Source organism: Notolabrus celidotus, chromosome 3, assembly GCF_009762535.1.
Source record: "Notolabrus celidotus isolate fNotCel1 chromosome 3, fNotCel1.pri, whole genome shotgun sequence".
Lineage (NCBI taxonomy): Eukaryota > Metazoa > Chordata > Actinopteri > Labriformes > Labridae > Notolabrus > Notolabrus celidotus.
The window spans coordinates 9,214,615-9,357,102 of record NC_048274.1 but is presented as its reverse complement, the minus strand read 5'-3'; the positions used below and the strand labels follow the sequence as shown (position 1 = coordinate 9,357,102).

At 41.6% G+C, this 142,488-nt stretch overlaps 9 protein-coding genes across 11 annotated transcripts in view; 6 read left to right on the top strand and 3 right to left on the bottom strand.

The window, feature by feature from the left end:
* cbfa2t3 (CBFA2/RUNX1 partner transcriptional co-repressor 3) overlaps positions 1 to 28,746 on the top strand; it is a 37,513-nt gene extending 8,767 nt beyond the window's left edge. Inside the window, exons 2-12 of the mRNA XM_034679466.1 lie at positions 8,885 to 9,040; positions 12,990 to 13,231; positions 13,431 to 13,520; positions 14,116 to 14,297; positions 16,894 to 17,177; positions 18,462 to 18,547; positions 19,539 to 19,821; positions 20,242 to 20,310; positions 20,953 to 21,006; positions 22,707 to 22,897; positions 23,423 to 28,746. Of these exons, the coding sequence (XP_034535357.1) occupies positions 8,911 to 9,040; positions 12,990 to 13,231; positions 13,431 to 13,520; positions 14,116 to 14,297; positions 16,894 to 17,177; positions 18,462 to 18,547; positions 19,539 to 19,821; positions 20,242 to 20,310; positions 20,953 to 21,006; positions 22,707 to 22,897; positions 23,423 to 23,812 (2,001 nt within the window). The 5' untranslated portion in view covers positions 8,885 to 8,910 and the 3' untranslated portion in view covers positions 23,813 to 28,746. The remainder of the gene's footprint in view (positions 1 to 8,884; positions 9,041 to 12,989; positions 13,232 to 13,430; positions 13,521 to 14,115; positions 14,298 to 16,893; positions 17,178 to 18,461; positions 18,548 to 19,538; positions 19,822 to 20,241; positions 20,311 to 20,952; positions 21,007 to 22,706; positions 22,898 to 23,422) is intronic.
* A 2,663-nt stretch (positions 28,747 to 31,409) lies between these two features.
* On the top strand, positions 31,410 to 35,517 carry pabpn1l (PABPN1 like, cytoplasmic). Its single transcript, XM_034679701.1, has 6 exons — positions 31,410 to 31,644; positions 32,888 to 33,014; positions 33,514 to 33,581; positions 33,666 to 33,772; positions 33,862 to 33,949; positions 34,786 to 35,517. The coding sequence occupies exons 1-6, from the start codon at positions 31,546 to 31,548 to the stop codon at positions 35,149 to 35,151; spliced, it is 855 nt and encodes a 284-aa protein (XP_034535592.1). The 5' UTR covers positions 31,410 to 31,545; the 3' UTR covers positions 35,152 to 35,517.
* Positions 35,513 to 38,392, bottom strand: trappc2l (trafficking protein particle complex 2-like). The gene is made up of 5 exons (XM_034679702.1): positions 38,339 to 38,392; positions 37,886 to 38,058; positions 37,229 to 37,316; positions 35,770 to 35,849; positions 35,513 to 35,685 (listed from the first exon to the last, which is right to left on the bottom strand). The coding sequence occupies exons 1-5, from the start codon at positions 38,369 to 38,371 to the stop codon at positions 35,640 to 35,642; spliced, it is 420 nt and encodes a 139-aa protein (XP_034535593.1). The 5' UTR covers positions 38,372 to 38,392; the 3' UTR covers positions 35,513 to 35,639.
* A 465-nt stretch (positions 38,393 to 38,857) lies between these two features.
* galns (galactosamine (N-acetyl)-6-sulfatase) lies at positions 38,858 to 62,178 on the top strand. Its single transcript, XM_034679700.1, has 14 exons — positions 38,858 to 39,013; positions 39,274 to 39,397; positions 40,843 to 40,917; positions 41,045 to 41,147; positions 42,021 to 42,164; positions 42,905 to 42,971; positions 44,634 to 44,761; positions 44,876 to 45,015; positions 45,134 to 45,237; positions 49,192 to 49,343; positions 51,836 to 51,938; positions 56,305 to 56,426; positions 60,935 to 61,052; positions 61,766 to 62,178. Exons 1-14 carry the CDS (start codon positions 38,882 to 38,884, stop codon positions 61,850 to 61,852), a joined length of 1,599 nt encoding a protein of 532 aa, XP_034535591.1. The 5' UTR covers positions 38,858 to 38,881; the 3' UTR covers positions 61,853 to 62,178.
* Positions 62,179 to 63,541: 1,363 nt separating this feature from the next.
* LOC117810622 (chemokine-like factor) lies at positions 63,542 to 66,821 on the top strand. The gene is made up of 4 exons (XM_034680536.1): positions 63,542 to 63,747; positions 64,190 to 64,345; positions 64,472 to 64,567; positions 66,557 to 66,821. The coding sequence occupies exons 1-4, from the start codon at positions 63,661 to 63,663 to the stop codon at positions 66,665 to 66,667; spliced, it is 450 nt and encodes a 149-aa protein (XP_034536427.1). The 5' UTR covers positions 63,542 to 63,660; the 3' UTR covers positions 66,668 to 66,821.
* A 79-nt stretch (positions 66,822 to 66,900) lies between these two features.
* Positions 66,901 to 76,559, top strand: cmtm3 (CKLF-like MARVEL transmembrane domain containing 3). Its single transcript, XM_034679063.1, has 5 exons — positions 66,901 to 67,209; positions 73,510 to 73,665; positions 73,768 to 73,863; positions 74,497 to 74,614; positions 74,956 to 76,559. The coding sequence occupies exons 1-5, from the start codon at positions 67,093 to 67,095 to the stop codon at positions 74,982 to 74,984; spliced, it is 516 nt and encodes a 171-aa protein (XP_034534954.1). The 5' UTR covers positions 66,901 to 67,092; the 3' UTR covers positions 74,985 to 76,559.
* Positions 76,560 to 77,818: 1,259 nt separating this feature from the next.
* On the bottom strand, positions 77,819 to 97,735 carry cmtm4 (CKLF-like MARVEL transmembrane domain containing 4). Its single transcript, XM_034678848.1, has 4 exons — positions 96,740 to 97,735; positions 88,387 to 88,563; positions 80,940 to 81,038; positions 77,819 to 80,002 (listed from the first exon to the last, which is right to left on the bottom strand). The coding sequence occupies exons 1-4, from the start codon at positions 96,923 to 96,925 to the stop codon at positions 79,838 to 79,840; spliced, it is 627 nt and encodes a 208-aa protein (XP_034534739.1). The 5' UTR covers positions 96,926 to 97,735; the 3' UTR covers positions 77,819 to 79,837.
* Positions 97,736 to 99,760: 2,025 nt separating this feature from the next.
* On the bottom strand, positions 99,761 to 120,430 carry dync1li2 (dynein, cytoplasmic 1, light intermediate chain 2). Of its 2 annotated transcripts, none has more exons than XM_034680867.1 (13): positions 120,288 to 120,430; positions 119,592 to 119,665; positions 117,083 to 117,199; positions 116,764 to 116,994; positions 109,926 to 110,089; positions 109,218 to 109,311; positions 108,562 to 108,697; positions 108,341 to 108,452; positions 108,186 to 108,245; positions 107,192 to 107,236; positions 106,980 to 107,097; positions 105,244 to 105,390; positions 99,761 to 103,070 (listed from the first exon to the last, which is right to left on the bottom strand). In XM_034680867.1, the coding sequence occupies exons 1-13, from the start codon at positions 120,371 to 120,373 to the stop codon at positions 103,054 to 103,056; spliced, it is 1,401 nt and encodes a 466-aa protein (XP_034536758.1). In that variant the 5' UTR covers positions 120,374 to 120,430; the 3' UTR covers positions 99,761 to 103,053. The 2 variants fall into 2 exon arrangements, with proteins under 2 accessions (XP_034536758.1, XP_034536757.1); XM_034680866.1 differs by having other exon boundaries at positions 99,761 to 103,075; positions 120,288 to 120,429.
* si:dkey-56m19.5 (calphotin) lies at positions 120,422 to 131,097 on the top strand. 2 transcript variants are annotated; one of them, XM_034680864.1, is made up of 2 exons: positions 120,422 to 120,733; positions 128,975 to 131,097. In XM_034680864.1, exon 2 carries the CDS (start codon positions 128,983 to 128,985, stop codon positions 130,513 to 130,515), a length of 1,533 nt encoding a protein of 510 aa, XP_034536755.1. In that variant the 5' UTR covers positions 120,422 to 120,733; positions 128,975 to 128,982; the 3' UTR covers positions 130,516 to 131,097. The 2 variants fall into 2 exon arrangements, with proteins under 2 accessions (XP_034536755.1, XP_034536756.1); XM_034680865.1 differs by lacking the exon at positions 120,422 to 120,733 and adding an exon at positions 126,286 to 126,640.
* Positions 131,098 to 142,488: the final 11,391 nt, after the last annotated feature.

Genomic DNA, 142,488 nt, shown 5'->3' with positions numbered 1-142,488 from the left:
GAGTCCTGTCTGTAAGATGGGACTGGATCTTATCCTGCCTTGATGTTGGGTCTTTGTTAATAATAGAACGTAGAGTACAGTCTAGACCTGAGATAACATTTATTGTGATTTGGTGCTATATGAATAAAGATTGATAGATTGAAGGAAGACCAACACACACAATCATAAAGCAATCCTTAATGTGAGAAGCTTGAAAGATTGAGGATGTAAAGAAAAAAAAGGTCAAACACAAGGCATTAGGGTTTTAATATTTGACACTGTTAATGCAGTAAACTATTAAAATTTTCCTTATATTGTCCGTCAAACTTCTTATGTTTCAGAAAAGGGCACCACTGTCACTACAAGCTGCCCCTGTTTGCCATCAGCTAACTTCTCATGACAGCGGGTCATCTCAATTTGCCAATTAGCTCACATAAACACTGTGTTATTGGCACCGCAGTCGCCCTCTTTCTGCGCCCGCTCGCTCTGTTTCTGTGGCGGCGTCCTGCAGTCGGCTCATGTCCCAGAGGAGGAGCTGGTATTTATTTCAGCAGCTTCCAGCATGAGGCTGGCTGTGGGCTAAATGGAGAAACTGTCAAAGCTTCTCTCTAACCTGTCACATGAATGTCCCCCCCACCTCCCCTCCTCTCCCCTTACCCCTCCTCACCTTCCTCTCCCTGTGTTTTGTGTGTGTCAACGTGTGTGTACGTGTGAAACCTATGGGGTCCTGCAGGATAATACAGAACACCCTGCCCATGCCTGGCTAATGTCAGGAGCTATTGTTGCTGTGCCTGCGGGCCAAATGAAGAGGCATGAGATCGCTGGCAGGCTGTGGGGAGCAGTTCAGGCTACAGACAGTGTTGTCAGCTCTGACAGCTCCATAGTGATGGAGCAGACATTTAACACTGAAATTAAATGAAATACACGACAACAAGCAGGAAAAAGACTAATCTGCTTTTTGTTTTCCTATCTTAGCTGTAAGTGACAGCTCAGTGTCAGGTTTTTAACAGCGCACAAAGCATAGGAGGGAGAGGAAAATAAGCAGCGTGATTCATATATACATGTGAAGAGTCAGGTTTATGAGGAGCACACACAGAGATGCTGCTGTTACTGAAGAGTGTGTGACAGTGTGTGTGTTGCCAGGGTCAAATCTAAGTCTTTTGTGCTCCATAAATCAGCAGGCAGCAGCAGTAGCAGTGACGTAAGAACAAACAGAGCTGCTCTCTGGCTGCAGCTGGCTGGAAAGAGGGAGAAACAGGAATACAGAGAGGGGAAAGAGAGAGCAGGACAGCAGCTGTCAGGCCTCCATCGCACACCTGTCACACAGGAAGTGAGCGCCGGCCACTGTTTCCTGGATACACCTCCTCAAACAGCGCTCCTGGAAGAAAACAGAGGGAGGACATCTGCTCTGAGGGAGAGACAGACAGGTGGACAGCCTGACGTGATCAATAGATAAAGAGATTTGCAAGAAGAAATGTGGAATACCGCATGTGAAAGCAAACAGTTTCTCATGTCTGCTTTGTGTTTTGGTGTGCTGTTCAGATTAAGAGGATGTTTGTGTTATCGCTGAGCTCTGTGACAGACAGGTCACTCTGCGGAGACTCCAGCCTAACTCTCCCACAAATACAATAAGCCAACAAGTCCTAAACTTAACAGCGGGACATTCCCACGCTTTCTCCTCTCTCCCCCCCGCCCGCCTCCCTCCTACGACCAGTATGAACTAATCCAGATGTAGCGAAGCTGCTCACAGATGTACCATAACTCTCTTCACATGTTTTTTTTTTCTTCCCTCAACTGCTACTCCTTCATGTTTCTGCTTTCCCCAGCCTCTTTCATCACTCAGATCACAGTCTCGAGAACAGTTCCCAGCAGGAAGTGATGTCACTCTGCTGCTGTGCTGATGAGGCTTTTGGAGCCGTCGTCTCCCGTCTTGCTTCTCCTCCCAGCCTCCAGAGCCGCCCGCTCTCTCTCCTTCGCTCTCGTCGTGGCTGTTGGTGGAAAAGCTCTTCTTTGTTTGTCAGGCTTGTCAGGCTGGGTCCTCCTGAGGCCCCCCTTGCCCTATTCCCAGGCTGCCCTTCATGCTGCCTGTATGCAATTAACGGAGTAATTAAAAGCCTGATGAGCTAATTGGTGCTGGGTGAGGCTGCAGGTGTTTGGATCAGGGAGTGTATTTATGGAAGTGCATTTATTGTAAACATCCTCTGTCAGCTAGCAGGCGTTATTCTAACATTTCTCTGTGCATCGCTTTATAAATGGATCTTTCCGGACTTAGTAAAGGTTATTTGTAGTTGTAACGGCTGGACGATAAAGACAGTCAACTCAATTGAATTCATCATACAGTCGTTCATTGTTTGGATCTAATATGAGAGTTCTGCTGCCTGACCAGGACCAGATGTTTCGTTGACGTCTGTTATATTCAGGTCACACAGCAGAACTTTAAAACCAAACAGGTGTGGATGTTTTCAAATGCTGTTCATTCAGAAACGCCTCCCTCTCCCTCCCTCTCCCCCGCTCTCTCGGTGTGTCAGTCAGACGTGCAAGCATGCATGCAAAGTGTTGCAAGTAGATAAGTTATTTTAAGCTGAAAGAGGGATGGATCTTAAACAGAGCCAATTAATTGCAATACTGATTTTAATCTCAGGTTCAGCTTCGGTTTGAAATTTAGCAACACTAGGAGGGATTAGTGAGGTCAGATATCTTTACTCCATAACCTTTATTCATGAGGAAGCGGACTATAAACACTTTCAGATACTACTTCTATTCTGTGACACTTTAAATCCCTCAATGGTCAACATTTGCACCCCTCTTGTCACTCGTTGTGGGTTAGACTCCCATCCTCGGCCTTTTGTCTGCATGTCTTCCCCCGCTCTCTGCTCCACATGTATCCAGTCTCTCTTCAGCTGTCCCATCAAATAAAGACAAAAGTGCTCAAAAATGTTACAAAAAAAAAAAATCACAAAAATGGGCATTCACCAAAAAGTGATGAGTGATGAGTGGAAGGATTTTTCAGCCAGGCCTTGTAAGATTTGAGTCTCCGTTTATCCCCAGTCTATCACCAGTTAACTGGATATAAAGGCAGATTATGACATGTCTGATGGAGCCCACTTGCCGGGCTCATCTGAAAGAGGAAGATAGTCTGATTTGAAGTTTAAGCATGGCAGCCTGAGGATGAGCTCTCAGCTGGCAAAATGAAGCACATTGCTGACAGGACGAGGAGGAAGATGTAGACAAGAGGGAACAAAGGAGTTATCATGCAGAGCAGAAGCTTCATGTAAATCCTTCTCTCTGCTCACGTCTGTCTGCCTCTCTGTCTCTCTGACCTGTTCCCAGATGTATATGTGCAGTCACCTCCTCTTATAGCCGTGCATGCGTGTGTGTGTGTGTGTGTGTGTGTGTGTCTTTCTTGTCTCCTACTTCCTCCCCCGTCTCTCTCGCTCTGGCTCTCGCTCTCTCTCTCTCTCTCTCTCTCTCTCTCTCTGTCTCTCTGTCTCTGTCTCTGTTTCCCTCCCCTCTCTCTGTGGCAGCTGTGCTGGTGATGGCTGTGTGCCCATGGTGCAAGCTGGCTGTGGGGTCCCAGGTGGCCCACATGACAGTTATTGATGTTCAGGTGTTCAACTCCTCTCACACAGAGACCCTGGAGCCACACACAGACATACACACAGAGACATACACAGACTCAAGATGCACAAAACACATGCATGCACTCCAATGTAGATCACATGCAGACTGAAAGTACATGCAAGTAGTCATGTGTTTGCACAATTATGAACAAAAGTGTGTTTTCCTCTCCTGCTGCTGAGGAAGTACAACAGAGGATTCATACACACAGCTGCCGGCTGTCTGGCGAGGAACCTGGATTACAGTTTTCAAAACAACAAGCTCTTCATTGGGAAATTGTATGCAATCTAATTCGTAGTATCCAGAATTTGTTACCCTTGTGTGTGTATGTGTGTGTGTGTGCATGTGTGGTGGGATAGCCGGTGTTGGTACTAGTGCCCAGTGCAGTCCTAACACACTCCAGATGTGTCTGGCTAGCCGGGGAGTTGTTCTTGGCAGAGCCGCCTCGGCTGAATGTCACAAATACTTTCCTTTATTTAGGAATGGCTCTGGGTTAGTGGCTACAGAGGAAGAAGGAGGCAATGGATGGATGGTTAAGGGAGTGAAAAGAGGAGAGGCAGATGAAAAGAGCAAAATAAATGATTAGCAATGTAGAGAGACAGGGGAGAGGGAGGAGGAGGAGGAGGAGAAGAGATGTAGAAGGACAGAAGATGGAGAAGGAGGAGGAGGAGGGAGCGGTGAGCGAGCGAAGCAGAAACAGCTCCAGTCTAGCATCTGGATTTTATTAGCAGCCGTTGGGAAAATCTGAAAAGGAAGTTTTTTCTCTGCGAGCACGTCGGCAGCAGTGATATGCTGCACATAACCACTTCACTGCCGACGAGAGGAGCCAGGCCCTCCCAGAGGAGAACAGATGGTCGCTAGAACTTCAATACAATTACATCAATAACAGCTTTCACAGATAGAAGCACTGTGTGACAGGATCCCTGCAGCTCTGAGAGGCAGAAGTACAACTCCTCTACCCTTAGCACCTCTGGCTCAGCATACGCTGTCTTTAATCCGCCCTCTCCCCCCTGCTTGTCCTCAAGTTAGCCTTGTGTTTCCTGCCAGTTTAAAACCAGAGTACAGTCATTGATTGCTCGTGGTAATCTGATCAAAGTCAGCACGGCTTTTGTCAGTGCTTAATAAGGAAAACTTCTCCACCTCCCTTCATCCCCTGTTTGTGTTTTTTTGTTCAACGTGTTTGTTCAGCCGGCGCTGCATGTGTTCTATCACAGGGACTCTCAAGTAACATAGGGGAAAATATGTGTTTGTGTCCGCAGCATGAGCATTTGCATCCAGCAAACTTTGTAAGCATGTGTGGGTACATCTGTGCATGTGTGTGTGTGTGTGTGCAAGCACTGCATAGGCCTGTCTCCCACCCTGTCATTAGTGAGAGCTTTAAAGCCTCTGAACTCTAAATCAGCTCAAGATGAAGTGGAGTCTGCGATCTGTCTGCAGAGGCAGCCTGCTGACACAAACACACACACACTCACAATCCCATTTTACCTGTGACCAAGTTCAGACTTCACGCTGATGACAACCTGTATCGCAAAATATGGAGGTATCAGGCCCACAGGAGGAAAAACTGATGTTTTGTAGATTGCTCTAGGTCAAAGGCAGATTGCTCTCCTGACGTCAGCCGTCTCTTTCTCTTGAATGTTATTCAGACGGGATGTATAAAAGTGGATGTTGCTATGGGTGCTGCAGCCTCAAATCCCAAGTCCAGGGTACAGATCTGCAATCCCCATGTTTTGATATGAAGGCCTGGTGGGAGGCTGGGGGCCAGGGGCTCAGGCTCTGTTTGTGTGGACTCCTCAGCGGCCTGATAGGGAACAGATGTGGGAAGGCAGGCGGCCGGGCAGCCAGCCAGAGCAGCTGGGAGAAATTAAAAACAACAGCATTCCTGGAGACTGGGGGAATTACAGTGCGAGGGAGAGAGGGAGGGAGGGGAGGGAGGGATGTAAGGAGCGAGAGACAGAGAGAGGGAGAGAGTTTTAAGGCTATGTGGTCACTGAGGAGAGTCTCTGTGGAGAGCCAGAGATTGAATAGACTGAGGGGAATTTAAGGGGACTGTTCTGCAGTGGTTAGCTGAAGCTAATAAGTTGCAGCTGTATCTCACACACACACACACACACACACACACACACACACACACACACACACACACACACACTAAGGGATGCACACAGTCAGCACACGGACATGTCAATGTGCAATGAGACCAACGTGCATCTGAATCGCGTTCTAATGGCTTGTCATTACATGATGGTATTTATTTGTATATGAGTGTGTGTTTATTTTAAGGGCTTGAGCGAAGGCATATGTCTTTAAATCGATAATGAGACGTTAAAACGGCTTCAGAAAGTTTGACAAACCACTGAAGCATTTGTGTGTGTGGGTGTGTGGGTCGCACAGCACATGATCTGCGGTTTGGTGTGTCTCTCTGTGAATTGTTTTTCATCTTGTTTCATCATGGCACAAGGGGAGAGTAGAAGACAGAGAACATATTTAGAGCTCTGGCTGCATACTGTTTCTTTGGTGAGCAATCTTTTAGCCCCAATTACGTCAAATGTGCAGACAAACAGCTGTTCAGAGAGTCAGAGAAACACAGAGAGAAAGCAAAGAGCGGCGGTGGAGAAGGGAATGATTGCAACTTATCATTTTATATCTGCGTTACATTCAGTGGAGAGTGTTGGCAACATATTTGTATCCTCTGCATATCTCTTCTCAGCTGTATTGATCACAAAGTGGCTCCACTCAGACAGCCAGATAAAAACCTGTGGGGATAAATAGAGCAGCGTGGTCCAGACCTTGTGTTTAGTGTCTGTTTTACTTGGTGCACCAGTCTCCCTCGTTTTCTCCTCCTCTTGTTTTGAGCGTGTCAGCACAAAGCACAATGGAAGCACAAATGGCCACAGATGGGTTGGCAGACCGAGCAGACTTCCTAATGTATTAAAAGTGAAATCCAGAGCATGGTGCGTATGTGAGTGTGTGTGTGTGTGTGTGTGCCTGGGCCCTGTAGCTGGTCAGATTAAACAGCTGTCTATAATCCCACGGTGGGAGCAGACACACAGGCTGACCGAACAGCCCCCTTATCCTCTCCTTCTCTTCCTCCTCTCCACTTCACTTAAAGAAGTGATAAAAATAGCTGTTTAGTAAAGACAGAGTCATGGGAGTGTTTTTATTTAATGTCAGGCCTCTGGTGTTGGGATTACGAGTGGGTACAGGTCCAGCTGAAATAGCCATTGTCACATCTACTGTCATTTTCTTTATTTAAGTTTCAGGTTGTTGCAATCATAGACGTTCTTCCTCGTTCTACTGAATGTATAGTTTTGCACTATTTGCATTCTGCAAGCATCATGCAATACATTATTATAATTATGCATATAAGGTTTTTTTCCATTGTATTCTAGTCCTTTAGTACTCACTGTAAATGGTCGCGCATATATCTGATCAAAGAGGAGGTTTCCAGAAACATATGGCTGCCTCCCTACAGGAAGCAGCCCACCAATCCAGCGCCACCGAGAGCTTGTTTGTGTGTTTAGGATTCTATTGTAGAGAAAAGCTGCATCTATTTATATCAGCTTTCCCCATCTGCCTCTATCTACAACCTTGTGTGTTTATGTTCAGAGCGTCAGGCATGGGGCAAACAGTGGAGTGCCCCTCGTGTTCTTGAGGATCAGTGTGTCAATGGCCCTCGTGCAACACACTCCAGAGTGGCACTCTTTAAATACAGACACCAGCTGTTGAACGCGTCAACATAAGCTCTCTCAGAAATAGGCGAAAGCAAGGACGGGGGGCAGAGTGAGGCAGGAGTTTATCGGAGGAAAAGAGTGGATTCGTGGATGGTTCGTGAAGAGGGAAATGAGAAACACAGTATTTGAAAGTGATTTAATATCTTTGCTATGACAAGCGTTTTAATCGGTTGAAAAAAAAAGGGATTATTTTGACCATCGGCAGTATAAATGTAGAAAAAACGACTATTTATGACACCTTTCTTTGCTTTTATTCTATTTTGACAGAAAAAATGAGTTAATTTGTTTTTATTTACCCCTGAAAAAAAATATATAGACAAGAGGAAAATTCATGAACCCTGCATAAAGTCTACAATCTACTTGGCTGGAGCATTCAAGAGGCATCTCTCATTATGCATGCATTTGTTGACTACACCTAATAGTGATGTTTAGTACCACAGCAGAGATAAACACATTACTGCACTAATATATAAACCATGCTACGTATTGATTTCATTGTTTTTCATTGCATAGTGCACATTTATTGCGCTCTTCCAGATATGCATGTACACAGACTCTAAAGCTATCTCCTCACAGGCTGCAAAAGTCATCAGACCCTCAGCTCAGGTTTGCATTGCAGAAAGATCTTGTTCCAGCAGCTGCACCGACAGACGGACACATACACAAAAACACAGTCAACACCCTGAGCTTGCTAAATAATAGACCTGCTGCGTATTAATGTGGTGTGGGTACGAGGTAAAGACACACTGCATGTTTAGACCTCATGAGGCCTCACAGATTCAGAATGTAAGGCAGCAGTCGTCACACATGCTTGTGGTCGCCCTACATCCACCTCGTGTCATGTTTTCTCCTGGTGCCCTGCGCTGTACCATCCATTTCCTTCATGCTACACAGCCCGGCCTTGCCTTGTTTGGTCCTGGTAGGGTGTCTGGCAGAGGACAGTGAGGCTTCTGATAGCAGGACGGAGCTCTGCTGAAAGCCGGTCCACGCGGTGACGGACAGCAGCAGATCCAGCTGCACTTGTCACTGGCTGTCAAAGCGGCTGTCTGAACTAAGGGACGAGAGGGGACAGGCGGGGAGAGTGTGCATGGGAATATGTGCGTGCATGTGTTTTGTGTGTGTGTGTGTGTGTGTGTGTCTGGGGTTGGAGGTTACAGTGAAGGGGCACTGATTGGGATGTCAAAGCTACATGGAGTGTGTGTACGTGAAGGGGAGAGAGGGAGAGAGGGAGAGAGGGAGGTGAAGGGGGGTTTCAGTCAGCAGCAGCTGAGCGGGTGAGCAGGTGTTACTGTATGTCTCCCAGGCCCATGAATCTCCAACAAGAGAGACACAATACAAGTTTGGATTCATTTCCACTCCCTGCATTGATTTGTTTTGCTTCTTTTTATGGGGCTTTTGGTTTAAGGGAAACAATCGATGGCTCCCAGGTGAAAATGTCAGAGTCCTGCTCTTTAACCAGCTGTCTCCTCTTTGAATTTTGTGTTTTTTTTTACTCATGCAGAAGCTTCATTTTGATGACCATCTCTGTTCTTTTTCCTTCTTTCACATCACAGGTAGCAGAGTGCAGAAGGTTGGAACAATGCCAGATTCACCTGCGGATGTGAAAACCCAGCCCAGGTCCACCCCACCCACCATGCCTCCTCCACCCCCGGCTGTCAGCCAGGCAACCAATCGCAACGCTTCATTCACCCCAACTACAAGTAAATCAAGTAAGACCCTTTTTTTTTTAATCTTCCTCATGATTCAAATGACACAATTATTCTACTTTGTAGTATGAAACTACAGCTTCTGTTATTATCTTTATCTATAAACAAATATATGAATTATTTAGCCACACATACGAGTTGTTAAGCTTTATGATTTCTCTGATTTAAGATGATCTCTTTGTGCTGATGAGCCGTGTCAGCAGGCAGTCAAACAGGCAGGTGTGAGAAACACAGTAGAGTGGTAGGCATGTTGGTGTGTGCAGTGGAACCATAGCTGTGTGAGCTCTAACTCTGCTTTAGCATTGGAGAGGAAAGCCACATTTATGTATAGGAGCAGTATCCACATTATTGAAAACAATGCTTCTCTATGGAGCTGGCGTGTCTGGGTCGGATGTGATTTTGTCTTTAAGACCAGGGACTGAATAATCAGGTTTGCATTAAACTTAAAATTATTCATATTTATCTTCATGTATAGGTATCCCTATCATATTGACTGAAGCTATGCTGTACCATATTGATAACTAACCCCAAATAGCTACAGTAATGATAGGGCTTACATTTTTCCTATACATGAAGATAAATATGAATAATTTTAAGCTTAATGCAAACCTGATTATTCAGTCCCTGGTCTTCGGACATCATGGAAATGGCGCCAGTTCAGCTTGCTCCGCTCAGTTGAGGAGTAAAGCCACAGACTGTAAAGGAGTTTTTGCAGACGTGAATAGGAGCTGTGTGAATCTGTGCTCAATTACTCTTCCTCGCGGACGTAGATGACGTAATTGTTGTGCCACGCTGAACTGAAATTGAATTGGGAAACTGAATCTGAATTGTGCAAACTGAAATTGAATTTTTTATTTTTGAATTTAAGTAAAATAGAGAGTTGAATTTTCAAGTGAGTTAAATACAATTTCAAAGCAAATAAATTCAGTTTCAAAACTTTAATTTCAATTTCAAATCATGCTTTTCAAATTCAATATAATTATTCAATTTCATTTTCTAGTGGCACAAATCTCAGCCCATATTAAGATCATGCACTCAGTCAAATGTCACATGTTGTGATTGTGATGTCTAGAATTTGATTCCAGTCTAGGAACTCAGAACAATTCCGGGATTCATTTGGTGCAAAATGTTAAATTCAACCCTTTTTTTTAAATTATTGTTTACTAACTATGTTTTAGGGTTTTTACAAACCCTTCTGAAACTTTAAAAATAATTAATCTGTAAAGAATTTCACAGAAAAAAGCAGCTCCATATGTAGGACACCGTCATTTGTCCCTTCAGTTCAGCCGTCATGAACATTTTATACCCTTGTGCAAAGGAAGAGAAATTCCAAATATGCGTGTCTTCCCTGTTGTGGTGAACAAGTGTTGAAGTCACTTGTGTGTCAGGTGTGTGTCTCATCAAGCATATATCTGCGTGTGTGTGTGTGTGTGTGTTTTGCCCTTGCTAGTGGGACAAGTGTCTCTGAGCGCATGTGTGAGCGCGGCTGTGGCATTGTGTGTGTGTGTACATGTGTGTGTATGTGTTGTTTACCAGCTGGTTGGTTGGGTGGCAGTGCTGCTGGTGGTGGTGGTGTGTTCAGGGGACATCAGTCAGGGTGGCGATGCAGTGTGTGTAGACTACTTTCTTCCCTATATAGCAATGACAGGACCATGTTGTTTCACCTGTTGTGGCGGGTGGTCAGCAGTGCGGCTCTCTCCTTGCACCTCTCCCTCGCTCTAAAACCAGAACACAAGTGCTGCCTGTCGGGATCACATGAGTTAGTCCATATGTGTTCAGGCCTGTGACTGAGCTACAAGCATGCCTAAAAGGAACCTCAGGAACTTTTTCTGTTGAACAACTGAGCTTTACATCGCCTTGTTTACAAGCACGAATGTAGGGGATGATGTTACAGTGCAGACATAGTAAAAGGACTACGTTTCTGCAGTGTAATCATATCATACTTCAGATTCTGGGCCCAGTGTAAGTACAAGTATTTACTGCTGTAGTCAAAGTATATCATCATTTCAGCACAAGTGCAGATATTTCATACACTATGTATAGCATACTTGAGTTTAATTTAAGTATAAGTTCATACAAATCACAGTACAAAGACATGTATGTATATGCATGTTAGAAGCTAAGCAGAAGCCTTAAGTCTTGAAATATGAAGCCGATACGAAAGAGCTAGAAACTGTAGTTCCTTGAGTGTCCACTTGAGGCTGTCTGCACAAGACACAGAAGTTAGGCACTTTTGAAGTTTTTAAGGTTCTAGTTTGGTTTAATTAGGGACATGGCTGACTTGACTGACAGGTGTGCACAATGTAGCTGTTAGTGAGGAGGCTAAGGGCCCGCCTCAACTTCACCTCTTCACCTCTTGCTTGCTTAGCATGTAAGCATGTCAAATGTGGCGACCGCTGTTGGCAGGCTTGAAAATTTGCTTCAGAAGGTAATGGGCGACATCACAGAGACTAAGTCCATGTTTTCTACAGTCCATGATAGAAACACGTATATACACTACCAGTCAAAAGTTTGGACACACCTTCTCATTCAATGGTTTTTATTTATTTGTATTAATTTCAACATTGTAGATTCATACTGAAGACATCAAAACTATGAAATAATCTGGTTTTGCCATAATATGGATTACAACAGTAATCAAACAGGGCTATCCATTGTGTACTAACCCTACCTCTGAACAACACAACTGATGGTCTCAAACACATAAAGAAGGCAAGTCATTCTACAAATGAACTCTTGACAAGGCTCATGTTCATTAGAAACCATTCCAGGAGACCACTTCATGAAGCAGACTGAGAGAATACCAAGAGTGTGCAAAACTGTCATGAAGGAAAAAGGGGGCTACTTTACAGAATCTAAAATATAAAACATATTCTGTTTTTTTTTAACACTTTTTTGTTTATTAAATAATTCCATATATGTTCTTTCATAGTTTTGATGTCTTTGGTATTAATCTACAGTGTTTCAAATAATTAAAATAAATACAAACCCTTGAATGAGAAGGTGTTTCCAAACTTTTGACTGGTAGTGTATGTTGTGCAGAAACTTCAACCAGAAGCAAAACATATTTAATATCAGTATTCAAACAACTCCAGGGAGGATCACTGGATTTAAGTTTTAAAGAAAATAAGTGTGGTAAAGAGAAAACAAACTTTTTTTTTTGGGATTGTTCAAACACATATTTAATTTTTATATTATTGTGACCCTCTGATGAGAAACACTAGAAGAAAAAGAGTTGAGCCAGCACTTTCTGTGATCTCGCTCTGATGAAAAATCAAAACAGAGGAAAGGTCAAACGTGTGTTTATCAGCTCTGTGTAATTGTGACTTTGTTTGTGCCTGCATTTGGAAGAATATGTGAGTGATGATATATGTGTGTATGAATGCTGCGTCTATTCTGAACCTTAAAGCTGCAAATCTACTTTCAGCTGGTGGACATGTGTAGAGCCAGATTTAGCTCCACACCTGCTATTGGAATAAAAGTAACACAGGCCTGCTGGCCTATTTTTGGCACCTCTTTAACAAGTTCCCCTTATAGTTGTATCCTAGTGAGTGAGGGGGAGAGGGTGAGGAGCGGGGTGGAATAGGCTGATACAGGGTGGGAGGAGGGGGGGGGTTGTAGGGGGGGGAGTCAAATGGTACCACTTGTGAGACAGCTGAAGTTAAAGCGAACACACACACACACACACACACACACTCAGAGTCGGCACTCTGTAAAACTTGCACAAAATTGCACCATTAAAGTCACTTTGTGCATCACAGACCGCAGACTGGAGGCAAACTTGAGTCTACTGTGGGCTTAACTAATATATAATCTGGACCACACGGTCCGTCTCTATTTGCACGATGTGACTGCTGCTGCCCTCACCATGCCCCCAGATCTGTCAGAAGTCCATGAGGCCTAACTACTGACCCACTTCATGTTTCTCTTCCCTCTGTCTGTGTCTCTGCAGTGCTGAATGGGAGCAGCCACTCTCCTACATCACTGAACGGTGCTCCCTCCACTCCTAATGGCTTCAGTAATGGGCCAGCGATGTCCTCCACCGCCTCGCTTTCAAACCAGCAGCTCCCGCCAGCTTGTGGTGCCCGGCAACTGTGCAAGCTGAAGCGCTTCCTGACCACGCTGCAGCAGTTTGGCAACGACATATCGCCTGAGATCGGGGAGAGGGTGCGCAGCCTGGTGCTCGGACTGGTGGTATGTTTTCATCATATCCATGTAGGGTTAAACTACATCCATCTGTCCCTCAGAGTTTGGTCGTCTAAAGATTATACTTGTCTTGCAAAACAAACAATATATTGCTACATTAAGTAAAGTTTGATGAAAAGGATAAAAAATCTGAACTTCTGGGTCGTCTGTATTAAAGTTTAATATATTGTTTTCCTGTTTTTTGCAGAACTCCACTCTCACCATCGAAGAGTTTCACTCCAAACTTCACGAGGCCACTAACTTCCCCCTGAGACCGTTTGTCATTCCTTTCCTAAAGGTAAACACTTGTGCAATTTTTTTGTTGTAAGGTAGATAAAGCATGAGGATTAAGTTGACAAGTGTGCAGCTTTTGCATGCATTTCTTTAGCACATGCTTCCAAACACACATAGAGCTTCTGTATTAGTAACTAAAGATGTTAGAGTGTAGTACTGTGCAGAAAAGGGGGGGAGGTGCTTGTGAATGTCCATCGAAAGCAGTGAGTGAGTGAGTGTGTCAGACCCCCTGGCGTGCAATGATCCTCCACATCTGGGACATTGCAGCGATGGCTGCGTCATATCAAGCAGACAGTTCTGAGAGAGCTCTTTGACAGCACTGACACACACATACTCACACACAATATATACATAAGCCCACCCTGAAGAGGGAAAGAGAGACACATGGCAGAGGAAGGTGTCAAGGGACCTGTCTTATCTCATCCTGTCTCACCATCTATCACTTTCTTCTTTTCTCTCGCTCTAATCTTTTGTTATTTTATCTGTTGAGTTTCTAGCTCACCTCTCGTCTACTTAACACTCTTATCTAAATTTACATCACTTCAATCAAACAACTTATTCCATCCCTAATCCAGAGATGTCTGTTTTTACCTCTGCAGGCAAACCTGCCCCTGCTGCAGAGAGAGCTGCTGCACTGTGCCCGGTTGGCCAAGCAGACTCCAGCTCAGTATCTGGCCCAACACGAGCAGCTTCTCCTGGACGCCAACGCCAGCTCGCCTCTCGACTCCTCTGAGATCATGATGGAGATGAACGAGCACGGCAAGAGGAGAACCCCTGACAGGTAACAAGCAATCTTCTCTTTAACACAAGGGAGCACACAAAAGCAGACTCCAGATGGACCGTGGTATATATGAATTATTTTAAGGTATTTCAGAATGCCAAGCGACAAGAGGAGTCTATAAATCCTCTGTGCGGGAGGCGGAAGTCTGGACAGCCCTGATGCCAGGATGAATCTGCCAGCTGTCTGAAAGGGAGGGGGGGATAAATGCAGAGTAGGAAAACACAGATTGTCTGAAAGAGGAAAAAAGAAGGAGGGAAAGAGGAGGAAGTGAAGTACAGTAGATGTCCTCATCACAACCTCAGGACTCAGTCTGTCCCCGCCACGCTCTGCAAGATGATGACACAAAAGAGAATTAGCAGACACTTCCTTTTCTTTCCTTTTTCTGCCTTTGTCTCTTTCTGTACTGGCACCATCCTTCTTTACCTTTCTCACTCTTTCTCTTTCTCTCTGACTGCCTGACCTGCGGGTTCCCAGCAGCTGTCCATATGTCAGGGATGTGTCCAGATGGTGATGTGCTGACCGTAACACTGAGCACATCGTGAGCGAGGGGGTTGTGGGGAGGTGAGCACGTGGTGCTGGTGGTGGTGGCGGTTTGGAAAAGACTAGAGGTTGGAGCTTGAATGTGCAATCCCACTGTAATCCGCACACCTCCGCCTCCCGACCTGTGGTGTATACACAGCGGGTGGAGCTCGTGGAGGAGGAGGGGGAGGGAGGGCAGGGGTCCGGCTGGGGCAGGGCCTACATAATGCCAGCTGTTCCTCTGATTTTTCAGATACTAGAGCAAAGGATGTGTACGAGAATATCCAGCACACACAAACATACACAAGGATAAATATGATCACACACACACACACACATACATCATCTGCATGGGGCAGCGCTGCATTTATTCGCCTTTGATCCCCTGGATGATAAAGAGTGATTTCTATCCCGATGCCTGCCTATTGCCATCCAGCTAAACAGATTAATATCAACACTCCCATTTAAACTGTCCAGATGGCTTGAGAACAGACTCACACACACACATCCACACACACACACACACACATCCACTCCCTTGAAGCACACAGACACAAATGAGTGTCACTAAACATCTGCCAAACGCACAGCATTCAGCCCATATTGCCCCTTAAGCCTGAGAGCAGGGTGGGAGGGAGAGGGAGAAATACTTGCAATCTAAGAGTAGGCTGAGGGATATTCAGATTAAGAGCTGGAGACGCGTGGTGTACTGTTGGACTTGGCTTTGTTTGATACATATGGCGTACAGCTGTGCTAAAGCTTCAGAGGACTGCTGCAGCGCTGTAACTGAACAACAAGCAGCTTTTTAAGCGGAAAGCGTCAGTGTGTGTGTGTGTGTGTGGGTGTGTGTGTGTGTGTGTGTGTGTGGGGGGGGGGGGTTGAAAATAGTGTTGTTTCTTTGCTAATGCAGGTCAAAACACTCAATTCCATGATCTTAAATAAATGATTAGAGTGGAGTTTTTATTTTTATCCACAGATGTTCTCGTTGACCAAACACTTTGATTAAAGACTTTGATTTCATTGATTTAAAATGATGTATGTTTACAGTTTTTATAAAATAGTCCCAGTGATTCAATGTCACCTTTAAAAACGAGGCAAATGTCACAACTTTGAACCCTGCTGCTATCATCACCACCGCTCATGGTGTAAGTGTCTTAGTAGAGATCACTAATCTAAAGTACGGTCTATTGTGTCAACGAGTAGAAGCAAAATGTGTGGGAACTCTTTTCTGTGGATTGATTTAACATGACGTGTGATCAGTTTGCCTCTGGCGTCACTCATGCTCGTAAAAGTTAATAACCGTAGTCAAGGGGTTTTGACCAATCAGAATCAAGCATCTTACACAACTGGAAGATCAGTAAGAAAGCAGAGTAGTAAGTTCTCGTAACTTGTTTCAACAGACGCATGAATCTGTTTTTTCTTTGACATGTTCTTCACAGCAGCCCTTTTCTTGATATGATTTTTTAAAAAGGCGTTTGAGTTCCTTGCGGGGGCATGTTTTCCTGAACCATGAAGTAATGTTCTGGCGCTGCGTTTTTAGCCCTGGCAAAGCAAGCTTACATTTTCACATTACTCATTGTGGTCTGGCGAGGACAGAGAACTCTGCTGAGGGAAAGATGGAGCAGGGCTGTGCAAAAGTTCACTGTCCTCCTTTTTCAAACGGTAACAGGATGTCAAAAATCTGTCTCTGAATAAAACTACATAGAGTGGATAAATGACTCGTAGTTGTAAGTATTTTAGTAAATGAGGGTTTTCTTTGAAGATCAACAACACTTTCTGATTGTTGCAGCGTTTATGTGAAACAGCTGAATGAGTTATTGGTTGGGCATTAATGGAATAGCGGTTAATGTGGTAGTGGAAACAGTTTATGAGATGACGTCTGGCTGTGTAAGGCTGCTGCAAATAAACGCTGAATTTTGCAACAACTCTGTTTCATCCATTTGAACTTTTTATCCATTACTCATCATTCTTTATCAGATGTTTAATGCCTTTAAGCTCCTTTTCGAACTACCTTTTAAATGCTTTTTACTGCTTATCATGAGTAATAATTTTTAATTCACTCCACCTTCCTCTACAGGACCAAAGACAGCTCCGACAGAGATGGCATGCACCCTGAGCACCTAGCCAAGAGACCCTGCACCATCAGCCCGAGCCAACGCTTCAGTCCCAGCACAGGTCTTCCTGCTCACCCACCTCCCAATGGTCTCACCACACACCCTCCAAACGGCCTCTCCCACCCACCCAACCCCCAAATGGCACCCCAGCACTATCGGCTAGAAGACATGGCTTTGGCGCACCAATACAGAGACGCTTACAGACACAACGAGCACCGCGAGGTCCGAGACAGACACCGGCAGACAGGTAAGACAGCTCAGATGCATCTATAGGTCTATAGTCCTCAGTTATGTGCTCAAGCTTGTGTTTATGTGGACGGTGTGTATGTGTAGAACAAAGGCCAGTTGTCGGTGCAGTGCGATAATCCTTGTGGCGGTGCGTCTAAATAAAGACCACAGCCATACATACCCATGTGCTACAACTGTGGCAACCATGTATGCCTTTACTCTGCTTTCCCAAAAGGAGAGAGGTGAATTCTCAGCCTGACTGTCTCACTGATAAGACACACAGTTATGGAGTAGGCTGAGAGAGGCCAGAGAGCTTCCTGCTTTTATGCACCAAAACTCAGGAACTCTCTGCTTCTTGATATCAAAACGGCAAGCTCTCTGGGTGTTTTTAAAAGTTGACTAAAGACTCTTTTTAGATTGGAGTAATTTAATTTTAGCCCTGGACTGAATTATTATTATTATTATTATTATTATTATTATTATTATTATTATTATTATTATTATTATTATTGTATATTTAGTTATTATTTTATTTATCATTTATTGTATTTATCATTTATTATTATTATGTATTAATTTATTATTATTATTATTACTATTGTTTTTTGTTTATCTATTTATTATTGTTATTATTATTGATTTATTTATTATTATATTTATTTGGTTATTATTATTATTATTATAAGTATTATTATTAGTGTTATTATTTCAACATTTATTTTTCCTATTTATTTATGTATCTATTTATTTCTTGTATTTATCTGATCCTTTTAACTTTAACTGATTTTTAATTTTGCTTTATATCATTATTTATTATATTAATTTTATTGTAATGATTTATTTCATTTTTTTCATTTTTTTATGATTATGTCTTTTATTATTTTACACAATTCTGTTGTTTTCTGTCTATATATGCATGAAAGGTAGCCTTTGAATGGTTGTTTAATTTCTGGGTTAGGGTCAAAAACAATCCTTCTGTCATAATATCAGGATCAATTATAGATGTTATCTTTTATTTCAGCTCTTACTTTGAATGTTTTTGATGTACAAGCTGCTCCTAATTATTTGTGCTGAGTGGGATCAATAGTCGTTTGAATGAGTGATTACGATGTGGATGTCTAATGTGAGGTATAATTTATTTCAGGACTCGGTTTGTGGTTAGAAATTTTGCCAGTTTCCTTTATTAAACCCTGCTTCCTTTTCCACTGTAGCTCAACACCTCTTCTGCACTCGTTCAGTATTTATTAAAGCTCAGTGACAAACTTTATTTGTGTTTAACGTGACGTATACATTTGTCTTTTAGCTGTGCATGGAGCCCGCCAAGAGGAGGTCATTGATCACCGTCTCACAGATCGAGAGTGGGCAGAGGAATGGAAGCACCTTGATAATGTACGTATCAGATTGATCGCCGTGTTTATCGTCAATTACTCCTTTATTCTGTCTGTTCACATCATAAAGCAGTCGGACAAAAGAGGCCTTAGGTCATCAGGTGATTGGAGTTAATTATAGCGGTAAAGACAGCGTTCAGATGCCAGAGAGTGAAGTGTTGACAGGCAGAGAACAGCCTCCATCCAGGCTGATAGACAGCTGATCAGGAGATGTGTGTCTGTGCTGTGAATCAACAACAGACAGACACCTCTCCGTCTTCCTGTATCCGACTCCATGAAGACAAAATCATGTACACTAGACACAAGCACACACATATGCTCACAGACAGACACGCACACACTGAAAACTAGGCCCCAGATGGAGCTTGAGACCCAGCAGAGAGCAGCTCCAGCTGGGGAGAGCAGCTGAGACAAGAGCTGCAGTCATGGAGAGAACCGGCCAGGCCTGGACCCCTGCCAAATTAGAAACACTTCAGTGAAATAAATATAGCTTACTCAGAGGGGAGGGAGGGGGAGGAGGAGAGGAGGCAGAGACACAGAGAGGGAAAGATGAATGGGAAGAACGATATGGATTGAATGTCAAGCATGCTAAACCCATTTAGCAGGACTGGACCGGGTCTGGAAACACAGGCACTGTGGAAAAAAGTGACACTGTTTACTACGGGGGGAGGAAAGAGAGGGAATCTGTCGAGCTGGCAGAGAACGGAGCAGAAGGGTGGAAGGAATTGGCTCAACTTTTTTTCATCAGCAGCCCAGCTGTTACATTATGGTTGTTGTAATGCTCTTAGACATTGAAATTCACTGACAAGCACACAATCCATGAACGGGGAGGCAGAGAGGGAAACACAGCCGCACACTAACACACACGTCTGCTACGTGGTGTCAGATAGAGAGTGTTTCTATAGGCTGCTGGGAAAAGCAACTCCCAGGGTCCAAATATGTCTTCATCTAGAGATAAGTAAACCCTTGACTCATGCTCTTTCCCATTGCAGCTCTTGAACTGCATCATGGACATGGTGGAGAAGACGCGCCGGTCTCTGACAGTGCTGCGCCGCTGTCAGGAGGCTGACCGCGAGGAGATGAACCACTGGATCCGGCGCTACAGTGACGTGGAGGAGATGAAAAAAGGTGGGAGCAACGGACAGCACTGCCTTCCTCCTCCTCCTCCTCTTCCTCCTACTCCTCACCACAACTCCTCCTCCAACACAGCTAGCAGCGAGTCACTGCCCATAGGAACGTCCTCGGCTGCTGAAAGGCAGACAGGCAGACAGACAGGTAGACAAACACACGCAGGGTTTGTTTGGCAAAGTAAAACACCCGTAGTGAGGCAGAGCTGATTTGAATTACTGGAAATGCCAATTTACACATAAAGAGTTGGTTTGATTATCATCATTTTTCAGCAAATGTACAAATTTGAGCTCATACTGTGAGGCAACACAAATCTGGATCTTTAACCACCTGATTGCACCCTCATGCTTCCAGCATGCTTATTCATAATTAACATTTATTCACTTCAAACTCTCAGATTTTCTTTCCTTTCCACAAACTGCAGAAAAAAGTGGATTAAAATGATTTACTGATGTTTGCACACTTATAGTTCTTTAAAAAATAGAGAGATAGATATCATGGGTGTTTGTTTTTCTAGATCAAGAGTTTAATTGTGTCTTAATGCGTGCGTCATGTGTGTTTCCACAGAGATCCACAGAGACTTCTTACATAGGCCTCCCTCAGGATATCTGCCAGAGGAAATCTGGAGGAAAGCCGGTAAGAGCCAACATCCCCCCTTTTTCCTCTATTGTCTACTGTATGATTGACCTCACACACACTCACAAAACACACACACACAATCGCCATCATCAGTCATCAGGGCTACCTCGCCCGCACCACAGAGACAGATAGATCAGAGGCCTTACAGCCGCAGGTCCATCAGGGCAGAGGATTGGAGGCCTTCTGTGTCATTAGGGCTAAACGCCCTCCATCTGTCACTGCTATGAAAGGCAACTGCAGTTAAAGTTGCAGTGAAAATGCAGTCACCTGGTCTGAGAGAGGCCACAGCAGCACAGCACAGGTGGAGCTTAACTGGTCTCCTTTGTTCTAGGAAGCACACATTCTCCTCTGTCTTCATTGTGGTTGTCTTTTCATGCTTTTGAACAAACTTTGCACCAAAAGATATGAGCGTTGTTGTCCTGCAGGGGCTTCTTGTACAGTATACTGCATGTTAGATTGGAGCCCATTCCAGGAGTCATCAGGCTCAGCCCTGGTTCCACAACTGTCTCCGTGCTATTATGTTGCAGTCATACTTCAATGCCCTGCGGAGGGAAGACGCTGCTGTTGGCAAAATACTGTGCTGCATTTTCACTTGCAGAAAAAAAACAGCTCTTTTAATTGCAGTTGTTTTTCATGCAGGTACTACAAGCATCCCGATCTCCCCGGCTCTAAAGCACCTCCAAAACAGGCAGGGTGAGTAAAATATCTCACTCACAACATCTCACCTCCAGTGTGTGTGTATGTGTGTGTGTATGTGTGTGTGTGTGTGTGTGTGTGTGTGTGTGTGTGTGTGTGTGTGTGTGTGTGTGTGTGTGTGTGTGTGTGTGTGCCTGCGTGTATGTGTGTCACCTCTATCTCAGCAGCCAGGTAGTCTGCCTGCTGTAGCAGCAGCACCTCTTGGTTTTAATTAAAACCAGACACGTATTCTCTGGTCTGGTTCAGGTTGAGAGACTGCCGTGCTTTTGAAAAATAAGATCTGAAGTGTGAAAAAGCAGACAGAAATAACACGTCTCAGGGACTCGCCAAATCCCTGTGGAATTAAAACGTTAATATTGCTGCCCCCGTGTTTTCCATTAAGTGCTAATTGCCCCAGCATCTGCTATGCAGTCTCCTTGATAAGAATTAATTAAATTTGCAAACTAATCTTAGTGGTGCATGCATTAGTCCAGATAATTGAGAATGCAGATAGTGTTTGCAAGGGAGTGAAAAAGGAGGGGGAGGAGAAGAAAAATGAACTATGAAAGAAATGAAGGATAAAGGTGGAGATGCAATGACAGGATGAGAGAAAGCATCCAGACATGTGTGTGAATGTGACTGTATGTTGGCAGCATTGACTAACTTTTAAACATATTAGCATAGGAATCAAGCTCAGACATGCACACACAGACGTGCACATACACACAGCAAAGTGTGCAAAGGCTCCCACACTGCCTATCTCCGTGCACAGTAGTTTGGAACAACTGGAGTGGAGCGGCAGGGAAAAGTGACAGTTATTTATGAGCTCCCTCTCAAACAAACACTGACTGGAGGAAATCGGGAGCAGTGGAGAGAACAATATCAGTCTTACCTCCTACTTGGTTGGCCTAACGCACCTGGAGAGCCACTTATATGTGTGTCCCAAAGTGTGTGTGTTTGTGTGTGTTTGTCTACATGTGCAGGAGAGAGTAAAAGCATTTAATCTTTAAAGAGTGTTTCAGTCTTTGAGAGCAGAAGAACATGGGACATCATGTTAGCCGTTCATCATAAACGGCAGATATTTGCTTCCTATTCGTCAGGTGTTTAATGTCCTATGAGGAATCATGTGCTGTACATTTGTTATGAATTGTGAGGTCAACAATGAAAGATGGTAGAATATGATTACTCATGACTAACTGAGGGGGGACTACAGGAAGTTTCTATTTCAGTCAGCCATCTGGACAGGAGTCCACACACCTGCCTGTTGTGAAAACGTAGCTTCCTCACTCCTTGTGCTGAGAGAAGAGGCCTTGCAATAAAATCAACAGTATACGAGGCCCTGCAAGCACACTCATGGTGAAATGATTCCCCGTGAACTTAGTCTGACAATTTCTAATCAATGATTCTCATGACAGAAGTAGAATCGTGCAAACAGGGAATCCTAGGAAAGCAGTAAAGTTGGTGACAAAACTTTGCAGACATCTGCTGTTCTCAGCACTGGAAATGATTGTGGCCAGACGTGTTTGAATTAATTATTGAAGTCTGGCTGTTTCCCTTTTCTGGCAGAAAGTTTTAAATCTTGGATGATGTACATCTGTTCGCCGAGATACAGCAAGTTGGCAGCTTAAAGAGCTTCAATAAAGGATGACAGAGCAAGCGGGAAGGGACGATGGTCACATGCACTAACACCTCTCTCTCTCTCTTTCTCTCTCTCTCAGAGGAGGCTGTGAATGAGGTGAAGCGACAGGCGATGTCAGAGCTGCAGAAGGCGGTGTCAGACGCAGAGAGGAAGGCTCATGAGATGATTTCAGCAGAGCGCTCAAAAATGGAACGAGCTCTCGCTGAGGCCAAGAGACAGGCATCTGAGGATGCACTGACAGTCATCAACCAGCAGGAGGACTCCAGTGAAGTGAGTGTCACAGACCCCCCACACTTTCTGTCATCCGCCCTTCACTTTGCCTCTTAAGTCTGTAACACAGTCCCTCACTGTTTTACTTCTTTGCACCATCCATCACCCATCAGTTTGTCTCCTTACCTCCTAAGTTACTCTATTTTCTGTGTTTTCTGTGCAGCTGCTTGCTTTAGATTTTTTTGCTGCAACATGTTGTCATCATTATTGCAAGAGCAGTCCAGTTGTCTGCATATATTAAAGTAGACAGAGCCAGATGGTTGGAGCTGGGTGCCAGGCTGAGGCCATTACAGAGCAGTTGACCACCACCTGCTGGTAACACAGACTAGTGGTGTTAGACCGGGACTTCAGGACTTAGAACAAGTCCTTGCAGCAAAACATGAAGAGCAGAAAAATAAACTAAAACATAAAAATGATTTATTTCATATTTCCTATTATTTTATGTAAGAATGACTACTCTAAGTTTCCTGGAACAAAAAAGAGACTTATTTTTATCATCCCACTCTCTCCCCACTGTCTCAACAGAGCTGCTGGAACTGCGGGAGGAAAGCCAGTGAGACATGCAGCGGCTGCAACACGGCTCGCTACTGCGGCTCCTTCTGCCAACACAAAGACTGGGAGAAGCACCACCACGTCTGTGGTCAGGGCCTGCAGGGGATGCCGGGGAGCAGCACTGTCCCTCTCGGCACCCCCTCCTCCACTTCCACCTCCTCAGCGTCCTCTAGTGCGCCTCCCACCCACTCGGAGAGCACTCCTCCAGGACCCCATTCCCTGGTGGGCCAGAGCAGTATTGCAGGAGGGGCCGGCAGCGGTAGTGGAAGTGTGTCTGCCAGCCCTAAGGAGAGCAGTTCCAGCAGTGCCTCTCGCTCCACGACCCCAGCTACCCCCGCCCTGCTGGAGGCGACTTCTCGTTGAAGTTTGCCCCTCGTCCCCCGCCCCCCCTGTGTACTGATGAGACAGTGATCACTCTCCACACATAACCAAACTGAGGAATCTTCATCGCACACTGCTCCCCTCTCCTCCTCCTCACTTTCAGTCCTGATTTCCCTCTTCTGATAATCTTCACTACCTGATGATTGACGCTCACCTTCCCTCTAAAACACTCCTCTTTAACAGCCACACATGCAAAGATTTCAGCCTAGGGTACAGAGTAAAGGATGATGATCTCCTATAGCACAGATACATATCAGATGTGTTTGACTTGATGATATGACTAAGATGTTCCCTCAGTAATGAAAGCAACTCTGTCCACACAAGGACAGCAGATAAGGGCTGTGGTAAGGAAACATAAATCAGGGGGATGAGTCGGCCAATTAGCACTTGGATTGGATTTCCCTTTAATTTAGCACCAATGACAGAACAGTACCAAGCCCTGAGATGTGCACTACCAGTCCAACCAGGTCACTGATGTGGCACTTATTCTACAGTGTCCTAGAGGAGACAGGAAAGAACATCCCTTTTTTAATTTCAAAGAACGAGGGAAGAAGAGGAATAACCTGTGATGTGATTCATTCCTCAGAAACACAGCTTAGTATTTATTACGTTTCTTTTTGGCTTTAAGGGAAAACAAAGAAAGTCCAAATATTCTAAGTTAAGAATAATAGTGATGATGACGATGCTGATGATGATAACAATAATAATATGAAAATAAATTAACTTTAAACTGCTAACTACCTTGCTAGCGAGCCAAGAAAATCTACACCGGACTCACCTCTCTGCACCATTGTGAACCCAAATGAATTCAAAGATGACAAATAACATGATCCAAACCTTTGTATTACACTGCCAAAGTGAGTAAGTAAGCGATAAGGAGAAGCACTCATCTTATAACCAAACGCAAAGCAACATCACCTCCTCAGCAGATAAGCCAGCCCTGAGAGGACCGGGCTGCAGAGAGGCTGCGGAACGGGACCCAGAGATAGTCCAGACATTCAAAAAAAAAAGAACAAAACTGTGACCTGCTTTGATCTGCAGCCCGGACGAAACTACAGCGATTCCTCGGCGACGGCCCAGACTAGTGAATATGGACGATGCTGTGAACTTGCCTACGAGAAAGATTTAAGGAAACGGATGGAAACCCTGCCACAGTGTGATTTTTTAGTGAATGGTAACAGAGAGGACAGAGAGAAGAAAAGAGGAAAGGAAAAGCTACACAGCCTCAAAGGAGATAAAAAAGAAAAACCTCAAAACAAGCTTGAAAACATTGTCCAAGAAGGAATTGCATACTACGGGAAGGTTGTTTGTAAGTCATTTTTTTAAAAAGCTCCACAACAGGGAGATCTTTCAAGGAATTGCTGTTACCTTTACATTCACTCCCTCCTTTTCCAAAGCATGATAGACAGATAAAGGAGCCTGGTGAATGGCGGTGTAGACTTGGTTCTCCTCTCTCTTTCTACCTCCCCTCACCCCACACCTCCCTTCGACGCTCTTCCCCGACTACTTGACTCAAGTCTCCCCCCCCTCTCCCTCCGCCTGCTCTGGACAGAGCCTCAGAGCAGTTATGTGGGAAGGGTTCGAAACCTGCTTGTAGATATTGTTCCTCTTTTCAAATTTCAATAATGTCTCTTGTCGCTGATGTCCATATGTGCTGCCCTTGTGTATATCCAGAAAGATGGACTTTTGTTTTGGTTTTTGTTACTTTTCAGTTTCCTCCTTTTTAAGTTTGGGCTGAGCAATGAAGTCAGAGCGAGGAGGAAGCCCCACATTTGACTTGTTGTTTGATCTGTTGTATCTATATTGATGAGATGATGAAACCCCTCTTGTAGAATATTTTGTATTGCTCGCATTGTAAGACAGTGAGAGGACGGAGGTGCAATATGAAGAGAATTCAGCTACTGAATGGAACCTCAGCAACTGCCCATAGGGTGTCATATAATATAGATACATATAAATATATTTAAAGTAACATCAGTAACTTAATGTGAATGTACATAGTATTTAAAGAGGTCCAAAAATGTGTTTGCCAAATAACAGAAACCTTTAAACTTTAATGTCCAGAATATGATTTTCTCACAGTTCATTAGTTTTCAAATTTATCAACTTTCCCTTTTCAGACCAATTAAAAGTGTCATGTGACCCTGAGTGGACCCTAAAGTGGATGCATGCAGGACGGCAATGCATGTAGCTGAGAGTGGATGAAACAGATTAAGGGTGAACAGACACTACATGACAATTTCAACGATCACTTATTTATTATTTCCGCCCATTAAACATTTTGGAGAAACCCCATCAAGACTAAATTCAGTCATTGTTATTGCCTTCCTTCACCCTTGGTCCGTTTACATCTTGCAGGAGGGGACCCAGCATTAAAAATTAAATAAGCTCAATATAATCAGAAGTTATAAATCAATCAATCAGCTCAGTTTCAGACTCAGTTCCTTCACACCAAATTTAAAAACTGTCATTTTCTCACCATCCTTGCAGCCGCTGAACCAACCCTCTTTCTTGGTCCTCATCAATCTGTGTGTGAGTGTTAGGAGTGTTTTTTCCCCCCAAAGTGCAGAAAAACCATCACAGCAGAATTAACTTATGTGCCAGAGTTAAGCTAGAGTCAAACTCCAAACCAGTTTTGATACAGAATCTTTCAAATGTTGCTTTTTTTTTCACTGCTTGTTTGTCATTTGGCATCAGCTAAGGCTCCGTGACGGGTCTTTGTTTCCAGGCTCACAGAGTAGCAACGCCTCTTTATGGATTATCTTCTTTTATCAGCTCTTCCCACATGCTCCGGCTTTATGATCACTTCTGGAAAACGTGTACGTTAAACAGCCTTGAGGCCTGTACGTACAGGAACAGAAGGCCTGTAGCAGCAGCAGCACATTTTCATCACACTGCATTGTGGGCTTCGCACACTCGGACCAAACATGGGAGAAAAAAACACACCTTTGTTTTTGCAGTGAAAAAAAAAACATTTGTTCATCAATGGACGGAGAAAGCTAACCGTTTTTGGGATTATCTGAGACTTCAAATTGCATAAGCTACAAGGTACCCCTGCATCTATGTGTAGCATTTAGCGCTATAATAACCTCGATATTGTGTTGACCACAGCCCTTGTGTGTCCGTTCCCCTGATGTCTTGATTCCTCTACTTCTCACAACCCCGCCCCCCCTCCCTCACACGAGCTACCTCCTGTGACCATACAGCTAACCACCAGGAGAGGTTGACCTGGACTTTGAAAAGCTGGGCTGAAAGCAGACATGGAGACAAATTTTAAAAAGTGCTCAGTGAGCAAAGGATGAAGAGTTGAGAAGCATTGCCGTTACTGACGTATACGGGACGATTATCAAACTGATACTGCTGGAATTTAGCGACAGGTACACATAACACAGAATAAACCATGACATGCCATTGTTTGTCCAAAAACCAATAAAAGCACAAACCAAAGTACTCCTGCATTGCCATAGTGTGGCTTTGACACAGTGTGTATTCACAGACTAGAAGTAATAAGGTTAGAGCTCCACTGCAGCACTTAACCAAAGTGTCTGAGATACACACAATCAGGGCGGAGGAGCGAGGAGCACGCTGCGTTACCTGGCTTACTCTCCAACGTGTTGACTTCTCCATCAAGCAATCAAAGCGCTTGTGGTCGACTCGTTGAATAATGCTTCTGTGCAAACTCGCTGGAGCAGTTCATTTAGGAGAAGCCGACTAATTGCGTGTTCTTACAGTTGCAAAGCCTTGTAGAGATAAAACGACTACATGGTGTGTGTGTTTGTGTGTGAGTGTGTGTGTGTGTGTGTTTTTGTATTAGATAAATATCCTTTCTTTTCGTGTCTCTGTGAAAACTACTTGAAACCTTCAGAGCTTTAATGAAACATCCCAGACAGACTACAGTGGCAAATTGATTCAGGATATGTAGCAGCAGCTTTGTGCAGTAAAACAACATATTCAACAACGTCCACGCTCAGAAAAAAAACAACACTGTAGTGGCAATTCATCTCAACTCTCTCAGTGCTTCATGTGTGCACGTGTCTGTGAGTAAGCCCTAAGATAAACTAAAAGAACCAAACCCAACACACCTGTTATAAATGACCAAAATACAACCAAAAGCTACGATGTTACCCTTCAGATCTCACTCTGGTTTCGGTTTTTGTGTCTGTTGGCTTCATTATGTCATGAAACAAATGAGATTCATGCTGAGGTGTCGTACTCTTTTCTCTGTGAAGATATTATTGATGGCAAACGCATAAGGGCTCTGCTGTTGTGAACACCATCCTGTAAGGGTCTCTGAACACTTGACATCAGCCACTTCTCTCTCGGTTTATTATGTACATGATGTGGGCACGTCTAGAAAAGACAAACACTGGCAGGTTGGCATTTGTCTCTCCCTACCCCGACCAGTAAGTCTACCAATGAAGATTCAAGGCTCGTCTGATGCGATGGTGACTCGTCCTCCCTGTGAAACAGGTGCTGCGGTAGAAAGCTAAAGAGGCAGACGGTGGATACAGTACGTGTTTTCACAGAAGCCATGGCTCAGGATGGTCCTGTTTTTACCTTTACATGAATTGAAAAAAGGTTTTATATGTGTAGGGGAGCGTTCTATACTGTATTGTGCAATACATTATTACAGAAAAACACATTTCTGTAGGAAGGTTGGCGCTTTGAAGATCTTTCTCCTTTTGTTTAAGTTCCCTCTTCAGAAGGTCCTGTTGCCGTTTTTAGATGAAGTTAACTGTGCCAGAAGAATTAAATTCTGATTTGTATTTATTTCTTGCATGCTTTCCTCCCTGTTGCTAATACCGCTCTTTAACTGTTCGCTCTGTTGGATGTGTGAAGCTGTAAAACATTCTAATTCAGGTTATTGTCTGTGTTGAACAATGTAACTGTGTAATTAAAACATGAAATGAAGTATTCATCGCTCGTGGTGCTTTTCTTCTTGACTCGTATAGGCAGACTCTGAGACGACGTCGTCAGAAGAGGAAAATCATCTATTGTTACGGCGTCTTCATGTACAAAAAGCTATAATATAAACTTCAGACAGCGTGTGATTACGCTCCATCGTGTCTGCAGGAATGTGATCTCAAGATCTGAATGACTCAAGGAAACAGTGTGATCACAAGTCTCTTCATCGGACTGTATTCCAACAAGCTCAGACACTGTTTGAGTAGAGGTCATGGTACAAAAATACACATTTTTACTTTTTCAGTAGGACAGCATATTGATAAATAACAAAAAAAAAAAAAACACGACTGCATTCATTTTAGTTGCGGTGGCTGGGAAGTGCAAAGCAAATTTACAAAGGATGAAACACTTACAAAGTTGGAGACAAATTTACATTTTGGAAAACATTTTTAAATTTATAAAACAAAATGACAAACACTTTTACCAAGAACAAAACAAATTTATGTTTAAGGAAACAAATTTACAAAATCAGAAACACTTTGACAAGAGGTGAGACAATTTTACAAAGGAAGGAACATTTTTACCAGTCCCAAAACAAAATTATAAACGGCAGGTTCATACGGAAAAGGACTGTGATTTTCAAAATAAAAGACGTCTGTAATGTGAAAATGCGCAGCATTAATATACATTTTTTTACACTTAAATATTTTGATTCAGACTGACAAGAGAACACCTCAAAATGTGTTCCTGCCAACCACAGCTATATCTGATTTGGAATTTCATAATAAATGTATCTGCTATATTTCAACACATCTGCTAATGGTAGGTTATCTATCAGTTTATCTTACAGTGGCTTGCCTCAAATTAAAGCTAGGGTTGGTAGCATAGACTGTATAAAATATGGATGTAGTATCTGTGACGTCACCCATCTGTTTCTGAAGCGCTGTTTGAGGCCAATCGACGGACGGCAGCCATATTGCTTCTGTCGAGCCAGTGTGACGTAAAGAGGTGGAGTTTGAGCCTCCTAGCCAACAGCTGCAGTGTTCCCACAGACAGCTGTGCCTCTCATTGGAAGACTGGTAATCTCAATATCTTCGAAAAAACTCAACCCCCTCACAGTGAGAGCACATCGATAAATGAGCTATCCAGACTACACCTGTCTTTTGTACCAGGCTGTAAACACAACAAATAACACATATCTTAAATAAACACCCCATTATTATATAAACGAAGTGTGTGTTTTGTGACTTTTGTCCTCAATATTACCTAACTATATCACAGAACTTTACTCTTCCTCACGGACGTAGATGACAGAATGGTTGTGCCACTAGAAACTGAAATTGGATTGTAAAACTGAATCTGAATTTTGCAAACTGAAAATGAATTTTTTATTTTTGACTTTAAGGAAAATAGAGAGTTGAATTTTCAAGTAGGTTAAATACAATTTCAAAACAAATACATTCAGTTTCAAAACATTAAAGGTGACATATCATGCAAAATTGACTTTTTAATGGTTCTCTACCTGAAATATGTTTCCCTGGCATGTCTACAAACCCCCCGAAAATGAAAAAAATCCATTCTGCCCCTGTTCTGATTTCTCCACCTTTCTGTAAATGTGTGCTGAAACGAGCCGTTTCAGTTTTCAGTGTTTTTGTTACGTCACAACAATATCCGGTCTGTCACGGAGTCAGAGCTCGGAGCTTGTTCAGCCCATAGACTGGATAAAATACAACTCAACTCCTCCTCCGTTTTTCCATTACCTAAACACGTGTGCTAACAAGGAGCTTAGGAGGGAGGCATGCTAGTTGTAGGCTGTCTTAATAAACACAAAGGTCGGTTTTACTCCCCACGTCTGCAGATTTGAAGATCTAGTGGATGATTTTTATTTTTCATGGAAAAGTGCTAGTGCTAGTTAGCATAGCCACATAGCTACATGTTTGTAGCTGTAGCTGTGTACCAAGACACATGTCGACATACTGACAAATAAAACAACAAGAAACACAGAATCTGTGACCAATTGTTCAGAAAGGTCCTGCTGCAGGCGCCTCTACGTCAGGATCAGATTCTGGATCAAATTCAGAGGGTTGAAGTAACGCGGGTCTGTGAGCAGCCGTGTATATTCAGCCAACATGTAAACATTAGATCAAAGTGCTGGAGAGCCGAGGGCACATCCACTTCCTGAGGGGGCGTGGTCAGAGGGAAAACAGACTGTTCTGAGCAGGGCTGAAAAAGAGAGGTTTACAGGCATGCCAAAATCTGATTTCATATTTTTTTTTTTGAGCATAAACTTTAAAGACATGTTTTGGGGACCTCTTAGACCAATGTATTTTGATGAAAAAGAGCGTAATATGTCACCTTTAAATTCAATTTCAAATCATACTTTTCAAATTCAATATTATTATTCAATTTCAGTTTCTAGTGGCACAAATCTCAGCCCATACTGCTTATAAATTCCTAATGTATCTGTGATTTTACAAGCTGGAGCTCAAGTATTATCACGAGCTGAGGTGTGGAGGTATTATCACGAGCTGAGGTGTGGAGGTATCATCCCTGTGTGAGGTGTGGTGGTGTTCTGAGCGGTGGGCAGGAGGCCCCCTTGTTGCTGCGCCACTGGGCTGCAGAAACCCTCCTCCGGTATCTCTCTCACGTGCGCGCCTCTGTCAATCAGTCCGACGCGTCATGCCTCTCATTCACAGGTGATATCTATTAGCTTACCTCATATCTGCTGTCAGGTGTCGCGTCTGCGGACCATCAAAGCGTCTCCCTGCTGTGACAGAGATTCTTGTGGCGAGCTGCAGTGGGCTTTGCAGATGCCATGTTGGAGCAGTAAGCTAAGCATGGCGGAAAATCATCTGGAGTACGGCTACCTGGAGGGCGAGTCCATGGGGGAGCATTTCGCCGAGGACCCGGTGGGTATCATTGTGTTTGCAGTGTATGGACAGGCTGCTGCTATCACGTTTGTCCTTTAACGCCAGCAGGACGAGCGAAGCAGGATGCGTAAACATAGCAGTGCATCGTTTTATCAATGATGAACGTGTTTTGTGCAGACAACGACATCATATCCAAAATAACATGCGGGGTGCATTGGGCCATTCAGGTGCACTGCATTGTGGGTGAGGCGCTGTAAGAGATGACGGTAGAAGCTTCGTATCAGGTGCAGATGTATTGTCCTAAAACCTCAGGTCGTTTGCATGTGAGCCCATGACTTCTCCATCATTTGGGATGGATCTACATTCAATTACAGTCCATGCAAACATCCCTGGGAGTGTCAGGTGCCTTTCAAAGATGTGATTTAATCCATAATAATGAAACTAAATGTTTGCAAAGCGATCCAGACTTCTTATGTTCAGGTTATTTTAACTAGAATATTAAAAACATGATTCATCATTTTAAGTTTAATGATAACACAGCATCCAGGTCAACAAATCTTATGAATGGGGGATAAATAAATAAATAAATCCTGCTCCTTGTATAGACTCCACTTCAAATACCATTCATTTAGAGTGGGGTTCCCAAAGTGTGGGTCAGGACACCCAGGGGGGTCGCAAGACACAAATGGTGGGTCGTCTAAAAATCTATCTAAAAATAGTACATTTTGCCCATCATAGTAAGAATTATCGACAAAAATAGTAGCCAAATTTGAAATAAAACCTTTGAAATAGAAAATGTAATGAGTTTTCTGCCTTTATTTGTTGCCAGGTGACTCCTAAGTTTAGGGTTAGTGAACAGTTAATTATCAAAAGCATCAGTAGCAGCAGGTTAATTCATAACAACACAGGAAACACAGACATGCTCATATAGGTAGGCTAATTTCTTGCAGACCAGCTAAATGAAGCCACATTAAACCACTTCGAGGGACAGTGGGGGGTCACGAGTCTATGGCACCTTTGTTTTGGGGGTCATGGGCTGAAAAGTTTGGGAACCCCTGATTTAGAGGATCATGCTTATTTGGTGTTTTGATGATACATAAGAGGTGTCCAATAAGGTTTTCAATCCACTGACAGTGAAGAACCTTTGATCCCTCTTCCCTTTTTTTAAAATTCATTTTGTTTCTGCACTCGTTCATTCATGTTTTTCCTGTACTGTGTCCGCAGGCTTCCAGCGTAGTATTCTGACACTTAACGCTCTTCTCTCCATGCTTGTTTGTTTAAGGAGCTGGCAGCCATCAAGGCCCGGGTTCAGGAGCTGGAGATGGAGGAAGAGACGGAGAGACTAAAGGAAGAGGAGGAGAGGTGTGATGTAGCGGAGATGCAGCTCCTGACGAGCAGCCCCCGACCCGGTGAGACAGCCTTGGGGGTCTGATCCTCCCCGTGTTTTGTTATCGTGTCATATTGTTGTATGGCTAAATACTGATTATGCATCGGGGAGGCCTCAACAGCAAGTTTTCGACCAGGTGCGTAGCATCGCAGCCTCCAGGCAGGTGAGGTAACTGCATCCCTCACCATCTGGCTAACACCTGGGACACTTCACATGTGCCTCATCACTGCCCAATGAGACGAAGCAGTGAGCCTCACACAACCAGAAGGGTCCTCCTTGCTGCCTTTGGCTATTTTCTGCCTCCATGCATCTCCACATCCTTTAAACCCCTCCCACTGCTCCCCTTTGGTTCCTCTCAGAACAGAGAAGCAATCAGAGGAGGGGCAGGACTCTTCTTTCTATGTATTGTCAAAGAAGATGCAAGAAATACATGATTGATGAAGCAATGTGTCAATACTTCTTATTCATTATATCCAAAGTGCAAAAGCAGTCTGAAAACTCTTCTTTTGTTTCCTCTGTAGGTCCTTTCTACAACATGACTCCTGAGGAGAGGATAGACGCAGACAACAGATCAGTCTATGTAGGAAATGTAAGACTTCTTTTCTACTCCTCATACTTAACATGTTTCCTTCCTGATGCCTGGTCTGACTCATTGTTCCTGCACAAATCCCAGGTAGATTATGGAGCGACTGCAGACGAGCTAGAGATCCACTTTAACGGCTGTGGCCCGGTCAACAGAGTCACTATTCTGTGTGACCGGTTCTCAGGACATCCCAAAGGGTGAGTTCAACCTGTGCAGCTACATTTGAACAAAACACTCAACCCATGTTTCTGTAAGTTGATTCATTGTTGACCTTTTCTCTTCACAGGTTTGCGTATATCGAGTTCTCCGATCGAGACTCGGTGCACAGTGCGATTGGTCTGCATGAGACCTTGTTCAGAGGGAGAGTCCTTAAAGTGAGTCACAGGCTGATACTTTCCTCACTCCTTTCTGCTACTGTACTCGTTCCTCTGCGCCCGCCAACATGCTCCTCAAACATGTCACGCTGCCATTTGTCTGGTAACTCTCTGGGCCTGGTGTACGGAGTGGCTCTGTTGTTTCTCGAGTAGCGAGTTCCAGGATTTTACTCCTGCAGAATGAAACTTTAAAGTCACCACTTAAAGCTGCTCTTGTGGTTGCACTGGTTCCACAAAGTGTACTAAACCTTTCTTATTGATAAGTCAAGATTTTAGGATAGAGCTAAAAAAGTGAGGAATAGTTTTTTAATCAGGCGAGGGAAAAATAGCTTGTGTTTGTCAACCAAAGCTGGGATCGTTAAGAATCATGCCATGCCCATTTATAGCTGACATCACTGTGGTGCTTCCTCTTATGGTACATTATTTTTCATCAGTTTAATTGAGACAATTTTATGGAGCGCTAGTGGCCTAGCAGTCTAAGCATGCCCCCCCATGTACAGAGGCTATAGTCCTCATCGCAGCGGTCCAACTTCAACTTCAAGTTGGATAGTGTGTAGGATTCTTGCAACTCGATGTTTGTGAGCTTCTTCTCACTTCACCCCTAAACACCTGTCCTCTGAAGTTGATGTGTGAAGCCATTTCTTCACTTGTTAAAAGGACAAACATAAACAGTCTTGTAATTCAATGTTGAGTTTTCTTCCACTTATGTAAACAAATACAAATAGCACTTCTGCCCCCTTGTTGTTTTGGTATATGAGGTCAAACAGCATTGATCTATACAGTTATCCATCACTCTTTAATAGTGAAGTAAAGAAACTATGTTCTTGGACTTGCAGGTCCTGCCCAAGAGGACCAACATGCCAGGCATCAGCACCACCGACCGAGGGGGACACCGAGGCGGACACTCCAGAGGCGGGAGAGGCCGAGGCGGCGGCGGCGGCGGCGGTGGAGGCGGAGGCGGTTATCGTCCACCACGATACCAGAGCAGCTCTCGAGGCAGGTTCAGGTACCAGTCGACCAGGCCGCAGCATCAAACACCCCACCCTTACTACGGAGGCCCCTCAGTGGGGAAGAGACAGTGGGGTCATATGGACTACCAAGAACAGGTGCCTAAACGTTATCCATGTCTTCTTCTCATCACTCCACCGTCGGAGGAGATGGGGGCGGGGTCAAGCGGACAGCACTACCCTCAGCAGCGCTAGCATCATCCCCCGGCATACACTCGAGTGGGTGAGGAGAACTGAGGATTTTAAAGAAGTGTTTCTTGGCGTTACAAAGTGAAGCATCATGTGAGGAGAGGATCGATGAGACTTTTAAATTGCATCCCTGCATCAGTCGTTCAAAGTACATGAGATGTGAAAAAGAAGTCTGGGGTCAGAGGTGTTGCATTATTGGCTTCTGTGAATGCATGGGACATCCAAATTGTTCAGCAGTTTGCGTCTCTTACCGTTTTTACAAATTGATGTGAATGTACTGTGTTTCTGCCTGCAATGTAAACCCTCCCCTATGTATAACTCTTTGCTATGTAAGTGAATGAATAAATAAAACAATGATCCAGTAAAATAACATCCATGCAGTCATGTGCGACAACAAAGAAGATTTATTTCTCATCATTTTAATAATCAAGGCAACAGGTAAACAAAACATGAATAAAGGAGTTCTGTACAGCGGAGGATCAGCGGAGGGGACGTCAGCCAGTTTGCACCATCATTCCAGAAACAATGCCATCGAAGGCCCTGCAGAATGAAGAATCAGATCACTGCTTCAGGAAACATCTGTGATTAGTGTGTTTGAATAACAAGCTTCACATGTTGACTTACTTTGACTGAATAGTGTCTCCGGGGTTGTGGAAGGGGTTGCACATTACGTCGGTAAAAGAGTTGTGGAGTTTCCTGAACATCTGGAAAAGAAGGAAAAAAATCTACCTTAGAGGATTTGAAAATGTTAAGTGTGTCACAACTTATTTTGCTGCATGCATACTTTTATTTGTTTGAGCTGTTGCAAAACAATGCAAGACGGGACATGACAATATAGTATACAATATACAAAACCATGTGGAAGACACTGTTTCAAGTGTACACACTTAAGAGACAAAACAGACCAGCAGGAACGCACAACGTATTGTAATATTGAATGTTGAGGATGTTAAAAGTGTGTGTGTGTGACTGTGTGTCTCTCTGTATGTTTAAGGGTAGCAAATAAGACAGTGGTTTGAGTGTAACTGAGTGGAAGGAAAAAAATGGCGCAAATTTTAGGAAGAGATTGAGCTAAATTGATTAAAAAAAAAAAAAAATGAAATACAAATTAATTAATTAAAATAAAATAAAATAAGGTAAATATTTGGGTGGGCAAGTGAGAAATTGAGTAAGACAAATAAATAAAAATAAATAATAAAAAGTAATAGTAATAATGAATTATCAAAAAAACAGTAGTAAGACTTTAAACTTTAAGGTAGGTTTCCCGATAAATCTTTGTATAAAATGTGAGAGGCGATTCTGCACTAGTGTCAGGATTAATAAACTGCAAGTGGTGCATTGATATCACTTTCAGAATCCTATTACTTGTCCATAAAACATTCAATGGTTCAGCTCCCCAGTACATCTCTGACTTGCTCACAGTGTATAACCCGACCCGGATCCTTTGGTCAGCAGGTGGAAGACTTTTAACCATACCCAGAGTCAAATCAAAGTCTGGTGAAGGGGCCTTCAGCTACCGTGGTCCTTCTCTTTGGAATAAACTCCTTGCTGACCTCAAGTCCATCACTACATATTTATTTTCTAAAGCGTATGAATGATGTAATGAGTGTTGTGACTGGCTGCATGTGTTTGTTTGCTGTATGCAAACATGCTGTTGGGTGTATTTATTGTTTTTATATTTTTAAATGTTATTGTGTTTTTAATTCTCCATGTAAAGCACATTGAGCTTATGTGTAATGAAATGTGCTTTATAAATAAAATTGCTATTGCCATTGATAAATGTAGAATATTTCCTTGTATGTCTCTAGTAGCTGTGCTGATGTAATCTCATTCATTTATTGACCTGATTATTACATTATGACACAGTTAGATCATTGTGGTTGATTATCCAAGGTATAGCTTTTGTTTTCACAATACCAGCTGAAGCACAGGACAACACAGTAAAATATATTCAACATTACCAAATCAACACCGGGCAACAGAGGGAACGATTTTGCAGATGTGTAAGAAACAAAACAAAAAAATCTTGGAAGATGAAACTCCTTTTTCATGCTATATTTGTGGAGACAAGAAAACAACTTACACTTCTAATTTCATTGTCCCGCAATGATGTATTCGATGAGTCAACAACGATGACGAATTTCACCTTGGAGTTGGTGACATACCCATATCTAGTTAAAAGGGTTAAGGAGATTCATGTGCATTATTTATCTTGTTTGTCTCCATTGTGCAGGGACTGGACTATCAAACTATCTGCAGGGATTCCTCTGACAGAAGAGAACTTTTATAATAACTCTTCTATGTTTCACCGTCCAGATCAAACCCATCCTGCAACAATTGGACAGATGTAGCTTTCTACCTGACGAGTAATATGTGCATTTAAATCATAAGGATTTCAACCACATGTCTGTATATTTAGTTATGTTCTGCAGATCTATGTAGTCTTGCTGAAACTACACCAATCAGCCATATCACTACGAGACCTCCAAGGGTGTGCTGTCCTGGATGCTGCAAGGTGGGGCCTCCATGGGCTGAACACACACATCTCACATATGGATTGAATTGAGATCTTGGAAATATGGAGACTAAGTCAACACTGTCTTGTTCCTGTCTTTGGTCCAGTTAGTCATAGTAGGCACTTTCAGCAGAGGACAGAGGTCAGCAATCACTTTGACGCCTGAAGCACCTTTAGGTTTCCTAAGCTTTATCTAACTCTTCACTTAACATAAGACAAGGATACACTTTGTAGTCTTCAGTGGGATAAAGCAGACCGAGGTACAGCTCTCTCTGGTCTCCCAAAGATTTGCCCACAGCTGAGATCTTCTCCTCCACCACATCCAGAGAGGTGTGCACTGTGTAGTGGAACTTCAGCTCATTTTGAGTGGGGACACTGCGGATATACAGCGGGTAGTTCTGTACGAGGACATAAAGAAGAATTACAGACGTGTCTTTACCGAAGAAAACGTTTGCAAGGCTAAAAAAACGGTGAGGGATATATGTGTCAAACACTTCCCTTTAAAAATGCTAATGTTGTTAGCTTAAAACGTTAGCTCTGAAAGGACGTTACTCCTTACTGGTAAACAAAACAAACTGACATTCACTCAGAAACCATTTGAGGAGGAAGAAAAATATCTACACTCTGAAAAACAATCAATGAATAACACCTGGGACCAGTGATTAAAGCAATCTTTACCTCTTTAGCGATCACTGCTATGCACACCGCCATGTTGGTTTTCCTCCTCTGAGCTGTCAGATGATGTCACGTGATATGGTGCGTTCATGTGCTCTGTGAAAATTGGAACATTGAAGAATTTACTTTTAGACTTTCAAAAATACATATACATATATATATAAATGATAAAATAATGTAACTGTATTATTCGTGTCAGTCATTTGTTTTATCAGTTCATAATATGATTGAGCAAAATATTTTGTTGGATGGTAATATATTTCACATAATTCCAATGAATTTAGAAGTTTGCTCCACATGTAAACAGAGGTCCTCTAATGCAACACAAATCATGAGCACATTTACATTTATTGTTTGAAGTTAAAAAATCGTTTCCCATTAAAAAACAGCAAATAGATGAATTAAAACTGTAATTATTTCAAGTAAACTGAACCTCAGACGGATTTAAATGAACGCATCAAAACAATCGTTGTACTTTGTATGCGCACGCATTGCGCAGAAGACCCGCACGAAGGTAAACAAAGCACTTCCTCGAAATAGAATCACATGACTTACAAAGCACTGCGAGAGATGTCTACACTAACTCTGGCTCTTTTTAGTGCATTAATATGTTGTTCCTTGACAGAGAAGCCATCAAATGTTACATCTCCAAATATTATCATCATGCTCATGGATGACGTAAGTTGTTTTATCAGTTTATTCATGAATTAAGTCACACTTCTGTTTGAGCAAGAATGAGTTTGACAACCCAAAATATCTTCATTTCTTGTTACCTGTCTGGTTTCTTTTGGTTTCCTGGTGGGTTCAGAGAGGTGAAATACATCTCTGTGCATCTTACTCAACCACACAGTCTGTACATAGTTTGTTTATGTGTGCATGCAGTATGTTTCACCCTTCTGGTCTTATATGTCTCTTTTTTTTAAATCCACATTTTTCAGATGGGCTGGGGGGACTTAGGGGTGCTTGGCCAGCCCTCTAAGGAAACCCCAAACCTAGGTGCCATGGCTTCTCAGGGAATGCTGCTACCAAATTTCTACACTGCTAACCCGCTGTGTTCCCCATGTGAGTCAACTGAAAGGTTGCTTAACACACCTGAACCAACTGTTCCTGTTTCTAATGATGAGTGTCTTCATAATTGACCTCACACAGAACAGTTGTTATTTGCTAAGCTAAGCCTGCATTCAAAGACACTGTACAGAGTGCTGCATGTTGCATTAAATATGTGGAGGAAATCAGGTATTGTAAACACACTGTGGGGAATTCAGAAAATGAAGTTGTTGGCCTTGTTTTGGTTAAGGATTAGAGTTAGTCCTCAACTGAACTCTTTATTTATAAAGCACCTTTCATACATTCAAGCATGCAGCTCAAAGTGCTTCACACAAATAAAACAGAGACAGAAAACAACAGCAGCAGGTAAAATGATACAAGGCTAAAACAAGATAGAGGGCAGTAATAAGAAGTACTTCAAAATAAAATAAAATAATAATGACAAAATAAATCAAAATAAATCAGATAAATACCAGAAAAAAAAATTAAATCATTATAATTAAATCAATAAAATAAATCAGATCACAATAAAAAACGTAAAATAAACTAGTTATAATTGAAATCAATAAAATAAAAAACATGAATATCAGAAAAATAAAATAGAATAATTATAATAAAATTAATAAAATAAAATCAGATGAAAATCAGAAATATTTAATGAAATGATTATAATCAAACCAATAAAATAAAACCAGGTAAATACCAGACAAAATAAATCATTACAATTTTATTGATAACATCAATAAAATTAAATCACATACAAATAAGAAAAATAAGTAAAAATAACTATATTAAAATTAATTAAATACAATAAGATAAATAGAAATAAAAATAATAAAAATGAGGCTAAAACAATGATAAGAATGTTAATAAGGGGTAAAATAAAATACTCCAAATTAAAATACAGATTAAAAATGTAAGTCTTTAGTTTACTTTTAAAAACACTCACCATTTTAACGTTCAGAGGCAGAGAGTTCAAAGTTCAGGGGCATAAAAACAGAAAGCTCTCTCTCTTTGAGTGGCACACATGAGCAACATGTCAAGATGACAGGAGATCTGTGATGTATGGAGGCTGTAAAAAAGAGCTTCAAAAACAAGTGAAACAACTTTAAAATCTAAAACAAACAGGTAACCAGTGCAGAGTTTTAAGAAGTGGAGTAATGAGATTTGTTTTCTTCTTACTTGTTAAAGTTACTGGCAGCAGCATTTTGAATGAGTTTTTTCAGAGACTTTCTGGGCAAGCCAGTAGTTGTGAGTGAGTACACATTTGGAGGTGAGGGGTTTAAACTGGCAGCAGTGATGAGTGTAAATAAATAAGCTGAATCATATTGACACATTTGTGTGTCTAATGTTTTGGCAGTTTTTCATTAAACGTTATGTGTTTGCCAATAAAAAATACATTGATTTGAAGACTTACCTACACACATCAAAATAATTTTCTTCTGTAATTTTACCGACAGCCAGAGCTTCACTTCTCACCGGGAGGCTTCCTGTTAGAAACGGATTCTACACCACCAACGCCCACGCCAGAAACGGTAAACTTTAATGTCTTTAATGTGCAAACAATCCATCTTTGAATGATTTAATTGCAGGATTACTCATGACTCATTTCCACTGTTCATTAAAGTCCTGAAAAGTTCTTCTATTTAAAATTTTTTGCAGCGTACACGCCACAGGAGATAGTGGGAGGAATCTCTGACGATGAGATTTTGTTACCTGAGATGCTGAGGAAAAATGGCTACGTCAGCAAGATAGTTGGCAAGTGGTGAGCCCTTTATCTTTCTTTAATCCGGGTTTTGAGGGGTATTGAAGTTTTAGAGGTGATACTGAAGATGACTGCTGATGACGGCAGCTTATGCTCAAGAGAAAGGGCGTGCCCTCATACTGAAATGTCCTTGAACAACAATACCTATCACACACGCCCTACCACTGCTGCCTGAGCTCATACCACACATCATGCACACACACACACACAGATAAGCAGAACACATTATCCATGACTCCCACACATTAACAAACACACACTCTCTTTTACTTTTTTATTTCACTTATTTTAGTTGAATTTATTCTCTTTTTTCTTTAATTTCATTTTTTCTTAATTTCTGTATTTCTTTGTTTTCTCTATTTATTTTCTGTCTTTATTTCTTTGTTTTCTTTATCTATTCATTTCTTTATATTCTTTATTTTCTTATTTTCTTCTTTTTCTTGACTTCTTTGTTTCCTTCTATCTTTCTTTCTTTTTTCTTTCTTTCTTTCTTTCTTTCTTTCTTTAATTCTTTCTTTTATTTTATTTTCTCTATTTTCTTTACTTCTTTATTTCTTTACTTTCTTTAATTTTGGTGCCTTGGTCCACGGTGTCCTGTAACCTCTTGAGTCAGCCCTGAGTTATCCCAGCAAGCTCATGAACCACCTTGACCTGGACCTATCCCAGTTAACTCCTGATTGTAGGGCCAAGTCCTTTCATGTAATTGTTTGAGTGTTTGATGCACAAGGGACAAACTGTCTCAAGTTAGAAGAATGGAAACAAAGACGACCTAAAGAGTCTAATGTCCAGTAAACAATACAATAAATATGTGTTGCTTCTAGAAAATGTGTGTGTGTGTGTCGACATTTCAGCATTTGCACTTTGTCACTGCAGGCATCTGGGCCACAGACCTCAGTACCTGCCTCTGAAGCGCGGATTTGATGAATGGTTTGGAGCACCAAACTGCCACTTTGGCCCCTACAACGACAACAAGGCACCAAACATCCCCGTCTACAACAACTCTGAGATGGTTGGCAGGTATTATCACACAGCAGCACTCAGACGTACACGACAGCAAACAGAAAAAAGGCTGAAATCTCTAAAACCCTTCTCCTTCCATGACTCAGTGGAATAGTCTGGAGCTGATGAGCTGAGTGTCTCCCCTCCTCTTCCTTCTCTGTACCAGCTGTGCTTGTGTATTCCATTTTCCGCCCATTTGTTTTCCCCAAAACAGCCATATGTGTATTCAGGGTCATTGGAACTGGCAGCCGGGCGTGTTTTTTCGCTTAGCCGTGGGTTTAATCAGCGCTGCATACCTGGGCCCTGGATAGATGTACACACATACATAGACATGAGCACACAGAGACACACTCACGCCCTCCAGAGACGGCAGGTTGTGTTGGCTGTATGTGAAGACACCTGGAGGAAGCGAAGCGTAAGAAAAGAGAGATGCCTGTCACTGCTTCTCTGCTCGCCCGCTCCACGCTTCAGCAACGCCTCATAACAGTTCCCTCTGCTCGGCTCGCCTGAGACTCCTCAAATATGCCTTTCACTGAAATCTCTTACAAACACACTTCACGAGAAGGGAGCTCGGCTCTGATCTGTTTCTGTGCAGACGTCTCGGTCAGTTTAGACACAAATTAACAGCTCTGATGATTTGATCAGGTCACTGTGAATGAATCATGTCAGGTGATTGAACAAGCTGATGTGGCCTCAGCAGGTAGGATGAGTGATGTGATCTGAACACAAACATTTATTGAATGAATCTTATTTTCCAGATACTACGAGGAGTTTATGATCGACAGGAAGACCGGAGAATCCAACCTCACACTGATCTATTTGAGGGTAGGTTAAAGCTCTCTTGTGTCTGATAAGTGTGATGTTATGACTTTCACGCAGCAGTTTAGTTTTCCTGTCTTCACTATTAGCTGAGTTGTACAGAAGCCCTAAAAGGACATGATTAAATAAATTTCACTCGTTTTCTTGATAACGAGAAAAATAAGATGCGAAAACTGAGAAGATAAAATGTCATTTTAGGGCTTCCGTCCATAAAAGGAGCACATTTATACATACAGTAACCAAATAACTTCAGATAATAGGAAAGGCCTGTTATCATTTTTTGTTTTCTTCACAAACATTGGTAAGAACATTTTGCCTCAGTAAAGAATAAAAATTCATGTTGTCACGAGACATTTATCTTACAGGTTGAAGAACAAAAACACAAAAAAAAGTGTTGGAACTTTTAACTTCATTTCATATATTAGATTATTTTTACTTTAATTAATTGATTTCTTGTTATTTAATTTAAGGTAAATATGGGATTAAGTTTGATGCCTTAGGTGTTATGAATATATTTCATTATTCACTTTTATAGATTGGTAGAGTGACCTGTATGTAGCAAGCGGCAACCTCAGGTCTCAAAATATGAAGCTCATGCGGAAGTGTTATAAACCGCGATTCATCGAGAATCCGCTTGAGGCTGGCTGCAGAAACACCGTAAACCACATACACACCAGTTCAAAAGAGACAATTTTTGCAGCAGAAATAAACATGTTTACAGCCTGGTTCAAGAAACGGCTTCGGTCTACGTAGCTGATTGCTATGGGGACCTTTCAGAAGATTTTAAGATTAAGAGTTTTTGCCCAAATAAGGACATGACTGACTTGACTGACAGGCAGGAACACATGGCTGTTGGCTAGGAGGCTCAGACCCCGCCTCTTTACGTCACACTCTTTCAGCATTTCCAATATGACTCCCGCCGACGATTGGCTTCAAAACAGCGCTCAGGAACAGATGGGTGACGTCACGGATACCATGTCCATTATTTATACAGTCTATGGTATAAAGATGGGCAGGTAAGCTAGGAGGGGCAGACTTCAGGAAGGTGAATGTGTTTTTACCGGGAGATGTGGGAGCACGAAAATGCTACCTATTGTTTGAAAGAAGCTCTTTTTGTTGTTTTACTAAAACACCAAAGAAACTGCATTCTTGGCTGGACATTAACAATCTTTGGATCCCGTGTACGATCCACTCTCCCCATGCCCCGTGGCCGGTTTTGATTTTTGTTTGTTTTTTGTAAAGTTGAAAAACTACAACAAGCTTTATTCTCTGGATAAAATGAGATAAATGATCCTATTATCCCGGGAAAAATAAGTCAAGATCTCAAGATAAGTTTTTAGATAAGACTTTTAAAATAGACAAAAATTTTAACCAGATGATAAGTGATTAAGGTGAGAGAACAAGACTCAGTTAAAAGAAAGACTCAAAGGGTCTTGAGTTTGCTTTTTAAACCACCAGTAGAGAGAAAAACTCTGTTGAGAGCTGGAATTTGGTATCTAAGAAGGAAATGCTGTTGCTGTTGCTGTTGCTGTTGCTGTTGCTGTTGCTGTTGCTGTTGTTGTTGTTGTTGTGATTGTGATTGTGATTGTGATTGTGAATGAAGCAATAATCTTTTGATATCTACGTGAACAGTGTCGTAACTCTCTCTCACACCTCCGACCTCCACAGGAAGCTCTGGACTACATAGTTCGTCAGTCTGAATCTGAGCGGCCCTTCTTCCTCTACTGGGCCCCTGATGCCACTCACGCTCCGGTCTACGCCTCCAAACGCTTCCTCGGGAAAAGTCAGCGAGGCCGGTACATCACATCCTTCCTAAGTCACTTAACAACTGACACTCAGTTCTGTTGCTGCGTTACTCTACAGATTTTTTTCCCAGATGATGTGAATAATGAATGATCTGTGCTCTGTAGGTACGGTGATGCAGTGATGGAGCTGGACTACAGCGTAGGTCAGATATTGGCGCAGCTGAAGGGTTCAGGCGTAGAGAAGAACACCTTCGTCTTCTTCACTTCAGATAATGGAGCTGCTCTCATCTCTGCACCAGACCAAGGTTGAAAAAATACTTCAGAGGCAAAACCCACTCATCTTTTTATTTATTTGTGAATCCAGATAGAGCACTTCCTTCCAAAAGTCTGTCTTCATGTGTGTTTGTGCCTCTGACTCCTCAGGTGGCAGCAACGGGCCGTTCCTCTGCGGGAAGCAGACCACCTTTGAAGGGGGCATGAGGGAGCCTGCCATCGCCTGGTGGCCTGGACGCATCAAAGAGGGCACGGTGAGAAGACCTCTGTGATTTTCAGCTTTTACTAAATATGCCTCTTAAAAAACAAACAAAACAATCAGTCACATAATCCCTAAAGTCTTCTCTTGGGACTAGATCTCACCCAGGATGCAGAGCATTGTTGCTCCCAAATATTCCTCCTATCAACAGGTACCAGAGGCTGCTGTGTGTGCAGCTGCCGGCGTTCTGAAGGACTGTAAAGCAGGTTGAGAGTAAAGGAATAATTATTGCACTAATCCTTTCCTTTGAATTATTGTTGCTTTTTGTTTCATTAGTGTATCATTTCCCTCCTTACATGTGCACAGTCTGATCTGCTGTTGCTGTTACCAGTTAATCTTGACTTTGTTAAACTTCTATCGAGTGATTTCGCTCCACAAACAACAAAGATAAACTCTGTGATTGCGGCCACGAGCGTGTGGGCGCTTATTCCCGAGGATCCTCAAATATTTCTGGCTGGAATTAATGCCCCAAACTCTCTCTCACCCCCCTCCCCAATTTAACCCCCCACCCACACCGTGATCCTCTAAGCCTGTGCGTTCTGCAAATGACTTTTAATTGTATTAGGGGCAGCTGTGACACGGGGCTGTGACGCAGAGGGATTTGGTGGAGGAGCAAGCGGAGGCTGCAGTCTGCAGTAAGCCTTGCCCCTGGCTCATCTCACAGGGGTGTGCTGGGGCCTGATAGCACAGCAGAGCAGCGAGGGAGAGGGGGATTGGGAGCGTCTTAAGCGGCTAATCTGTTTGTGTGTTTGCTGAGGTTGGATTGAGCTGTAATGAGGACTTCAGTATCTGAATATGCCAGGCGCTCAGGATAAAGGAACGGAGGGGTGGAGGAAGCGGAGGGAAGGGGGGGTACAGGGAAGGAAGTAAGGAAGGAGTAAAAAAGAAAGGAGGAAGAGGAGTGCTAAAGACTCTGGCGCTGCCACACTGCCAGGAGCATTTATGTGTTTGCAGGGCTTTGCTGCACCTGCGCCACATTATAATGACCAATGTGTGTGTATACATGTGTCACTGTTGTTTGATTCTGCTGGTGCATGCATGCTTTTTATATGTGTGTTGGATTAGTTTTGTTCCTCTCAGATATCTTTCTACACCGAGCAAAGAGACACCAATGAACACAGCATGATACACCTACAGCACATGTGTGTTTGTGTTGCAGCTGGATCGATAGATCCTCCCTGAAGCTCTCTGGGGTCGTGACAACAAAGCTGCATTGTTGGAGCTTCTGTACACTCCAGCTTTGGATTTATCACTCCATGCTGCTTGGGAGGGAGGACAGACCAGACACAGGGTTGCCCCTGTCTCTTGTTTTGTATTCTTCTGAAATCTCTGTTGATCTGTGCATTGAAAAGTCCATAAGCTCTTTGAGCTGCAAAAGGCTGGAGACAACAAACAGCCATTGTAGAGAGGGATTTCAGCAGGTCTTATTGTACCAACAGATGTGTCTTTAAAGTATTAAGATGAGGAGACAAGTTTGGGGGAATTGGAAATAGAAGAAAACACTCTCACAGATTGGAAAGCCCCTGCATTTTTTTTTTAAGTTATATTTTTGGGCTTTTTCGCCTTTATTGTCAGGACAGCTGAAGAGAGACAGGAAATGTGGGGAGTAGAGTGTGGGGGAAGACATGCAGTGAATGGTCGACCAGCCGGGTGTCGAACCGGAGACCTCTGCAATAAGGACTTTCGCCTCTGTATGTGGAGCACTTAGACCACTAGGCCAGGGATTCCCAAACTTTCAGCCTGCGACCCCCAAAATTTAGGTACCAAAGACTCGCGACCCCCACTGTCCCTCAAAGTGATTTAATGTGGCTTCATTTAGCTGGTCTGCAGAAAATTAGACCACCTATATGAGCATGTGTCTGTGTTTCCTGTGCCGTTATGAATTAACCTGCTGCTACTGATGCTTTTGATAATTACCTGTCCACTAACCCTAAACTTAGGAGTCATCTGGCAAACAAAAAGGCAGAAAACTCATTACATTTTCTATTTTCAAGGTTTTATTTCAAGTTTAGCTACTAGTTTTGTAGATATGCATTCCTATAATGGGTTAAATATGCTATCTACAGGTAACTTAAAAAAAAAAAACAATCTGGGAGACATCTCACGACCCCCCATTTGTGTCTCGCGACCCCCCAGGGGGTCCCGACCCACACTTTGGGAACCCCTGCACTAGGTCACCAGTGCCCCGTGAGCTAATAATTTGATCCATGAAAGTGCAATAACTGATCAATAAGTCATTCTCCATTAACAGTTAGATGGAGGGTAGTGCACTGGAATGAAGCAGCATGGTTGCAGGTGCAGAATCAGCATTCTCCCGGTGCTGCAGGGGGGTGAGGAGAGGCATTGTCGGAGGTGGTGGCCGTAGGAACAAAGATGGGGAGGTGGGCAGGGGGGGGGGGGGGGTCGGCCCCACAATGTTGCAGCGCGTCACAATCCCTTTTGTTGTGTTTTATCAGGCGGCAGACACACAGGCGGAGTGGCAGAGACAGGGATGGAAGCACTGCCTCCTTAGATAACCAACAGCAGCACTCACAACACAGAGAGAAATAAGAGAAAGAGGGGGCTAGAGAATGTGACATTAACAGAGAGTGATGAGTCAGTCAAAAAAAAAAGGAGAGAACAAAGGGTGAAGAAAGAATGAAGTTCATTTGGACCATGAACGAGGACAGAAGTCTGAGTGTGAAAGTTTTAGTTTTGGTCTTGCAAGTTATTACCAACTAAATGTCAGTTTTGCCTCCTCTTGTGTCCCTTTGTCCTGTCTTATTTAGTGGTTTGTATGTGTCTGTGTGAGGGGGACTTAAAAAAAAATGAAGTGATGGTCTAAATCTGTTAGTATTTGTGTGTGTGTGCGAGAAAGAGTGTCTGGATGTGCAGATAGATCATGGAATGCATTGCAAAGCCTTTTCTGTGGCTAGTTCTGTGGATACAGAAGAAAAGGGAATTCATTTCAGTGCTTAGGAAGAGCTTGTGTGTATGTGTGTGATTGTGTGTGTGTGTGTGTGTGTGATTGTGTGTGTGTGTGTGTGTGTGTGTGTGTGTGTGTGTGTGTGTGTGTGTGTGTGTGTGTGTGTGTGTGTGTGTGTGTGTGTGTGTGTGTGTGTGTGTGTGTGTGTGTGTGTGCATGCGTGCTGGCTGCCGATAGGAGCACAGCGGCACATGGTGGTGCAGCTGCAGAGGCCTGATAGTGCTATCTGATTGTGAGCGTGCCGTCTCCCTCTAAGGCTCGCTCAGGAGAGAATGGAACGGAAGATCAAGGATGACAGCGAAAAAATGGCATTTTATCTGAAAATAGTTCAAAGTTTATAAATAAAATAAAGCTTTTCACTGGGACTGGGAGAAGGAGATAAAACACCAGCTCGCTCCAGCTCCAGCCGCCTGCTTGCCCGGGCCTTGTCCTTTCCCTACTTCCTCTCCTCCTTTACTTCTCGCCTCCTTTTTGCTTCCCCAGCTGAGAAACTCATTTAGAAAGTGAGGCATTTTTAACAAACCTGTGAGCAGAGATTACGTAGAGAGGAGACTGAAGAAATGCTCCTATTCCCTCCACATGTACGGCCACACATACAAATGTCCTATCATGACTATGCATAGTTACATTCACCGTGTTTACCTTCACAAACACCTGCTTATGTTCTGCAAAGGCATGCACAGAAAGAGCACGCTTCTGGTAATCCTGCAGCATAAAAGCCTCTATTATTGATTCATGAACTCATCTGAACTACGTATCCACCAGTTGCAGATAATCCAGGAGTAATACCATTAACAGTTAATGCCTTTTAAATAGTGTTTATGTTTCTGCGTGAGAAGCATACACCTGCTAGGATCAATCAGAGTTTTAGTCCTCATTACCTCAGAGCTCTTCAGTTCCTCTGAACAGCTGCATCACGTGTGTAGAAAAGCATCTTATTATGCAGACAGTAGTTGTGTTTTTAAAGTCTCTGTCCTTTCTCAGGTGAGTTTCCAGTTGGCCAACGTGATGGATTTGTTCACCACGAGTCTGGCTCTGGCAGGCATCAGACCTCCTGATAACAGAACCCTTGACGGTCTGGATCTGACACCAGTACTCCTCAAAGGCTATGTGGGTCCTCAGACACTCCAGAACAGGTGAGTGCACACTAGCTGTCATTGTTTAAGTTCATGATTACACCCCGAGTGGGACAGCACTGTTAATTTCCTTATGCAGAAACATGCTTTCTAAGTCAGCTCAGCCTGAGATATATCAACAGACATCAGATTGATTTCTGTGAGGTGTCGCTCAGTGATTCAAATGCGCCCCATGTAAAAAAAACTATAGCTATACATCACTTCCCACAGTTTTACCTGTTTCCTACTCTATCTACCGTACTTTCTCCAAACAGAGGCATAAACGCCCCAAAATATAATGCTCTCAATCTCTTTTTCTTGTTCTATAACTTTTTTTATTTTGATATGTTTAGGTTGACACTCGTGGTTCTGAGTGGAACATCTTGGTGACAGTTGTACGAATTTCAACAACATTATTTAAACACCTCTTGACTTCTGTCTTTTGAGCTTATCGGGCAACTATCCTAATCCAATAGCTTCTCTACTTTATGACAAAATATTAGCAAAACAATCGAAATTGCATAGCTGTATAATTTAGTGTTGATAAGTTCTTACATGAGAATACTCTAAACTAAGAAGATAAACATGCAGAAGATACGATACGATACGATACGGTACGATACGGTACGATGTCCTTTGTTGTCCCCTTAGGGAAATTTGTCCTTAAAATCAGTGCTGCAAATGTAACCTGCTCTTAAATGACAAAAAAAATCTAAATGACCACAAGAACACACATACAATAATTGAATAAATAATACACTGCCATACATCACACAGCATACTCTTAAAGAGCACCATAACACTGTCCCAACCATAACAGGCTATTTACTATTTAAAATTCTGATAGAGATTGTCACAAAGGAGATTTTAAAAAGATTCAGTTTACATTAGGGGACTCTGTACCAACTTCCAGATGGTAAAAGTTCATACTCAGAGTAAAGGATGTGCAAAGGATCTGAAAGTACTCTCTGAGCCTGCCCAAGAACAGACTGCTCATAAATGGCCTACAGGGAGGGGTTGCCAGTGTTTCCTATGACCTTCATGGCAGTCTGCACCAGGTGAGAGAGTTTGGTTTTCAGCTGAACATAGAGGTTACCGTACCATGCTGTCATCCCGTACCTGATAATACTCTCCAGTACATGCTTAACGTTAAACCTGCTAAAAACCAGTGCATTAAAATGTTAGCTTTCTCAAGGTAAACTTGTCAGTGTTCTGGTGATAGCATTTAGCTTCAGACTTTGTAACTCATGAGCGCAGCCTAAGATAGCTAACATGGTTGAGGACTTTTTATGCTCAACATCATTTGGTGTGATTTTAGTGATTGTAGTGATCTTTTGGGGACAGAAGATTTTTTTTGTGCATTCACTGAATGGTCAAAAAACAAGGGACAACCTTAAGCCTGGCGTGTATTTAGCCCAAGCGGCAACCTTTGGTCTCAAAATATGAAGCCCATGCGGAAGTGTTATAAACTGCAATTCATCGAGTGTCGATCATCAGTGTTTATCATCGCTTGAGGCTGGCTGCAGAAACACCGGAAACCACATACACACCAATTCAAAAAATACGATCTTTACAGCATGTTTACAGCCTGGTTCAAAAAACGGCTTTGCTCTACGTAGCTAATTTCTCTATCGGCACACACTGTATGGGGGGTGACGTTTTTTCTAACGCAACGGTTCAGAAGATATTAAGATTACGAGTTTTACCCAAACAAGGACATGACTGACTTGACTGACAGGCAGGAACACATAGCTGTTGGCTAGCAGGCTCAAACCCCGCCTCTTTACCTCACACGAAGCTTGGTTGAGTTCAGCATTTCCAATATGGCTCCCGCCAACAATTTGCTTCAAAACAGTGCCTCAGAAACAGATGGATGACGTCACGGACACTACGTCTATTATTCATACAGACTATGCTGCAACTTCTGGGGTTGAAAACTGAAGCCTGGCGGTTATTTAGCCTCATGGTTAAATTACACGCCCAAGAAGTGGGCTCTCTCCCAGTTTCATACCCTATCCACTGTTTCCTCCTCTATATATAAAGGTTTAAAAAGTGCCCAAAATATAACTTAAAACAGGGAAAAAATTAGGCCAATGCAGAAAGGAAAATACTGCAGTTTAGTAAGAGTACACTGGCTCCAGAAGCCGATGCATAGTACACTCGTAGGTACAATGTAGCATGCAGTTTCAACAACAGCCTACGTCTCTGTTATAACAGTCTCTTGAAAAAAAAAAGTGTGCCTAATTTTGATAGAAACCACCCAGAAAAATGTCAAAGATGCTTCCACTCATCACCTACTGTCACACTTAGGAGAGGTATGCAGTGATAACCTCATCAATCTGTTACTATCTGCTTTTCTTGTGCCACTTTTGGGAGACGTCCCCCCTCGTGCTCAATGAGTAAACAGGCAGGTATGCCATCCAGTCATTCCTTTCGGACCGGATGTTAGCATTTATTTTATTGATTCCTCTAAATTACCCACCTTACCAACTCTTTCCTTCCTTCTTCAACAGGCCGATCTTCTACTACCGTGGGAATGAGCTGATGGCTGTGAGACTGGGACAATACAAAGCCCACTACTGGACCTGGAGCAACTCGTGGAAGGAGTTCAATTCGGTAAAACTCCCTTTGTGACTCCGTCCTCGTCCCTGCATCCTCACTTGTTGTTTTGCAGCGCCTCATCCTCCCTCTTTGTCTCTCCTAATCTAACTCAAACACACAAACACTTTCACTGTCGGTGTTATCTTGAAAATGGCTCATCAGTTGACTGCTGTGTACATCAGTGCGTAATGAATATTAATGAAGGGCCCCCACATCAGCAGACTTACATCATTCATCAGCCGGTTGACTTGTTTGTTCGAACTCCAGTGGAGATTTTCTTCCTCTCCATTTACATACCCACATTTCCTGCTGTACGCTCGTTCTTTCGGCGTCACGGGGTACGAAAAGAGATGCCAGCTGTATCTCTCTGTCATAATTACATGAACTCTATTCTGATTAAATGCAGCAGGAGAAATGTGTTATCTGATGCTTGACAAGTAGGATAGTGTCGTCTTTCTTTCTCGCCTCTGTCCATAAAAACATGTCCTCCTGTCCTCCCTCCGTAGCTCTGCTTTTCCTGTGATCCAGTTTGTTTTATGCCCCATCGGTCGCTTAAATTGCTCTCTCCTTCAGGGCTGCTGAATCAATAGCAGCCTCCTTTATCAACTCATGTGAACTGAAGTGGAACTTCACAAATAATGGCGTCTGATTGCCTGTGAGTTGCCTATCGATTGATGTGTGTGTGTGTGTGTGTGTGTGTGTATGTGTGTGTGTACATAAGAAAGAGAGAAAAGACAAGACAAAACATGCATGCGTATGTTCTGTGCTTATACTGTATAGAGGTGCATGTCTGTGTGTTTTATGGACCCCTATGAGTTAAATTCCCTGTATGCTGCATGGAATCCTTGATCTGGTGATTTCATGTAAACAAAAGCACGTCTTATGAAGATGTAAACAAACTGACGTACGGCTCATATTGAGCTGTGTCACATCGTCAAACTATGCGTGCAATGCTTTGAAAACTACATTTAGATGGTAAATATATTCAAATATCTTTGTCTCTTCCTTCTTGTGTAGAAATAGCATCATTCTTCATCATCCAGACTGTCTGGACCCTTCAAATCCCCCCTTCTCAGACCACTTATCCACAATCAAACCTACAAATCCTGTTCCTCCTGCTCGCTCTTCACATTTTGTAAATACGACAAAATATCATTTGGGTTTCTTGGCCCGTGGTGAAAAAATAAACAAGGGAAGATGTGTGTCTGTGAAGAAGAACAAAATTACAGGTTAATAGCTGAGAGACGCGGCGCTCTGTTCAGGCTGTGTTCATGCAGCTCAGCCATGAGGAAAATGAGAAATTTCACAGGCTTAAATGGTTCTCATCAAACTCTCTTGAGGCAGTGCGAAGATGTTAATATTGTGAAATGTCGTTCGTCGTGACTGCGGCTCCTTTATATCTGGATTGCTGAGTAATGTGTGCTGCAACAGGAGCTGTAATAGTTTCTTTAACCTTGTTGAACGCATCACAAGGCAAAAAATGAAAACTGGAAAATCACTTGTTTCCTCAACAGTTAGTCTGAACTGGTTACTTATTACTTATTGATGCCAGGAGCAGATCTAGAGGAGAAGTTAGTCACACATGATGAGGAAAAGTAGGTTTGAAGCCAAAATCTGCACAACATGATATTTCACTACTATCTGTCTCTACACTATCATCCCCATCTCTTTGTATCTCCTCTATCCCTCTCTCCAACCCCAGACTGGTGAGTCAGGATGGCAGACGCCCTCTCTACTTTTAAGAGTAGGCTTAAAACTTTTCATTTTGATAAAGCTTATAGTTAGAGCTGGCTTAGGCTTGGACCAGCTCTTAGTTATGCTGCTATAGGCTTAGACTGCTTGGAGAACTGACACACTGGGATCCTGTCTTTCCTTGTCTTTCCTCACTCTGCCTGTCCCATTAAAGTCACTAACCATAGACTTTTCTGGAGTCCCTGAACTCCCTTGTCCCGTAGGTTACTCTGGATCTCTGCTGCTGTGGACGCTCCAGACTCCAGCTGCTACAACTACTACTATCCGTCTCACCACTATCATCTCTCTCTCTTCATCTCCCTCTATCCCTCTCTCCAACACGGTCTCAGCAGATGTGTGTCTATCATAAGTCTGGTCCTGCTGGAGGTTTCTGCCTGTTAAAGGAAGTTTGTCCTTGCCACTGTAACTTGCTAAATGCTGCAAAGTGCTCTGCTCATGGTGGATTAAGATGAGATCAGACTGAGTCCTGTCTGTAAGATGGGACTGGATCTTATCCTGTCTTGATGTTGGGTCTTTGTTAATAATAGAACAAAGAGTACGGTCTAGACCTGCTCTGTTTGGAAAGAGTCTTCAGATAAAATTTATTGTGATTTGGCGCGATATAAAAAAAGTTTGATTGATTGATTGATTTCCCTTTGAACAATTTCCACCACCAAATATTCCAGATCCTCCTCCTCCTCCTCCTCCTCCTCCTTCCCTTCCTTTCCTTGGACGCTCCAACTCCTTATCTTGTAGCAATGACTGCTCAGCTCCAGTTTGAAAGCAGCCTGGTTGTATCCATAGCATTAATGTCAGGGGAGATATGGACTTCTTGCTGTTCTGTCTTTGGTACAAGAGACAGAGTCAGAGAGATACACACAGCAGGCCTTTCTGGCTGCTCCGCTGGGATGAGTTTTTCCTTTTTTTCATTCCTTTCTGCATTTCTAAGCTGTTGGCTTCAAAAGACAGGACGAGTCAGGATGAGAGGAGGCTCTACAGGGCGAGAGATGGGGGGGGGGGGGGGGGGGTCCATTCTTTCTTACCCTCTTTTTTTCTCCTCTATATGTATTTTGAGGCGCTCTCTTCACAGTCTCAGAGGGGGGGCACCAAAAAGGCCTTACAGATGAATGCTCTCTCAATATTAGTTGCGCTCATCAAAAAGTGTGTGCTTGTGTGTGTTTGTGTTTTGAAGGGGGCAGATCTCCAGGGGGCTCTGGAAGAGTGTGTGTGTGTGTGTCTCAATCAGGCTGCGGTCGCTGCCAGGCTCATGAGAATGGAGTCAGGGAGCAGGAGCGAAGGCGTAGAGAGATGAGGAGGAGGAGGGGGAGGAGGCATAAGGAATAAAAGTCCTCTATTTTGCCCTTTGACTTTAATCTCTGTATGATGCACCAGCAGGAGCCGCATCCATCACATAATAGTTTGAAGACAGTATGCATATACGGCATACAAACACGATAACGCATGGAGATCAAAGAGGCAGAGAGCTGCAAGCTCAAATTTAAACAGCTGGATTGCTTGAGCTGAATTCAGTTTAAGATTAAAACACACAGAATACTCTCCTGTACGAGTTTAAACTAAAAGACATAAAGACAAAACAGGAAGTGAGATGCTAAGACTAGTCTTTTGTATTTATGTCTCTTTTTTGACCTTTGTTAAACATTAAATAAAAGCAAATATCTCATCCTCAAAAATGTGGGACCCATTGACTCGACTGGTGACAATTCAACCCCTTGGAGCGACTTTCAAAACCTGTTGGGCTAGGGTGAGACATTGTGTATAGTTGCTTTGCACCAGCTACATTATATATATATATATATATACACGTTCTATATAGTGCCAAATCCCAACAAATGTTATCTGAAGACTCTTTCTAAACAGAGCAGGTCTAGACCGTACTCTATGTTCTATTATTAACAAAGAACCAACATCAAGACAGGATAAGATCCAGTCCCATCTGACAGACAGGACTCAGTCTGATCTCATCTTAATCCACCATGAGCAGAGCATTTTGCAGCATTTAGCAAGTTACAGTGGCAAGGACAAACTTCCTTTAACAGGCAGAAACCTCCAGCAGGACCAGACTCATGTTAGACACAGATCTGCTGAGACCGTATTGGATAGAGGGAGATGAAGAGAGAGAGAGATGATAGTGGTGAGACGGATAGTAGTACTTGTAGCAGCTGGAGTCTGGAGCGTCCACAGAGATCCAGAGGAACCTACGAGACAAGGGAGCTCAGGGACTCCAGAAAGGTCTATAGTAAGTAGTAACTTTAATGGGACAGGAAGAGTTCAATTCAGTGACCGGCAGACAGAAGAGAGAGAGGGAAACCCAGGATCCCAGTTTGTCAGTCTAAGCCTATAGCAGCATAACTAAGAGCTGGTCCAAGCCTGATCCAGCTCTAACAGTAAGCTTTATCAAAAAGGAAAGTTTTAAGCCGACTCTTAAAAGTAGAGAGGGTGTCTGCCTCCTGGACCCTGACTCACCTGTCAAGATTCTTACTTTCCTTGAGTTACATTAGAATAAATATTACCCTCGACTAAGAGCTCTTAACTTTTCTGCCTCCAATTTAATGACATTTATAAATTAGACACCTAAATGCAGCTAGTCTGGTAAAAACCTTTGAGTGTTTATTGTTTATATTCCTCGCAGGGCATCAACTTCTGTCCAGGTCAAGAGATCCCAGGCGTGACTACTCACGAGCAGAAAGAGCACACAATGCAACCTCTCATTTTCCACCTGGGCCGGGATCCTGGAGAAAAGTACCCCATCAGGTGAGTCCTCTGAAAGAAACCTCAAACTCTGGTTAACGCTCTTAAAGATTAGAAAAGAAGAGAGGGGAAAAAATCAAAACTGGGGAGGAGTGTAGTCAACCAGGAACAGGTGAAGAGATGAACTGTAGAGGATTGAGAATAGGAAGGCAATTTGCCTGTTGCTAGCACAGACTGTGTATGAGATCAATGCTGATTCAGTGGCATGAAAAAGAAGGCGACGGATTGATCCGCTCAGCCAGAGCGCGCCTGATTACACCCTCCTCTTTGTGATTGCAAACAGCTCCTTAAAGATCGCTATCTGAACCCCCATCCCTCCGGTGCACGGCTGCAGGTTAAAATTGCCAGATGAATTGTTGGGGTCTAAATTGAGAGCGAATGCTGTTTAATGGAGTTTTGCGTGTCTCTGCCTGAGCTCAGAGGAGAGTTAAGAAGCGCTCAGGGGGAAGACGACGCCAGAGGACACAGACTGCAGAAGCTGAACTAAGATTATTACTAAATAAGGATGCAAAGATAGATGAGCATCATCTATTCCCTGTATGCAGCCAGTGGAGTATATTTATATGGTGTTTTACGTAGGATGACACCGTGACTAATACATTAGGATAATCTCAAAACGGCTTTGATGACAGAATATTCGTTTTTTGCCCGCTCTGCCTCCTGGATTGACCTTTCTTCTTTTTCTTCTTCTGCATCTCTGCCTCTTGCCTCCTCTTCTCTCTGCCTCCTCAGGCTTCTTTCAGTTTAGAAGTGAGATTGGATGATAAAACATTAATGTTGTTTTTCAATTGCTTACCTTTTAGCCTTGCTATGTACTTGCAAGGAAAAAAAAAAGCTTAAAAGAAACAATCAATATGAAACCATGTGCTGAGTGGCGTGCTCTCAAACGAAGAATACACAATCTGAGGTCAATGAGGTCACTGAGTTTGTCTATATAAGGTCAAACCTTGTGACATCTACGTGCATGACTTTCATCCTCATCTTTAATCTGCACTCTCCGTTTCTCTTCACACTTCGTCCCTCGTTCTTCCTTTCCCTGCTCCTGTGCTCCTCAGCTCACTCCTCAACACTCAGCTTTCTGTCCCTCTGCATCCACAGGGACCATTCTCCTCCATCCTAGTAAACAGTGTGTGTATTTGTACTTCAGTGTGTGTTTCGTACATGTGTATGCGTGCATTGTGTCCGTGTGCTCCTCGCTCCCCCAGCTGGACTGGCTGCCTGGCCGTCATTAATCTCTGTCTGCACCTAAAGAGCCACTTAAGATGATGTAGGGCCTGTCTGCACACATACCTTCACTACTGTCGCAGCCTGTGATACAGCAAGGAGCGCGGGCACGCACACACACACACACACACACACACACATAGGGGAAACAGTGCAGATTATAATTATGCAATCTGAGGAAAGTTTGGGAAGAAAAATAGAAAGATAGTCCGAGCACTTTGAGACAAACTTGATCAGAATTGGAGGATGATGAGGCCTGCTGTGGTGGTCCAAGGAGGAAACCAGGTCTGTCTCCACCTTACTCAGTGATTTTAGACCCCCATCAGGTTCGTGCAAAGGTTCCCCCCCTTTGCCCTCCACCTCTGTGACCTCAGGCTCCGAAGGTTAACACATTCTGCTTTCTCACCATCCCACCTCCGCTCTCGCTCCCCGAGCCCCCTGGTCATCCAGAGTGTAGTCCCAGCCCTCACACTGCAGGCACCGCCGCATGGTGTGGCCTCATCTGCTGCCTGCCACCAGCCTCTTGTGTCCCCAATCAATAGTCCTTACTGAAGTGCTCAATTTCTACCCGGGTGGAGAAGGATGGTGGAGGGGAGGGGCAGCCAGGACAGATGTATTTGATTGTCTCCTCAATTCCCCCACCTTCTGCTACTCTGTGGTTGTTTGTGTGTGTGTGTCGGTGTGTGTGTGTGTGTGTGTGTGCATGTGTGTGTGTTCCAGCCATAGTGTTATGAATCAGTAATCAGAGTGGTGACACACCTGAGCAATGCCCCCGTCCCCCTTGGGTGCCATACATTATAAATCAAAAGGCTGGATTTGCATACAGCCTGCTTATTATTCCAGAATTTGCCTGTACACCAGTAGGCTAAGGGTTATAATCATGATAATGAGCTGTGCTGACTGTGGGCTTTTTATTATTTGTTTGCAGAGGGGGCATAAACAAATAGTATTATTAGTTTTTGATTTAGAGGTCTGCACTGTAAGATTCTCACTGCAGACAAAATGAGGAAACTTTATGCGAGCTTCTCTGCTTCTCATGCTTTCCTTGCAGAGTAATACAGAAGAAGTGAAAGCTTAAAGCGCTCTGATAAATCTGCCTTACATTTGCTTCGATTAAGTTGCTTCATCACTTATCGCAAAATGAATCGCAACAATAAGCAGCAGGCACAGATAGCAGGGGAATGAAATATCCCCCCTCGCTGATTGGGATCGGGCGAAAGCACGGTTTGTGATTTCAGATAGCTGGAGCAATTTAATCTGAATGTCTGATTTTTAACCAAGGGGAGTAATCTTGTTTTTCCTCCATCAGCTCGGGTCAGAACGGGAAGATAGTTAGCTTATGACGAATGTGGCACACCAGGAGAGAGTCTAATTGCAGCCAGTGCACTCACTACCAGTCAAGTAATTGTAGGGCAAAGTAAAGACTGCAAGTATCGAGGAAAGGAGCAGGTGCTGGCTGATGGAGGAAGCCTTGCTGCCCTGTGGGAGATCTAAGAGGGGGGTGGCGGTGAGCTGGACAGGGCCTGGGGTTATTACTCTAATTGACACTTCACCTCACACACATGCACATGTTCCCCGGGGGCCAATCAGAGGGCTGGGTTTGCGATGGAGGGAGGATAGAAGGCTGGCACAGGTGCTGCCTGCGAGTGTATCAGGGGTGTAATTGCACTGCTGATATTTGTCTGTCCGTGTGTCACGCCACCAGACGCCCACTCCCCCAACACACACATGTACACACACGCGTGCACATACAGCCCATTAACCCTACAGGTCCTATTGAGAGCAGCGTTCCTTTGAAAGCCTTCAGGGCCCCTGTGTTTTACACACTGAATATAATAATGCACAGAGGTGCTCGGCTCACTGGTGTCCAACAGCAGTAATTGAGAGACAGGGGATGGGAGAGGGGTTACATGGTTCACCCTGCTGAGTGCGCTTTTCCAAAGGGTGCCACAGTGGGCAGCATGTGTGTGTCTGTGTGTGTGTGTGTTTTTTTGTTGTTGACAGCATGTCTCAGCATTGATTTAATGAGTAAAGCTTGGATTGGATACATGTGTGCAATTCACTCCCTGACAAAATAAAGATGATTTAAGGGATTGAGTTCATTGGTGTGTGTTAGTGTGGTTTGGTTGTGTGTTTCTGTGGTTGTGTGTGTGTGTGACATACTACTCATAGTGAAAAGATGTGAAACATACAGAGAAAACAGATTCAGAGGAGAAAGAAAAATGGACTGAATGTTTGTGTCTGTATGAGTTTGGGCTACAAGAGAGAAACAAGTGTGTGTGAGTGTGTGCATGCGTACATAGATCAATGTTTAATCTATGATTTTATTTAATGTTAGCTTGGATTGTATTGGTCTGTTTCATAAGTTTGAATGTTTTAAGTATTTTATTTTTATTTTATTGCTTCATTTTTGCTTTGCATTTCTTTTTGCTTTTATTGCCCATCATACAGCATTGTGTTACCTGTATTGAAAAGTACCATATAAATGTATTAAATGTGTGTGTGAGGTGAAATGTCAGCTGCAGTAATAACCTCAGTAATAACCTCAGGCTGCTGTCCAGCTGTCACCTTATGTGCTTTCTTTGCACTGTTTTAGTTATTTATTTCACAACTTAAGACTTCATTTAAATTAAAAAATTGAAAGTAAACTATTTAAAAAATCTGCACACTTTTCATTATTTTAGTTAGGGAAAATTACTAAATGCTTGTTGGCTGTAGCTTCTCAAATCTCTGGAGTTGCTGCCTATCTTCCTTATTTCTTATCGACATCTTTTCAGCTTTCATCTTGTTCATTCTTCACTTTTTATGACATTTTGGGGGCGATAGTAGCTCAGTCAGTCTGTTGACCGAGTTTGCAAATTAGGGTGTCGTTTGGAGAGGTACTAGTTTATTTCCTTGACACTGACGATGTTCCCCTGAGCAAGGCACTGAACCCCCAACAGCTTGTGTGGCACTGGTCCGATGGCAGCCTCCTCACTGTGACATTTCTCCATTGATGCTTTTATGTATTTTGTTTATTTCAACAGGGACAGTTCATCTGTAGTCCCTGGGTAGGGGACTGTTAAAACAGACAGTACATCATTCAAACATCTAAACAACAATACATAACCACTGAACAACAACAATGGTACCTTCACAGTGACATTAACAGTACAATATTTAAATATTAAAAGCTATTCAAAGCTCAAAGCACGTCCATAGGCTCCTGCTTGTGCATGAGTGTGTATATCAACAAACAATGTGTGTGTGGCATGATCTATTCAGCTCTGTGTTTTATATGTTCGCAGTGTTTCGACTAAAGAGTACCAGGATGTACTGAGCAGGATCACTCCAGTTGTGCAGCTGCATAAGAAGACCCTGGTGCCCGGATATCCCCAGCTCAACATGTGTGACGTAGCCGTGATGGTGAGATTTAAACAATACGTTTTGTGTAAGGAAATATAAGTTGTTGTGTGGAGCAGTTCACTCTTCTCCTACTGTATACATGGGCGGTGAAGCAAAGCCAGCAGATAGTGTGTTTTTTTTTCTTGTTTTCAGTGTTTGCAGCGCCCGTCTTGTTTGTTTCTTTCAATGAAAGGCATGTTTGCTTCTTCAGTCCCTGCTCTGACCATTTTACTTAAACATCTAATACATCAAATAATAACAGAAAATGATGATGCCCTCATTAAAAGTGGTGTTAATTTTCCCATTTGCCACCCACTTGTCTCAGATCATATGATTACGTTTAATATCACCTGGATCTGAACCTCTCCTATTGGTTATCTTCCTGTGTGTCTTTTTATGGGAACATGTCTGTTAGCATCACTTAAAGCACCTCAAGGGACCAGTGGCTCTACTGCTGTGGATTCACTTGTAGTGTTGCACTGCCCCCATGTGGTGAACAAGAGAAACACAAATTCTAGCAGGGTTGAAAGGTGATATAAAGTTTGGACATATTTTAACAGATATTCCAAGCTGTAGCTGTAAACATATGTATTTATCAATTGTATAAACCTCCTCTTGTCATAAATATGTAAACATGAAGGGACAGGATGCATGTGGAATCTTCCAGGAGTTAAATAAAATCTTTGATGACATTATATTCCTGTGCTGACAGCGATGCCTGCTCTCTGTTTCAGAACTGGGCCCCTGCAGGCTGCGAGAAGCTCGGAAAGTGTCTCAAAGTGCCAAAGTCCGATCCCAGGAAGTGTGACTGGCCGCACTGAGAAGAACCAGAAGCCGGGATGAGGAAGCAAAACCTGAAGCTGTGCCTTTCTACAAAACAATCAAACTCATGTTTCAAAGTGTAAGAGTTGTAAATTATTTTTGTACAAAGTTGAAAAGAGGTTGGATATAAAATCAAGGGAATTATTTTAGTTTGACAGCAGTAGATTGATTATGCCAATCATTTTTGAAGTGTTTGTTTTAATGATTCATCTCGGGGTCTTAATGTTGGAGACAGTGATTCACTCAAAACTCATTTTACTGTTTCAGAGAAGGGAAATGTATTCAATGTGATCATTCTTAAAGCAATAAAGATTACAGTTTTTAATTTTTGGAATCATTCTGTATCATTTAAATGCAGTAGAAAGTGCACAGCGTGTATGTGTCATTTTCGGTAGCGGTAAACTGTTGCAAATATTGTGTGCATGGCTCTGAAAGTATCTGAAATGCAACTTTAATTTTCTGAGTTTAATCAATTGATTGATGGTATTTTCTTTACGTGTAATGCACACAAAGTGTAAACTCTCATGGGTTTATGAGACATCAGAAGTAGTTCCATGCAACATTAATTCAATACAGTCAATTCCAAACAGCAGGTCTAGACCGTACTCTATGTTCTAATAACAAAGACCCAACATCAAGACAGGATAAGATCCAGTCCCATCTTACAGACAGGACTCAGTCTGATCTCATCTTAATCCACCATGAGCAGAGCACTTTGCAGCATTTAGCAAGTTACAGCGGCAAGGACAAACTTCCTTTAACAGGCAGAAACCTCCAGCAGGACCAGACTCGTGTTAGACACGAATCTGCCGAGACCGTGTTGGAGAGAGGGATAGAGGGACATGAAGAGAAAGAGAGATGATAGTGGTGAGATGGATAGTAGTAGTTGTAGCAGCTGGAGTCTGGAACGTCAAAAGCAGCAGGCCGTCTACGGCAGAGATCCAGAGGAACCTACGAGACAAGGGAGCTCAGGGACTCCAGAAAGGTCTATGGTTAGTAACTTTAATGGGACAGGAAGAGTTAAAGTAAGTGACAGGCAGGGAGAGGTGAGAGAGGGAAAGACAGGATCCCAGTGTGTCAGTTCCCCAAGCAGTCTAAGCCTATAGCAGCATAACTAAGAGCCGGTCCAAGCCTGATCCAGCTTTATAAGCTCTATCAAAAAGGAAAGTTTGAAGCCTACTCTTAAAAGTAGAGAGGGTGTCTGCATCCTGGACCCTGACTGGTAGATGATTCCAAAGGAGAGGTGCCTGATAACTGAAGGCTCTACCTCCCATACTACTTTTAGAGACTTTAGGTATGATGAGCAGGCCTGCATGTTTGGAGCATAGTGTTCTAGAGGGGTAATAGGGCCCTTTAAGATAGGACGGTAGATATCAACATTTCAGACAGAAGTCCTCTAAACTTTTAGGGACTTATTATATTAATTTAATTCCCAAACTGTTTGGTATAATGAATTTAACCTGCAAGTTTGTGACATTGCTGCAGCTGGTTTATTTAAGATGTTGCTCCAGAAATGTTAATAATTTAACATATTTACTTCATCCTTTTTTATTTTTTCTTCAAACATTAAACCAACAACTTTTTTAGAGTTTGTCTGACAGGCCCTGAGGAGGATTATTCTCCACTCTGTGTATTTCCTGTAACACTGAGGAAACTATTTTCTCTATACTTCTCATTTGCCTCACCGAGCTGAAGCTGCTGGTGTGAAAACATTGCACATTTTCTTGCAGTCATTTCCTTCACAGCTACGAGGAAACAGCTTCAGCAAACCGACAGATGTGATTTGCACCTAAAAAATTGTTTCATCATGTCAGAGGAACAAAATGTAACAACTATGGACGTGGACACAGCTTTTCTGAAATCCAAGAGAGGGATCCTGAAAGCAGCAGAGATGGTGAGAAAAGTTTAAACTCATTCAGTGTGTAGAATAGTACAGGAACAGCTTTCAAACCTGCTGCCTTAGGTTGTGAAGATACAGAACATGAAGCGATAAAGAGAAGCGTAACAAAAGAGGGAACAATTGGCTGGCAAGGTTAGCTCTTGACTGCAGCGACTGACTTGAAATCACCTAACTTTAGAGCTAAAGAACGAACAGCTTTATGTAAAAATGTGATGTGGAAATAAACAGAATCTCACTTCCTCTTTGTCTATTTAAACCAGAGAGCTACATGTTGTATGAAGACTGTGTGAAACAGAAGATACAGATTGATAGAAGTTAGACGCTCAGGAAAAGCCCTTCAATCCTGCAAGAATGTGAAAGAATAAGATTGAAGAAATGTTCTCTTTGGTGCTTCTGTAACTTCTTTCTGTGGATTCTGTCACTTCTTCTGTTTCAGGGGACTCTGTTTGTGGCGTTTGTGTGTTTCAGTGTAGCATCCACACCAAAGTACATCACAGCCACGGCACTGGAGTTTGTGATCACCTTACTTTTGCTGGTGCTTTACGTTCTCAAACTGAACAAGAGGCTGACTTTCTTCTTCTGGCCTCTCATCGTGGGTGATGTTTTACTGCAAAATATTATCACATCCTACAACTTTGGTCATGCCCTATTCTGATAATAAATCCTCCTGTGCATGTGGCAGATACTCTCTGAGGCTCTTCTCTGTTCCTCTCTGCAGGATGTTTTCAACTCAGTGTTTGCAGCAGTCTACTTTCTGGTCCTGAGCTTGTTGGCTTTGACTACGTACACAAGGACAGGCACACTAGTCGGGGGGGTGAGGAGAACTTTGATTTATTGCTGTATTTTTACATTTTTATTTATTTGACCTTTATTTAACCTTCTCTTTTTCAAGAGCATCCTGGCCAATATAGGCAGCAGCACAGTTCACAGAGTAGCCACATATACAAACATGATACAAGACATTAAAGCAGCTGGAGTCTGGCGAGTCCACAGCAGCAGAGATCCAGAGGAACCTATGAGACAAGGGAGTTCAGGGACTCCAGAAAGGTCTATGGTTAGTAACTTTAATGGGACAGGAAGAGTTAAAGTAAGAGACAGGCAGACTTTTGCTTTATGGCAAGGTGCTCCATCATGCTGGAAAAGGCATTCTTCATCATCAAACTGCCCTTGGATGGTTGGGAGAAGTTGCTCTCGGAGGACGTTCTGGTACCATTCTTTATTCATGGCTGTGTTTTTAGGCAAGATTGTGAGAGAGCCCACTCCCTTGACCGAAAAGCAACCCCACACATGAATGGTCTCAGGATGCTTCACTGTTGGCAAGAGACAGGACTGATGGTAGCGCTCACCTCGTCTTCTCCGAACAAGCCTTCCTCCAGATGCCCCAAACAATCAGAAAGGGGATTCATCAGAGAAAATGACTTTACCCCAGTCCTCAGCAGTCCAGTCCCTGTACCTTCTGCAGAATATCAGTCTGTCCCTGATGTTTTTACTGGAGAGAAGTGGCTTCTTTGCTGCCCTCCTTGACACCAGGCCTTCCTCCAAAAGTCTTCGCCTCACTGTGCGTGCAGATGCACTCACACCTGCCTGCTGCCATTCCTGAGCAAGCTCTGCACTGGTGGTGGCCCGATCCCGCAGCTGTAACACCTTCAGGAGACGGTCCTGGCGCTTGCTGGACTTTCTTTGGCGCCCTGGAGCCTGTTTGGCAACAATTGAACCTCTCTCCTTAAAGTTCTTGATAATTGGATAGACGGTTGACTGAGGTGCAATCTTACTAGCTGCTATAAACTTCCCTGTTAGGCCCTTTTTGTGCAATGCAATGATGGCTGCACGTGTTTCCTTGCAGGTAACCATGGCTAACGGATGAGGAACAATGGTGTCATGCACCATCTTCCTTTTAAAGTGTCCAGTCACTCAATCATGACAGATTGATCGCCAGCCTTGTCCTCATCAACACCCACACCTGTGTTAATGTGTGTGACACCTGTGTGTCATTGAAATGATGTTAGCTGGTCCTTTTGTGGCAGGGCTGAAATGCAGTGGAAATGTGTTTTTGGTGATAAAGTTCATTTTCAAGGCAAAGAGGGACTTTGCAATTAATTGCAGTTGAGCTGATCACTCCTCATAACATTCTAGAGTATATGCAAATTGCCATTATAAAAACTGAAGCAGCAGACTTTGTGAAAATTGATAGTTGTGTCATTCTCCAAACTTTTGGCCATGACTGTACGTGTTAGGAGCATAATGTTCTAGAGGGGTAATGGGGCACAATGAGCTCTTTAAGGTATGAAGGTGTCTGACCATTTAGAGCTATATGGATCAGAAGTAGGATATTATGGGGCGCAAGCGTAGAGAACACGGGAGAGATGTGCTCTCTTTTCCTAGTTCTAGTTAGAACTTGAGCTGCAGGGACCAGCCTCCTCTTGGATTGAAAACCCCAGTTTCAGTTTCAGTCTTCTCACAAGCTGATCAATATGACATTTAAAAGAAAGAGAGAGATTAATCGATCAGAATGTCAAGATACCTGTACAGAGGTACAAACTCAATCTGTGTCCCTGAGAGGTAGAGATTGAGGGCAAATTTGTTGGTTTAGATTTAGCATTTGAGAACTGCATGCTCAGTTGTGTTGGGCAGTTTTTACTCTGTCTGCAAAACTGATCATATTAATGCTGCTTTGTTTGCAGAGACTCAACATTATCAAGTCCTGAAATAGTATATGTCACTCTCACTCTTTCCAACTGCACACCGGATGTGTTTTCATGTAGTGTGATGATGCATTCATTTTAAATGTGCTCTCTGTTTGCAGATAGTTGCCATCCTGACAGTTGGTCTGCTGTGTGTGGACCTTTACATGCTTTTCAAGAACATCACCTTCAACAAGCGGAGAAGTGGAACACAGAATCAAGAGCAGCAATGAATAAATTAACTGTAGTAACTTGATGCTTTCTGCATTGTTTAGATTCCAGCTGTGATCCGCACTGCTGCTCAGACACTAAAACATGTGTTCATGTTTGAAATAATAAATCTTGTGAAATCAACACATATCAATAAAGATTTTCAAAGCTCTGTGACATCATGAGTTGCATATTTCCCCTGAGTGGCTCTGGGCTGTGTGCTCTGCAGCTGGGGGCATCGCATTTCACATCTGGAGAAAGCAGATGTTGCGCTTTTTGGGAGCTGGCCTCGCGCTGCGTTTCCGCGCTGTCATTGTTTCCGTTTCCACCTCCGAGAAGCTTCACGCCTCCACACATCGCTCGTGTTTTGCCTTCAATCCGTTACGTTACTTTGAGTTCTAGTGCTGTCTTGAAGCTCGAGAAGAGATTAACTTTTTTTAGTTCAGCCATGGGGGACATCGAGGCTCCCAGCTCGACTCGGCCACGCCAAACAGTCCTCTCCTCGGTTCTTCCGAGCAAAGAGTTCGTCTCTTCGAGGAAAGGCATGCTGCTTATTGCTGAAGTGGTAAGAAATGACCAGAGGAGTCAATATAATGAAACTAATGCATGTAGATGAGCCTCTGCTCGGCCACTGCGCACGGAATCTAGCGCGCTGCGCTTTTGGGTAGTTTTTGAAAGTTCTGTGTTGTAACGACGAGCAGCTTGAGTCCACATTTAGACATCCTGACTGATTTACTGTCATGTTGAATATGGGTCAGTCAGTTCCCGTCACAAGGTTTTCATTAGAAAGGGAGGGGCTGGACTGGTTTATAGAAGCTGTGAGATAAAACAAGACCGAAGACATTCATTGTCCTCTGCAGAGTCAGTGATGGAGCTAAATAACAGCATGTCTCCTCCTACAGTCTCTTCTTCTACTTCTGTGTCAGTGTTTATCATGATATGAAATGCAACATAAGATAAGTTGCTTCTTTTCTTTTAAAGGAGGGTTTCAGCAAACAGGAACTGAGTGTCCATGGTGTTGGTTTTGGCCATCACAGTATCATGCAGTACTTGTGGGAGGGGTCGTCAGTCACTGAGCACACAGTGTGACTGAATGGACCCTCATGTTTGTTTTATCATGTGACCCTCAGCTCATGTTGGACTGTGAGAGAGGACTTATCTTTCTCACAGTCACATCCTCCTCACTGTAACCAGAACATGAAGCCTGCAGCTCAGTCTGACTGCGCACACACACAAACACACAAAACAGCCTCTTGACTGATGCTTAAGAATGTGATCTTCAGCCTTGAGCTAAAATGCTTCTAACCTCTGTCCTCTTTTCTTGCACGGAGGAGTAAAACTTCAGAGCATTCATGATGTGACACATCTCCTGAAAGAAAGACTGTTTCTGCTAAAAGCAGGAAACAATGCACTTTATAGGAAAGATGATATGAGACACGGCTTTGAGGTGAATGCAGATGTGCTTTTAGACAGGAGTGTTGTTTGAATGAAAGTGGCTGTTATTCACTGTGGGTCATGATCCAATAACAGAAGTGATCACATGACATCCACACACCCCTGTTATCAACTCTGTTAAACAAATTCTTGGGGCAGGCTAACAGTGAGTGTGTGAGAGGAAACATGGGATTCAATTAAACATAATTTGTGGTTATATGGACAAATTTTTTGGACAAACAAAACTGATTTCTGCCTTTAATATGTGTGAAAAACAATCTGCTAAATTACATTTGATTCAGATATCCATCTGGGAGATGTTTCCCTTCACTTTAATATGAAATGAGTGAGTGAAATATTATTTGTTCTATTAACATAATTAAGAAAGTTCAATAGCATGATGTTCATTCAAAGTTATAGTGGACAGATGTACTACATTTCTGTATAATCCTTTTGATGTACAAGTTTTACAGAGTAGACTTCATATCTTATTTTCAAAACTATAAACACAAACAGACTGATGCTCGCAGCCAAACCAGAGAAATAAAAGTACCTGATTAAATCAGAGCAAATAAAACACAGTCTATAAAAACTATTGATAAAAAACCCAGGAACTACCATGACTGTAACATCATTCAGAAGCAGAATTTATCAACATCTGACAGCTTTCTTTGTTTTGCAGATATGAGTCTGATTTATAAATTTGTACATGTTAAGGCACCACCGCCACTTAAATAGTGTGTGTCACTCAGCAGGAGAAAATCTAAGCAAACTGCTTTTAAATTATTTTTAAATTATCTGCTTTGTCATTCCAAGCTGCAGAAAAGTGGGACTCAGAGACTTTTGGGAGCTTTTGTATCTTTAAAACAAAACTAAAGGTAAACCAGTCATCGCTGACTTGACCTTTGTATACATCAGTCTTATAGATATATGTGTTAATGTGACATACTTTGAATATTTATGCAACCTTAATTTAAACTCTTTGGTTGCTCTCATTCACAGTGACGTCGAGTGACACACAAGTCTAATCCAGTTACACAACAAAGTTCAAGGTAAAAACAGAGGAAGTTGTACAAATGCAAATGCAATGATAAAAATTTAGAAATCTCCCATAAAACACATGATGAAGCAAAGACATTTACTGAAAACAGCTGCAGAATGATTCACAGTGGTTTGTCAAGAACCGATAAGAAATCATTCGCTTCCCACAGATCATTGGAAAGTTGGTTCTGTTTCTGTACAAGAAGCCATTTTTCTGTGGCAGTTTGCACACAACATTAACACTATGATCAAACAGAAAATATATTGTCTTTTAGATTGTTTGTATTGTGTGTTCTGAGATCTTCGGTCCCTGTGGAATAAACTAATAAACTAATAAACTTAACTTGCTATTTAACAATGATACAAGCGTAGCTTTGTCTGTTGGTTAGCTTCTGCACTAAAACAGTCTGGTACATTTTCTTACAAAACTTCTGACCAACAAACCTTTATTACCCAACACAGTGACATCTATTCTAAGTCCATGTGAAACTTGTTACTGCTCTGACCACTCTCAACTTCTCAACTTTATTTATAAAGCGCCTTTCATACAGACAAGCCTGCACCCCTAGAGATGGGTGAAATAATAAAAGACATCATTTAAAAAATGCTTAGAGATTAAAAAAAATCAACCCCCTAGTTAGATTTGTTTCTATTATTTTCTCCCACGCAGTTAATCTCAAACTACCATCCTATTCACTACAATTAAACACACCAAGAGACATACGCCCACACACACACACACACACACACACACACACACACACACACACACAGCTTTTTAACATCCTCAACGCACAATATTACAATACATTGTTAGTTCCTGCTCGTCACGGTTTTGTCCCCTAAGTGTTCACTTGTTGTCTTATATTTCACATTGTTTTGTATTTTATATATTGTATGTTAATGTCTCTCACCCTGCTTATATCTTTCTGCAACACTTAAATATTTTTTAAGCGTAAAATAAAAATATAAATTAATACAATTCATAAAATAAGTAAGGGTAGAAAGAAAAAATCAGTTTAAGTTAAAAAAGATCAGATAAATATAAGAAATAAATAGATAGCTAAATAAATAAGATTTAAAAAATGTTAAAACAATTATATAGAACAGAATCTTTACGTTTTTGAGTCAAAGCCAAAAATCTGAATTCTGGCACATCTAACAAATCCTCTCCTCTGGCCTGGATACCCCTGCAGATTAAACTGCAATACTAATAGTACTGTTTTAGATTGTGCTATATTTCATTGCAGAATATCTGATGAGGATATTTTGAAATCTTAATAAAAAATGAACTAGTTTGCATTCCCAGGAACTCCCTCTGTGTTTCAACAACTGTGTAAACTCCACAAACACCGTTACGTTCAGCTGAAGGTCTCCAGTTTACAGGGTCACTTTTAAAACCGTAACACCGGGAGAGACGCATTCGTGGTGGGCTTAGAGAAGACTACTGTTACAAGCTGCTTAATCAAGTCAATCAGCTTCTTCTTTTGAAAAGTACACATACATACAAAAAAGATAGAACAAATAAAAACAAATGAAAGAAAGAGAAATGAAGTCAATCACAGATGTGTGATGTTATTGTGGACAGCAGGCAGAATAAAAACACTACGGTTAATCTACCAATCAGACGCGTTCAGCATTGCAGGCTCTGCCCCCCGAAAGCCCCGGGACCTTTGAAAAGTATAACCCCCCTAGCAGGGGCTTTTTATGGGGGAGATTATCTACCCCTGAACTAAATTTAGACCCTGGGTCCACCGGTCGAAACACATGTAGTTCCAGGGTAAAGTTCCTCTGATCGAAAAACGCCTTTTTTTGGTTTGGCCCTTTTGGATAGATACTTGAGCACTCAGAGACCAGAGTTTAATGTATATGGTAGTTAAAATATGTGTAACAATAATACAATTATAAATGTTTTATCCTACACTCTGTGGTAGCTTCCATCTTCATATAATTATCTCCCTTGTATTTACTGTATTGTGTGTGACTCCCTTGCTGTGGCTCATTCGCTGTTTTGGAACATAATATCATCCTGCTATTGTAACACAGCAGCATTTTATCAACCCACTAAACTGCAACATGTGTCCTCCTCAGAACACACAGCTCATAGCTCTATCATTCCTGTTAGTATTAGTCAGACACATATCCTGCTGAGCGTGCATTATTATACACAGTGTGTCAGGCTCCAGTGTAGCTCTCATTAGGCCTCTCAGTCTCAGCCAGAAACAGGCCCAATAAGGAGTGTGGAATCACAGTGGGTTGACTGAATGTGCTGCAAAATTATTGTAACGTTTGAAATATTTTCAGAATGAAAACAAGATGTTAAATAATGGGACATGTTGTAGTAAATGTATGCAAAGTGTGCGTTCTTCCTGGGTGGTATGCATGTAATGTCTTTGCAGCCTTAATGTATCATGTTTATGGGAGTTTTTAAGCTAACATATGCACATAGAGCAAGCTGCATTACTTTTAATACTTGCCCTTTAATGAGACTTGTTTGTATAAGAAATAACAAAACACCTACAAGAAAGAGAAGTTTGGAATTAAATGAATAAAGCTGGAGCTGTTGAGCTGTCTCACTTTCAAGACAAATCATGAGAAATAATTTAGTGGGTGTATTTTACTCGGTTGTATACAGAAGTAAGAAATGTACCAGCTCATTTAGCAGTGCGTATAAATAGTTTCCTGCAACATCTCAGAACCCAAGACTTCACTTAATTTGCAGACATGCCGGCGGGTCTACTTAAAAAACTTGAGTCTTGTTATCTGCAGCGTTATCACAGGTAGATCTGATAGATCCTTGACAGGAAGCTGCTCAGTAGCAGTGCCTTTCAAAGAGCAGCAGCTGCAGCAGTCTGGGTTGAGTCAGGGGGAGTTCCTAACCTCAGGGCAGTGTGGGATGACTGAATGAGACAAAGACAAGATGGCCGGGCCTGGCTGAGATTACAGAGTCTGGACTTGCTGTCATTCTGTGTCCAGCCCTTCTAATGGAGGGCGTCAATCACAGAGCGCACTCATTTACCCGCTCTGTAACTACTAGTGACTCTGCTTCACTGTCTTCTTTCATTTTTACAGCTCTGTTTTTGTGGCTGTTTATGGGACCGTGTTTGTGTGCGAGAGAGACGAGGGGGATGCAGTGTAGCAGTACACAAGCCTGTATGAATAAACATTGTGTCTTAACAACTGTATCTCCCCACAGGAAGTGGGCCTGAAGCTGTGATTCGCTGTCTCACACAAACACTGACTTACAGCTTCAGGGCACTGAAACATTATCTGACAGAGGAAAGATATAAAAAGAAGAATTACATTTTCTTTGGATTATATATCCCACATTTCCCTGAGAAACAAACATACACAAGTTCAAGATTTTATTTTTCTGGTACTTAGCCTATAAAATTGTATTTTATTGATTTTATTGTGAAAACTTTATTTTGTTTTTCCAATTTTTATCTGATTTTATTTTATTGATTTTATTGTAATAACTTTATTTCATTTTTCAGATTTTATTTTATTGATTTTATTGTAATAACTTTATTTCATTTTTCAGATTTTATTTTATTGATTTTATTTTATCAATTTTAATTTATCTTTTTGATATTTATATGATATCATTGTATTGATTTTATTGTAATGATTTTATTTTTATTTTAATCCATTTTATTTTAATCCATTTTATTATATATTTTTTTATTTTTCTGATGTTTATCTGGTTTCATTTTATTGATTTTATCACAATTATTTTATTTTATTGTTTTTTCACAATGATTCTATTTTACTTATTTTATTGTAATATCTTATTTAATTTTATTCTAATGGTTTAATTTTATTTTTCTTGATATTTGTCTGATTTTAATTTAGGTTTTTTATCACAATTATTTTATTTTATTGTTCTTTTTTCTTAATGTTTTTATTTAATTTGTTTTATTGTTATAATTTTATTTTATTGATTTTATTGCAATATTTTATTTTATTGATTTAATCTTAATTATTTTATTTTATTGATTTTATTGTTATATTTTATTTTTGCTGATTTTATCTTAATCATTTTATTTTATTGATTTTATTGTAATGATTTTATTTGTATGTATTTCTTATTACTTTCCTCTATCTTGTTTTAGCCTTGCATCATTTTACCTATTGCTGTTATTTTCTGTCTCTGGGGGTTTTTTTTGTGAAACACTTTGGGCTGCATGCTTGAAAGGTGCCATATAAAAAAATTAGTTGAGTTGAGATGTGAGAAACCAATATGTTCTTCAGTGCCTCTTGGGTCTAGTCTCAAACAAACTGATACTGAAGGACTTACCTTAAAGCTACTGTCTAAAATGTATAGATATATCTATACGTACGGTACACACTGCATTAACGTTTCTCTGTGTTTCTGTGTTCTCTTCAGGCTCTTTCCTTTGTGTCCTTTGTGTGTTTCGCGGCCTCCGCAGCAGCAGCCTTTGTGACCGTCCCCCTGATAGAGTTCCTAGCTGCTCTCTTCTTGATGTTCGCTTACTCCACAAAATTTAACGAGAGGTTTAAAGGCTTCTTGTGGCCGCTTATGGTGAGATCAAACTTCAATTAAACATATATTCCTTACTGTGAGTATTAAGAGAAGACAATGTGAAGTATATTTTATTCCTTTCTCTTTGTTTCTTTCTTGAAGGATTTCATGAGATGTGTGACTGCATCTATCATCTTCTTCATCATCTCCATCATGGCAGTGTCCAAATACGTGGACGGTGCTTCTCAGGCTGCTGGGGTAGAGTTGATTTTTGAATCATTGAATCAATCAATCTTTATTTATAAAGTACCAAATCCCAACAAATGTTATCTAAAGACTCTTTCCAAACAGAGCAGGTCTAGACTCTATGTTCTATTATTAACAAAGAACCAACATCAAGACAGGAGAAGATCCAGTCCCATCTGACAGACAGGACTCAGTCTGATCTCATCTTAATCCACCATGAGCAGAGCACTTTGCAGCATTTAGCAAGTTACAGTGGCAAGGACAAACTTCCTTTAACAGGCAGAAACCTCCAGCAGGACCAGACTTATGCGACACACATCTGCGATCTGCGATCTGAGACCTTGTGGGGTCGGACAGAGGAGATGAAGAGAGAGAGAGATTATAGTGGTGAGAGTGATAGTAGTAGTTGAAGCAGCTGGAGTCTGGCAGGGTAGCGACTCAGAAGAACCTACGAGACAAGGGATTTCAGGGACTCCAGAAAGGTGTACGGTTAGCAACTTTAATGGGACAGGGGGAGTTAAAGTAAGAGACAGGCAGACAGAGAGAGGGTAAAGAATCATCTTTGTACCGCAACCTCAGTTCCCATTTCAGCTGTGGTTTGTCACTGTCTTAAAGTCAAGTCTCTCTTTCTCTCTCTCTCTGCAGGTGTTTGGATTCATTGCCACCGTCGTGTTCGCTTTCGATTTTTACCTTATCTTTAATGAGCTGGCCAGTTTCCTGAAGCAAGGAGGGGAGTCCAACGATGAGCCATCAAGACAGCAAGGTAAGACCTCAAACAAGATCTGATATATACCTGTATAAGATATTAAACTTAATATCTTGGACACATTGTTTGATCCACAGTACAACATATCCATCCATCTGTTAAAGCCTCAATACATGAAACTGAAACACCCAGAGAGGAGTGAATACACTTAATGTGAGCAGCATTGTTCAGTGTGCCAAAGTTGGCACTTACCTCCTCACACTCATTTCCCCTCTTCTGACGAGTGCACCATTTATATTTCGGAACCTTCCTGCATAAAGGTCAGAACACGTCTCACATGGCCTCTCATTCTGACAGCAGCTGCATGTTTTCTTGTTTGTTTCTCATTTGTTTCCTAGATGACTTTTCAGACTCTGATTCAGACTGAGATCTGACTGGATCCTTAATGGGACGAACGCTCTGCTGGAGAAACGAACGACAGCTGATGATCTGCCGTCTGCAAAGGTTACATAAACACTGTGTTCAGTAGAAACCATTTCATGAACATACATACAGTCCTCTATGGGCCAGTCTGTTTTTATTTGCCCAGACATGCATCAGCTGTTTTAGATCATTTAGGAAAATATAAATGACATACTTATCCTGAATATGAAAGATTGTAAAGCTGTGAAAATTGAGCTCTAGGGAGTTGTTTTCAGGATCCACATGTGGGAGCATATGATTGAATCTTGAAAGATAAAGCCTTGGACCTGCATTAATTGTATTTACTACTGAAGAGGTTTAGGGCCACTAGAAAAAATAAAATAATAATAAGGTGCAATATTTTTTTATTCTGAGAAAAAAGTCAGAATTGTGACGTTAATCTCATAATTAAGAAATATATATTTCACCATACGTTTTTAGATATTTAAATTTGTTATCCAGTGGCCCTTATCCTCTTCAGTATATTTACAGACATAAACCACAACACTAAATTAATCTCCTTCTTGAAAATGAAAAATCTTGATTGCTTCAATAAAAATAAAAACAGCAGGCTCAAAGTTTGTGAGTGTTGCATTATTACCATTCATAAATTCACAGTGTTACTATAAAACACACATCATAGTGTGTGTGTATATTGAAGAACAGATTGGTTGCAGGTTGGCTGGTGACAACCTCCGTCCAACTGTCCGTCCTCTCTGGTGTGGCGGTTCTTTCTGTGTCATTAAACTGATTAAATGTCACTTTTTTAATGTTTTATGAACGTAAAACAGAAACAATGACACACAATCAAACTTTTTTTAATCAAACTTTAGACTAAGAATTTGTTTGTTCGCTGTATGTGCTTTCTTTCTTCGACCTGTGTTCGTGTGTGTGTGTTTGATGCCTCAAAAGGAGTTCTAATTTAGTCAAATGCTGAATATCTTAAGTGTGAATCTTTGTTTGTATTGAACTGCATCTTTTCTTGTGCTGGTTTTGGTTTTGGTTTCCGGGTTTCAACCACATATACTGCCACTACTGAGGGGTCAAAGGCACTAAGATGCCACGTGACTGTTCTTCTAGTTCACACTGCACCACAACAGGAGATTGAGCAATGTCATCAGTGGCTTTTATACCAATGTGGCTTTATGCTGTCATGCACATTCGTCATACTCATGGTTACATAATATTCACAGAGCTGAAGTTGCATAAAGTCCTTTTCATCATTGTGCCCTCTTTTGGTAGGGTTTGGTAGAGTTGTGATAATGTTGTGTGAATATTAAGTTTAAATAATGCACAGAGGAAGACCGAAGCCAAATGTCTCATTGAGATTAAAATTAATAAAATAATTTAAATAAAATGAATCCATATTTTTAACCTTGGAGAGCCATATGTGATCAAATCTGCTGTGCAAAAAAAGTGAAAAAAATTTGCCTTCACTCATTGTATTTGTAAATACACTTTAAATCTTCATCTTTTTTTTCTGTAAAGCATTCATGTGCTACATTTTTTAAATAAAATCCTGAACTCTTTTCAAAAATGACCAAGTTAAAAATGTTGTGAGATTTTTTGTTACACCCATCCAGAAAAGACATCAGGGTAGTGGAGATGCTTGTTGGGATACTTTGGGGGAATGATGAAGCCAATCTCATATGTTCTGGAACTGTCAGGTTATTGTAGATTGTCGTACCTAAAGTCTCTAAAAGTAGTATGGGAGGTCGAGCCTTCAGCTAACAGGCCCCTCTCCTTTGAAATCATCTACCAGTCAGGGTCCAGGAGGCAGACACCCTCTCTACTTTAAAGAGTAGGCTTCAAACTTTCCTTTTTGATAAAGCTTATAGTTAGAGCTGGCTCAGGCTTGGACCAGCTCTTAGTTATGCTGCTATAGGCTTATACTGCCACACTGGGATCCTATCTTTCTCTCTCTCTCCTCTGTCTGCCTGTCACTTGCTTTAACTCTTCCTGTTCCGTTGAAGTTACTAACCATAGACCTTCCTGGAGTCCCTGAGGTCCCTTGTCTCGTAGGTTCCTGCTGCCGTGGACGTGCCAGACTCCAGCTGCTACAACTACTACTATCCATCTCACCACTATCATCTCTCTCTCTCTTCATCTCCCTCTACCCCTGTCTCCAACGTGGTCTCAGCAGATGTGTGTCTGGCATGAGTCTGGTCCTGCTGGAGGTTTCTGCCTGTTAAAGGAAGTTTGTCCTTGCCACTGTATCTTGCTAAATGCTGAAAATGCTCTGCTCATGGTGGATTATGATGAGATCAGACTGAGTCCTGTCTTTAAGATGGGACTGGATCTGATCCTGTCTTGATGTTGGGTCTCTGTTAATACTATAACATAGAGTACAGTCTAGACCTACTGTGTTTGGAAAGAGTCTGAGGATAACGTTTGTTGGGATTTGGCGCTTTATAAAGAAAGATTGATTGGTTGATTTCTCCATCCAAATAGATTTCATTGGGTTCTTTTGTTTATGTTTTTGCAACTGAAGGACTTTAAAAAACAGAAAATCTTGGAAAAGCAACACGGACAGAGACAGTCAGACTATATAGGATCACCTTTTCCAATTCCCAGGGTGAAGGGGTGATTATATGACGGATGCAAAAGAAATTGAATGTATTAAATATAAAAATGCAGCTCACTTTTCCTCCATGCTGTAAAAGCCTGACCTTGTTGTGTTGATAGACAAAACTCAAAGAATTAAAAGGAAACAAAAGATCATCCACACCGTCAGATTCACCGTGTCCACGTTTCATTACATCCTCCTGTAGAATAATATCAGACAAAGAGAACCAAAGCTTGAAGGATTTTGACAGATATGATCTTCAGTTTATATCATCACTCAACACATTAAGATGCACCTGTAAAAGTGTGTTGCAAAATTTGCTGTACAAATGTTTAAGTGAATATTTTTTTACATACTTCAGAAACATCATGTAAGTAACAAATATGATTGTCCAGGCGTTAAACTACTACAGTCACCAAAGCAGTAGAAATAGCAGTACATGATATAAATTACTCAAATCAAAAGAAAAATTAACAAAGCAAGCTGTTAGTGTCAAAATGTCTACAGCTGTTTAGAAGCCATACAGTTTTTATGTTTGATTTTTTAACCTGCAGTCAAAACATTTCTGGTCCTTCCTTGCAAACACACACACACACTGCACACTACTGTAGTTATCTAACTCAACAGTCAGTCCACTCAAATCATTGAAGTACATTTCAGATGAAGACCAGGAGAGGGCGCCATAGAGTCGAGTCGATCCGGACCCTGCACAAACTCACTCAAGCCCTATATACATAAAGAGGTCTCAAATAACAACTTAAACACAGTTATAGTCGTAGTGTAGGTTCAATGCATTAGTATAACGTATTAAAAGTAAAGTAGCTTGATTGTTCTTCCTTCCTCCTAAAAAAGAAAATCTGTTGTGTTTTTTAAGATGAAGCCTCTTTTCATTACATTGGCCAGGATTAAAGGAATGTTAAGAATGCTTGCTCTCTGTATGTGCAAGCTTTAAAACCGCTGTGATGTGGAATGATATCAAAATTTATATTACATGAGGTGTGATAATATACTGTAGATACACAGACACTTCCATTAAACCAAATACAGAGTAACAGCTGTGATAATGACGCTAAATGTACCGTGTTTCCATCCTTCCTTTTCTCTGTTTTTACTTCAATTATTCTCCTATTCCTCTCTTCAGGATCATCCAATGGTGTGTAATAAATATGAAGGCATTACAAAGTACAGCGTTCATGTTGAGGCACCCTGTGGTTTCATTTCAGATCATTTTGAAGAATGACAGATTGAAAGGTGTGTTGATACCTGAGATATAGCGTAAAGGCTGAGGGCGTTGATTTTTTTAACAGGCTATGAATGAATCCCACAAATGCAACGTCAACATTTGTGCAATCCCACGCCTCTGACGAGTACAAAAGTGAAGATGTCAGTATTTACAATGTTGTCTGATTTGACCTATTTCTAGCTCACAGTGTTGACCTCATGTAACCTCAAAGTAACGATTTCAGGAATGGTAGAGAGAACATTTTTGGACCTCACTTCTGCATGTACTGCTCGTCTTTACTGTAGTGTTTACAACCCTGTTATTCATTTCTCGTGGGAGCGGTTGTTAAGGGTCATAAAGGTGATTGTAAAGCCGTATGATGTCAGCGTGGGAAATCTGTAGAGTTAATATTTAATGTCAGCCTCGCAATAAAACAGTAAAATCATGACGCTTCTGTACTGCAGGCTTTTGTGGGTCACAGTGGGTTGCAGGTCTTGCGGCGGTCTTGATCTATCGCCACAGATTCACAAAAAGCAGCGTGAAAGAGCAGAAGCTGTACAAAAGCTGACCGTCTTTACGTCGACTTCTTTCACAGTGAAACTCTAAAAGTGTTAGCAAAAAGTCCACACCTACGCTGGAGTGAAGTCAGCCTTTTCTTCTAGAAGTTTTTCATGGCGGTCATCCGTCACTAAAAGTTAGAAGTATCGCCGGATGAAAAGTTTCAGAGAAAACACCCTTAAATCTGACTCCAGCTCTTCTCTTTACAGTCTTTATGTGTCACTGGAAAAAGCCACAAAGCCACACACGGAGCTCATCTGTGCCTGTGAAATGAAGGCGCACTCCCTTGCTCTGCGGGCGGAAAGCACAGCTGAGGCGTCCTGATGAAAAGCAAAAGCATTTTTGTGAGATGAAGATGGCCCTTCTACTCTTGACTTGAGTGAAAACCTGTTCAAAGAGTAGAGTAGGGTCCCTCTCAGTCAGCTGCCAGTATTGTGGCTTTCCCTTAGTCCATCTGATTGTGCGTCTGCACTCATGCAAGCTCAGGTCTCGCCTCCATCTCTCCACGAGAGGCCGTGCGTGCGCGCATGTACTCGCTGGTCTGAGCTGCACCCTGGCAGCCATTGCCAAGGCGCCACCTCCGCACCGCCAGGAAAGTGTTTATCCCGTACACACCTGTCACCAGGAAGCCGAAGATCTGATATGAGTGAAAACAAGAAGCACAAAAACAATGTTTGAGATTGAACAGGAACCAAAGAAGTTCATGGACACAGATGCTGATACGTGCGTGTCTATGAAGGAATCAGTCCTTGGATATACATTAATTGAGATTCCTCCATACGCTCCCAACATGCCGGCCTGCTCGCTGTACCTAAAGTCTCTTAAAGTAGTAGGGGAGGTCAAGCCTCTTCGTTGGGATCATCTACCAGTCAGGGTCCTGGAGGCAGACACCCTCACTACTTTTAAGAGTAGGTTTCAAACTTTCCTTTTAAATAAAGCTTATAGTTAGAACTGGCTCAGGCTTGGACCAGCTCTTAGTTATGCTGCTATAGGCTTAGACTGCCGGGGAACTGACTCACTGGGATTCTGTCTTTCCCTCTCTCTCCTCTGTCTGCCTATCACTCACTTTAACTCTTCCTGTCCCATTGAAGTTACTAACCACACCTTTCTGGAGTCCCTGAGCTCCCTGGTCTTGTAGGTTCCTCTGGATCTCTGCCGTAGACGTGCCAGACTCCAGCTGCTACAACTACTACTATCCATCTCACCACTATCATCTCTCTCTCTCTCTTATTCTCCCTCTATCCCTCTCTCCAACACGGTCTCAGCAGATGTGTGTCTAACATGAGTCTGGTCCTGCTGGAGGTTTCTACCTGTTAAAGGAAGTTTGTCCTTGCCACTGTATCTTGCTAAATGCTGAAAAGTGCTCTGCTCATGGTGGATTATGATGAGATCAGACTGAGTCCTGTCTTTAAGATGGGACTGGATCTGATCCTGTCTTGATGTTGGGTCTTTGTTAATACTATAACATAGAGTACGGTCTAGACCTTCTCTAAAGAGTGATTAATTGATGGATCGTAAAGATGTTTTCCAGATTTAAGCATGTGAATGTTGTAAATAAAGAACTGACTGCTCACCACTGCTGCTATTTCAGCTCCAGTGTTGTGGTTGATGCAGGAGAGCACCAGAGAAGACAAGAAGAAGAAGAAGGTGCTGGCAGCCGTGTTGACCAGATCCTACAGGATGACAGAAAAACACACAACATCACATTAGACTCCCACTGACTACAGTATATCATTAAATACTGTTCAAATTAGATCACTTAAAGTAACAGACAGTGCTGTTGAGTGGCATATAGACATGGAGAAGATCAGCAAAGTAAGATGGTGGCAATCCAGCGAGGACTTTGTATGGTAACAGCAACATTTTAAAATCAATCCTGTGATGGACTGGAGGCCAATGGAGAGAGCAGCACAGGTGTGATGTGCTCCCTCTTTTTCTGACCAGTTAGGAAGCGAGCTGCAGGCACTGAATGGATGACATGTCTAAGCCCACATACAAAGAATTACAGTAGTCAAGCTGAGAGGTTATAAAGGCATGTATCACTCTCTCTAAATCTTTGGGAGGCAGATAGGCCTTTATTAATCTTTAAAGCTAGGGTTGGTAGCCATGGAAAACTAGCATGAATTTGAATGTAGCATTTCCTCAGGACTACGTCTAAGTGCTGATGATAAAACTTGACAAAAGACAATCATTTGTCTCTCCATGAGTTTATTTCATCTATCACGCTGACATCATAGCCTGAACAAGAGATTGCCATTACACCAACCCCAGCTTTAATTTAATTATTAAAGAAATGCAGTGCATGAGATAAATACGAAAACTGACACCATGCTGCAGATAAATGATGAATCTACATGACCGCACAGAAATATTCAAGGTCCTTTTGACAAAATCGAACCCTCGATAAGTCTTCACAACGCCTGACAGAACGTCCAGGAAGGAAGATCCTGGATGCAGTTGTTCCATGTTGAACAAATAAAACTGCACTCATTTATTCAGCCAGACTGCATCCTGGTGCTTCACTGAGAGTTTACAAACCACAGGAGGGCGACGAAGCCAACTCTACAAACTTAGAAGCACCTCATATTACACACAAACGCACATAACTCAGAGCACCCCCTCCTTTTTTCCACAGGAGGAGGAGGAGGAGGAGGAGGAGGAGAAGGAGATACTTCCCTTTGATGTTTCACTCCCCTGTTTCCAGCAGTAAGTGAAGGGTTAATGATGAAGGGCTCTCAGCCTGACCGGGCCCTCGTGATCAGATGCATGACTGTGATCATGGCTGACATGATCTCTCATATGACACATGATGCTCATACAGTGAACACACACACACAGAAGCAAACAGAACAGAGAGAGGAGACGAGGATAGAGCTGCGACTGTTCAATCCATCAGTAACACACTGATATCAAACCATAACGCCTCACTGTACTGGTTAATGTACAACAGTTTTACAACCCTCACCTTCAAATCAAACTACCCGCCTGCCACAAACACTCACACACACTCATATGGACAAACTAAAAGCTCTACTCTCAATGCACGCACCCTCCCATCCATCTCACCCGACCGGTTCAACAGGAAGCGCTGCATATTCATGTTCCAGTGTCCTGTTGTACAGAAAAGCACACTCTCCCTCAATGTCCAATCACTTCAGTCCCCGGGCTCCACTCTTTCCCACATTCCACGCTTCAACCAGGCCAGCACTCTGTAAAACCTTAAATAACCAAGTGCAGGCCGGACCAAACCGCTGGCTCTATTATTGGCTCCGATTTACAACCTTCGCTCTATACGCTGAGACCCAGAGCAGTGACCAAAACCCATGCATCAGAGGAGTTTAAAGGGTTATAAGCATTGATAATGTTGCATGTTTTGTGCACAAATCTGTTTCTCTTGTGCAGCAAAGATATAAAATAGAAATACTCTGTGGACTGCAACTATAGAAACCTTGGAAGATGAAGCAGAGCACTAATTACAAATTAATTCCCTCGACATCGGCAGTGAGTCACACAGGGCCAACAAAGCGCCATGCAAGAATTTAACATCTCATCTGCATTCACATCCATGCATGCTTCTTCCTGGAAGAGAAAATAAAGACACCAGGAAGCATTCAATGTCTTTTGTCTGCCTGGGTGGCAAACTTCAGCTGTCCAAACCTAGAAAGCTTTTATTGGATTCAACTCTCAGGTAAAGTAAATAAAACAAGAGCAAAGTGGTCTCTGGTCTGAAGTGATGATAGATTAATGGGTAGAGCTAATAATAACCACAGAGCTGAGCTGTGTGTGTGTGGATTCAGCACAGAGATGGGGATCATTAAAGGAACAAAAACAGGGGGTCAAACTGGGGAAACAGGGATGGATCAACACTCACGTACAAAACTGGACAGGGTGCGTCAGAAATATCTTTTTACCTAGACTTGAACCTGCACAAGTTTGGCTTTTATTACAGCGTGAAAGTAACCTGAGTTATTTTATCTGTGCAAAACAAACAGGAAGTGCTATCAGCTGAAGCAACGTGACTCTTTATGATCTAAAAATGTTCACCAACACAAGAAGCAGAAAAGGGAAGAAGAAGTCCAGACATTTCTGTGACTGTACAGCAGTGTTATAGTTGAGTCCCCAAATCTGAGTCCGAGTCTGAGTCCTCAGTCCTCAGTCCTCTGTGCTCGAGTCCAAGTTGAGACCAAGTCACCAGAGAAAAATCCGAGTCCGAGTCGAGTCCTCACCAGTAATATTATATATTACAAGGAGGGCAGCCGAATCCAAACTATTGACTGTTAGACTGGCTGTGTGGGACCTTTTGGATGTGTAGGAAACCCATTTCTTTTATTAACATTAGTGTTGGAGCTATTTCCATTATTTTATGTCATAAATAATAATTATTCTAATATATTCATAATCATTTTACTTTATGTCATTAATGTGTTGTTGTTTATATTAAGGGCAATGTCATGTGCATTATTATTATTTTATTTTAGTAAGCATTTTGATAGTTTGATTGTTTTCACCTGGATGGGCAGGTGAGATAGGAGGGGCGGACACAGGGAGAGGTGAATGTTATTTTTTATTTTTATTTTTACCAGAAGACGTTAGAGCACGAGGACGCTACAGACTGTTTGGTGATAAAAACTATCTTGTTTAATATGACATCAGAGAATCTGCAGTTTTTCCTGGACATTTAAAATGTGTATGATCCTGTACGATCCGCTCTCCCCCCGCGCTGTGGCCGGTTTGATTTTCAGTTTTGATTTTAGTAAATTGACGAGGTCTAACCGGGTCTAACTGCCACTGCAGTGAGATTCTAATGAAATCCGCCCGGTGTGTCTGGAGATTAGTTTATGAATAAAGCCACAGTGCTGTGTGTCGTGCGTAAATGCGCGCTGCGCTTCAGTTGATGAGGGGACGCGCTCAGAGATTCTGCTGGACTGGGATCACTGCCGGTGTCCAATAAACTCAGCCCTAACACTATTAATCAGAATTCTAACTAACCAAACTACTTAATAACTATGGTTTAGTTATTTTAGTCGCTAATATTACCGTTACACTAACACAGTAAAGTGATGAACGGTTTCAAGAAACTTAAGCATCTCTCACACTTTTCGGTTCATCCTGTACAGATGTCTGTTAAACTTTGAGCTGGTCTCTTTCCTTTCCTTGATGGGTCTCTTAAATATCCAACATGTTGCTCTGCTCTCGCTGCATTTACTGTGAAATCTATGAAAGAAAAATGCTCAGCTGGTAGCGTCTTTTAATCCTGGCAGACGTCACGTGAACGCGCAGGCAGGCGAACGCTCGTGCCAGCCCTCGCTCTGAACGGAATACATTTTATGAAACATACAAAATCTAACATGAACATTAAAACAGGCTGTATCAATATATAAGCCCGAGTCCTCCTCTCTATCATCCGGGTCCTTTTGCAGTCAATGCTCGAGTCCGACCCCAAGTCCGAGTCACGAGTCCTGCAAAACGTGACTCGAGTCGGACTCAAGTCCGAGGCCTGGACTCGAGTACTACAACACTGCCGTACAGATACAGACATTAGCTATGTGTGACTCGCCTGCCTTGTAAGGATGCAAGACCCGGTCAGCCCCCACCACTGCTCTCTTCTCTGCAGCACTGAGTGCATTCATGCATTAACTGGGATGGGATACTGCCCGCCCAGAACAAAAACAATCAGAGTGTATTTGGCACCCTGGCAGGGTACCCACACTGGATCTCTCTATTTAGAAGGAGAATAACAACACAAACATCTCCCCTCGTCTGTATCTCTCTCCCTCCCCTCTCGGCTGTACGTGTCCTCAGGGTCACCTCATTCCTCTCCAGGAGCCCCCTCACTGATTCGGCTGTGTGATTTGGGAAAACAATACCCTGAATGCTTGTCCTTTTTCTACAGCTGACTGTGCAATTCAAGCTCATTCACGCAGACTGAAACCTGAAGTTCAACTGGAAAGCAAAAAGTCACAAAATGGGCTCAAAACAAGGTCCCAGGGCTGCTTTCATTCCAGTGCTGAAGGAGGGTAAGTGGGAGTCAGAGCCTGTGTTTCCCCCTCTGCACTGCCAATGTCATCATGCAGGGTGAATTGGAGGAGATGGGATCACATAGCACATAATTGTACGATCAAAAACCCTCCTTCTGAGACTCTCAACCGCATTATTAAACAGCTTGCTCCACAGAGGAGGACCGGCTGATTCCGTTTTACCGATCGGACACAAAGAGAGGCGTCAGAGGGGTTAACTGTTGGTTAGCAGCACTCTGAAATGCTTACTCATGGTGAAATTCCCAAGGGCTCAATGTGACTGCAGCTTTGAACTTGATAGACATGAACAGCATGAGGTTGAGTCTTAAACTGTTGAGAGGAACTGAGCATCATGGGACTTTTTAGCAAGTTTAAAGTCCGGGCAGAGAGGCTGTGAAATCTGGAAAGCAACACCTACTGTAAGCCTTTCTCTGATTACAGTTTACTCACTAAAAACTGAACAACAGAAGGTTTTTGTGGCATAAACACAGAATATGATATCCTACAAACATACAAAATATGAACCTCTAAAAATCTCTGGCTCCAACAGAATGTTTCCAACAATACCAGAGAGCCAAACCTCAGCCCACCACAGTCTCAATCCTCTGTAGAAAAACCTCCTCTGTGAGTCTAATGGCAACCCACAGCCAAACTCGCTTCACTACACGCCTGCTTATAAGAACACGCAAACACAAACAGTACAAGCTAACAACTGACTTCTACTCAAGTGATCACCTAGGTGGAAAAATAATGAATCAGGCTGAGCTGACACGAGAGGGCCAGCGAGCGTCGGGAGGGAAGGAGTAGTATGTCTAGGAAAAAGACTGAACAGAGGGATTTTAGATTATAGAAGTGCCTCTCCTTGCAGACTGGTAAAAGCTTTCATTTGGTGTCCAAAAGTAGAAGCCAAAGGCACACCCTCCCCTCATGTTTGGGGTGGAATATTGTACCAAGGATACCATAAAGCAACCTGATAGCTATGGTTGGATTTGGACATCTGGCTTAGTATCTACTGCTTTACTACGATGTGTACGCTGTGTGGTCTCTGGAAATACACTTTAAGATGATTTTTTTTCCACTCCCCTGTCTGTAAATGATACTTGGCTGCAGCTTTGAGCACCAGTGTATGTGTGTGTAGGCAAATACTGAAAGGCAACCAGCATCTGCCGGGGAGAACACCCACCAGCTCATTTGCTTACAGCTGACAATGCACATCCTGGTGGTAGCAGTGAAACAGCATGGCCTCCCAACCAGTTCCAGACTCAGAGAAGCTCAAGAGTCACTTCTGTTTAAACGGCTCATGTCAAGCCTTACTGTTGGAAATAAATACCAGACTACAGTATATACTCACAGGAGAACTTACACGTGTAAATGTATACGTCGATGCATTCTTAGCTGAGAGGAACTGAAGCAAGATAAACATTTGGTCTGATGCACAATCCTTGGTTCATAGTTTAATATCAACATGACACGAGTATGTGAAAAGACTGTAGCGACAATAAAATACCAAGTTAGACTGTTATTTAAAGCACGGGTTCCCAAAGTGTGGGTCGGGACCCCCTGGGGGGGTCACGAGACAAAAATGGGGGGTCCTGAGATACCTTCCAGAATGTTTTTTTTAAAGTTATCTAAAAATGTTTATTATTTTTTATATATTTTTTTTTTATTTACCTTGTTTTCTTATGTTTATCTTCCTTTTTGTTTGTACTGTTAATTATTATTTCTTTATTATTATTATCATTTTATTTATTTTTATTTATTTATTTTTTCTTCTCTTTGTTGGTTTTGTGTTACTTATATATAATTTGTTAACTTGTGGTGAACAAAGAAATACTGAAAAAATGCAATAAAAAAAGTTGAATGACAAAAGTAAAAAAAATAGTTCATTTTACCCATTATAGTAAAAAATATCAACAAAAATAGTAGCTAAACTTGAACTAAAACCTTGAAAATAGAAAATGTAATGAGTTTTCAGCCTTTCTTTTTGCCAGATCCTAAGTTTAGGGTTAGTGAACAGTTAATTATCAAAAGCATCAGTAGCAGTAGGTTAATTCATGACTGCACAGGAAACACAGCCACATGCTCATATAGGTAGACTCATTTTCTGCAAACCAGCTGAATGAAGCCACATTAAATCAATTTGAGGGACAGTGGGAGTCGCAAGTCTTTGGCATTTATATTTTGGGGGTCGCAGGCTGAAAAGTTTGGGAATCCCTGATTTAAAGCAACAAATAGTAACTTAAAAGCAACCTTTTCATGGCATCAGTTAAGCCTAGCTGTTAAATAGTGCGCCCCATGTACAGAGGCTATAGTCCTCGAAGTGGGCAGCAATTCCAACCTGTAGCCATTAGTTTGACCTCATTCCCCACTCTCTCTTCCCAGTCTCTTTGGCTTCACTTTTTGGGAGCTGTCATGTTTAGATACGGTTGGCTAGTATCATCACGTTTAAGATGTGAAAATTTCACAGAGCAGGCCTGTCCACTAACACCGTTTTTTCAGCTGGCAGCGCCAATTTTCTGTTCACACATCCGCAGTGTCTGCTGATTTTTGTCTCAGCGCTCTCAGTTGAAAACAGTTCAACTTTTGGCGTGTTCATCAATGTCACAGCTTGATCACTGACCAATCAGAATCTAGAAGGGGCGGGACCTATGATACCCACTTTGTCAACACAATGGTGGAGGTTCATACGGAGGAGAAAAGTTTCACACATTTTTTTCGAGGTACAATTTCCAAGTTTAAAGCTTCTACTAATGCTCTCACTTGATTTCTATCAATAGATTTAAAGTTTCTAGTTAAAATTCTATTGAATGAAAACAAGTATGAGCATACAGAGTATTTTAAAGCAGACCAAGCGGTCACTTAGGTAAATGAAAGTGCAGCTGGACTACTTGCATAACCTAGCAACAGTAAATGTTGTAAGAAGCACTCTGAAATTGAGATCATGGGCGCTATAAAACATGTCAATTCTCTGGTCCTATGACGCATTATGTGTCACTGTACCCACCGTGAGGCTCCAGTTGATGTGGGGCACCTTGGTGTGCAGGTTGAGACTGAAGATGAGGAGGAGGACTCCCGTCACCACAAAGGCACTGCAGCTGACAAACTCGAAGAAGTAGACCCCTCCACAGGGAGAGCACATCATGATGGTCTCTATGCAGATGAAAGCAATGAGTGATAGAACCTAAAAAGAGAGAGAGGGGCCGAGAGGGGATGGAGAAAAAGAAAGCGGAGATACATGTTTAGCAAAGTGTGAAATGTGCAATTCAAATAAATGTATCACTTCAAAATAAATGTCTACTGGAAATCTGGGACATTGAGGTTCAAGCATTTCTTTAACTTTGTGTGTGTGTTTGTTAATGCTGAAATTCCAATCCCTCCAAATAATGGAGTGATGGTCCTATGAATAGACCCGGGGCCATGAGCCCCTCGGGAGTCTCAGTCCTGGCAGCCTGTAAAGATGCCTCACTCCAGCCAACGTCCATCAACAAACCACAGAATGGGAAGAATCCAGCTATTTAGGTGTTCTCCTGCCATGCAGACCCCGACAAAACCGCACACAGATTACCAATTGGTTCAGAGCGGTCCAAGTCCCAGAGACATAACAGAACCAAGAGAATGCCGCTGTGACACATTCAGACGTAGAGGGGCCAAATTCAAACCAGTTTAGACCGGATCTGCTCGGTCGACAGTACTTGACAGTTTACATTGAGTGTTGATATATGAATGTGTTTAATGATGGGTCTGAGCTGAGGGATGGTTGGATCTTAAACTGTAAGAGGGCAAAGTTTTCCTGATGACAAAACCACCTGAGGCCACATTTACTAGGCTTTTTAATCTTTGTCTTATATAATGCTCAGACTGCAGGACCAGTGTTTTAGTTTAATCTGCGTCTTTCTATTCTTAAATAAAAGAAGAGTTCTAAAATGAAATAGGACACTGCATGGTCACACTGTTAATATGTAAACATTTACAAATGATCATGCAAGCAACTAGGACCAGTTTTGCATCTGCAGATAAACGTTTACAGCGGTGTGTGAAGGTCTTTGTTCTCCAAACCCTTTCATTCTTAAATGTACCTGGTGGAACATGACATGACAAACGGCAAGCTCTCTGTGTGTTTTTAAAGGTAAACTTAAGATCTTTCTAATCTGGGTTTTCACCTGGAGTAACTTCTTTTTAGCCCTGGGCTACGTTATAACCATTATTACCATTGTTTTAGTATCATCTTTTTCAATTTTTTTCTATCTTATTCTATGTTGTTGTTTTTTTTTCCTTATTAAATATTCTGATGGTTATCTGATTTTATTGAATTGGTTTTATTTATTTTCCTGTTATATATCTGATTTTATTTTATTGATTTTATTGTATTAATTATGTTTATATGTCTGATTTTATTGTATTGATTTTACTTATATATCTGATTTTTTTATTTTTTATTTAATCGTATTTATTTCCTTTATATTCCTGTTATATATCTGATTTTAAAAGAATAGTGTTGCCTGTCCCTCACCGAGGCTACACTGTCTTCAAATTTCAACTGATGGACTCTGAGATGTGTTGCAGTGTGAATCCAAAATGTCACGGCTGATTTGGAAACAGCTACAACTGACATGAAAACAAAAAATGGTGTGTAGTCACAGCCTGAGTGGGAAGGCTGAGCACAATGTTTGATTGATTCTCTCTCTCTCAAGACTGGACAAAACAAAACAACATGTGACACTTTCTATTAGGCTCACAAACTCAGTGTTAACATGAAGCATGCAGAAACACTTTAAAGTGCAGACAATAAAAGACTATGTTAATACTCCCTTATTACCTGGCTCTCTTACTGATCTTCCAGCTGTGTAAGATGCTTGATTCTGACGGGTCAAAACCCCTTGACGATGGTTATTGACTTTTCATATTGGATCCTGTAGAGCAGTATTAGCAATGAGTGGAGCCGGCGAGTGAAACTTCAGGTTAGAGATCTCTACAAAGAAACTTGAACCATGAGCGGTGGTGATGATAACAGCAGGGTTCAAAGTTGTGACATTTGCCTCGTTTATTTTAAAGGTTTGTGAACCGCAGAGCTCAGAGAAGGAGAGCTGAATGAGGACAGTTTCATGTTAAATCCACCGAAACGGGCAGATAAGAATCCATCACCATGGAACGCCAAACGACGTGGAATCACTGGGACTAGTCTTTAGAAATTGTAAACATAAATAATTTTAAATCAATAAAATAATCAGCAATATTTTTGCCACTGGTTTGTATTTTGAGTTAGTAGCTTATCCCATTATCCCTTACATAAGCGGCACGGTCCAGTCGTGTTTCACAGAAGACTAAAGAGATGCCTCATTAGCGGTGCTGATTTGACACATGGTTATGTGCATTGCTATGTAATGATCTTGTCTGGTTGTACTGAGTTTTCCAATAAAGCTCATAGGATCATTAGCAGAGCAGCGCTCACCGGGATGGCTCATTTAAAAGCTCTGATAAGGTTTAAAAGGAATTTTATCAAAATTTTTATTTTCACACTCTGCTTTAATAAATAGGAACCTGCAGCGATAGAAATGGTGTTTTAATTGAATGAAGAGCTATCATTCCAGGCAAGAGTGCAATCAGCACTGCGATACACACCATTTACAATCAGTCTGCCTTCAGACTGAAACATCATTGTTAAACCAGGGCGCCTCTCTCTTTTGAATTCCCCTCCTTTGTAACACCAGGGGCAACAACGCCAAGGCAATTAGGCGGGAAAAAGTTCAGAGATGTGATCAGATTATTGAAAGAATTTTGCTTTGCAGAGTGATAGAGGGAGGGACATCAGAGAGACGGTCATATGACTGATTTATGAGGGCAGGGAAGGAGCAACTGCATGATATGAGAAAGAAAAGAGGAGGAAGATTACAACTCAGGAGAATTACATATTTTGAAGTATTTTGGAACAATAATCCAGCAAGAACTACACGGATTGTGCAGCAGTATATTTTAGGACTTTGAGTCTTGCTTATGAAGGAGCTGATCTGACTCCAACTGTGCATGTAGTTTTTTTTTAAATCCCAACACTGAAGTTGTCCGTTAGAGAACAAAACACAGTCTCATTAGCCGAAGACCCCTCCCCCTCCTCTTCCTTTGCTCTCATCAGTTTAAAATCTGACCCTGTTTATCCAGTTTAAAGACCAGGAAGTACTTTTCTGACTTCTGCTGTTATGTGATGACCACAAGTGAACTAAAGTACAGAGTGCTCCCATTTCTCCCTCCCTATTTCACGATATTACGAGTCTTTGGCTACATAAAACATTGACAGGACCGCAGATAAACAGTAAGTGTATGCATGATCACAAAAGTCCACCAAACAAAATCAAAAACAGACAAACTATCAGGCCATCATTCAGACCACTGATTCATTCTGTGCAGCTGCTGGAGCCTCATTAGGTGGATAGCAGTCCATCTGTGGCTGTAACACAATCAAAAAGGTTACACCCAAACATGAGAGGAGGGCCGCAGGGGTTGAGGGATGATGTCATGTCTCTTGTAGAAAGCATATTGCTTTCCTCGAGGTCCCTGTGTAGCAGGTGTCAGCAGGCAGCCGCAGGGGAGCAGGAAGGCGGAGGGATCACAAAGCACCATACTGGATAATCATGTAAGTAATGATTTTATGTCAACCTCCACCCCTCTGCAGCCTGCTCATGGCGCGTGTGTAAGCACACTATCAGGCACATTGACTCTCTTTCTCTCCTCCATCTGTATGCATGCACGCACATCCTTATCTTTGGGATTATGCACTTTATTAGTCGCCTTTTAAGACCCCTTGGACTTGGATCCCCTTCTTATACACCATCTGTTGTGCAGAGGAAATTAATGGAGGAGAACAGAGGCCTCCCTGCTGCAAAGCTATGCAACATAATATGTGCAGCACTCAAAGTGCAATGGAACCTCATGCACAAAAAATAACCTAAAACGTTGAATGGAAAATCCAGCCTGGCATGTGTGATATTTCACCCAAGAGGCGAAGGTAAGTGTGTGTCGGCAAAGACCTGCATGTCTCCATGTCCCCGCATACACACACACACACAAGGTTCTTGTTGTCTTTACGTCTCTATACGAGCTCTGGATCTCTAATGTTTCTACAAGAGGGGAAGACGAAGCTCATGTCAGGAAATGCTCGCTGACATTTTGTGGCGTCTGGTAACTTCATCACACACCATCCACAAACTCAAACACACACCTTTCAACAATATTTAGCTTCCAGCTGATAGAATAGCACTTCAACACAAACCATCATGAGGCTTGTTGGGCAACAAAGAGAGCTTGATTGATGTACTGTCAGACCCTGAAAGGTTTCAAGTTTCCATCATTTTAGCGGGTCACATGTTGGATAGAGAGGCTGGACTTTGTAGACCGGTCACAGCAGAGAGACAAAGACAAACCTACAGTCAGGTTGGACACACCTCGGTCAGGTTACCCCCTGACTGGGGGGTTTGTTTCTGATCAATACAGGGGGAGGAGGAGCCTGTGTGTCCATTCATTCAAGGATTATCAAGTCAACTATCTCTACTAGAGCCTGTGAAATTCATTTTAGTGCTGAAGTGTGAAGCCACAGTCCGAATGTATTAGCACTTAGCAACCTGTGTCCGTGCAAGAGGAACAGAGCTCCTGTGTAAACATGAGTCAGAGGGTTTTTTTAACTACTGCATTAGTGCAAACAAGGCGTGGGTGTGGAAGTAATACAATAAACATTTCCTTGGGAAAGTCGTAAGGAAGGAAGACATTTCCAGGGGAGGAGGGTCAGGCAATGAGGATACTACTCTTGAGTGCTAAGTTGCATAACTGACATTGTCACAAATTTATATTAATCACACACTTATTTGATATTGGAGCTCCTCAGTGCAACAATTGTTTAGCACAATCCTGCATGTTCTGCTCTCGATAAGTCTGCAATGCATCCATGCCAATCATCCCTCTGTTAGTCCGATCCCCGCACAAAGATGATGATTAACAACACATGATTACTGCTCCGTCAGCTAAAGAACAGCTTCTTGTTAACACAGTAAAAAAGTAACAGGCACAGCAGCGTGTCTTTGTAACAGGAGTGCTTATATATTAAGCAGAAACTGTGACACATTAGGTGCTTGTGCAGTCAGCTTTGCATCGCCATCGATCATTTATAAAAGATCACCCCTCAGCCTCGGCTGGCACAGAGTTTAACAGCTAGAGGACAGAGCAGGAAGAGTACGAGCCAGTGGAGCCATTAATATTTGGCAGTGAGCCTGTTCGGCCTCTGCTAAGATACTGTAAATGTAAACTTTGATGACAATCAATGATCATGTCCTTGACCAGATTAGCTCAGAATTAGAAGTCAGTATCACCGCTGAACAAGACAGCCAAGAAAATATATGTTGTGAACAGAAGAGAAGTACTTCTTACTGATCTTCCGGTTGTGTAAGATGCTTGATTCTGATTGGTCAAAACCCCTTGACAATGGTTATTAACTTTCACTAGAATGAGCAATGCCAGAGGCAAACTGATCACACGCCATGTCAAATCAATCTGCTGAAAAGAGTTCCCACGCATTTAGCTTCTGTTGTTGACACCGTAGACCGTCAGGGGAGGTGAAACTGTTCGGGCCACCTCCGGGGCGCTGGAGGCCTAGCAGTCTCAGTGTCCCATGTATAGAAGCTATAGTCCTTGTCGCAGAGGTCGCTGGTTCGACTCCCGGCCGGTTGACCATTTACTGCATGTCTTCCCCCACTCTCTACTCCCCACATTTCCTGTCTCTCTTCAGCTGTCCTGTCATTAAAGGCAAAAATGCCCAAAAACATTGTTGTGACATTTGCCTTGTTTTAAAGGTGTGTGAACCGCAGAGCTCAGAGAAGAAGGAGAGCTGAATGAGGACAGTTTCATGTTAAATCCACCGCAACGGGCAGATAAGAATCCACCACCATGGAATGCTATCTGACGTGGAATCACTGGGACTATTCACTAATAAATGTACACAAAAAATCCATTTAAATCAACAAAATAATCTTTTATTCAAGTTTTTTTTACCAAAGTGTTTGTATTTTAAGTTAGTAGCAGGGTAATAAGCGGGATAATGTATGATCAGCAGGTAGTTATGGGAAATAGAATCCCGACAGGGTGAGACAAGATCCTGAAGCAAAGCGGAGGGGCCTTGTCCCCCCCTTATAAAAGATATTGATCATATACTTGTATTCACATTAACTGTAACACATGGTTTTTAAATTATACCACTTACAGCTATACAATTGAAAACGTCCAGGCCCAGTGATACGTTTGCACTAGTATTCATCACTGTGCAACAAAGAAACTTGCAGCATTTGCATGTCTATTTTTATCTTTCTGTTTCGAGGTAGGCAGGTTTTTTTTTTTTGCATTATTTACATTAAATAGGTACGAGTTTCTTTGTAATATCTTGTGCATGTTTTTGAACACGTGGAAATCAACTGGTTGTCAAACTTATTTGTTGACCTAAAGGTACCAAAAGCTGGCATCAAAAGTCTCAACAGTGTGTGATCTGTTTGTTTCTCAAGTTAATCATGCTTTCAATAAGAGACAACACTTAACATCAGTTTGTTCAGATTATTCAAAATGATGTTTGTTGACTAAACATTAAAAGCTATTAAAAAATATTACACCAGTGCCTAAATACAGGTATTATACACAAAGAGTGTCAAAAATGTTAAATAGTACCATGCCTTACTTGGGGGTTTATCATTACGGTGCTACTGGAGAGGAATTCCTACCATCCAGATATACCATCATCAGGTGTTGAGCATCACATTAGAATATGAGTTATATTATTAAGTATTTCATTGTCTGGTTTGGGGCATCTGTATATGAATAAAATATATATATTATTGTTATAAGAATTGTTTGAACTACATTTATTTATTCATCTTGTGTATATTTTATATTTCTAACTTTAACTGATTTTTTATTTTGCTTTCTACTCTTACTCATTTGATTAATTTTACTGTATTGATATTAAGTATTTTTTATGACCGTCTTTTATTTTTTTTATTTCTGTTGTTTTCTGTCTCTCTGTTCTTTTGTGAAGCACTTTTGCCTGCATGATTGTTTGTATGAAAGGTGCTATATAAATAAAGTTGAGTTGAGTTTCTGAGACAGATAAATATTCTATCATATATGGATGGATGTGAATTTGAATCATCTTCTTACTTGCTGCCAGATCCAAACCTCTCCCACGCTGATGACAGATGGAGTCTTATCCTGACTTCCCACGTTCGCAGAGGTAAACATCACAGGTGTGTGCAACAGCAGAGGCTGACTGTGCTCCTCTGTGAGACCAATGGGACGCTCCAACACCCACAAAGTAGGTCTTAAACAGACTTTTTCCACTGTTCAAGTTATAATTGAAGCAGAAGAGCAAGAACTGTTCAGCAATACCTTCCAACAGTTCGGACTTTTAGGTTGCTTTTAGGATCCACAAACATTGTTAGAGGTAATTGCTACTTTCCTGAACTCTTTGGTTTGTCCTGCTGTGGACACACTGCTTCATTTGTGTATGAGTGTATGAGTGTATGAGTGTGTGTGTGTGTGTGTGTGTGTGAGAGAGAGAGTGTGTGTGAGAGAGAGTGTTCAGGCCTGTGTCTGCATTTTTTGGCACTAGAAGAAGAGAAATGGCTCTGGCTCAATAGATATTTCCTCCTCTGGTGGATTGTCAGCGCTTTGGGAGCCCTCATTTCACTTTGTTGATGCCTGTGTCTCAGCTCAGACATCTGGTTTAGGTGTATTGCTTTGAGAGGATATGAGGTTTTTCCAGTGACCACTACATCCTGACAAAGAAATAGCATCAATTATTTTCTTTTGGAACAACATACAAAGGTGATTATTAAATCCCTTGAAAAATTCTAGCTCAACTAAAGAGCAAAACAATAAAAGATCACTGCATGAGGATTGGATAAAATCAACATTATAAATATTGACTAATGTAGCATGTTGTTGTTGCTAATAAGAGACTGTATGAGATGTTTATCCTTCAAAATAAGTGTCCACTGAAAATTGGAACTCCTTTACTCCTGTAATTTCTCATGTAGGGACACCATAGCTGAAACCTGAATGACCACTATTGGGGATGGGTGAACCGGGACCTGCACAGTCACGTTGTTTGTATTGTTCTCATATAACCACCTCAGGGGTAGAAGTAGCCTGACAGTTGGGGCATTGATGATCTGAGCAGATCTACATTACAGTCATTTAAAGTGTTAAGTTCGTGCCTGTGCCATTTCGTCCCATAACTTGAGCAGCTGGTCAGCAAATGGTGCGTCACAGCAAGTTTTACGCACTTTATCTCTACACAGTACAGTTACGTGCGTGCTCGTGCTCAAACTTACCACTTCAACCACCTTTAATATCCCGAAGTAGGACTTGAGGTACTCCAAGTCGCACCTTATCCCCCCCAGAACGTTCCTCGCGTGGACTGGCTCCGTGGTGGGCTGGTAGGGACTGTTGGCCCCGGAGATCATGGAAGTGTTGGAGGCCTCGCCGTCAAAGCCCTCCGGCTCCTCGGTGGTCCTCATGGTGATGATTTACGTTGCTGGACTCTTGGGATAAAAGTGTTACCACATACAGACCAACGCTGACAAACCGCCTGGATCCAGGTTATGTTTCATAAAGCACACTTTGTTCCATGCAGGTTTTTAGTGGATGGAGAGAACCAACCCGACAGTCCACTTTTTAGAGCCACCCCACGGGGAAACAGCCGCGGAGGGAGCTCTCGAGCATTACGCACAGGAAAAACAGGCTGCTATCCGCTTCAAACAGCCGTGTGGGGCTTCCTCCTCGCCTAAACGCAGCGTCCCTCTCAACAAGCCGCACTTCTAACTCTGTTAGGCGGGTCACTTGTTCGATTCCCTGTGTCACTTCACCGTGGACGATTCTGGTTAGTTCAGCAGCAGCGACAAAAATGCCTACCGGGCTGTGTGACTGTGTGGCTCGACTCCGAAAAATATCCACCCATTATGGCCCAGAGGTACCGAGAGCAAACCTTTTGTTTCCTATTGTAAACTTGTGCTATTCTCTCCAGCAGCAGCAGCAGCCTACAGTGAGGCTGCAGCTCTACTCTCTGTGGATGCAAAGGGAGCTTGTCTCCGCCCCTCTGAAAACTGCACATTCTTGTGCAGGATCTGCGCCCGTTTTATTCCCAAACAGCCTGCAAAACGAATCCAGCCGGAACCACGCCGACAGCAGCGAGAGCTCTGCTGCACTTTTTCTGCCTCCCTCTCTGGGCCTAGTCCTCTTTTTACAGTCGATATGTCTCTACAGAGCTGCTGCCTACCTTCAGTCAGTCCTGTAGAAACACTTCATTCTACATTAATGAGAATGTGTCTGCAGCTCTGTCTGCAAAGTTTTCACTGCGACTGTACCTTGTATGGGTTACACATTAATTTAAAGCGTAATAGTTTTAGTCTGGAATAAAAACCTAATTTAAAAAACATCTGTTTTATAAAGTAGAAGCAGCTTACATGGTAATACATGATCCATGAAGGATCATACATTTGAACTGATCTTTTTAAAATCTTAATATTTTGAAAGGTAGGATAGAGAAACACCTTTGAGTCTCATTGGATTCAACACCATGTGAACTTTCAGACTTCAAGTAGGTCTAATTTACTTTAAACGACATAAACTGCGATTACAACCTCTACCTGACTGCCCTCTTGTGGTATTCAGCGGTATTAAAGGTTTCCTAGGTCAGCGTGGGGCTGAAGATGCTAAGATGATATGTCAGAGTTCTGCATGCAGTGTCCAAATACCTCCCATTTCATTAAAAGATGCATTTCTTTGATAACTGAGTGAATTATCTATTTTTATTCAGCACAGGGAAATTGCACGTCATTTTATTCTTCAAATGGTACTACTGAGCTTATAAAGACTGAAAATCTGTCAGAAAAATGTGCAGAGTTACTTGCATGCTCCTCTTGAAATGTCACAGCCAAATGCATGTGCAGCTTCAGTCAGCAAGAGCTTACATGCATGCAATATTTTCTCACATCACTTATTGTTTTATAACTCGGTCACACACAAGAGCCAGTACGTTAAAAACCCATCAAGTCTCTCTTCAAGAAGACCTTTTGGACAGAAAACCTCTTCATGTCCGGTATAGCATCATAGTAAGGAAGTGTAATATTTTAAACATTGACCATTTTCAGACTTCTGCTGATATCTGTCTTGTTTTTAAAGTTTTAAATTGGCGGATTTTTAAAAAACACCACAACATGACGAATACTTGAGCACAAACATATCAGGGAGTGAGAGAACTACTGTGCCTTTAAAAACACACGACCAGTCAATAGTTTGGACACACCTTCTCATTCAATGGTTTTTATTTATTTTAATTATTTTCAACATTGTAGTTTAATACTGAAGACTAAAAACGATGAAATAATCTGGTTTTGCCATAATATGGATTACAGCAGTAGTCAAATAGAGCTATCCATTGTGTACTAACCCTACCTCTGAACAACACAACTGATGGTCTCAAACACATTAAGAAGGCAAGTCATTCTACAAATGAACTCTTAACAAGGCTCATGTTAATTAGAAACCATTCAAGGAGACCACTTCATGAAGCAGACTCAGAGAATAAAAAGACTATGCAAAGCTGTCATGAAGGAAAAAGGGGGCTACTTTACTGAATCTAAAATATAAAACATATTCTGGTTTGTTTAACACTTTTTTCTTAATTAATAATTCCATATATGTTGATGTATATATATGATGTCTTCAGTATTAACCTACAGTGTTTCAAATAATTAATATAAATACAATGAATGTGAAGGTGTTTCCAAACTTTTGACTGGTAGTGTAGGTAGGCTCATTTTCTGAAGACAAGCTAAATTAAGCAACATTTAATCACTTTGGGGTCGCGGGCAGAAAAGTTTGGGAACCCCTAACTTAGAATATAAATATTGTACATATGTGCAATGCCAATAGTGTTTCAGTGGTTTGCAAATACACTGAGGTTGTGCGTGGCAATCTTGTATTAACAATAATAACAATAGAACAGATTTAAATAGTGCTTTTCTAGATACTCTGACGCTTTACATGATGTGCAAAACAGATAAAGGTCTAGTATACAGAAGGACAGATCACACATGGGAAGGGAGCAGAGATCACATCTTGTAGGCTTTTTTGAAGAGGTAGGAGTAAACTTACAATAACCATGAGTCTTTTGTTTTAAGTAAGGCAACCAGCAACCTAATGGAGACTTACAAGTCATGTCCCCATTTGGTATAGCTTGATTTGTGTGGAGGTGCGGTTTCAGTGCTTTAGTGCTAGGCTGCTGTTTTCTTGCAAAGTTATAACTCAATAAACCTTGAATAAAAATGAACCCAAAAACAGTGAAAGTCAGCCAAAGTTTGTATTCTTGGTTTTATTGAAGCCAGGGGTCTGATAAACATTTTCCTTATCTTTGTCGGCGTAAGAAGCAAGAATCCACATGGCAGCTTAGAGGCTACAGAATTGTGTTAAAGTCATACAATCAAACTTCTGAATTATATCAGGACACAAAAATGCAGCCAGCCATGTGCTTACAATGTCTTGATATCCTGAATACAAAAAGGGCTGGAAGCAGAAGCTCAAAGTCTCGTATAGAAGCAGACTGTCGATAGTGGTCGAAGGCAATTCAGTTAGGATGTGACGAGGCGGTAGCTTCCTCTGACGATTAAGTACAAAAGTAACAACGTCTGTTCAGTGATCAATCGTGGGAGCAATGTCCGATCTTTACAAAGAAACCAAGCAGCATGAGAGCACTTCATTCCACTCAGATAAACGCCAAATTATAACAAGTGTGGACGTGTTTAAGAAGAAATATCAGGGTGGTAGATGACGTTACAAATTCTTCTTTAATTGTAAATATTCATGACAAACATAACACGCCAAATAAAGATGTAAACACGAATAATGAGACGTTTATAGGCAAGAAAGACAACCCTGAAAATGAAGGGATCATGGTTTTTGGTTGATCTACTTTAAGATGTCCCAAAAGCATCATATTTCAAGATGAGTGATTTTTAATGATCGATATCACCGGTACAGAGACGTTATTCCATAGTTAACCACCAGGGGCAGCTTACATAACTGAAGCAGCAAATGCAGATAAATAATTAAGTTCGTAGTGAAGGTTAACTGCTCGAGTTAAACACTAAATCTTCTAATAAAAAAAAAGGCAAAGGCAAAGAAAGAAGAAGATGCATTCTGTATCTTAAACTGTCCGAGGAAAAGTGCTTACTCCAACATGAGTGGGTGCTTAAAAATTGTGCTTCATCCACGTCCCCAGTAGACCCTCAGGTGTGACCCACCCAGTCACAAAAAAGGACAGAATCAGAAAGAAATGAAACAATAAGAGCTTATTTTGATCAAAAGAAACCGAGAATGAAAATAAATCATGCATAAAGCAAACTGAGTACATAACGGGTCTCACGGTTATCTCCTTGCTGGATTCAAATTTAGAGAATTTACTACAAGCTGCAGCTGATGTCTCAAACCGAAGATACAGCAGAGTGGAGTAAGGCTTATCTCTCCTTTTTTTTTTTAGGTCGCATTTCAAGATAAGAGCTCAATGTTAGGCCTGAAATGTGGAATGCGAGGGCTCCATGCAAAGTGGGACGTGACAAACGGCCGCTGGTTAATCTTATGGATGACTGCAGACTCTAAAAGCAGAGCGTAGTGACTAATATGCATCTTTGGTTCATTGTTCCAATTCACTCCAGTTTTCCTTGCTTGCTATCGTTTGGATAGCAATTAGCTGCTCTCTTCAACACTTGCATTTAACTCTGTGAAAGCTACTGATGAAAACTATCCATAGGATTAAGTAGGGCCTTGCATACAGTCGTATGATAATGTACACGTACTTAATTTGATTATGGCGTCATGAAACCATAATATTACAGATTTCTGATATGGTGCAGTATCATAATAAAAAAAAAACAGTTACATAAGACAATTAAGCAACCCCTTAAGGAAATTAATTAGGAGCGTTCCTGTGAAGGCAGGGTGCCCGGCGTGAAACACAGTTAGCTGTACATTGAAGGCAAAGGTTGTCATTTTGAATGGGCACTGAAGAGAAGAACTAAAAAGACCTGACAGGGGACGAGTTTCTACAACTACTACATGTAGAAACTGGGAATGTTTTAAACTGACATGCAAAAACACAGTGGGGTGGATAAAACATGTGAAACCAAAAGAGGACAGCGCTGTCAAAAACTGCAGGATACAATATGTCATTTTTGTTCAAACCACAGCACATCGTCGTGTCTTTTTGGCTGCAAACGAGTGGTTTCACCCACGTTCCATGTTCGTCGAGGGGGACCCAAAGTTCCAACACGTGGTTGTTTTAGTTTCTTAATATATCAGCAGCCTTTACAGTTTGTAAGAAATCATTCAATCTATTGCTCTATTGAACATGATCAACGAGGCCACAGAAATCTTATTTCTGGAAAATAACGAGACCACAGGTTTGTTGTACATTAACAAGAATGTAAAACAAAATAAATTATTTGGATGACAAAAAAAAAAAAAAGAAACAGGACAAGAACCTCTAAACCGATGATGCTACAGTGCATATCCTCTTATGTAGACGAGCACCTCTACTATGACATAAACAGCTAACTGTGCGAGGCACTTAGGAGTTATAGTAGGAAAGATGCTGCCCAACCCCCTCCCCAAATATACACACTTGTAGCAAAAGAAGCGATTCTGTTGCAGCCTCTAAGCCTGTCAATTCCCAACCACTCTCATTTAGTCAAAGACGCTATTCTCAGATTTGGACAGAATTGCATTTTTATACAAAATCAAGTTAACCTGAATAGATTTGTTTGTACTTATATTTACAGAATCCTTCGAGATGACTTGGGTAAATGATATGATATGCTATCAGCGATGTGGACCGGTCATATTAGTGTCATGACGTCAGTGGCGTTTTAACATGTTATGCGATACAGTCGAAAGTTTCCTTAAACCAATGAATGATGCACAGAATAAAATAAAGAGGAGGAACTTTGTATAAATACATCAGTATCATATCCAACATTTTTTTTTTACATACTACATGTGTTTGCAAGTATTTTTAGTTATGTTCAATTAATATATATAAAGTTTAAATACCTTTCCAATTGCAACCAAATTCCTTCCAACAAGACAAGCTGAACTAAAGGCCGCAGGAGCTCGGATATTTCCACCATCAGGAGAGGGAGCTTTATCCCAGAAACACGGAGGACCTGCAGCCCGGCACTGCCAGGGAGTGTGCACACGTTTCCATTCACTGACATCCCTCATAGAATAACACATCAGTGGAAGAGAGGCCAGAAATAAAGCCGAGCCTTTAGCACTTATCATCTCATTAACACCTCCACATCTCTTCTTTCACTCTCCCCTCATCACCAGAACTCCAAAAATATCTGATAGCATCTGAAACTCGTTTTGGTTAAACCACCACGTGTGCTGACTGATATAGACGTTGGGAATTTTAGTCTTTTTTTTTTTATGCTCACATGTGCATGTTTTTTGTTTTCCAGAGTAATAATGCAGTGGACGATGCAGCTGTTTTTGTTGCCTTCACGCTTCGTTCTCCGTCGGCGGTGGTATGTTGTTAGCTGAAACCAAGGAGTCTTGTTTGCGAGTCATCCGGTCCAACTCGGCCTGGACGTCAGTCAAACCCGGCTTCTGCCCTTGGGAAAAACAGGAGACAAAGCCCAAAAGTAATCTCCTGTAGCGTCTGCCTGCGTAATCTCAAATAGCGGTCTGCAAGCAGGATGGATGGGGGTTGGATGGCGATGCTGTCCCATGCAGGAGTTTGTCGGTTTGCTGCCAAAGTTTTCACACATGCTAAGATCATTATCAGACAAAGGGAACATGCACAGCTGGGTCACACACACGTTAACGTCGCTTGGAGCTGAAAAAAGTTGGTTTTGCAAAGTGAGATGAGTAATGCAATGTTTTCTGCAACTTCCTTCTCATTCTGGTGTTTTAAAAACAGCTCTTGAGGTTGTTATATTTAACACAACAACGTCAAAGAAATGCTGAAGCTTGACACAACATGCAAACAGCTGCGGTTACTAGGGATGTAAGGATACACTCAACCCACGGTACGATTCTTATCACGATTTTTGGTCCACGATACGATTCACCCATGATTTTTAAACATTTTAAGAAAACTGGATGGAACTCAATTCTCAGATATGGACAGTTGCAATATATATATTTCCTCTTATATTTCTTTGTAAACAAAGTAATCCTTTTTAACTTTTAAGGTGTGTTGTAACCATAGACTGTAAAAAATATGGATTTAGTATCCGTGACGTCACCCATCTGTTTCTGAAGAGCTGTTTTGAGACCAATCGGCTGCGGCAGCCATATTGCTTCTGTCGAGCCAGTGTGACGTAAAGAGGCGGGCTTTGAGCCTCCTAGCCAACAGCTGCAGTGTTCCCACAGGCAGCTGTGCCTCTCATTGGAAGACTGGTAATCTCAATATCTTCGAAATTGCCGAATTAGAAAAAAATTCACCCCCCTCACAGTGAGAGGACATCAAGAAATTAGCTATTCAGACTACACTCGTCTTTTGTACCAGGCTGTAAACATGTTTATTAATGCTGCAAAGATCGTCTTTTCCCAATCATGTGTATGTGACTTCCGGTACTTCCGGAGCCAGCCTCAAGCGGATCCTCGATGAACTGCAGCTTTTAACACTTCCGCATTGGACTCATATTTTTAAACCGGAGGTTGCCGCTTGGTTGTAACTCAAATAAAACCACTGCACACTTTTTTTCAGCACCTTGCAAAAAAACTGAAAATAACTGTACAAAAATACCTTGTTGGAAAATTTCAGAACAATTCTAAAGAAACGGAAAGTGAACGATTCCCAAATGAAAAAAAATAAATATCAAAACAAATAAGGTAAATCTCTTTAAATAAACTAAAGTGCAGCTTATGCTCCTGGCTCCGTGCATGTGATGGAGGAGTGCACAGTGCATGTAGGGGGCGTGGTCTCAACAGGAATAGCATAGATATTCAACTGTACTTGCATGAAATCTGGTTGTTTTAGTCAGGATTATGCTTAAAATATACCAACCTTTAAATTTAGCACATTCCAGGTTTATTCCCGTTAAATCCCATGGAAAGTGTCCAACTTTGAAAATTCCCGAATTTTGCAACCCTAGCCATACCTCAGACTTGAAACACAAGGTGCATCCTGAACTGCTCGGTCTTCACCTGCTGCCGCCATGTCTGTTACGCTCAACTTAGCGAGTGACGAGACAGCAGCGCGAGAGACTTAATGATGTTGAACAAGCGGAGTGAAATGCAGATAGCGCCTTCTACTGTTTAAAAATAATATCGCAACACAAATTCCGTTGAATCGATTTGAATCCACCCTTATTTCTATCGATTTTTTACCACCTTGTGATATATCCTTACATCCCTAGCGGTTACTCAAGTGAAACAGGTAAATACTGTTCATTAGTTGAGCAGGAGAGCAGTGTGGGATGATGTGAAGTGAAAGACGTTAGTGTTATGGGGGTCTTATGATTGGAAGTTTGGTGCATACAGGCCTGTCACAAGTTCCCTCAGATGATGTTCAGTCAGAGGACAACTGTTCTTTTCTCCTGTTTTTACCTTCTGTCTCAGGCTGCAGAGATAAAACTCCAAACAGCAAACAGTCCACAAACTCCTCTCGTCTGTACTGCGGCGTGCATGCAGTGCTTACTCTGTGATGGAGCTAACCTCGGGACTCAATACTCAACTGTAAAGCTTCAAATAGTTCACTGCTAACCTGTAAACAAGAAGATTTAAAGTAGAGAGGGATTAGAGGTGGGAGACCTGGAAGAAAAAAAGGCTGTACCTGTTTTCTTGGCAGACCCTTGCACTCCGGCTCCAACTGCTCCACTTCCTGGGCTTCCTGGGCTTCCTGGGCCTCCTGGGGATCCAGTCTTTTTACTCAACAGACTGTTGAAGAAGTTAGCCAGCACTCCCTCGTTGGCAGCTCCCGCTATGGAAGAATCGCAGACATTAAAATCACCTTCTTCATAAACAAAACTTTAAGAAAACAACAAAAACAAAAAATTAAATGAGACTGAAAAATGTCCCTTCTTGATGACAGCATGGCGGTATTTTCTACTTTACAAACTCTTCAACTACTCTACTCCTGGTAACTATTAATGAACCAGTTCTTTTCTTTAATGTACAATATTTTTACTTAGTCATTCTGGGTCTCAGGTCTCTTATGGTCCTGTAAATTACAGGACTATAAGACTCCTCTGGCCCTTCTCAAAGGAGAGTTCGGTGCATCACTCCAAAATCCTAACTTTGTCAGAGTAGGTTTGATAATCTGCACATCTCCTGGATCTAATGATGTTAATGTTGGGTATGTGATTACTCCACAGTATCCCATATCAGGGAAATAAAGCGTTGATAGTGTGGTGATCAAACAGTAGAAAGGTGGTTGTTACGTGACTGATACATAAAGATGTTTTTGAGAATGCTTTTTTAGATATCCTGCTGCTGTGGACGTGCCAGACTCCATCTCACCACTATCATCTCTCTCTCTCTCTCTTCATCTCCCTCTATCCCTCTCTCCAACACGGTCTCAGCAGATGTGTGTCTAACATGAGTCTGGTTCTGCTGGAGGTTTCTGCCTGTTAAAGGAAGTTTGTCCTTGCCACTGTAACTTGCTAAATGCTGCAAAGTGCTCTGCTTATGGTGGATTAAGATGAGATCAGACTGAGTCCTGTCTGTAAGATGGAACTGGATCTTATCCTGTCTTGATGTTGGGTTTTTGTTAATCTTAGAACATAGAGTACGTCTCTGTTTGGAAAGAGTCTGAGGATAACGTTTGTTGTGATTTGGCGCTGATGGAGGGTTTGGTCTGTTTTCCCTTAACCTCTTTTTGTTTGGATTGTTGGGGTTTGTTATGTTTGTTGTGTTATTTTGGGCTGGAGACTTTTGGTCGTTTAGTCATAGTTTATTCTTTTTCCCTAGGTTCAGATTTTCATACCTAGTCAGTTTAGGGTGGGGTGTTGGGAGGTCCATTGCACAGCTGGTCAGGCATCTTTCCGTCTTTTGTTGATTTGGGCGGGGTCTCCAGTCCCTTTTGTTTCCCTTTTATTTGTTTTTCTTGTTTCTCTAATTTGAGAGGGTTTCATTTTGAAAATAAAGCTTGGGGTTTAATTATTTCTTTTGTGCGGCGTCCCTTTTTATGCATTGTGATCTCCTCTTTTTGAGCCTTGGATCAATGTTCCTTAGGAGACTGTAACAAATGTTTCTAAAATGGAGCAAAAACTAATACTTCTGCTTTAGTCAGCCATAGCTCACTAGATGTGCAGGAATCCTGTTTGATGTGAAATGTTTTCGTTGTTACCTCCAGGGGGCAACCCTGCACCGTCCAAAGGATCATATATGATCAGAGAGGAGCATCAACAAAGCACTTTTAGAAACATTTTGATTCATGGATTATTAAAGAGAATCCTGAATTTAAAAGAAATGACTCTAAGCCTCTGAACAAACTTCACTAACTATGAGGCCCTTGAATGCAAAGTCGTACTCTCCATGATCAGGTTCCAAAAACACGAGTATGAATACCTTTCATGTTGGGGTCCGGCTTTTTGACTGCAGCCATCGGTGAGTTGCTGGCCACTGTGGGTTGGCCAGCGCGACCTGCAGGCCGTGGAGATCCTGAGGCTGTCCGCCCTGGAGACTCCTGAAACACAGACCCCAGAGAAACAGTTTGGTGAAAACAAGTGAGAGCAGCGTGTTTTATTCATCCTGCAGAAACAGATTGTAGTGTCACTTACTGTTGCTCCTCTTGTTGGTGTGGCTGGCTGCTTTGCTAACAAAGACTGTGAAGAAAACAATATCAATAGTTATCTTACAACTTAAAAACAAACCTTAACATTCAAACACACATTGAGGATTAGAGTTGACAGTTTCCACCAACTACTTTTCAAGCTTTTTTAGATTTCCCCTGATACAGGGACAGTCAGGTGCTGGGTAAAATGAAACCTCTACAAACACTGAGAACTTCTCTATAATGAAGCTGCAGACTTTGGTGATTGTTATTTTGGATCCTCTTCCTGGTTTATGTTCTTAAAAAATAGGAAGTGAAGACATTGGCATCTGTCACGTGGAAGCTTCAAATTCTCTGCAGAACAAACATGAGGAAATATACACGTTGTTCAGGATCATAACTGAGGTCTCACAAAGGAAGGACCTTTTGATTTTAGCCAAATCTTTGTAGTTTCTTTGTTACCTATACAAGTTTATGTATTCAATATCAATCAATCAGATCTTATTTGTAAGGCATTTTTCATACAGCAATTGTAACACAAAGGGCTGTACATAAAAATGATAATATAAGTAATAAAATAGAAGAAATAAAAAAAAACACTGGATGTAAATAAGATGTTAAAATTCAAGACTGGAAATTAAACTCACTAAATGAAATAAAGTAATAAGATATTAAAATACTAAAAGATTAAACCAGTAAAACAGAATAAAATAAAATACTGAAATTGAATTCACAAAAATAACAGAAATAAAATTATATGATCAAAAAAATAACTAAATAAATAATAAAATAATCTACATTAAATTAATAAATACAAAATAAAAATAAAGTGAATAAATAATATGTGTTTATAATAATCTAAAATAAGACAGTATATAACTTTTAAAATAGACAAATTTTGACGTCAAGCATCAAGTCTAGTTCAAATTTTAAACATATATCAGACTATTCCAATCCCAATAAAAGGAGGAATCATGAGTGGTTAATAAAAAAGCTCATACCTGCTGCTTCATCAGGAATACCTGCTCATCCTCTGCATTTATCTCTTTGTCATGAACCAGCTGTGAAGAAGAGCAAAGAAGAAAGCATGAGGTTATTTAACTTTGGTGGTGCAAACCCTAAACTTGTTCTTTTGTTTCTGGTTGCATCACTATACCTTTCTGACTGGAGGCTTTGAGATGAAATCCTCAAATGGATCTTCAGGCCTGACTGTTGTAATGTTTTCATGCAAAATCCCAATTTTCTTCTCATTATCCCATCCAGACGGACTGAAATGAGATGAGACAGTTTAAAAAAAACAATGCACAGGCTTTCTTTTAAATAAGAAGTTCTTCGAATGTCATAGATGAGAATAATTTAATAAAGCGTTTCACTTACATGAACACTGCGTCCTTCTCCACCACTAAGGCAGATGTGGTGAACTGGAACTCGTACATCTTATGAACTATATATTTGTAAAGCAGATCCAGGTTCTTCTCCTCTTTCACTGACGTGTAGATCAGGCCAGCTCCATCTGATTGATTCAGTCAAGGCTGCTAACTTTACGGTAATGACAGATTATTCAGTCTCAGCAGATGTGTGTCTAGCATGTGCCTGGTTCTGCTCAAGTTTTCTGCCTGTCTCTTACTTTAAGTCTTCCTGTCACATTAAAGTTCCTAACCATAGACCTTTCTGGAGTCCCTGAGCTCCTGCTGCTGTGGACGTGCCAGACTCCAGCTGCTACAACTGCTACTATCTGTCTCACCATTACCATCTCTCTCTCTCTTCATCTCCTCTATCCCTCTCTCCAACACGGTCTCAGCAGATGTGTGTCTAACAGGAGTCTGGTCCTGCTGGAGGTTTCTACCTGTTAAAGGAAGCTTGTCCTTGCCACTGTAACTTGTTAAATGCTTGTCCTTGCCACTGTAACTTGTTAAATGCTGCAAAGTGCTCTGCTCATGGTGGATTAAGATGAGATCAGACTGAGTCCTGCCTGTAAGATGCATAATGACAATGGTGGTACGAGTCCAAATACTTCCTCAGTTAAAGGATACACTGTAAGCAAAATCTCCTGATGTGGGACTGGATAAAATCAAAGTGCTCTTCTCTGTAGTCATGCTCCTTCTCTAGTACGCCGACTGCGTCACACTGCAGAGTGAGAGAAGAAGAGTGGGAAAGAGTTAAATATCTTAACAGAGAAATGGCATGTGGTTCTAGCCACAGCCCTTCCCTAGACATGCCTCTTGTGACGATCACCTCAGTGACAGCTTTTACAGGTTTTCAAACACTTTTTGTAAACAGCAAACATTGGTCTTGAACGATCACTCCGTCCTCCAAGCTGAATATTTTTTCCTGGCTGGATAGAGGCTTTAAAAAAGAGCACATTCATGTGTTTTTAGTCACAGTAAGCATGTGAAGCTCTGCTGACAGCAACACTGCTTTTTTCAGCATTACTCTTTGCCTGGAGGTTTAATGGGCGACTATAATGTCAGCACTTTATAAGAGAAGCTGCCTCACAAATGGGTAACAGACAGACTTTACATCCTCATCATGGTGACAACACAAGGATCCTTAAGATACAAACTTGTCTTAGGACACACAGCTAAGCACAGACAGGAGAACACTTCAGAGGGTGTGACAAGTGATCATATCAACAGATGTTTCAGGAATTCCTCTAAAACACGTGCCTCTGAGCAGCTTTGTAAAAACAGTCTACAGCTTCACACATGTGATTGTCTGCATTCTTGGATGTAATAATTTACCTTTGTGCAAACTATTAGCACTGGAATGCCCAGGTTATGTGTGAGTGTGTTGTCCCCGAGTGGTAGCACAACAGCCTCGTCCTCTCCTGCTGCTAGAGGTCGTCTCTGCGGGGAGGGTTGGGTGGCCTCTTCTGGTTCTGCATACTCTTGAAATGCTTTAACAACTGGTGGAAAAACAAAAGAAGTAAAAGATTAAAAACCAGAGTACGGTGAACACTTCATCACTTTCAACTAGAACCAAAACATAAGACCATATTCCTCCTGTTTTAGCATCTCTTCACCAGCTTCCCGTATGTTTTAGAATTGATTTTAAGGGGACAGAGCGTTTGCAGTGAGGGGTCTGAATCTCAGGAACGATCTACTCGAGGAGATCAAGTCTGCTGAGTCAGTGATCTCTTTTAGTTCCCTTCTTAAAACATACTTTTTTTTTAATCACAGAGCATTTCCTGAATTAACCTGAACTTTATTTGATTTATTTTCATTTGATTTTATCCATTTAAAAATGTGTTTATTAAATAATTTATTCCTTCAGAGTTCTTTTGAAGGAATTTATGCCTTTTAAAATATATTTTATTTCTTGATCTTTCCTTGTGTGATTTTATGTTTTATTTTGCTGCCCATGTAAAGCAATTTGTAACCTGTTTTTTGAAAAGAGCTCTATGAATAAAATTATTATTATTTATCATTACTTAGCTCCTTATGAGTCTGATAAAAATAAAACATATTTGGTTGAAAATACTTTTATTCTCCTTTTCAATCTTCATTAATGATCTTGCTTTATTTAAAACTCACAATATGGACAAAGGCTCATCTTTTGTAAAAACACATTGGTGTTTTTATTTGAGAATATACATACATAATACATTAATAAAACGTCTCATCTTATTGCACTATGTATAAATAACTTTTGGTGATGCTGCTCTCAGCCACTACGCTCTGAGACAATGGAACAGCCTGAGAGGAGCTGGAGATATTGAGTACATTTTTGGGCCTTTTTGCCTTTAATGACAGAACAGCTGAAGAGAGACAGGAAATGTTGGGAGTAGAGAGCGGGTGGAAGACATACAGGAAATGATCGAGGCCTGGAATTGAACCAGGTTACATAATTATATTATTTTAATGTTTTATAATCATTTTCATGTTTGTTTTTTATTTGCTTTAACTTCGTGTTTTTTTTAAAATGATTAGTCTATTCAGTTTAATTTATTTTTGTAGTGCCTTTATCTATCTTGAACTTTTGTCCTTAGCCCTTTTTTTAAATGTTATTTATTTATTTATCTGATCTATTTATATTCTTAATATTATTTTGACGCTTTAAGTAATTTTTAATTTAGTTTAATTTTCTATTTTCTTTCATATATTTTATTGTTTTTCATGTGCATTAGTCTCTTCTTCAAAATCAATTTTGTTATTTAATATGTATTTTTCCCCCCGTTTTTTTAACTTGTGTTTTTCTTGTTTACAATCGCCCGGAAGCAATTTGAATTCCATTTGATTTGTATGAAATGTGTTCTATAATTAAACCTTGATTGGTAGATTATATCTCTTTACCCATTATCAAATAAAAATATAATTTCTTTACCACATTGGCATCCACTTGTCTTGCACTTTTGAATGTTTCCTCTTGACATTATGAGCTTTCATGACATGCATTTAATAGCAGTGTAGTGATAACATATAAAACCACTCACAATGTACATCAAGTAAAATCTGATCGGCAACAAATCAGCATTAAGCAACACATTTGGCTGGACAAGTGAGCTTTTTGTGTTAGATTGAGAAAACTCCACTGACATGGAGAAAACACACAAACATGAAGATGAGTAAGCAGAGTTCTTGTCGTTTCACACAATCTATGTCTTGTTTTGTTTGAACCTTTTCTGTTTATGCAGAACTACAGACACTGTCTGTAGCACAGAGTTAATCATTGTGCACCGCCTCTACTAAACTCTTAAAATGCATCAAAGGGCACTTAGAGTAACTTAAATGGATCCTAAAATATGCAGCTCCCACTCACTGGCTTGTTAACTAAAACTCCAAACCTACCGTAAACACAAACACAACAAGTCAGAGCTGTGACAGATCATGCTTTGGTTTGATCTCATCTATCATACTGAAACATTGTGTTTATCTTGCAGGTCACAGGTCGAGTGAAAGGAAGTAAAAAAAGGCATCTCTCTCTCTCCTGTTTGCTGCCCCAGCTGTCCAGACAGTTACAAAGCTGTGGTGTGTGGTCGTAGTGGTGGTGGGCAGAGAGAGTGGGAGTGGAGGGGGGGCTTATTCAGGAAGCTTTGGCCTACTTCCTCAGGAGCTTCGGGAATGCAGTTGAAGACGGCCCACAAAGCCAGATTGACTTGGCATTTTGAGCCTCCTTTACTTTCAAACATGGGATTTAGTGTATATGGGACAAGAACTGGGGTTACAAGCAATCTAAAAAGGCAAACCTTCTTGAATACAGGATTACACAAATCCAGAGCATATGCACAATAAGTTGGGAGAGTATACATTTGAGCTCAAGGGAAGGAATTTTACAACTTCCTGAGGGAAGATTCACAAAATCTGTGAACACTCTTTTCTCAATGAAGTGCATATGGGCGAGACATTTCAACCTATATATTTTTTTAAATAAGTCAGACTTTTATCCAGTCCATCCCGTGCAACTGAAGCTACACACAAGATCTGCAGGGCCTTGACCGGGTATGCAACAAGGAGATTGAAGCCATGACAAGAGAGGCAATCAATTAGGCGTCTAACAAATCCAAACAACTTTTATTTAAAACATATTTTTAGACATTATAAGAGAAGCAGCCAGCAAAAACAACATCCCTCCAACATTGATTTGACTACCATCTATTTATAAGTCACTGGTGCTACAAGCTAAGATAGTGAACAGAAGACACCTTCAAACACAAAGTGAAAGATACAAAGATAGACAGACTTTGCCCTAGTAGCACATTTTATCTCCTCCACAAATAAAGGTGAGGTCAAAATGCACACATCATCAGAGGACAGCTCTGCCTTCAATAAACTAGACATGGTGCACTCTCATACAGGAAATAAACTAAAGAAACAACACAGACTTTAAAGAGAAGGTGCAAATGCTCAGGTTTAATTCATGTAAAAGAAGCTAACTTTGACTTACTGGTTATAGCAAGACAAAGAGGTTATAGTTACTGATGCTAATGCTGCAAAAGCTAAAGCATGTTTACTGCTGCTGGTTGCTTGTTCCCTTTAATTTGAATACAACAGACCGTCAGTCAGAACAGGACACTAGACGTGAGTGCATCACTCTACTTTCTGCAATTGTTGCTAAAACATTCCCTGAGTGACTGAGTGAAACATTTCCACGCTCAGTGTTTGGTCAGGACACAATATGTGGATCCTGTAATTCTACTCGAGGACTCCAGCAGCAGTCTGCCTACTTCAGTTACAGCACAGCAGGACCAGCCCACCGACTTTACCAACTCGGCTTACGTCCCTTCCTCTTCCTGAAGCTGCTGCTGCTGCTGGAGGGGAGGGAACCATGATGCAAGACATCTGCAAGACTCTGGACAAAAGCCACTCACACAGACTTCCTATGCGTCCGTCAGCCTCTCTCCCTCTCCCTCTCTCACACACACACACAAACACACATACTTCTTTCTACAAATACCTAATCTGACGATGTCCCACCAATCTGTGACTAACATCACAGCTAAAGATGTTTTATCTGGATGACATGCTTCAGCCAAACTGGAAATCTGTGTCATCACAGTGGGTGGGGTCGACGTGTTTGGCACAAGAGAGAAAGAGGGAGGAACCCAGGGGAAATCCAAAAAACAGATTTAAAGTTAAGCCTCAAATATTGACTCAAGAAACTAATATGTATGTTGAAGCTTCTTTGACTGAATACAAGGTACCAAACTATTTCCTGACTGATACATTACATAAATCACTTTAGTACGTTGGCTGGAAAGTGCAGTGCAAATTTAAAAAGGATGAAACACTTTTACAAAGCTGGAGACAAATTTACGTTTTGGAAAATTTACCAAATCAGAAACAACTTTTTTTTTACCAGCAGCGAAACAAAATGACAAACATCAGATTTTACCGGAAAAGGATTGTAACAAATGCAGGAAGAGATGAGCGGTTTGTTTTGGCAGAGAGAAATAGACTTTCCTGCCACTCACAGGTCATTCTGATGCATCCTTTCAAAACAAAAACCATAATTTTGGATATTTTCAATCTGAATTAAAATGACTCAGTGGAAACTTGGATTCTGTGTTCGTAATTGATTGAAAAATTCCAGGATTATCGCTATTTTAAAAAATTCTGTTTGCCTTTTATTTTGAAAGGACATCAGAATAACCTGTGAGTGGCAAGAAAGTCTGTGGCTGTTTTCAAAACCGCCTACTTTACTAGCAGTGCTTAATGATTCGGCCAAAATTCAGTGTGTAGTATGTGAACAAGAGCAAAATCTGCAGTATGCCAAAACTACCTGGATGTCGTACTGAATCAGGGAAATGTCTCAGTATGCATCGGACCAGTCTTCCTGATAGAACAGAACAGTCATACTACATACTAAATTCACATGCAGTATGTAGTAGGCAGTAGGTACTGCATACTACATTTCTAGGTACTATGTATCAGGCCGTTTCGGCTGTTCTGTTGGATCTGTTCTGCAGCATGCAGAGCCAGACGTCACTGGATTTCCTGTTTCGGAAAGCGGAAGTAAACAACGGCCAAGCCGATAGCGAAACTGCTTCTTTAGCATCACTTGTAATTTAAAAAGTTTAGAATTGGTTTATATGGAATTTAATAATTTTCACAGCACATAAAAACAGAGTTCCCCCCTTCAAAAAAGAAGAGGAAAGAAAAATCGTGACGAGCGCGGTGCATTGTGGGAAACAGTACGCGAGGCAGACTGGTCCGAACAAACTGAGAAATTTTCCCGAATCAGTATGACATCCAGGGAGTTTTGGCATACTGCAGATTTTGCTCTTGTTCACATACTACATACTGAATTTTGGCCCAAAGAGTACGCAATGTAGTATAGTAGGTGGTTTTGAAAACAGCCGGTCTCTGTCTCTCAATCAAATCAGACTTCTCATCACTTCCTGTTTTGGTACATTCTTTTTCCGGTAGAATCAGTCGTTTGTAATTTTATTCCACGACTGTTGTGTCTCTTGTAAAAGCGTTTTAATGTAAACTTTTTGTAATGTAATGTAATCATTTTATAAATACCGCTACTTGAAGTGAAACAAAGTTTAAAATCATTACTCCCTGCTGAAAGCTTGTCATTACTAATAAGCTTGAGTCATCACTTGGCTCTCAGCTTCCCTTTTCTTGTTGCATGCTGCAGAGGACTTGTCACCACTTGTCACTGTGTCAGCATGTTGTATGTTGAAGACGTTTACAGACCTGTTCTGTCAAATTCATCAGCAGTTATTAAAAGAACTTGGCATTTCTTCAAGAAATCATTTCAGACTTTAGAGAGCAAACTGTGAACAAGAACATTCTGTGAAATCAAACAAGCTGAACGAACGAACATCTCCAAGAGCATCTCTGCTAACACAAAAGAGCCGTTTATAAGTGAGAGATGACCTGCGCTAAAATTAACAGGAGAACAACATCTGAGTGCATCACGCTCACTGATCTGCAGAGCTTGCCTCTGGCCAGAGCACAGCTGAGGATCAGCTGATGATGACCCAGAAAACATCCCTGACAATGTGTAATGTTATACAGAGCTTCCATGCTACACAGCAACCATTCTCTCCTTCTCCTGGCAGCCAGTAAGGAGGAATCTGGTTCTCATTATGTAACACATCCATAGCTTCCACCCAGAGATGCTCCAGGCAACTTTCCCGAGTGCTGTTTCAGTTCAGCCATCATAGCATTTCCAGTGTCTTAGCTTTGTGCATGCTGAGACGTATTATAACTAAACTATAACCATCAAAACCAAGTAAATACTTAAATGAAACAAAGATCTGTAACATCCCCACATCAGATGAGCTCACACTTTCTGTTTTGGTGCATGATGTAAGATTCCTGAATGCACTAGAATGGATGTGGAGCATGCTAGCTACATATTAAAACATGCACTTGCAGATTTTGGTAGCCAAAAAAACACAGCAGCATCAAGTCACAGAGGTTTTAGCTCTGAACCAGATCTTCAAAGCTGTCGCATGGTTTTGAGTACCTAGCTAAGTGACACCAACAGCTACATTTCCAAGACAAAACCTACGTCTTTACCGTCAGTACACACATTGTTTCATATCAGCAATATACACGATTACATCAGACTTCCACCAGATCTGTGTCAGGTCTGTCTCCAATCCGCTGGAGTCATTCGACCTACGTTTTCCCGCAGTAATTACAGCATTAATAAGTATCCTCCTCCTCTCCTCATCCATGTTATCTTTATGGTCCTCTGGAAACCTCTGACATGATGACTCCAGGCCTGGCTCTGCTCATCATGACGGTTTGTTGTTGTAGTTAAGTGAAATACGATCTGGTGATAACATAGTGTGTTTCATTCTGAAAATTAGCCGGATGTTTTCATTTTGTTTTGGTGCCTGACTTCCCGTCCCGCTCCATCTGCTCTGTTGAGTTTGATGCATCGTGCTCCTGCATCCGGGAAAAATAGAAGTCTTGCGTATCTGATCCGGAGGGCTCGACCTGCCTGATCAGAGACGCAGTCGGAATGCAATGGAGCAGATCCAGTGGAAGTTAACTCTTTGACTAGAACAGAAACCTATCAGATCCGGTGAGGTGATGGATCGGAGACGGACTGGACACAGATCTGGTGGAATTTGGCCGTAAGAGTCAGCGCAGCTATATAAGATGAACTATTACTTACTCTTCTGCTCCAATTCTCTCATGTCCTCAGGTGCCATCTTGAGCTTGTCCACATGGTCACGTAGAACACTTGCCCACTTCTGCAGCGACTCCATAATGGTCCAGGGCCGTGACATGTCCGCTACAAACACAGCTAGACAGTCAGGTAGTGACTGAGCTGAAACAGCAAACTTGAGAAGGCCTTTGTGATAAACGTCTCCATCCAGGATCCACACGTTACACCGGGTGAGGTCTGCCAAGGAGGAGCACAATACTGATCAAAAACCTGCAAAACAACGGAAGTGAAACAGCAACAGAGAGGCTGTGACAGGTAAACTCACCGTCTCTGTCCTCATCGTGCACATTTAGGTACAGATACTCCAGTCCCCGTCCTTTCTTGTTGTGTTCAACTCCTTGAAGTTTGGTCATGAGTGACGTTTTGCCCGATCCATCCTCACCTGCAGGTGAAATTATTCGAATAACATCTCAGATTTCATTTTTTTTTAGACGACTGAAAGGGAATGCAAAACATGTCTATAAAGAGAATCATCATTTTCCACTGCATGTACCAAAACAAATGCACAATTCACTTTCCAACTGTTATACAATGGCTGAACTGTGCTCTCACAAATGCCGAAGGGTGCAATGTCTCAAACAAATATTTCAGGCTAATGTCAATATTTCACACATTGGAAGAGGGTCAGCAAACAGGAGCATGCACCCAGCCAACTTAACATGTCTTACACATAGGGGTGTAACGATTCATCTACTAGATCGAAGTATCGATTTATATTCCTATGATCCGACTACATCGATCTGTGCTCGGCAAGTTGGCCTTCTGGACGACATATATCGATCTAACATCGTTAAGGTCATAAATCGTTTGTATCAATACTAGGAAATAAGGCATTGGATTTAAGCACGGCAGACTTTTTGCACTTTTAATGATAAAGACGTTAAACGTTACTCAATTCAGGCTGCCGGTCTGTGACGTCAAGCAACGCGCCAGCAGACATCAAAACATAGCATGGTGGATTGCAGAGAAGAAGCCGGCGAGCGAGAAATGATCAAGCCACCATTGCAGTCCAGCGTGTGGAAACACTTTGGCTTTTGCAAAGATGGAGATGTTCTAAATAAGTCGCTCGCTGTTTGTAGGATGTGTAAAGGTCAAGTAAAGTACCACGGCAACACGAAATATCTATCCAACCACCTACTAAGGCGCCATGGGATTTCAAACAACGCCGGCCGTCCAGGCACCTTTTGCAGCGTTCCAAGGTAACATCAGCTCTGCAGAAGCCTCAGGCTTCGCCAGCATGTTTAGTCAGAGACTAGCAGGGTTCCCACTCTTTTCCAGGGATCATTTTCCAGGACATTTTCAGTGAAGTTTTGAACTCTCTCAGAGATTTAAAAAAGTTTAAACTGTTTTCCTGGTGGCGATGTCTATTGTATTCAGCGATGTCTACAACGTGCAGTTTCTGTGCAGCTGTGTCACTCTTTTTGTTCCGTTTGTTTTCACTATAAGGAGTTTGCACTCCTACTAGCTTCAGTACGGTAATTGAGCTCTCAGCCTGCAGGGAAAGTTGTGAGGCACAGACCCCCGAGCTCTCTGCCCGACTCTGCTGGTCACTCTTGAACTTAAATATCGGACTCTTTGAATCAAAAGAGCCCTCCACAAAGTTAATTTACCATAAAACATAAACAATACACCCGTTTTCTGTGAATGCACTCAGCTTTCAGAGAAATGGGGATGTGTTTTTTTTAATCATGTCAGGTCGCACGCAGTCATGTTGGAATCATTTTCCAGGACAATACGTGATTTTCCAGGACATTTTACTATTTCTCCGATTTTCCAGGTGTTTTCCAGTACTGGAAAATTGGTCAACTGTTTTCCAGGTTTTCCAGGACGCGTGGGAACCCTGATTAGGCCAAAACTCAGCTCGGGTAAAAAAACATCACGGCAACAACAGGAATCTAGGACTGTCCTGTATCAAGGCGTTTATTTCACAGTCACACTGGTTGAATTTTTGGCTAAAAAGTATGGAGCCAAAACGATGACTTTAATGTTTGGTATTGAAAATAAAATTTGTCATTGAAAACACACCCTGAAACTGAAAAAGAAACATTGGCATTGAAACACTTGTATTGTAAAAAAAATTGTAATGGCATCAAAACAGGTATTGGCATTGAAAACGTTTCACTGAAGTTAAAATCACAGACATCAAATGTTATATTATTTAATTTCTAGATTTTTTTGCATTCTAATATGTTTTAAAATGACAATCATATATTTATTTGATGTCACTTTTTTTTCAATGACAGATTATTTTTTCAATGACATTTTTCTTTTTTTGAATGCATCAAAAAAATAATCTGTCATTGAAAAGAAGTGACATCAAATAAACATATGATTGTTATTTAAAAACATATTAGAATGCAAAAAATTCTAGAAATTAAATTCTATAACATTTGATTGCTGTGATTTTAACTTCAGTGAAATGTTTTCAATGGCAATATCTGTTTTAATGCCCTTAACATTTTTTTACAATACAAGTGTTTCAATGCCAATGTTTCTTTTTTCAGTTTCAGGGTGTGTTTTCAATGACAAATTTTATTTTCAATACCAAACATTAAAGTCATCATTTTGGCTCCATAAAAAAGTTACTGAATCGATTTCAAGTCACTGAATCGTTTCGGATTGTGTCATTCTAAATGAACCAATATCTTCCTTTAATCGTATCGCCAATCACGAATCATGATACGAATCGAATCGTTAAAAAGAATCGTTACACCCCTACTTACACAGCAGTAATATGCATTTTTTATTAGACATGTGTCTTGAACATTACTTACCAAATATCAGGATGTTTTTTCCTGATGGCAACTTTGAACTTGATGTTGTTGAAACTTCACTCAGTATGGAGGTCCTGCAGGAAATAACAACACACAGACACATTAGTGACATATTAACAGCTTCTCCTGTCAGAATATAGTGATTGTCATGGTGGGAATAACATAACCTAGCTTATGACAGGGGGGACAGGGAGGAGAACATTTCAGTCAGACCCATGAGATCACATACAGAGCAGGAAATGACAAGCCACAACCACTGACCGGTAGCTGAATTCATAAGACCTGATATTCTCCAGTCACATAACAGCTCCACTTTTAGGTGCTGTCGAAAGCTAACATAGTTTTGCTTCATGCTTTTGTTACTAGCTTTTTGAGTCCTGCATAACGAAGCTACTTTTTGAGGTGTTGTCTTGACATGACATAACATAACAATACCCCGACAAGCTGACAGCCTCACTCAAACTTAATAACATCAAAACAACAACATATGTGTTGTTAAACTATCTAATATAAAATATAAACACCCAACAGTTTGGCTAATCAACAATAACCCCCCAACTGACGCTAATGCTAAAGCTAGCAGGGGCCGGTGTCTGTGGGGAACCCGGCAGTGACAAAGCAGAACCATTACAGCTTTTCTTTTATAAGAAGTTCCACAACAAGCTTAAAGTTCCTTAAAAGAGAACCAGGACTTGCCAGAGGTTTTGTCCTTCTTCTTCCTCGTTGTTATTGTCGCCTGCCCCGGCTGCGCCCGGGAGCTGTTTCTCCAGAACGGGAGCCATCTTCTCTTTCTGTAACCACAAAGGCGAGAAGGCCCTGCTGCTTCTAGGGCTGCACTAAGCACCGCCCTCATCACAGCAGACAGGGGTGCGTTACATTCGTTCTCTAGCACGTCCCGGTTGATCTCTGGTTGCACTGCTGCACATCAAACAACAAAGTACCAAGTTTGGAGATGTTTCCCTGATGTTTTGACTTATGTGACACACTATTTTATAGCTTTCTTGAGATATCAACTCATTTATCTCATTATTTTAAGATAAATTAGCTTGTTTTCATGTATTGAAAGGATAATTTCCTGAAAACAGAACAATAGGCTGGTCCAGGCCATGATGTGCCATGCTGCCATTGCCTAAGCTAATCAGGTAAGTTAAAGCTTCTTCTAAGTGTGTTCTTCTGCAGCTCTCTGGATATGAGTTACTATCACCTGAGGCTAACAGAATCAAAACCTAGGCCTGCTAATCCAAAACCACAAAATAAATATGCATAAAACTGACATTTACTTTTTGCAAATGGGGTAAATAAAACTCATCAATCAATTATTCAAGCTTTATTTATATAGCACCTTTCAAACAAATCAAATGCAATTCAAAGTGCTTTACAGTGATTTAAAACAAGAAAGAAGCAGAAATAAAATAATGGCAAGACATATTAAAAAACAAAAAATGTCTTTCTTTTTTTTAAAATAGAGACCAAAATAGAGACTCATGCACACCAACAGCAACGAAGAGAGCCCTTTAGAGCTGACTGTACTCCTCTTTATACTGCTCAGTTGTGGTGCAATTACAGTAGAGCTAGAATGAGAAAGCTTCAGGTTGCATATCATGATTAATACAGAATCTTTCTCAAAGTGCCAAGATGGACGAGTGCAAGCTTTATGCTTGTTTCTAATAATGTCCCTTCATCTCATGCTGTGCTAAGAAATGTTATGTATAAATGTATGCGTCACCTCGCTGATTCAGATAATGATATTACTCAGCCCACTGTTTCTGGAAACTCTGGAACAAATGTCTTTTTTATTTCTTAATCATGATGAACATGTAAACTGTAGGTGTTGCTGACCCTGTATTGTTTCTGTTATTTATACCTTTTAATGATGATCTGGACCTTTTGAGTCTAAAATAAAGTGTATATTGTTTAAAAAGTCTCAATATCTCTATCAGCTCCTCTCAGATCCTCCGGCAGGATGTTCCATTGTCTCAGAGCGTAGGGGCTGAAAGCAGCGGCACTAAAAGTTTTGTTCTTCTCTGAGGAACAGCTACAAGAGAGGAGCCTGGATGATCTGAGAGGCCTTCCTGGCTCATACACTGAAAGCATCTTTGAGATTTAGTCTGGTGCAAGGCCATGAAGTGCCTTAAAAACTGGTAAAATAATTTTAAAATCAATACAAAAAGAGAAACAGGGAGCCAGTGGGAAGATTTTAAAACAGGTGTACTCTGTGGATGCATGTCCACTCGGGACTTCTGTACAAACCAAGTTATGGCCTACTTTTGGCATCATCCCAGTCAGTGATGTCATCAGTTTATGGTCCATACAACAGCTGAAGGAGGACACTCTTATCAAGTATTTCTTTATGGCCATGTTTGAATGCTGAAAGTAGGACAATTAGCCCGTTGCACCTGTACTTTGCTGACATGTAAGATCAAATTCATAGCTGTGGTTATTGTTTATTTAATAAACATAGATTTCCCTACTATTTACATGTCACAATACAGCACTGATATGCTTCTTGGATCACATTGGTGAAGTAGACAACTTCTGTCAGCTAACAGCAGGGACATTGAACATCAGAATATTTGTAATTCCCTGTTATTGAACAGTCTAATTCAGGTTTTCACCATTTTGAGCTTTAAAAATATGCACTTGTGTTTCTTCTGCTGGTACCTTCATGAAATAGTAAGACAGTAGAAAAACAGTGTGCTTGAAAACGGTGTCATGGTTGCACACTTATAAACACTTGAAAACGGTGTCATGGTTGCACACTTATAAACACATACCATGGAAGTATCCATAGAAACAGCCAAAGGAGTCCCTAGCTTTCTATCAAAGGGTTATGATGTGTAGGTACATGTTACAAGGTTAAACTGGAATAGAAGAGTATCAGGACTATTGTGAACACTTTGAAACTTCTTGAGTCCTTGTGGCATAATATTTGTTTCTGATTTTTACTTGGTGGTTTTGCACAATGACAGAAAAAGAGTCCTCCAATGGTCTTATAGGACAGCTTATCCTCTAGTGCCACCCTCAGTCTGATGGTTGAGTCATTTTAAGTTAACTCAGGCGTTTGGCTCCAGAGCATTTTCACAGTAGCTGACATGTACTGCAGAGTTGCTTGATTAAGATAAGCATGAAATATAAAAAGTGAAACAATATCAAAATGTGTCATAACTTCAGAATTTTTAAAGCTATGTATAGAGCTTTTGTATACACTACATGCCAGTTATTTTCAATAAAATGACATTAAAAATAAAACAAATTAATCACATTTTTCACGTATGCAAACCAGAATGTGTAAGGCGGTCAAGAAAATGTAATTTAAAAAGTAATTGATTTGCCCCTAAAGAAAATTAAGTTGTTTATAATGAGACATTCGTCATTAAGTAACATTTTCCATTGCCAATACATCAATAAGTTATATACTGGAAAAGAATAAAACAACTTAATGTATTAAGAAAATTATGCTTTAAAGATTTGGTCAGTTAAATCAAGTATTCAATCCAATCCTGCTTTATTTGTGTGGCACCTTTCATGCATACAAGCACGCAGCTCAAAGTGCTTCACATAGAGGGAACAGACAGAAGAGTTACAGCAACCAATAAATAGTAAAAGACTATAGAACGAAAGATGATAATAAAATGTTTTTTTTTTAAAAATACAATCAAAACAGTAATAAAAAATTTTTTTTAAAGGAGGAGTAAACTAAAATCTGTCAAAAATGTATACCTGCTAAAAATGAGTAACTGAACAAACAAATAAATAAGTAGAAATAACGATAAAATGAATGAAAATCTATTTTTGGAAATGGTAAAGAGTACAGAAAGCTCTCTCTCCGGTGTTTTTGTGAGACACGAGGAACGTTTAAAAAGTATTCATATTGGACAAAAAGGTAAGCTTCTTCAAGACATTAAGAGAAGTGAAACATGAAATGTTAAAGTGAAAAATGTCAATGCAAAATGTAGCTCATAATATATGCCTTTTGTTTTTTGTATTTAATTCATATCAATTAAAAATGTAGTTATTAAATGAAAAGTGTCCACTAGAGGGTGCTGTTTATCTTTCCCTCAAATTGAATTTGTTGAAATCCCAAACATTTCACCCTCTAACTTCATAATAGTTGATATTTTCAAAACATTTACTCATCTGCAATCTTAGTGGTACTTATAATGTACATTTTAACTGCAGAAATATTCAATAAAATAATTGCAGATTTGCTTCAGATTAGGAGACACAGGTCTGGATCATCAGCAGAGTGGATTTGAGTTGGTATGTAGGTGTAATTCTCTGATCTCCAACAGTATCTTACTTTTAGTTACTACTATTTAAACATGTCTTTATTGACACCTCTGACTCTCTTCAGTTGGTCCAGTACACAAATCAGTCAATCAAAGGAAAGTAAGACTTAAAAACTCCCCCCTGTTTTTTTATTTTTGTTTACGGGGTAAAGGCTGGATGCTAAAAATGACGAAGTCCAGGCCTTACTTGCAGCCGTTTTAAGGATTCTTTGACAGTTGTGGAGAAAAATACTACAAGTACTTTTTTTGTGAATGAATCCTGGAAATTTGGATGAAACTTTCGAAGAGCTGTTCCTGAGTTTTTGAGCTCAATGATGTCAAGTTCTCATCAGTTCATTCATATAACTTTCTCACACCAGGGAAGCCTCATCCCAGATGTTTAGCAGATTCCTGCACCCACTCTACTTTGGTGGTGAGCCGACTCACATTATTTTGTAGCACCAAACACCTGTTCCTTCTGTTCTACTCTCTCCTCAATCTCAGGGTCAGTTTGGGTCAGCTAGACCAGAATCTGTAGACAGTTGAGTTTTGGATATTAACATGAAGTCCTCATGAGTCCTCATCTCCTCTGTCTCTGTGGAGCAGAGTGTTTGGCCGGGATGGTGTCACTCTCCTGGGAATGCATTCCTGAGCTTCTGCATCATGTGAAACTCTACCGCTGCTGCCCCTTTGTCACTGTTTGGCTCTGCTGCCAGTAGAGAAAACAAACAAGATTGATCCCTTTTTTTTAATTTACCAGACAGAAATCAGGACTTTGTGGCTTCAGGGGGGAAGTGAAAGTGAGGAGCGGAGAAGTTCCGAAAATTGAAGACTATTGGAAGTGATAAACAGAAGTTTCAATCAACTTGTGACTGTTGAAGTTCTTCTATTGTACTGTAAAAAATCAAGAATATTTAATTTGTCTTAACCACAGAGCAATATCAGTTAAATAAATCCCTCACATGCATGTGATTTGGCTTAACTTGTGAAATATGCTGCAAGTTTTTCACTCTAGTTTTTATCATCTTGATGTCTTGATCCTCTATGGCTGTAGAGTTGCTTGAGCACTTGCACCAGGAGAGGGTGCTGTCTCTTCATTAATTCCACATTCCCAGTAATAACTCTGTAAACATCAGAGATGAATGTATTTATTTTAAGTTCCCTGCATGGGAAAAAACAAGAAGAGCAAAGTAAATAAAAGAAGAGAAAATAACGGCTTCGCTAAACAACCAAACCATTTGGATGCAGATGTAGGATCATTGTTACTTTAATATCATTTTGTCATTTTAATCAACGCTGGTGTAAATAAAATTACAATTATGTTCCTCTTAAATGCACTGTGGTTGTACTCCTGGTCTCACATACTGTATTGAGGTATCCATGTTCTCCAGTTTGCACAAAAGCATCCTCTAACATAAATGTCAGCAAGGCCTAAAGCAGGACAAATTAACCTGTTTGGCAGCTTTGGCAGATACCCGGTTGTTGAGTTTTGAGTGATGTAATGAGAGCATTTGTCCAATTGTTGTGCGAATTCTGAAGTATTACCCCAGTTTCACTGAGAGGAGCTGTGAAAAACATGTGATTGTATCAATGAAGGGAAAGACCCTGCCCTGTGTTTCTGTTCACAGGAGGCAGATTCATACTTCAGGGACTTTAATCTTCCTGTAGATTGACGCTCGTATTGGTTAAGACATGCAAACACAGCAGTGAGTTTACTTGATGAATATAAGGAATGTGTGACAGTCACCTGTGGTTTGCAAATACTTCAACCCCAACCTGGCACTTTGTCAGTGTTCTGCTGCTTAGTTTTTTTTGTGTTGCAGTTGACAGCATGTTCACCTGGTAGGGTCAGTTGTTGAATTTCATTAAGTCTCACCCTGAGCACCCTTGTCCCATTAACACATGGCAGGCAACTGGCAGAGAGGTGCAAGGCATCAGAATACTTTGCAATACTCTGAGTTGAAGTTTGTCCCTCTTTCGGACCCCAGCAAGAAAAACAAACTCAGGCCTTTTATTAGTTTAAATGTAGCATGGGAAAGTATGATTATAATCCCACATGACTTAGGCAAACACTGAGGTTGACTTTATGAGGCTTGGAATTAAATCACATTTTCCAATCATAAAAATTCAATTAAGCAATTTTCATCTAAATTCAAATCAGTTAAATAATCTCTTTAAAGTTTATTTACTGCTGTGTGAGGAAGGAGGAGGGATGTTCTCTCACTGCAAAACAACTAATGGACAACACATCAGGGAATCCCAGTATGTCTTTATATTTGGATTGCTGTGTGCATGCGCGTACTCGTGTCTGCAGCTTAAGTAGTTTCACTGACACAATGCCTCCCATGCATAATTGATATAATAGTATTACTCCCTCCGCATTGCTCGTCGGCAAAGCAAGGTCAGAGAATAAACCTCCTCTTTGCAAAGTGAAAATAAGTACCAGTCTCCTCGTGGTCGTCCCCGGTCCGCAGATGTAGCTCTCGTATAACAGAGGACAGAGAAATATTCGCTGAAGTGGGTGTGTGCGGGAGAGGAGGGGTTAAAGATTGGGAGGGTATAGATTGCAGACGGAGCAGTAGTGGGGTAGGCTGGATTGTGATAGCGACAGATGTCTAGAAAACTGTGAGGGGCACTCCTCACTTGCTGCACAGTCCTACACTGCACCTCGGAGAGCAGGGGCGGAATCTGCAGCTGTCACTCCAAAGGTTTACCTCCATTATCACACATCCAGCCGGAGCGAGGAGAAGAAGCACAAGTGATTACTCTCTGGAAAAACAGGTCGGTCACATCACAGAATATTTCATGTATTTTTCATTTGTAATATGCCTGGAGAGTATGTTCTTTAGGGGAAAGAGAGAAAAAAGGAGTAAAAAGCAAAAAAAAAAAAAAAAAGATGCCAATGAGCTGCAGCTCTCCCATTGTTCTCTCTTTCTTTGCCTTTCTCTTATAATGCAAATTTGTACATTTCAAGGCTGACATTATTGAAGCAGGATTTGCTCTTTCCCCATTTTCAACAGTTGAATTCGATTTGGTGCGTCTCCTTGTGCAGCAGAGCAGTTTTTTTAAAGTAGGCAAGGTGATTTTAAAAAAAAAACCTCTAAAGCTAAACTGGAAGTAATAAAGTTGAAGGTCTTGTTAAGCATCAACACGTCCCTGTGCTGAATTCCTTTTTTTGTGTTGCAAGCTGTGCAAGTACGACATTTTCAAACGGTGAACAAAAAGGGCAGAGCAGCTGAGAGGCAGGAGCAGTGGGTGGGTTGAAATGGGGGATGGAGACCCCTCTGCAGCCTTTATCACTGAAGTGTCTTTAGCTGGTGTGTAGTGTAAGTCGCTTGTATAGGAGCCCAGGCCTCTTTACCCTACACTTTACTATACATTAGCACCAGTGTTTGCTGCCAGTTTTTGCCCAGCCCATTACTTTTGTCAGTGAGGAGCTGCTGGTGAACAATCCCCATCCTTTGTTACCGGCCACCGGCACATGCTGCCTGTGCTTGTGTCTCCTTTATCTGTCCAATACGTGCGTAAAGCTGTCTGTCTGCTACACTTGTATATGCAGGAATAAAAACTCCAATCCACACTGATTTGATCTCAATGTAGATTTTCTCCTTTTAACTGTATTTTATTTGTCTGGTTTGGATCCCAGAGACATGACAGGTTGGGAAAAATGTCATTAAAATGATTAATAACCACAAAAAAGATCATGTGATAGTGGTTTGAAATAGATCCAAAAGAGGAATCAGCATTGAGCTGCTGTATGAGCAGGTGTAATGAGGTATTTTATGACTGAAGGGATCATTACTGTGGATGGGTGTAGGGGCAGGGCGGACATCATGGTGTGTGGTGCATCCTGTCTTGGTAGCTCTGTTGTAGCACTATGGACAGTTCCAAATAATTCATACCCGGCTCCATACCCACAGGGTGAAAGTCTAATTTCTGACACGTTGATAAAATAATAGAATATCACCGTAATTTAAATAACAACCTTTGATGTGTAGTTTTCTTCCGCTGGAGAAGCTTTGGTCAAACTGAAATAAGCTAATTAAGAAATCCAACTTGTGACAGGCTGTGAAAGTAACATGCAGTCTGAGTTTAAGTGCTTTAATATATTCTAACAGGTTGATTTGCACAAGGTCAGCTGACACACAATCAGTAAGATAAAGTTGAACTTCCAGTTCCCTTTTCTGTCAGTTGGAGGAAGTTAGACTCTGTGGCAATCACAAACTCATCCTCTGCGGCTACAGCAGTATAGTGACTTCAGCACAGAAACATGTCTGTGGGACACTTTGCTTCTTTCATTCAGGATGCCAATTTGATTAATCTGCTTAAACGCCAACCTGAGTTTGACAAAGATCCAGTTTTTCATACATATCACTGATGTGTATGTAACATGCTCTGGATTTCCTCAGGCTATACGTACTGAAGCTCCCAACACGTTGTAGTTTGTAGCTTGTCATGTTTTAGGGGAATAGTTGTTCATCTACATGATGGAGGTTTAAATGGAAGTGGTAGGCCTCTTTGGCACTGAGCCTCACACAGCATTCCTGGAAGTGTGGAGAGTCTGCAGAGCTGTCTGATCTCAGAAAGGTTCCCATGCATTTACATTTGCTTCCAAGCCAAACTGTGTTTGGCAGAGCCCAGGTTCCTCGTTGAACTTCCAATTCACTACGAGACAAAAGACGTCTCACTATAGAGGTTTCTAAATCACCACTCTTTTACATTTGAAGGAAGTATTCTGAACCCACGCTGCATTTTAAAAAGTTGGACCGACTACATTCCTCACATGTTGTCTAAAGTTTAACCATAAAGAGTGATCAGGTGGAGGCGTAGAGGGCCCACTGGTTAGCACTGCTTCCTTACATCTAGATGATCCAGGGTTTGAAACCAGCAAACTCTGGCCTTCTCATGAAGTGATTCAATGGTATTTTGTAGGCATGAGATTTCTTTCCCAATATACAGTATGTCAGGTCAATGGGAAACACCAAATTCTCTGATGAAATAGTCTGAGTTTATATGATGCATACACAATCCTGAATAATGCATTTATTTAAAGCATCAAATGTCACGATGCTTCATACCTTTTACTAAAAGACATCTTCATTCACTCTTTCCTAGGAGAGACCATGGGAGCAAGACTGAGCAAGAAGAAGAAGGGATATGACGTGAGCGACCCAAAGGCATCGAAGGATGAGGCCCCAGCTAAGGCTGCAGAGGCGGCTGCCCCAGTGGAGGCTGCTCCAGTGGAGGCTGCAGTCACACCCTCACAAGAAAAGTTGCCGGCTGAAGCAAATAATATAGTAGAGGAACCTGTTGGGGCAGCTGTGGCAGCAACAGCAGAAGCTGTACAGGCTCCAGAAGAGCCCAAATCTGCACCTCCAGAGGAACCAGCAGCTCCAGTAGAGGAACCAGTTGCAGCTGCAGAGGTACCAGCTCCAGTTGCAGAAGAACCAGTTGTTGCAGCAGTGGAGACAGCTGCTGTAGCAGAAGAACCAGTTGCAGCAGCGGTGGAGGTAGCGGTAGTTGCAGAAGAACCAGTCGCAGCAGTAGAGGAGCCGGTTCCAGTTGCAGCAGAAGCAGCTGCAGCAGTGGAGGCAGCTCCAGTTGTAGAGGAACCAGCACCAGCAGTGGTGGAGGCAGCTCCAGTTGTAGAGGAACCAGTTGCAGCAGTTGAGGTGGCAGCTGCAGTTGCAGAAGAACCAGCTCCAGTAGAGGAACCAGTTGCAATAGCTGAGGAGGCGGTATCAGCAGTCGAGGAGTCAGCTCCAGTTGAGGTCTCAGAGCCGGCTGCTGCACCTGAAGAACTCCCTGTCGAAGAACCTGTTGCAGTTGTCAAAGCTGTTGCAGAGCCAGAGGTTATTCCAGCCAGCACAGAGGAAGCACCTGTGGACCCAGAGCCCATCCAAGAGACTATTACTGAGCCAGAAGCCGCTGTGGTGGAGGCAGTGGTACCTGCTGCTGTTGAACCAGAGCCAGAGGCTGAACCAGCTCCAGAGCCAGTTCCTGAACCAGAGCAAATTCTCGAGCCAGTACAAGTACCAGAGCTGGAGCCAGAACCTGTGCCAGAGCCAGAGCCAGAGCTGAAGGTTGATGCGATAGAATCTGCAGCAGTTGAGCAGGTGGTTGAGCCTGAGCCAATCATAATCACATCTGACATTACTGAAGCACCTGTGGTCTTGGAGACAACGGCAGAGGAGATTCCCCCTGAACCCCAGGCTGTAGAAGAAGAATCTGTTGCGATCACTGAAGCAGTAGCTGAGCCAGAAGCTGCACCGGCACCCGAAATTATCGTCTCTGAGTCCATCTCTGCAAATGATATTACTGCAGAGGTCGAAGAGGTAGCTGAAGCCCCTGTGGAAGAGCTGCCCAGCCCAGTGCCTGAGATAGAGAGCAAGATGGAAAATGGGAATGTAGAGAGCCCTCTTGTTATAGAGGGTGTGGTAGAAGTGGAAGCAATCCCTGCTGTGAATGGAGAGTGCACAGATTCTGCTTCCACACCAGGGGAGGAATGCGTAAATGGCGATGACACACCTATCAAGGAGAAGAGTGACTTTGAACTGAAAAAAGAGGTGAGCCTAGGCGTGGATGTCCAGGAAGTTCCAGATTCAGTCCCCGACATGGTGGAGCCTCTCAGCACAGAGGTCACCCAGGCAGTCTGAAAAGAAGCTGTCATTTAAATCAATGTGAATCCAATTTAATCCTCTGATGGCACAAGGCGGCCATCTTGGTATCACAAACACAGCTAGGCTTTCTGGAATGCTGTAACCACCGCAATGTCTATAATGGTAACTCAGGCAAAAAGGTCGTTTTCTGTCGAGTAACCAAAAATGAAATGCAACCACTTGAGGATAGAAAGAGAGAGAGAGGGAGAGGCAGAGATAGGAAGTAAGATGAATGTGCAGAGACGAGGCTAGAGTTTGGAATTGGAGGGCGAGTGCGGACAGACAGAAACTGGACAGCAGAGAAAAAAACCAACTGGACAGTAAATATGATATTGATGAATGAAATGATTAAATCTGTCTTTGTGTGTGAGCTTGATGAATATTATGAAGTGGTCTCTTGGAACAGCATTCATTATTAGTATGTTATCTGATTTAGAATGTCATATATCCTTTCTATTACTATATGCAAAGACATGGCATAAACATTTTGGCCTTTTATAATTATGGTACCTGTGAGGAGTGTTCATTTGAAATTGATTGTTCAGAATAGAGAATAAAAAGAGATTGTTATAGCCTAAAGTGATCTCCCTTTCATTTTCATGAATTCTTTCCACATCAAGTGTCACAATGGTTTCAGCAGAGGGGTTTACGATGCTCGACTCTTAATGACGGATTACAATTCCTCTTTCATGAAACACTAAATCATTCAGCTTGAACCATAAAACCAAAGATAGGTTTTTGTTTCGATGGTTAAAAGAGAAGCAGAGGGATTTCATTTACAGAACATCTTGACTCTGTTAATTTCAAACCACTTGTTGACAGCCACTGCCGTTTGCAGCTGATATCAGCACCATAGGGTCAGAGTTTGACTGATTATTCATATCTACGGAGAGCAATGTCCTTCAGGTCATTGTCCACATCACAAATATTTTGGTTGGGGGGGAACACGGCTGCTCTTTTGAAGGCAGCCGGTGTGGCATCATGAGACTAAAACAGACAACCACACTGCAGCCAGAGAGATACATTTCAGGGTTTTTCTTCTGATTTTTCTGGTGCTCGTTCTCTCCTCTCACATCTCCATGAATCTGGCTGAGGCTCCTTGCCATAGCAGCACACCCTGCCAACATTTCACAGATCCATACCGGCAATGGGGAACCGAAGGGGGGGAGGGGCAGGAATGCTTGCAGGAGGCAGAGAAAAGGAAGAAGGGGGAGGGGTGGGGGTGCTCTGGGATGAAAGGAAGTGCTATGATGCTGCACAGAAGAAAAGGAGATGTCCGAGGAATGCACAAACATCGGACCGTTTTTACCGACTGTTATAAAGAAGGCGATAGAAACAAATCGAGCTTGTCGGTCATTTACAAGGATGATGTTTTATCACCTACCTGATGCCTCCTTTATAGAATGCTGCCACGCCTGCAGCTCACACTAATGTCAGACATGAGAGGGTCTTTCTCATGCAGGTGCTAACACGCGTACATTAGCAAGTGGGAGTAAAATGATATTTGTGTGTGTGCGCGCAATAATAGAGAGCGGGGAGGTGAAGGGAGGGCCAAAGTAAAGTATGGTCATCCAACCTTGAACTAACTACCAGACCATGGGTCAAAGCATAAGAGGAGGTCTGATAGTGATAACAGGTACCTCTCATTGAAGTAGCTCCATAATGGGCCCATCCACATACCAACTCTCTCCAGTTTCTTAAAAACATACTCCAGCGTGGATCATTTATGAAAGGAATGTTGCAGAGAGGTCTTGGGGGTTGGGAGGATGAACTCACTGGCATGTTTTCGTCTTTCTTGTTGGACTGTTTGGTCCAAATGATTGACTGTGTGTTCATGTGGGTTGCTACCATTGGATGGAAAACAATTTCAGTAAAAGAAAGACGAATAAATCAGCTCTGAAAAAACAGAATGGCGGCATAAAATGATAAAAAATGACACCAAATTATTCTGTTTTATTCTACACACACAATTTATCATTTTAAATCATGGGCCTATCTAGTGTTACCATCATCTGACTCCAAAGCCCATCGTGTGCTGGTTTTCAAACACTAATAGGTTAAACTCACAGGGCACCAGTATTTATAGAACCACAGAGCACTTCTAAAATAAGTCAGCTGGCAGCAAATTGACCTTCAATGAACAATAGATATCCGGTGGAAGAACTTTAAAATCAGGAGACCTTTCAAGTAGAGTGCTAAATGTAGCGGCAGTAATGGTAGAAATTTCAGAATAAAATGCAAAGACTGTGCAAACCAGTGAAATTTAGAACTCTTCTTTTACTCTCTGAAGTCCTTTATTGGATACTCATCATTCCCACATTTACTTTTCCCTTCTCTTTCTTTCTTTGCCTCTTAATGTGTGAGTTCATTGGTAGAACAGGGTCCGTGTCTTTTGCATCTTGATTTAAACACTGCCTTAAAGTTGCATAGTTGTGAAAGGCCAGCTGCACTGCCTGGTTACCCTAACACTATGTGCTCTATATGCAAGCTCCTGCACAAAGCTCAGTCTGTGTTCCAGCTTCTTTTTACCCTGTGTGAAGACTAGCATGCAGGCTTTAGCAATCCCTGACTGAGGAGGAAAGTGAAAGGAAAACGTGAACTACATTCAAAGGTTATGTAATGAGGAAACTCATGAAGCACTGACCCATAGGACAAGTTTTAGAGGTTGTCGTTTTTTATTTTCTTCAGGGAGAAGTATCCGCAGACTTACTGACCGTATCAAACCATCCAAAAGCTGGGAGTGCTTTAATGGATGATCGGAAGAAGCAAATGAAAAGAGGGAGACAAAATACTAATCAACAAAAATAAATCTTCATTACCATACTACTCCGTCTTTATTACTGAAAGTGCTACAAATATTAAGTTGAATATGAGGTCTGTGGATTCAGATTAATGTGCTTATCATCTGCTTCAAAATGAAACTGAAACAAAAAGTAGTTTTTATAGCATGCACTTTCCTTCTCCAACTCCTACAATGCAATGCTCTAAATTTCACACAATACAACCTGGGATCATTGACTGCATGCAACATGATAATAAGCCCTTTTCGTGTGGCGAGTCCACAACAGTGCCGTAACGCAGCTCCACCGCCATCATGCCTTTCTTCTTTCATATTGATCCCACATCGGCGTAATATTGGCGTCCCAGTGTGTCATTTCACATTGCGTTGTGGCCTTAAAGAAGCACGAGGGGTAAACACGCAGCGGCTTCACATTCAGACATTGACACACACACAGTCCTGTCTGCTCCACCTGGCTCACAGTGATTCCACCTTGCCTCTGCAAAGCCTCTGTTATCACTTCCAATGCCGGCACAGCAGTGGGACGACCTGGTGCCACTATTTCGCTTCTGGGACATTCATATTGATGGTGAGACCTAAAGACCAAAACAAGCAGCAACCTCCGGCCACAAGAATTGAAGCCGATGAGGAAGTGTTAAAAACTGCAGTTCATCGAGTGTCCACTTGAGGATGGCTGCACAAACACCGGAAACCACATACACACAAATTCAAAAAAGTAGATCTTTACAGCAGAAATAAACATGTTTACAGCCTGGTACAAATAAACGAGTGTAGCCTGGATAGTTCATCTCTCGATGGGCACACACTGTACGGGGGGTGAATTTTTTCATAATGCAGAAATTTCAAAGATATTAAGATTACGAGTTTTCCATTACAAGAGGCACAGCTGACTTGATTGACAGGCAGGAACACTGTAGCTGTTGGCGAGGGGGCTCAAAGCCCGCTTCTTTACGTCCACTAGCTCAACAGCCGTTATGTTGAGTTCAACATTTCCAATATGGCTGCCGCCGCCGATTAGCCTCAAAACAGCGCTTCAGAAACAGATGGGTCATGTGACAGATACTACGTCCATTATTTATACAGTCAAAGGCTAATCTAGAAACTGGCATAAAGGTGGAGTTGAAAACAGCAGCAGCAATGTGCCTGTTTGTCTGTTAAATCAGCCACACCCTCCACTCTGCCTAATCATGCATAAACGCCTTGATATAATAAAAACAGGTGAGTTGTATAACAACACACAACCTGTATGGTTCTCACGGATAAAAGAATGAGGTGCTGAAACCAAAGCTATTTTTTGTTCCAGTTTGTCGACATATTTATAACTGCAGAGTTTCTTTGGTTTCTGCAGCCAGGCTAGTGGACACTTGAGGGACTGCAGTATTTGAGCATATACTGCAATAAATAGACGTAGTATTGGTGACGTCACTAATCTGTTTCTCAAGCGCTGTTTTGAAGCCGATCGTCGATGGGTGCCATATTGGAAATGCTGAACTCAACCTAACTTCTGTCGAGCTAGTGTGAGGTAAAGAGGCGGGCTTCGAGCCTCTTTGCTAACAGCTACAGGGTGCCCACTTGTCAATCAAGTGAGCCGTGTCCATATTTGGGCAAAACTCATAAGTTTAATAACTTCAAAAATATAAAAAAGTTATTTAAAAAGTGCTGAGAGAGAAATGAGCTATTCAGACCTAAACTATTTTTTGAACCAGGCTGAAACCATGTTTATTTCTGCTGTAAAGATCGTCTTCTTTGAATGGGTGTGATGGTATGTGATTTCCGGTGTTTCTTCAGCCAGCCTCACACCCTGGACACTCTGTGAACTGCAGTTTTTTCAATTTTAAAGGGGGTTTGCTGCTTGGATGGTACTCTATACCAGGGGTTCCCAAAACTTTTTGGCCTGCGACCCCCACTGTCCCTTGAAGTGATTGAATGTAGCTTTATACTTAATTTAGCTAGTCTGCAGAAAATTTGCCACCTACATGCACATGTGGGTGTGTTTCATGTGCTGCAATGAATTACCCGCTGCTACTGATGCTTCTGTTAATTCACTTTAAACTAACCTTAACTCTAACCCTAACCTTAGGATTCATCTAAAGAAAGGCAGAAAACAAATGAAAAAAATTTATTTGCAAGGTTTTATTTCTAAATGAATTACTTTTAAAAAATATTTTTACAGTAATATACAAAATTTTAGATTACTTAAAAAAATATTCTTGCGACCCCCAATTAGGGAACCCTTGCTCTATACCTGCCAGTATAAACACTAAATAATGATGATGACAGGTCGGTCTAACATTGCAAATTGCAGATAACTGTCAAGCACGAGGAAAGGATTTATGATTTTGAACTCAGCCCACACCATAAAATATTAACGATCAAATTTGCAAGAAAGTAAAACATGCACCTGGAATTTAAAAGCATGCATTAAATGAAACCGTCCATATTCTTTCAAGCAGACCTATTTCAATTAAGATAACGAAAACTGTCCTAACTGCTGCAGAAATTACTTTTAGGTTTCTTTGTAGGAAGCTGATAGAGAAAATGAGCTCTCAGGGCCTTTAAAGCATTAATGTCAGCACTAAAGACTGCAGCACTTTCGTCTTCACCAAACTTGTTCTACCTGACTACAAACCTTCCTCCGGCGATACTTAACATGACTTTATTTACACGTCTTTAGAGGGCTGTTACATTAAACCACATCAATGCCCCCAGCGCTACTTTGAGGGAATCTTTTAGTTTCAACTTGATTGTTACGGATATATGAAACAGGGAGGACCTGAGTGTGTGAGATAGATACTTTCTCTGATAGAAGAGGTTCGCTCTCCCTCACTCCATCCTCTCAGCTGTCTGAGTAAATAATAAGAGTCAGGTGGCCACATTACAGCAACAGCTGATCACTTTGTTTATTATTCAAGCACAAGGGTGTCAGAGTAGAAGAGACAGGAAAACACACACACAATACACGGCCTAAAACAAACAAGTCACTCTTCCCTTTTTCACGTTCTCATCCCAGACAGACACGCATGCACTAATGTGTAATGCTTTTACTATGATGGCTGTGCAGAGACTTCCTCCCTTTCCCTTTATGTTCTCTAAAACGGTCAGTCAGTGAGAGATGCACTAAGTAACTGACGTGCTGAAAGGGCAAGAGTGTTTTTTATGGATTCGTCCTCTGCTTCAAACTGTGCCCTCCCAAGCAAACTCCATTTTTCAGTTTTTCTGTCTGCTTAAATCTCCCTCCGTCCATTTTTCTCTTTGCTCTCGGTGCCTTTCATGCACACATTATCAGTATTACTCTCTGCTCTCCTTTCTCCTTAGGACCTGTAAATCTTTTTACCCTCTTTATCGCTCTATCTCTCTCTCATGCTGAGGCTGTGGTCCACCCTCCCACCCCCGAATCCATCCATCTGGACATGTGCGCTAATGCTGTCATTGTATCAGGACGAGCAGAAGCCTATTAGGCCGAGCCTGGTGGTAGTAAGGAATCAATATTGATCCATAGGGTTAGTCTAATGGACGCTGAGAGTAGCAGTGATTCCCCTTTGTCTGCTCAAAGATCCCATCAAGCCTTAACTCCTCACACATGCGCACTGACTCTCAACATACACACACACACACACACACACACACACAAAGACACTATTTTCTGTTCTGCCCATCTCTGCTGAAGCAGCTGCTGTGCTGAGCGAGCACTTTACAGCTACACATTTTAAATGTATGCATGTGTGTGTGTGTGTGTGTGTTGTGATGGGATGCAAACATTAGTATCTATGTCAACAGTTTCTATGCAAACATATAAGCGCCTTTGGATTCTCAGCCATACCTATATGTATTTCTCATGGCCAATCATCCCATGTTATTAAGACAACAACCACAACATTCAGAACAATAATCACATTAAAACACATTCGCATGGCTCGCTCAGTGAAAAGCTTTGTTTCTCAGAATCCTTTTTGTTATTTATTTATTTATCTTTGAAAATGAAGTCGGTAGCAGTGTGTATGCCATCTCAATTTTCATTTTGGCTCAACACCTGCTGAGATTTCCAGCAGCCAGGCCGTTGTATCAGCAACTACTCAATGTCACAGAGTTTGCCGAGTCGCTCTGAAGTGAAAGTTGAGACAGCATCCAACCCAGCGACATCCATCATGTTTTTTTCACCCAGATGGAGCGAGTGTTTTTCACAGCGGGCATTTTGACTTGTCTTGGTAGGAGAAGCTCAGGTGTTACCAAAGATACAAACAGTAGTTCAGGTCTATTTAGACAGTGGTGGACAGTAACAAGGTACATTTACCTGAGTATTATTTTTTGAAGGAAACTTATTACTTTTACTCCACTCCATCTGAAAGATAAATATCATACTTTTGACTCCACTACAATTCTATCACTGCTCTAGTTACTCACGACTTGATGATGAATTTTCTTTTCTGAAATGAGATCCTAAAGACTGTAAAATGTTCGTCCACTTGTGTTTGGTTTGTCTAAATGGTGTAGCCGTATACCTCGGTTGCTCGAAGAGCACACGCAGAGATATTCTGATCAGTTCGTTCATTTATCAATCAATCAATCAGACTTTATTTATAAAGCGCTTTTCATACACAAAGTGCTGTACATAAAAACAACTTAAAATAGAATACATTTTAAAAAAAAGAAAGATATACTGTATATAAAAATGAAAATAAAAAGTCCCCCCATCCAAATACCAACCCCAGCCCTGACCCCAAAACCACCCCACAATCCTAAGGTTAAGAACACAATACATGCAACAACAATAATAATAACAAATAAATACATTTAAAATAAAAAAGAAGATGCTGAAGGAACTGAGGGAACGCTCTCATGATATCTTAATGAGGAAACACTGGAGGTAAAATAAGATGTTAAAACTCATGACAGGAAATTAAACTCATCAAAATAAAATACATTCCTAAGATAATAAACCACTAAAATATTAAACCATTAAAAGAAAATAAGATGCTATACTTAAAAATAAATAAATAAATAAATGAATAAATAAAATAAAATAAAAGTGACTTAGATTTGAACTAGATAATAAATAAATAAAGTAAAGTGAAAAAAAACTGTTGTCAGAATAAAAAGAAAACTCAGTTAAAAGTGAGACTAAAAAGGCAGGTCTTGAGTTTAGTGGTGGTGGTGATGATGGCTATGGCTGAGAAGGATGATGTTTCTCTACCTGAGCACCACGTCCATATTTTAAATCCACGTTTGAAGTTTTTGAATTAAGTAATGATTTGTATTGTTGTAAATCTCTGATCTGTTTACCACACAAACAAAACATCACCATCTAACCTGAGAAAGCATGTGGAGGTCTGTAACTAACACACTTGTTTTATTACAGATGAACATTTGAAACTTGTCTGTGCTTGTAGTAACTTAGTTTATATTTCATGGTATACTTTTTAGATATGAAATCATATTTTCCAGATAAGCAGAACGTAGCAGAATGTACACCCATGCGTTCTTGACTGCACTCAAGCTTTGTGGAAGTACGTTTTCAGATATTTCAAAAGGTACTTTGAATACTTAAGTATTTTTAAAAGCAAGTACTCCAGGACTTTAACTCAAGTTACAACTTTCACTTGCATTAGAGTAATGTTTGACCAGGAGGATCTATACGTTTGACCTAAGTAATGGAGACGTGTACTTTGCCCCATGGAAGCAGCGACAGCGTGACAGCGAGCCATCGTGAACAATACCAGAACCCTTGGCTTGCATCCTGAATCATTTATTCTCAACTCTCTATGAAATCAGAAGCGTATGAGCCATTGTCAAGAGATGGTTATACAATCGGTGCAGCATATCACGCCCTTCCTCCTGAGACACTCCTCAGACAATTCCTTTTAAAGTTCAAAGAAAGACTGAAAAACACTGTGAACCCTGCGTACGGAGGATAAGGACCTTGTTACAGTGGTTGAGGGTTTGCTTCACTCTCTACTCCTTACATGTCCTGTCTCTCTTCAGCAGTCCTATCAATGAAGGCAAAAACTGTCTGCATCAGTCATGCATGATCAGAGCTCTACGGAAGCCATCCTTATTGCAGTGGAACTCTTTTACCAGTTTTACTTTGAACACACCTGTTATCACGGTTTTGTCAATGAAGGAGAGGTTGCTCACAGGGAGTGCATTAGCCCAGTGTGTGTGTGTGTGTGTGTGTGTGTGTGTGTGTGTGTGTGTGTGTGTGTGTGTGTGTGTGTGTGTGTGTGTGTGTGTGTGTGTGTGTGTGTGTGTGTGTGTGTGTGTGTGTGTTCTCTAGATTAGCCATGGAAACTCATTCTGTGTGCAGTCACCTTGACCGAGCCTCAGGGTCCTGCCACTTCCAAGAAAACATGCAGAGAGAAGTTCATTCCCTCTCTTTTCTGACTTCTTCAGCTTTCCTCAGGGTGTAAAGAGCACTCAGCTTCGTTGGAATTTATGCTGAATATGTTTTTCTTGACTCAGAAAGTAGGCTCTTAATGTCATCTCGTATCAATAATGGGGCAATGATACAAACAAACTCAGGAAGAACAGATCACGCTGTTCTTTGTTCAGAAATGTTCAACTTTTAAGAGGCATGGAGACACTTGCTGGCAGAAACTTTTGAAACTGTTTGATAAAAAGTTCATAAAATAACACATTTTCTGACCACTTTTCTTCGAGCCAACAGAGGAGGCAGAAACCTTTATCAGCTTACAAAACAGTCCGAATATTAATGAAACCAAAGTAATGTGAAATGAAATAATGACGACTAAAAGCACTTCAGGCTGCTCTATTTTTAAGTGCAAAGCATGTACCAATACAGTATTTGTGCCCTTGTAATGCAATTGCAGCTGTAAATCGTCTCAGCTCCAGCCAGCATGGCTGCAGAGGAGTGTCCACTGGGGAGAGATGACCTTCACTGTACCTCTGGTGACAGAGCTAAATCAAAGCTGCTGCTTGTTTAAGACAGACGCTGTACACTGGCTGCACGGCCTCTGGTGAATTATTTATACATGGAATGAAATGACCCCTGGCACTTTAAAGACAGCGGGAATGGGGCAAGGACAGAACAGATGAAGTAAAAGGTAGAGGTTTGGCTGAGAAAAAAAAGAGGGGTTTAAAGGCATGTTTGTACACATGTGAGATTCAAACGGCAGAAACGGTCGGACAGACAGAAACTGATAGCTCAGCCTTCAGGAGGAGCCTGCAGGGGTTCATGTTTGAGGTCTTTCCCAAACCTGTTGGGGCAGCAGCTTACTACCTCCCTCCCCTTGAGCCCTGGGAAGTCTATCTTTGTGAGGACCATTATGACTTTCACATCTGGAGAACGAGTATGTTTTTAAGGCTAAAACTCAGCTTGAAGTTTAAGGTGAGTATCACGTGTAGGAACAACTTAAAGTGAGGGACTGGGCCATGCATGCAGCTCTGTTGGTTGAGATTGTGGTTCAAAGGCATTAGGGAGTGCATGATATTATCAAGAGGCCTTGCCGGTATAGAAGAGCACACATGTACTGTATGTTCTGTATGTGTGTGTGTGTCTGTCGGTGAGAGGCCGCAGCCTACTTAGTCAACTCCGCTAACATCCATCTGAAAGCTATTCAAGCAGGATATGCTGTTATGCAACACACTCTCACACATACATGCATACACATGCACACAAGCGCACATTCAGACCAGTCCTGCCTCCTGCAAAGATCCATTCATCCACAAATATGCATCAATGATTCACGCTGAAAGTCAGTGTTCAGTCAGTTCCAGTGAGGGACGTTTAAATAGCCAGTGATGGGTCAGGGTAATCTCCTAGCCTTTGGCTCTAGATTCTTGTGTTTACGTCTCAAACAGCTTGTCAAGTTTGACATTTTTATTATAGCACCTTGACCATGATCTTTCCCTTACCCATGACATGTTTTTTAGGCTGCACTGTTGCTTTTTATTAATACGTGGGAAGAACTGAAGAGTCCTTAGGGTTGAACAAATAGCATGACATTTCTTCTGCACAGGGTCTCTCAATGGAAGCAGTTAAAAAGACATATTTTCTATGAATTGATAAACATGGGAGCTGTTTTCTTTACTGCTCAACAACCACCACTGTTGATGACAAAGTTCCTGGTGTCACTCAGGCAGGAATCGTGTTCATGGGTGAAGTAATATACTTACGTTTTTTGAACATTACGTCATAACTGAGCACATTTATTAACATTCTGTTATTCTTCATTTCATTCTAATAATATAGCCACAACTTATCTTAGTCAGCTAACCCAGTGAAACACTCCTTTACCTTAAAGGCACTGTGAGGAAGTTTCATATTGATTCTGGTGATCCCTTTGGATGAAATCTGTAGTACTTTTCTGGGATGAAGACAACATTACCCATGAGCACCAATGTGGCTCTTTCTAGCATGTGCATTGAATACTACCGTTATTTGTTCAAGACAACTTTTTGCAGGATGCAGAGTAATGAGGTGAGGTACTGATTTGCAGCAGCATACACTTATTCATGTTACCTGTCATTTCAACCAATGAAGCCTATGCGGAAGTGCTAAAAAGTGCAGTTCCTCATGCGTCCACTTGAGGCTGGCTGCAGAAACACCGGAAACCACACACACACCCATTCTAAAAGACGATCTTTATAGCAGAATTTTTTTTAGAACTCTTTATTTTTGAATATATTAAACTTTCAAGTTTTGCCGAAATAAGGACATGGCTGACTTGATTGACAGGTGGGCACCCTGTAGCTGTTAGTGAGGAAGCTAAAGGCCCGCCTCTTCACCTCACACTAGCTCGACAGAAGTCAGGTTGAGTTCAGCATTTCCAATATGGCACTCGACAATGATATACTTCAAAACAGGGCTTCAGAAACAGACTGTCAGCTGTTTGTTTGAAACCTTCCCACCTAGCCGGTCTCATCTAGTTGATTTCCATCCTCTAATTAAACTTAACTTTGGAATGTGCCCCTCCTGTTTGGTACTGAATTGATTTGATGATTTTCAATGCAGTCATCGGAGGAACTTTACAAACTGAGAGTGATGCAAGAGGGATGATGTCACTGAAAACATGCACAAAATGCAACAGGAAGCCGACCATGAAGAGGAGATGACATGCAGCACTGAAAGACATCTTCACTATGGGCTAGTTGACAGGGGGTCTGACTGGTATGACAGCCTGAGATTCTTGTCATAACATTCACGCATGTGTAAA

Coding starts and splice junctions, on each gene's coding strand:
- dync1li2 (XM_034680866.1), bottom strand. CDS start 120,373: ATGGCTCCCGTTCTGGAGAAACAGCTCCCGGGCGCAGCCGGGGCAGGC. Junction 116,995..117,082: donor GCACGATGAGGACAGAGACG/GTGAGTTTACCT, acceptor CCTCCTTGGCAG/ACCTCACCCGGTGTAACGTG. Junction 108,453..108,561: donor GAGAAGGACGCAGTGTTCAT/GTAAGTGAAACG, acceptor ATCTCATTTCAG/TCCGTCTGGATGGGATAATG.
- trappc2l (XM_034679702.1), bottom strand. CDS start 38,371: ATGGCGGTGTGCATAGCAGTGATCGCTAAAGAG. Junction 35,850..37,228: donor GGGACAATGAAATTAGAAGT/GTAAGTTGTTTT, acceptor CTTCTTTTCCAG/ATGTTCAGGAAACTCCACAA. Junction 35,686..35,769: donor GGAGACACTATTCAGTCAAA/GTAAGTCAACAT, acceptor TTCATTCTGCAG/GGCCTTCGATGGCATTGTTT.
- LOC117810622 (XM_034680536.1), top strand. CDS start 63,661: ATGTCAGAGGAACAAAATGTAACAACTATGGACGTGGACACAGCTTTT. Junction 63,748..64,189: donor TCCTGAAAGCAGCAGAGATG/GTGAGAAAAGTT, acceptor CTTCTGTTTCAG/GGGACTCTGTTTGTGGCGTT. Junction 64,568..66,556: donor CAGGCACACTAGTCGGGGGG/GTGAGGAGAACT, acceptor CTCTGTTTGCAG/ATAGTTGCCATCCTGACAGT.
- cmtm4 (XM_034678848.1), bottom strand. CDS start 96,925: ATGAGGACCACCGAGGAGCCGGAGGGCTTTGACGGCGAGGCCTCCAAC. Junction 88,564..96,739: donor TATTAAAGGTGGTTGAAGTG/GTAAGTTTGAGC, acceptor CTCTCTTTTTAG/GTTCTATCACTCATTGCTTT. Junction 81,039..88,386: donor ACATCAACTGGAGCCTCACG/GTGGGTACAGTG, acceptor GTCATCCTGTAG/GATCTGGTCAACACGGCTGC.
- pabpn1l (XM_034679701.1), top strand. CDS start 31,546: ATGCCATGTTGGAGCAGTAAGCTAAGCATGGCGGAAAATCATCTGGAG. Junction 33,773..33,861: donor TTCTCAGGACATCCCAAAGG/GTGAGTTCAACC, acceptor TTCTCTTCACAG/GTTTGCGTATATCGAGTTCT. Junction 33,950..34,785: donor TCAGAGGGAGAGTCCTTAAA/GTGAGTCACAGG, acceptor TTGGACTTGCAG/GTCCTGCCCAAGAGGACCAA.
- cmtm3 (XM_034679063.1), top strand. CDS start 67,093: ATGGGGGACATCGAGGCTCCCAGCTCGACTCGGCCACGCCAAACAGTC. Junction 67,210..73,509: donor TGCTGCTTATTGCTGAAGTG/GTAAGAAATGAC, acceptor TGTTCTCTTCAG/GCTCTTTCCTTTGTGTCCTT. Junction 74,615..74,955: donor TGAGCCATCAAGACAGCAAG/GTAAGACCTCAA, acceptor TTTGTTTCCTAG/ATGACTTTTCAGACTCTGAT.
- si:dkey-56m19.5 (XM_034680864.1), top strand. CDS start 128,983: ATGGGAGCAAGACTGAGCAAGAAGAAGAAGGGATATGACGTGAGCGAC.
- galns (XM_034679700.1), top strand. CDS start 38,882: ATGACTTACAAAGCACTGCGAGAGATGTCTACACTAACTCTGGCTCTT. Junction 42,972..44,633: donor TCACACTGATCTATTTGAGG/GTAGGTTAAAGC, acceptor CGACCTCCACAG/GAAGCTCTGGACTACATAGT. Junction 51,939..56,304: donor CGTGGAAGGAGTTCAATTCG/GTAAAACTCCCT, acceptor TATTCCTCGCAG/GGCATCAACTTCTGTCCAGG.